The 144,179-nt window shown below is 51.9% G+C and overlaps 1 protein-coding gene across 4 annotated transcripts; it reads right to left on the reverse strand.

Annotated features, from left to right (window-relative positions):
- Window positions 1-28,673: 28,673 nt before the first annotated feature.
- On the reverse strand, window positions 28,674-108,666 carry LOC144487190 (IQ motif and SEC7 domain-containing protein 1-like). 4 transcript variants are annotated; one of them, XM_078205238.1, is made up of 13 exons: window positions 108,548-108,666; window positions 81,647-81,917; window positions 76,398-77,683; window positions 73,619-73,780; window positions 69,088-69,210; window positions 67,557-67,723; window positions 62,993-63,132; window positions 59,840-59,965; window positions 56,886-56,985; window positions 52,975-53,136; window positions 45,955-46,125; window positions 37,688-37,737; window positions 28,674-35,398 (listed from the first exon to the last, which is right to left on the reverse strand). In XM_078205238.1, the coding sequence occupies exons 3-13, from the start codon at window positions 77,675-77,677 to the stop codon at window positions 34,160-34,162; spliced, it is 3,720 nt and encodes a 1,239-aa protein (XP_078061364.1). In that variant the 5' UTR covers window positions 77,678-77,683; window positions 81,647-81,917; window positions 108,548-108,666; the 3' UTR covers window positions 28,674-34,159. The 4 variants fall into 4 exon arrangements, with proteins under 4 accessions (XP_078061364.1, XP_078061363.1, XP_078061362.1 ...); XM_078205237.1 differs by lacking the exon at window positions 108,548-108,666 and adding an exon at window positions 100,510-100,595; XM_078205236.1 differs by lacking the exon at window positions 108,548-108,666 and adding an exon at window positions 87,699-87,955.
- Between the last annotated feature and the right edge of the window lie 35,513 nt (window positions 108,667-144,179).

A 144,179-nucleotide genomic window follows, 5' to 3' on the forward strand; every position in this document is an offset into this window, starting at 1 on the left:
CCACACACACCCTTACACACCGACCCCCCCACACACACACCCTTACACACCGACCCACACACAGACACACCCTTACACACCTACCCCTCCACACACACACCCTTACACACCGACACCCCCACACACACACACACCCTTACACACCGACCCCCCCACACACACACGCTCTTACACACCGACCCCACACACTCACACCCTTACACACCGACCCCCCCACACACACACTCTTACACACCGACCCCCGCCACACACACACCCTTACACACCGACCCCCCCACAAACCTTTACACACCGACCCCCCCACAAACCCTTACACACCGACCCCCCCACAAACCTTTACACACTGACCCCCCACAAACCCTTACACACCGACCTCCCCACACACACCCTGACACACCGACCCCCACCACAAACAGACCCTTACACACCGACCCCCCCCACACACACCCTTACACACCGACCCCCCCACACACACACACCCTTACACACCGACCCCCCCACACACACACACCCTTACACACCGACCCCCCCCCCACACACACCCTTACACACCGACCCCCCCACACACAGCCTTACACACCGACCCACCCACACACACACCCTTACACACCGACCCCCCCCACAAGCCCTTACACACCGACCCCCCCACACACACACTCTTACACACCGACCCACCCACACACACCCTTACACACCGACCCCCCCCACACACACCCTTACACACCGACCCCCCCCCCACACACACACCCTTACACACCGACCCCCCCCCACAAACCCTTCCACACCGACCCCCCCACAAACCCTTACACACCGACCCCCCCACAAACCCTTACACACCGACCCCCCCACAAACCCTTACACACCGACCCCCCCACAAACCCTTACACACCGACCCCCCCCACAAAACCTTACACACCGACCTCCCCACACACACCCTGACACACCGACCACCCCACACACACACCCTTACACACCGACCCCCCCCACACACACACCCTTACACACCGACCCCCCCACACACACACCCTTACACACCGACCCCCCACACACACACACCCTTACACACCGACCCCCCCACACACACTCTTACACACCGACCCACCCACACACACACCCTTACACACCGACCCCCCCCACAAACCCTTACACACCGACCCCCCCACCCACACACACCCTTACACACCAACCCCCCCCTCACACACCCTTACACACCGACCCCCCCCACACACACACACCGTTACACACCGACCCACCCACACACACACCCTTACACACCGACCCCCCCACAAACCCTTACACACCGACCCCCCCCCACAAACCCTTACACACCGACCCCCCCCACAAACCCTTACACACCGACCCCCCCGCACACACACCCTTACACACCGACCCCCCCACACACACCCTTACACACCGACCCCCCCCACACACACACTCTCTCACGCACCGACCCCCCCCACACACACCCTTACACACCGACCCCCCCCCACACACACACCCTTACACACCGACCCCCCCCCACACACACACAGCCTTACACACCGACCCCCCCCTACACACACACCCTTACACACCGAACCCCCCACACACACACCCTTACACACCGACCCCCCCACACACACACACCCTTACACACCGACCCCCCCCACACACACCCTTACACACCGACCCCCCACCCCACCCTCCCCCCCCACCACACGCACCCTTACACACTGCCTCCCCACCCCACCCTCCCCCCCACCACACACACCCTTACACACCAATCCTCCACCCCCCCACACACACCTCCTGTGCTGGCTCTCTCAGAGCAACAGGGCTCTCCCCCATCACCCCTGCCCATTCTCCCTTTCCAGATCCCGATCCCAATTCCCCTTTGGGAAGCCTCGATTGAACCTGCCTCCCCCACACTCTCAGGCAGCGCCTTCCAGATCCACACCACTCGCTGCGTGAAAAACTCCCTCCCCGTGTCTCCGTCGCTTCTTTCTCCAATCACCTCCAATCTGTGTCCCCCTCTGGTTCCCCATCCTCCCGCCAATGGGAACAATTTCTCCTTCTCTACTCTGTCCCGGACCCCAATCCCCCCCCTCATGATTTTGAACCCCTCCATCAAATCTCCTCTCAACCTTCTCTTCTCCCAAGGAGAACATTCCCAACTTCTCCCAATCTATCCACGGAATTGAAATCCCCTCATCCCTGGAACCATTCTCCTCAATCTTTTCCACACTCTCTCTCTCTGTTCCCCTCTCCATGTCACCTTCTCGCTCTCTCCTTTCTCAAAACCCCTCTCTCCTTCTCTGTCATCGACCTCACTCACTCTGTCTCTCGTGTCCCCCCCCCCGTCTCTCACTCTCTCCCCCTCTCTCTCTACGCGCACCCCCCCTCTCTCTCTCTGCTCCCCCCTCTCTCTCTCTGCTCCCCCCTCTCTCTCTCTGCTCCCCCCTCTCTCTCTCTCTGCTCCCCCCCCTCTCTCTCTCTGCTCCCCCCTCTCTCTCTCTCTGCTCCCCCCTCTCTCTCTGCTCCCCCTCTCTCTCTACGCGCGCCCCCCCTCTCTCTCTGCTCCCCCCCTCTCTCTCTCTGCTCCCCCCCCTCTCTCTCTGCTCCCCCCCTCTCTCTCTGCTCCCCCCCTCTCTCTCTCTCAGCTCCCCCCCTTTCTATTTCTCTCTCTGCTCCCCCCCCGTTCTTCCTCTCTCTCTCTCTGCTCCCCCCCGTTCCCCCTCTCTCTCTCTCTGCTCACGCTCTCTCTCAGCTCCCCCCTTTCTATCTCTCTTTCTCTCTCTCTGCTCCCCCCCCATTCACCCTCTCTCGCTCTGCTCCCACTCTCTCAGCTCCCCCCCTTTCTCTCTCTCTGCTCCCCCGCTCTGTTCCCCCCCTCTCTCTCTCTGCTTCCTCCCCTCTCTCCGTTTCCCCCCCCACCGCCACCCCACACTCCCCCCGCCCCCCCCCCGTCCCGCCCCCCCCCCCCCCCCCCCCCCCAGCTCTGGCTCTTCCTCTCCTGCTCTAATGTCCTTTGTTCTGATTGTGAGGCCGAGAGACAGCGGCGGACGGAGAGTGCAGAGAGCGTCTCTGCTGGGTCACGGCTCGCCTGACTCCAGAACAGCAGCATGTGTACAACCAACAGGCGGCCAGAGATCCAACAAACACCTCGTCTTTATATTGTATCTTTCCCAGAATAAATTCCCCCCGAACCAGCTGAAGAGATTCCCGGGGATGTGGGCGTCGCTGGCCGGGCCCACCATTTATCCCCCGTCCCTGATCGCCCCCTTGAGAAGGTGGTGGGTGAACCGCCATCTTGAACCCGCTGCAGTCCCGTGTGGTGTAGGTACACCCACAGCGCTGTTAGGGAGGGAGTTCCAGGATTTTGACCCCAGCCACAGTGAAGGAACGGCTGGTACATTCCCGAGTCAGGGATGAAAGGGACAGCAACAACGCGGGACATGAAACTGGGCGGAGTGGCGGGAAACAGAGAACCGTGGTTAATGGCTGCTTTTCAGACTGGAGGAAGGATTGTTGGTGCAGTTCCCCAGGGGTCGGGAGTAGGACCCTTGTTTCTTCTGATACAATAACCAATGATCTTGGCCTGCGGGACTCAATGTCAAAGCTGACGGGTGATATGAACATAGAAACATAGAAAAACTACAGCACAAACAGGCCCTTCGGCCCACAAGTTGTGCCGAACACATCCCTACCTTCTAGACCTACCTATAACCCTCCATCCTATTACGCTCCATGTACTCATCCAGGAGTCTCTTAAAAGACCCTATTGAGTTCGCCTCCACCACCACTGACGGCAGCTGATTCCACTCGCCCACCACCCTCTGTGTGAAAAACTTACCCCGAACATCTCCCCTGTACCTACCCCCCAGCACCCTAAACCTGTGTCCTCTCGTAGCAGCCATTTCCACCCTGAGAAAAAGCCTCTGAGAGTCCACCCGATCTATGCCTCTCAACATTTTATACACCTCTATTAGGTCTCCTCTCATCCTTCGTCTCTCCAAGGAGAAAAGACCGAGCTCCCTCAGCCTATCCTCATAAGGCATGCCACTCAACCCAGGCAACATCCTTGTAAATCTCCTCTGCACCCTTTCAATCTTTTCCACATCCTTCCTATAGTGAGGCGACCAGAACTGAGCACAGTACTCCAAGTGGGGTCTGACGAGGGTCTTATATAGCTGCATCATTATCCCCGGACTCCTAAACTCAATCCCTCGATTGATAAAGGCCAGCATACCATACGCCTTCTTAACCACCTCCTCCACCTGCGGGGCCGATTTCAGAGTCCTATGGACCCGGACCCCAAGGTCCTTCTGATCCTCGACAGTACTAAGAGTCTTTCCCTTTATATTGTACTCCTTCATCCCATTTGACCTACCAAAATGGACTATGACGCATTTATCTGGGTTGAAGTCCATCTGCCACTTGTCCGCCCAGTCTTGCATCCTATCTATGTCCCTCTGTAACTTCTGACATCCCTCCAGACTATCCACAACCCCACCAACCTTCGTGTCGTCGGCAAACTTACCAACCCATCCCTCCGCTTCCTCATCCTGGTCATTTATGAAAATGACAAACAGCAAGGGTCCCAGAACAGATCCCTGGGGCACACCACTGGTGACCGACCTCCATTTAGAAAAAGACCCATCTATACCCACTCTCTGCCTCCTTTGGGCAAGCCAGTTCTGGATCCACCGGGCAGCAGCCCCTTGGATCCCATGCCCTCTCATTTTTTCTAGAAGCCTTGCATGGGGGACCTTATCGAACGCCTTGCTAAAATCCATATAAACCACATCTACCGCCTTCCCTTCGTCAATGTGTTTCGTCACATTTTCGAAGAACTCCACCAGGCTCGTAAGGCACGATCTGCCCTTGACAAAGTCATGCTGAGTATTCTTGAGCATACTAAACCTCTCTAAATGCTCATATATCCTGTCCCTCAGGATTTTCTCCATCAGCTTACCAACCACTGAGGTTAGACTCACCGGTTGGTAATTACCTGGGCTATCCCTATTCCCCTTCTTGAAAATAGGAACCACATCCGCAATCCTCCAATCCTCCGGCACCTCTCTCGTCTCCATCGACGACGCAAAGATCATCGCCAGAGGCTCTGCAATCTCTTCCCTCGCCTCCCACAGTAACCCGGGGTACATCCCATCCGGACCCGGCGACTTATCTATCTTGATGCCATTCAAAGATTCCAGCACAACCTCTTTCTTAAAGACCACATACTCAATCCTTTCAGTCCACCGCACGCCCGCAGTACATCCACCCAGGTCCTTCTCCTCTGTGAAGCTGAGAAGCCTTGTGAACAGTGAGGAGAAACACAGAAGGTAGGAGCAGGAGGAGGCCATTCGGCCCTTTGAGCCTGCTCCGCCATTCGTCACCATCATGGCTGATCGTCCAACCCAATATCCTGATTCCACCTTCCCCTCATATTCTTTGATCCCCTTCTCCCCATGAGCTACAGCGAACGGCTTCTTGAAAACATTCAATGCTTTGGCTCCGACTGCTTCCTGTGGCAGTGAATTCCACAGGCTGACCACTCAGTGCAGTCTAATAGAGTGTACAGTTCAGGAGTGTGTAGAACTTCAAAAGGACAAAGACAGGTTGGTGGAGGGGACAGACAAGTGGCAGAAGGAGTTCAAGGCAGGGAAATGCGAATGGACTCATTTTGGCAGGAGGAACACAGAGCGGCAATATAAAAGGGTAGAAGGGAGGGCAGGAGCAGAGGGACATGGGTGCACATCTGCATTGGTCACTGAAGGTAGCAGGACAGGCTGACAGCAGACAGTGTTCAAGGCTTTATTCACAGGGAAACAGAGTACCAGAGCCAAGAGGGTACAAGGGCAAGTCGCTTACACTGAACTTAGATCAAACCGCAGCTCAGTCACAACATGAGCGCCGCGGGCGAGCGAGCTCTCTCGAAAGGCTTCACATCCTTCCCAAAACGCAGTGTCCAGAATTGGATACAGAGCTCATGTTGTGGCTGAGCGGCTGTTTGGTACAAGTTCAGTGTAAGCAGCTGGGACCATTTCACAGAATCCTGTTCCCACATCACCCATTACTCTCTCACCCACACTGCCCCCTGTCCAACATCATTCTCAAACTCTCACCCAAGCCTTCAATTCCCTCCATGGCCTCCTTAACCCTCCCCATCTCTGTACCTCCTCCAGCCCCTACAACCCTCCCCATCTCTGTACCTCCTCCAGCCCCTACGATCCTCCCCATCTCTGTACCTCCTCCAGCCCCTACGACCCTCCCCATCTCTGTACCTCCTTCAGCCCCTACAACCCTCCCCATCTCTGTACATCCTCCAGCCCCTACAACCCTCCCCATCTCTGTACCTCCTCCAGCCCCTACAACCCTCCCCATCTCTGTACCTCCTCCAGCCCCTACAACCCTCCCTTTCTGTCAACCCCTCCAGCCCCGATAACCCTCCCCCTATCTCTGTAACCTCCTCCAGCCCCCCCATCTGTAACCTTGTCCAGCACCTACAACCCTCCCTATTTCTGTAACCTCCTCCAGGCCCTACAATCTCCCAATCTCTGTAACCCCCTCCAGCCCCTACAATCTCCCAATCTCTGTAACCTCCCCCAGCCCTGACAACCCTCCCTATCTTTGTAACTTCCTCCAACTCCTACAATCTGCCAATCTCTGTAACCTCCTCCAACCACTACATCCCTCCACATCTCCGTAACCTCCTCCAGCCCCGATAACCCTATCTCCGTAACCTCCGCCAGTCCCCGCCCCCCTCCCTATCTCTGTAACCTCCTCCAGGCTCTACGACCCTCCATATCTATGGAACTTGCTCCAGCCCTTACAACCCTCCCTATCTCTGTAACCTCCTCCAGTCACTACAACCCTCCTTAACATAGGATTTTCACAGTAACTTCATTGCAGTGTTAATGTAAGTCTACTTGTGACTAATAAATAAACATGAACCCTCCCTATCTCAGTAACATCCTCCAGCCCCTAAAGGCTCCCCATCTCTATAACCTCCTCCAACAACCGATCTGTAATCTTTTCCAGCCCCGACAACCCTCCCCATCTTTGTAACCTCCTCCAGCCCCCACGATCCGCCCAATCTCTGTAATCTCCTCCAGATCCGGCAACCCTCTCCAGCCCCTACAACCCTATCTATCTCTGTAACCTCCTCCAACGCACTACATCCCTCCCTATCTTTGTAACCTCCTCCAGCCCTCACAATCCTCCCTATCTCTGTAACCTCCTCCAGCCCCAGCAACCCTCTATATCTTTGTGACCTCGTCCAGCCTCTACAATACTCCCCATCCCCTACAACCCTCCTTATCTCTGCAACTTGCTCCAGATGCTACAACCCTCCCTATCTCTGTAACCTCCTCCAGCCCCTAGAACCCTCCCGATCTCTGTAACATCCTCCAGCCCCTACAATCCTCCCTATCGCTGTAATATCCTCCAGCCCCTACAACCCTCCCCATCTCTGTAACCTCCTCCAGCCCCCACAATCCTCCCAATCTTTATAACCTACTCCAGCCCGTATAACCCTCCCTACCTCTGTAAACTCCTCCAGTCCCCACAACCACCCCATCTATGTAACCTTCTCCAGCCCTGACAACCCTCCCTATCTCAGCAATCTCCTCTTGTGCCTATAAAACTCCCTATCACAGGATTTAGATAGTAATTTCATGGCAGTTAATGTGACTAATAAATGAACTTTACTTTAACCCTCCCTATCTCTGTAACCTCCTCCAGACCCTACAATACTGCCCATCTCAGTAAATTCCTCCAACTCCTACACGCTCCCTCTCACTGTAACCTCCACCAGCCCCAAAAAGCCTCCCCATCTCTGTAACCTCTCACAACTCCCACGATCCTCCCCATCTCTGTAACCTCCTCTTGACGCTACAACCCTACCCATCACAGGATTTTGACAGTAACTTCATGGAAGCCTACTTGCAACTAATAGACTTTACTTTAACCCTCCGACTCTGTAAGCTCCTCCAGACCCGACAACTCCCCCATCTCTATAATCTCCTCCAGCCCCGACAACTGGCCCTACCTCTGTAACCTCCTCCAGACCTTTAAACCCTCCCTGTTTCTCTAACCTCCTCCAGACCCTACAATCCTCCCTATCTTTGTAACCTCCTCCAGCCCCGACAACCCTCCCTATCTCTGTAACCTCCTCCGACCCCTACAGCCCTCCTTATCTCTGTAACCTCCTCCGACCCCTACAACCCTCCTTATCTCTGTAACCTCCTCCGACCCCTACAACCCTCGCAATCTCTGTAACCTCCTCCAGCCTCTACATCCCTTCCCATCTGTGTAACCTCCTCCAGCCCCTACAACCCTCCCTATCTCTGTAACCTCCTCCAGACCCCTACAACCCTCCCTGTTTCTCTAACCTCCTCCAGCTCCCACAATCCTCCCAATCTCTGTAACCTCCTCCAGCCCCTATAACCCTCTCAATCTCTAAAATCTCCTCCAATCCCTACAACACTCCCTAGCGCAGGATTTTGACAGTAATTTGATTGCAGTGTTAATGTAAGCCTAATTGTGATATCAATAAAACAACCTTCCCTATTGGTGATCTCCTCGAGCCCCTACAACCCTCCCCATCTCTGTAACCTCCTCCAGCCCCCCATCCGTAACCTCCTCCAGCCCCTACAACTCTCCCTATCTTTGTAACCTCCTCCAGCCACTACAACCCTCCGTATCTCTGTAACCTCATCCAACCCCTACCACCCTCCCTATCTCTGTAACCTCCTCCAGTCCCGACAACCCTCCCTATCTCTGTAACCTCCTCCAGCCCCTACAACCCTCCCTATCTCTGTAGCCTCCCCCAGCACCCCCATCTGTAACCTCCTCCAGCCCCAACAGTCCTCCCTATCTCTGTAACCTCCTCCAGCCCCTACAACCCTCCCTATCTCTGTAACCTCCTCCAAGCCCTAGAACCCTCCCCATCTCTGTAACCTCCTCCAGCCCCTACAGCCCTCCCTATCTCTGTAACCTCCTCCAGCCCCTACAACCCTCCCTATCTCTGTAACCTCCTCCAGCCCCTACAACCCTCCCCATTCTCTGTAACCTCCCCCAGCACCCCCATCTGTAACCTCCTCCAGCCCCAACAGTCCTCCCTATCTCTGTAACCTCCTCCAGCCCCTACACCCCTCCCTATCTCTGTAACCTCCTCCAAGCCCTAGAACCCTCCCTATCTCTGTAACCTCCTCCAAGCCCTAGAACCCTCCCTATCTCTGTAACCTCTTCCTGGATAGAAAACTTGTTGTGATGTGGAGATGCCAACGTTGGACTGGGGTAGAAAACTTGTTGGCAGAGAGCAAACAAATAGTAGGAATTAATGGGTGCTTTTCAAATTGGCAGCAGTAAGTAGAGGGGTGCCACAGGGATCGGTGCTGGGACCCCAGCTATTCACAATATATATTAATAGAATCATAGAATCACTGAAGGTAAGCTTGCAGGTGCAGCAGGCAGTAAAGAAGGCAGATGGCACATTGGCCATCATTGTGAGGGGTTACGACTACAGGAGCCAGGGATGTGTTGTTGCAATGATACAGGGCCTTGGTGAGGCCACACCTAGAGTGTTTTGTGTAGTTTTGGTCTCCTTTTCTGGGGAAGGATGTTCTTGCTCTCGAGGGAGCGCAGTGAAGGTTTACCAGGCTGATTCCGGGGATGGCGGGACTGATGTATGAGGAGAGATTGACTCGGTTAGGATTGTTTTCACTGGAGTTCAGACGAATGAGGGGGGGATCTCATAGCGACTTATAAAATTCTAACAGGACTAGACAGGGTAGATGCAGGGAGGATGTTCCCGATGGTGGGGAGTGTCCAGAACCAGGGGGTCACAGTCTGAGGATTCAGGGTCGACCATTTAGGACGGAGATGAGGAGACTTTTCTTCACCCAGAGAGTGGTGAGCCTGTGGAATTCACTAACACAGGAAGCAGTTGATGCCAAAACATTGAATGTATTCAAGAGGCGGCTGGATATAGCACTTGGGATGAATGGGATCAAAGGTTATGGGGAGAGAGCAGGATTAGGCTATTGAGTTGGACGATCGTGAATGGTGGAGCAGGCTCGAAGGGCCGAATGGCCTCCTCCTGCTCCTGTCTTCGATGTTTCTCTGTAACCTCCTCCTGCCCCTACAACCCTCCCCAACTCGGTAACCTCTTCCAGCCTCTAAAACCCTCCCCATCTCTGTGCCCTCCTCCAGTTCCTAAATCCCTCATCTCTGTAACCTCTTCCAGCCCCCCTACCTGTAACCTCTTCCAGCCCCCCCCACCTGTAACCTCTTCCAGCCCCCCCCACCTGTAACCTCCTCCAGCCCCCCCACCTGTAACCTCCTCCGAGCCCCCCCACCTGTAACCTCCTCCAGCCTCCCCATGTGTAACCTCCTCTAGCCCCCCCCACCTGTAACCTCCTCCAGCCCCCCCCCACCTGTAACCTCCTCCAGCCCCCCCCACCTGTAGCCTCCTCCAGCCCCCCCCCCACCTGTAGCCTCCTCCAGCCCCCCCACCTGTAACCTCCTCCAGCCCCCCCCACCTGTAACCTCCTCCAGCCCTCCCACCACCTGTAACCTCCTCCAGCCCTCCCACCACCTGTAACCTCCTTCAGCACCCCCCCACCTGTAACCTCCTCCAGCCTCCCCACGTGTAACCTCCTTCAGCCCCCCCCCACCTGTAACCTCCTCCAGCACCCCCCACCTGTAACCTCCTCCAGCACCCCCCACCTGTAACCTCCTCCAGCACCCCCCACCTGTAACCTCCTCCAGCACCCCCTCACCTGTAACCTCCTCCAGCCCCCCCACCTGTAACCTCCTCCAGCACCCCCCCACCTGTAACCTCCTCCAGCCCCCACAATCCTCCCTCTGTAGCCTACTTCAGCCCCTACAACCCTCCCCATCTCTGTAACCTCCTTCAGCCCCTACAACCCTACCTATATCTCTGTAACCTTGTCCAGTCCCTCCAACCCTGCCTATCTCTGTACTCTGTAACCTCCTCCAGCCCCTACAACTCTCCCTAACCTCCTCCAGCCCCTACACCCCTTCCTATCTCTGTAACGTCCTCCAACCCTCCGAGATCTCGGTGTTCCTCCAATTCCGGCCTCTTGAGCATCCCCCGATTCCCATCACTGTTGGCCGTGCCTTTAGCTGTCTGGGGGGGGTGGGGGGGTTGTAGGGGGGAACCTAAGCTCTGGAATTCCCTCCCTAAAACTCTGTGCACCCCACAATTCCTTTCAGATTTTCCCCAATATCCGACCTCTTCGACTGAGCTTCTGATCGCCTGTCCCCCAATGTCTGAAGTGGTTGCTGATCAGTGCTGCTGGCCGCCTTGGGAGACATTTTAACCTCGTTCTGGTTTGGGGGTGGGGGGGGGGGGGGGTAAATAAACATAAGTAGCTGTTGTTGGTTGGGGAAACCAAGTTGAGGATTGGCAACAATTAATTGGGGTGGGGATCGGGGAGGCGAATCTGTCTCGCAAACAAACACAGACAAGACAGAGTTATTTACAGCAGGATTAAAGGGCCGTCTGTGAAAGCAGCGGGTCTCCCCTCACACAAAGTCCCGGGGGGAGGCGGGGGGGGGGGGGGGACCTATCCGGGTGGCCAAGTGCAGAGGCTGCACACAGACAAACCAGCCTGAGCTGCCCGCAGCCCAGCCTTCGGGAGATCAGGCCCTCAGGACTTGCCAGTACCCACCCCCCCCCCCCCCCCTCCCCCCGCAGTGAGGCCTCGTCAGGCAGGCCCCAGGAACTGGAGGCAGCCACTGGGAAGCCTCTGCCCGGCCCAGTCACGTACAGAGCTGGCTGCATTTCCTGCCTTCCAGCCTGAGGCCCTTCACGGTGTGGGGCTCAAGAACAAACAGTCCCTGGACACCTCCAACCGCCCCTAACTTCACAGCACCTCCTCCGCCAGTGCCCCTATCCCACCTTCCCGTCTTGAGTTGTTTATTGTGACAGTTTTTTTAAAAAAAAGGAGTCGTTTCAAAACACATTCCTTATTACATTCAGCCCGAGATCCCAGCCGGTTACTTTAATCACTAGTTAGTTAAACCCTTTGTCTTTTATTTGTGGACTAGTTTGGGTGGCTTGGCAAGGATGCAGTAACGACGTTAAGGGGGGGAGGGGAGGGGGTTTAAAATCGAGCGAGGTGGTGGAATCAGGATTTTTTTTTTGTTTTGATGAGAGAAAAATGGAAAGCAAACTTGCGAAAGCCAAAGCCTCTGGCTCCCCCGGGAGTGTTTGGGACACCGTGCCTGGCTGCTTGGCAGGCTGGGGCAAACATAAAATGGCCACCCTGGGGTTCCAGAGCAAATACAGCACCCAGACTGTTGGGAGGGTCAGTGCTGACGTGAACCTTCCTTCATTCCCCCCACGGCCGCTCCCTCCCACAGCAATGGTTGGCAGCCCTCCTCCCACTGTGGAAACTGGATTTCAGTCAGATATATCCCCGCACCCAACCCACTCCTCGTCCGTGCTTCAAAGGTCATCTTGGGACGCGAAATGCCAACTCTAAATGCGAATTGGGAGCCAGGAGAGAGGGCCACTCGGCCCCTCAAGCCTCAATAAGAACATGGCCAATCTGATTTTACCACCCTCGATTGGGTGGCACGGTAGCACAGTGGTTAGCGCTGCTGCTTCACAGCTCCAGGGACCTGGGTTCGATTCCCGGCTTGGGTCGCAGTCTGTGTGGAGTCTGTACATTCTCCCCATGTCTGTGTGGGTTTCCTCCGGGTGCTCCGGTTTCCTCCCACAGTCCAAAGATGTGCGGGTTAGGTTGATTGGCCATGCTAAAATTGCCCCTTCGTGTCCTGAGATGCGTAGGTTAGAGGGATTAGCGGGTAAATATGTAGGGATATGGGGGTAGGGCCTGGGTGGGATTGTGGTCGGTGCAGACTCGATGGGCCAAATGGCCTCTTTCTGCACTGTAGAGTTTCTGTGATAACCTTTCACCCCCTCGTTAATCCAGACTCTATCCACTTCTGCCTTAAAAAGATTCCAAGACTCTGCTTCCCCCACCCTCTGAGTTCCAGAGACTCTAGAGGAAATATCCTCTCCACATCAGGAACTGTCCCCTTGAGTAGAGGGATCAGTAGCCGGGGAGGGATAGGTTTATTTAGAGGGGATTTGAGGAGAAACGTTTCCACCCAGAGGCTGGTGGGGAAGTGGGCGCTCGCTGCCAGAATGGGAGGCAGGGACAGGAACCCTCATCACAATTAAGCATTAAGATGCGCCACAGCGTACAAGGCTACGGAGCAAGGGCTGGAAAATGGCGGTTGAATAGATGGGTGATTGGTGGGCCGACATAGACATGACGGGCCAAAGGGTTTCTTTCTATGCTGTATGATCCGTCCTGTCAAGATTCCCCCCCCCACCCCGCCTCCAGATCTTATGACTCTTGTTTCTCATTCCACACCAGACAGGGTGGGGATTTTCCAGAACTTTCCTCGATCCAGCCCGAGTAGGCCGAGGAGAGATTTCCTTAACACTTTAGACCAACCTGGGTGTTATTTCCCTCCACACCCCGCACTCCCCAACTCTCCCCCCCCCCCCCCCAACTCTCCCCCCCTCAACTCTTCCCCCCCCCAACTCTCTCCCCACCCCCCCCAACTCTCTCCCCACCCCCCCCAACCCCCACTTACTAAGAGAGTGTCTTGCCTCTGGGAGACAGTGCATCAAATTTCAAAAGCAAATGTCTTGATGTTAAAAGCAGGGGGTGGGGTGCAAGTTGGGGGGGGGGGGGGGGGGTTGCACGAGGGAGGAGCGTGGAGATTAGGGCGGCACGGTGGCTAGCACTGCTGCCTCACAGCGCCAGGGACCCGGGTTCAATTCCGGCCTCGGGTCACTGTCTGTGTGGAGTTTGCCCATTCTCCCCGTTTCCTCCGGGTGCTCCGGTTTTCTCCCACAGTCCAAAGATGCGTAGGTTAGGTGGATTGGCCACGCTAAATTGACCCTTAGTGTCAGGGGGATTAACAGGATAAATGTGTTACAGGAGTAGGGTTTGGGTGGGATTGTGGTCGCTGCAGACTTGACGGGTCGAATGGCCTGCTTCTGCACAGTTGGGATTCTCTGATTCGGTGGGAAGGTGGTCGTAGGAGGTGACACGGGTCAGGAGGCAGCCCAGGGAGGGATTTGAATAGGAATTTTAAAATGGAGGGTGTCATCATTGGACTGGGAGTTGAGGTGAGTCAACCAGCACCCAGACAGGACTTGGTTCTGGTTAGGGTACGGGCTGTAGAGGTTCGAGAAGGGTAGACGATGGAATAAGGAGTGAGGAAGGAGTTCGGGATTGCAGCTTGAGCATATATGATGCTACTCTCATCTTGGATCGAGTCTGCCCAGCAATAATGCACACAGCTGGGGAGGTTCAGAGTGGGTAAAAAAACAATACAGATTTCAGAAAGTTCAGACTTAACGCAGACAAACCACACTTAACTCTTCTGCTAATCAAATTCTTCAACATATGAACAGGAGGAGGCCATTCAGCCCCTCTCGAGCCTGTTACACAGGAACAGGAGGAGGCCATTCAGCCCCCCTCTCAAGCCTGTTACACAGGAACAGGAGGGGGCCATTCAGCCCCTCTCGAGCCTGATCCCCCATTCAATGAGATGATGACTAATCTGTGATCTGACTCCATATCTCTGCCTATGGCTTCCCGCGCTCACTCCTGGAAGCTCAGCCTCTCGTTTAAGACCCGTGACCTCAGACTGACCAAAGCAAGGGGACCGAGCTCTCATGGATCCTCGCCCCAGTGCAGAGCGAGGGACGTAACTGGCATGAAGGGGCACCAAGGGGCGGACAGGGCAACAGCGGCGGGCCTTTCAAGGCCTGAAACCTGCCATCCGGCCAAAGCTTAGGCAACGGCCTTCCCTATGCCAACCGCCCGCGGGTGAACACGGCTCAGCCTTCGGGGTGCCAACGAGGGAACAATTTGGATGCCACGCTTGACTCTTTCTCAACTCCCCAGTTTGAAGTTGGCAGTTTAACACGATGAAGCTCACAGCTGGGAGAGGGTGGCAGCAGGCACGGGGGGGGGGGGGGGGGGGGGGGGGGGCATTTCCAGAACCCAGTCCCCCAACAATCAGAGAAAAGGGGAAAAACAGTCACCCACCCACAGGCCCGGCTATGGCGGGGGGGGGGTTGGGGGTCACAACACATTTACCATTTAATTTTGCGTGCAAATACGCAGGACTGCGCAAATAGGTCACTTTTTCAGGGGGAGGGGGGGATATAAGCAGGGTTTGTGTCAACAAAACAATCCCCCTCCCTTCCTTCCCTGTCATATATACACACCTTACCAAATAAACACCAAGGATGTGCCCGCAAAGCTGCTATCATTCTGTTTAAAAAAATATCAGGGAACAAGATTGGCAAGACACAGGAAGATGCAACCTCTTGTTTTTTGGTTCTCTTCGAGAAAAAGCAGAATGGAGGGAGGGAGAGGGAGAGGGAGGGGGAGGGGAGGGAGGGAGGTAGAAACCGAGATTAATTCTGGGGAGGAGGGGGGGCAAAGGGCGGGGGTCTTCTTCCCCCTCGTACATCCACATGTGAACTGGGATGTTTCAGGTCTCGGCAAAGACATGAGAAGTTGGAGGGGGGGGGTGATGGTGGGAGAGGGAGAAGGGAGGTTCATCCACTCTCTCTCTCTCCACCATCTCAGTTGTTTTTGCTCCTCGAGGAGTGGAGGGCTTTTTTTAAGGGGAAGGCTTCACGATTTAGCAGGCCTGTAGGCCCACACAGACACGTTGAAGTTGGGCAAATCTCCGGGGATGGGGGACGGGGGGGGGGGGGGGGGGGGGCGATGATGAGACTGTATAAACATTTGTGTGTGTTTTTTTTTATAGATAAAACTCTCCACCCGCACCTCCCCTCCCCACCCCCCCCCCCCCCCCCATGTTATTGTTAGTTCACACCAACCAGAGGAGGCCTGATCTTGCAGATCCCACTCTTCTCGGCGATGGGCCTGATCTTGGCGATGTACCCCATCGGGTCAGCGAACTCCTCCCAGCTCGGCTCGAAGACGGGGCATTCAGGCGGCGCCACAAACTCCTCGTATTCCGACATCTCCTTCCCCCAGGTTTCCCCCCCGGGGGGGCAGGGGAAAGAGGGAGGTTGGGAGGAAAAGAGGGGCGGGGAGGATAAAGGATGAGTGGCAAAGGGTTTAAAGGGCAGTTGGAATGAGGGCAGGGGTGTAGGGCAGGGGTGGTTACCGTCAACCTCACGGATACAAGAACGACAGGGGTCGGTCAGATTGCAGTGTGTAACCCACCCCACTTGAGGGTGGGGGTTCAGGGGGCCATTAGCCGGAGGATGTTGATTCCTCTCCTCTCCTCTGTCAAGTCAGCAAGTCCCACACTGGGATTGAGGATCACCTCCCACTCGGACAGGTCCTCAATTCAAGTATCCTTAAAATCTGGATTCAGATTATCCTCAATTCCAAGATTTCTCAAAGTCTGAATTTGGATTCTCGATTTGAATTACCCCCAAATACTCGATTCAGGTGAAGCACAATTCAAATTATCCTCAAATTCTGGATTCGAATTAGCCTCAAATCCTGGATTCAGATTTTCCTCAATTCGAATTAGCCTCTAATCCTGGATTCAGATTACCCTCAATTCAGGTTAGCCACAATCCTCGATTAATCTCGGTGTGAATTCTATCCTAGATTCACCTTGGTGTGAATTCTCTCCAGGATTTGGATTCTCGGTGTGAATTCTCTCCAGGATTTGGATTCTCGGTGTGAATTCTCTCCAGGATTTGGATTCTCGGTGTGAATTCTCCCCAGGATTTGGATTCTCGGTGTGAATTCTCTCCAGGATTTGGATTCTCAGTGTGAATTCTCCCCAGGATTTGGAATCTCGGTGTGAATTCTCCCCAGGATTTGGATTCTCGGTGTGAATTCTCTCCAGGATTTGGATTAATCTCAGTGTGAATTCTCTCCAGGATTTGGATCTTCCTCAGTGTGAATTCTCTCCAGGATTTGGATTTTCCTCAGTGTGAATTCTCTCCAGGATTTGGATCTTCCTCAGTGTGAATTCTCTCCAGGATTTGGATTTGGATTTTCCTCAGTGTGAATTCTCTCCAGGATTTGGATCTTCCTCAGTGTGAATTCTCTCCTGGATTTGGATTTGGATTTTCCTCAGTGTGAATTCTCTCCAGGATTTGGATCTTCCTCAGTGTGAATTCTCTCCTGGATTTGGATCTTCCTCAGTGTGAATTCTCTCCTGGATCCTCCTCAGTTTGCTGAGGGAGAAGATGACCTCCCTCCCTCACACTCAGCCACCCTGTGAGACAATGGCTGCTTCTCTCTCTCTCTGGGAGACTCTCCCTCACACTCTGAGACAAAAGCTGCTTCTGCCTTTTCTCTGCTCCAGCTTCTCTCTCTCTCTCTCCCCCTCCCCCCTCTTCCCCTTACCGCGGAACAATACCCCCTTCCCCCCCACCCCTCCAGCGGTGCTGCGCCGGACCCAGATCCGCCTCACTGCACCCCGCCACCGCCGCCGGCCGCCTCCGCCGTGCGTCAAAGAGTCCCTCTTCCCCCCGCACGTAGACAGAGGCCCAAGATGGGGGACGTCAGCAAGTCGCTCCACACGCACACAGGCAACCGCCGCGACGTGCTGACATCATCACGTCAGAGCGTCTCCACGCACATTCACCCAGACGCACCCCCACGCGCCAGGGAGACGTTGAACACAGTCCGAGACGCAACGTGCTGACGTCAGCACGTCCGAGTCGCGCCACACGCAGAACGACGCTGACGCCAACACGTCGGCGATGTCTCTCAACAAAGACTCAAGCCCTGCGCGCTGACGTCACAGAATTATGACGAGTCCCTCCTGCAACGTGCTGACGTCAGGACATCAATAAGGCGCCGCCCCACCCCATCCCGAAGCGTCATGACGTCACCGTTCCTAGCCCCGCCCCCGTCGGTATTGGCCCCCGCCCTCACGGCAGCGTCTTCAAGCGTCCACGTGACCCGCCCCGCCTGCCCCGCCTCCAGCCATGATCGACACCGCAGTTTCCCCTTCCCACCCGGGAGAATGGCGTCATCGCCCCGCCCCCCCCGTAATTGCGTCATAGCCCCGTTCCCCCCGGACCATGGCGTCATAGCCCCGCCCCCCAGGACCAGGCTTCATGACCCCGCCCCGGGACAGGGCGACATCACCCTGGCTCCGCCCTGCCCGAGCAGCACGCGGACCCCTGCACGAGGGCTCAACCGCCCCCCCTCTCCACCAGCTGAATCCGCAGCCTAATCACCGCCAACGGTCGCCTGTGACCCATTGCGCCACTGCAATCAGTTCCCTCACTTTGGCCAAACATTTTCACTTTGAACACATTTATTTCCTCAGTTTTGCTCAGGCAGTCAGCTCCCTCTTATTTCACCCTCGCGGATCTTTCAGGTCGGGTGTTGTAATGAAGGAAATGTGTTGACTCAATTTGCTGACAGGAAGTTCTTGCCAAACTCGAGGTGATAAAAAAAATCTGTGGGAGGGTCAGTGCTAAAGGAGCGCCACACTGTGGGAGGGTCAGTGCTGAGGGAGCGCCGCACTGTGGGAGGGTCAGTGCTGAGGGAGCGCCGCACTGTGGGAGGGTCAGTGCTGAGGGAGCGCCGCACTGTGGGAGGGTCAGTGCTGAGGGAGCGCCGCACTGTGGGAGGGTCAGTGCTGAGGGAGCGCTGCACTGTCTGAGGGTCAGTGCTGAGGGAGTGCCGCACTGTGGGAGGGTCAGTGCTGAGGGAGTGCCGCACTGTGGGAGGGTCAGTGCTGAGGGAGTGCCGCACTGTGGGAGGGTCAGAGCTGAGGGAGTGCCGCACTGTGGGAGGGTCAGTGCTGAGGGAGCGCCGCACTGTGGGAGGGTCAGTGCTGAGGGAGCGCCGCACTGTGGGAGGGTCAGTGCTGAGGGAGCGCCGCACTGAGGGAGGGTCAGTGCTGAGGGAGCGCCGCACTGTGGGAGGGTCAGTGCTGAGGGAGCGCCGCACTGTGGGAGGGTCAGTGCTGAGGGAGCGCCGCACTGTGGGAGGGTCAGTGCTGAGGGAGCGCCGCACTGTGGGAGGGTCAGTGCTGAGGGAGCGCCGCACTGTGGGAGGGTCAGTGCTGAGGGAGCGCCGCACTGTGGGAGGGTCAGTGCTGAGGGAGCGCCGCACTGTGGGAGGGTCAGTGCTGAGGGAGCGCCGCACTGTGGGAGGGTCAGTGCTGAGGGAGCGCCGCACTGTGGGAGGGTCAGTGCTGAGGGAGCGCCGCACTGTGGGAGGGTCAGTGCTAAAGGAGTGCCACACTGTGGGAGGGTCAGTGCTAAAGGAGTGTCGCACTGTGGGAGGGTCAGTGCTGAGGGAGCGCTGCACTGTCTGAGGGTCAGTGCTGAGGGAGTGCCGCACTGTGGGAGGGTCAGTGCTGAGGGAGTGCCGCACTGTGGGAGGGTCAGTGCTGAAGGAGCGCTGCATTGTGGGAGGGTCAGTGCTGAGGCAGCGCCGCACTGTGGGAGGGTCGGTGCTGAGGGAGCGCCGCACTGTGGGAGGATCAGTGCTGAGGGCGCGCCGCACTGTGGGAGGGTCAGTGCTGAGGGAGCGCCGCACTGTGGGAGGGTCAGTGCTGAGGGAGCGCCGCACTGAGGGAGGATCAGTGCTGAGGGAGCGCCGCACTGTGGGAGGGTCAGTGCTGAGGGAGCGCTGCACTGTGGGAGGGTCAGTGCTGAGGGAGCGCCGCACTGTGGGAGGGTCAGTGCTGAGGGAGCGCCGCACTGTGGGAGGGTCAGTGCTGAGGGAGCGCCGCACTGTGGGAGGGTCGGTGCTCGGGACGAGACATTAATCCCTCTGCCCCCTGACGTTTACAAATAATGTCCCACAGCCACTGGTGGAAGAAGTCAGTGGGAGTTATGGGGGGAGGAGGGAATTCACCCCTGTGTCCAGGGACCCATATTTATCCCTCAACACTCTGAAATCTGACGCTCTGGGCCATTCTCACGTTGGCCGTTCATGGCAGCTTGCTGTGCCCAAATCGGCTGTCGTGCCTCCTGCATCACAAGAGTGACCACTCTTCCAAACACCGCCATTTACTATGAGGTGCCTTGGGACAACCTGGAGTGGCAGAAGATGCCAGAGGATAAGGTAACCTTTAATGGCAGTCTTACTGAGGTCTAACGTGAATTCTTTGTGATCTCCTCCAGGTTCAAACCCTCTTCCGAACAAATCTAATAATGGAGTCAGCAGTCGGTGCAGCAGCGATGAGGAAGGCAGGCAGTGCGAGGGGAGGACACAGGTCTTCCTGCAGTCCTACAGGTGGGACCACATCTGGACTAACTGTAACAGATGCAAAATATTGCGGATGCTGGAAGTCCGAAATTAGAACGGAAAATGCCAGATAAACTCCAGGGGTCAGGCAACATCTGTGAAGAGAGAAACATTTCCAGTCTGTATGATTCTTTTGTACAGAACTGGAGAAGGATAGATTAAATTGTCAGAGAGAGAGGTGGGGCAGATTGGAAAGTCAGTGATGAGGTCCGAGTTAAGGAGAGAGTGACAAAGATGTCATGGACATAAAGACAAAGGCAGGTGTTAATGGCACCGTTGGGGTCAGAAGGGTGTCAATAGCGGCATGAAGGGGGGCAAGCGAAGGGAACCTTTTGCCCTATTAACACACTTCGCTCTTTGTTGGCACCATTCTCTCGAAGAGAGATAGTCTGTTTCCCTCTCCACAGATGCTGTATGAGGAAAATGCTGGGGGGGGGGGGGGGGGGGGGGGCGGAGGGGGGGGGTAGGTGGGGGGGGGGGGGGGGGCGGCGGATAGGGGGAGGGTGGTGGTGGTTCAGGAACCAGGAGATCCTGAAAGTGGAAAGGATTGGAAAATCCTGCCTATAGGTTTTAGTAATTGATATTTGTGGGTGCTGGGAATAAGCTTGCTTGAAGTTTTCAGCTTAATTTAAATTTTCAACATACATCAGGGAATCATAGAATCTCTACAGTGCGGAAGGCCATTCAGCCCATCAAGTATGCACCGACTCTCTCCAATAGAGCATCTTACCCAGACGCTATCCTCATAACCCAATGTATTTACATCACTAAACTACACATCTTTGGACACTAAGGGGCAATTTAGCATGGCCAATCCACCTAACCTGCACATCTTTGGACTCTAAGGAGCAATTTACCATGGCCTATTCACCTAACCTGCACTTCTTTGGACACTAAGGAGCAATTTAGCACGGCCAATCCACCTAACCTGCGCATCTTTGGAATGTGGGAGGAAACCAGAGCAGCCGGAGGAAACCCACGCAGACACGAGGAGAAGGTGCAAATTCCATTCAGACAGCGACCTGGAATCAAACCCGGGTCCCTGGTGCTGTGAGGGAGAACTTCAAAAGATGCTGGCATTTCCATGAGGTTCCATGACTTTTAAAATAGGAAAATGACTCAGGGGCCCACAGTCAACAAAATCAGTTGAAGTTCAGAAGGAAAGCACTAGTGTCACAGAAACAGGCAGGACAATGCAAAAGGGGCAGTGGGCAAGTCCCATACTAAATAAAAAGGTTCCAAAAACCTGGGAGGGGCTGGAAAAAGTTCCAAGACGGGCTAAAGGTAAGGAACAAGGACAGGGATCATGAACAGATCCTATTCAGCGAAGTTAAGAGTGAGGAGCAGAGGCTCCAGGTTAAGAGACAGGGTTGCAGGGTGCAGACCTGGGATAATGTGGGCTTGAGAACAGCCAGAGATCCAAGGAGACCCAAAGGTTGGTGACTCCTTATTCCTTACAGGCCCAGGAAGCAGCGTTGTTCTGTCAGCATGATGGGTATCTGGGAGAGTGCTTGTGAGAGGCGAAGCTTGAATGCACATGATGATTCAGGGGAGGAGAGGACCATCAAGAGGAGAGATCGAAACCCTCGAGATGGATCCTTGGTGGAGACATCCAAGAGAGAACGTCATTTGGGAGAAAAATTTGAGTCATGTTCTTTGAGAGCAGAGAATGGAAACCCTCGTGTGGAAGAGAGAGGGCAGGATTTTCAGGCCCGATCCAAGGCATGTTTTCCATCAACGGAGACGGCTGGCTCATCTTTGGCCGCCGGTGGGATGTTCCGGTCCTGCTGATGTCTCCGGCATCTTGCGTGGCTCACCCATCCTGCCGCCGAGGGGGGGATTGATTGCCTTTGATAGGGCTGGAAGATCCTGCTGGCAGGAACAGCTAGAAAATCCTGCCCAGAGTTCCAGTGAGACCAGTTGGCTCACAGTTTGACAAACGTTTGAGGGGCCGGTGGGTGGGGTGAGGGGGGTGTTGATCAGAAATCCATAGAAGTTGCCTTGGGATGGCGACTACCAGTTGGTTTCAGAGTGTAGTGTATCTGACCACAGTTGGTCTATTGGCTTACCGAGACTGTGTACTTATTGAGAACATTAGAGTATGGGATAGATTTTGTAACTTGTGTTATTTTACTGATCTGTTTATATCTGGAAAGGTATAGCTGGGGTGAAGGAGTAATGTATTACAGTTCACCTTTTCTTGTTTCATTGTTTTATTAAAAGCTCCTCCACCATATCTATGGCTCTGTTCAGTAGCCGTGCTCCAAACAAAAGAATACAAGTTAGGATGTATCAAGGCGGCTTCCACCCTGGGACCTGATATATCCCAGTAGTAACACCGGCTTGGTTCATAACACTTGCATTGGAGGCCACTGGATTGGGGTCCCTGGGACGAGGGGGGGGAGGGGGGAGACGGTTCTCCTACCAGGAGAGGCTGAGTAAATCAATCCTCCATTCTCCAGCGTTTGGAAGGGCAAGAAGCGATCTCTCTGAGGCCTACAAGATTCTGAAGGGGGTTTGACGCTGAGAGACACAGGATCAGCCCAAGGTCAGCCTGTGATGGCGTTGAATAGGGCAGCAGCCTCGACGGGCTGAATGGTCCACTGCTGCTCCTATTTCTTATGTTTGCATTTGTTCTAATCACGGTCCGATGACCCTGAGATCTTGTGCTGTGAATCTGGAATAACAGTCCCTCTCCGTGAGTCAGAATCCTTCAACTTATCCTGAATGTAACTGCTGCTGATTGCTTAACCAGAACTCATGACCTTGCACTTCCGGCACATTCTGCCATAGAGCCATCCCAGATTGTGGCTATTTCAGTTTTTCTTTCTTTTTATACATTCACAGGGATGTGGGCTTCGCTCGCTGGGTCCAGCATTTGTTGCCTGTTACGTTCGTCAATGGATCCTCAGGTGGGCCTCGTAGAGTACGAGCTCCCCTATGATGCGAGTGGAGGCTCGCCAAATAGGAAAGGAGCAGCAGTGCGGGGTGGGGGAGTTGTTTAAAAGTAGCTGCTTCTACTCAAGCCGACAGTTGAAGGACTCCAGGGTGAAGAAGAAGCGGTATCTTTAGCATGTTGTAAATAAAGAGCGTTGGTGACGGCAGACTGGCCTCGGTGAGATTATTACATTGGCGACGAGGAGTAAAAACTAGTTTTCCCCCTTCCCTCTGGGCAACCGTTACCATCGAGACAAGTGATCCTCCGGTAAATAATGCCTCTTTTTGACAAACTTGAAGTCTATGATGCAAGCATAGAAGACTGGGCCCAATGTGCAGAGCGAATGCGTTTTTTCTTTGGGCTAACAAAATTGAGGGGAGCAGGAAGCAGTGTGCAGGTTGACAGCATAAAGGATCCTGACTTTCAGTATAATAAAAAGCCTGACCTACTTGGATACCCCTGACTCCAAAACTTTTCATGAATTAGTAGACTTGGTGAAAGGCTATTATGACCTTCCATAATACTCTGACAATTCCGCTTCAACACAGCAGGGCAAAACCCCTGAGGCATCTGTCACCGAATTTCTGACCAGGCTACGAAAATAGGCAGGGCACTGCGAGTTCAGGACATCCTTGAACAACATGTTACGAGATAGACTGGTCTGTGGAATTAACAACTTGACAGTCCAAAAGAAAATCATTAGCAGAACCCAGTTTTGATCTAAAGAGATAGCTCTATCATTGGAGACTGCAGAGAAAGGAGCTCAGGAACTACGGGGGATATCAGAGAGCAGTGTCCGCCGATTGTGGAGGAAGGGCAACTGAGAGCGATGGTATCAGCAAAATATCAAAGATTCCTTTACAATGGTGGAGCCCGAGCCACATCACTTGGCAGTCAAGGAAAAGCAGGGACAGCCTTCAGACTTCGAGGGAGCATATTCCAGAAGGTTGTAGATGCAGAACAGCGGATTACTACAAGTGCCGTTGAAAACCACAATGGAGACAAAAATATAAGGACAGTCAAAATGCGTGCTGTTTCAAAAAGAGGCCAAGTCCAGCACTGAACCGTACCTTGCAGGTATACCCATTGCCAGGAACAGAAACAATGCAGTTAAATTGCACCTCCATGACAAAGATTGCCCCCATAATGATGGAGTTGTTAGTAAATGGCCACCCACTAGAAAATGGAAGTGAATAGGGGACTGCTGTCTGTGTTATTGGGGAGCAGATTTATAATCGCCTCTGGGCTGATATTCAGTCTCTAAACTTAGAAGACACAAAGGCCAGGCTGGCCACTGTAATGACTTAGGAAGCCCGACTGGGAAGGAACTTAGTTTATTATAGAATGCAAAGTAAAACCACTACCGTGGTGTACACACACTAGTCCCTGGCTGGGACTACCGTTTCAGCAGGCCCAGTCCTTATACATGGTTGTGAGTTCGAGCAGATCAGCCCACTGCCTGTTACCAGGGGAACTCCTACTCATCGAGCCTCACGGGGAGATCAATCAGTGATTTCCCATGGATCTTGTGAGGATTATCACAGCCACCTACACGGGGAAACCAATAAAGGGCACCATGGTGATCCTAGTGACTTATAGGCAGCAGTCAGCTCGACTTCCACTCATCACTGTATAGATACAAAGACCTAGCCTCATGGGGAGAGATTGACTCCATCACATCAGACTGAACTGGCTGGAGATCTTCAAGCTGGGCATGGGGGGACTGTACAAAGTCATCAATAAGTACCCCAAAGTTTTCCAGGGAGGACTTGGAATAATAAGGGGAGCCAAAGCTAAGATCTACGTCGACCCTGATGCTATGCCAGTTAGAGCGAGTCAAGGCGGAAGGCAGACTTCGCGACACACGACGGCGCAGAGTCGCTGAGCAGAAACTGATAGCCAAGTTCCGCACACACGAGGACGGCCTCAACCGGGATATTGGGTTCATGTCACACTATCTGTAACCCCCACAGTTGCCTGGACCTGCCGAGTTTCACTGGCTGTCTTGTCTGGAGACAATACACATCTTTTTAGCCTGTCTTGATGCTCTCTCCACTCACATTGTTTTGTTTCTGAAAGACTTGATTAGTTGTAAGTATTCGCATTCCAACCATTATTCATGTAAATTGAGTCTGTGTCTTTATATGCCCTGTTTGTGAAGAGAATTCCCACTCACCTGAAGAAGGGGCTTGGAGCTCCGAAAGCTTGTGTGGCTTTTGCTACCAAATAAACCTGTTGGACTTTAACCTGGTGTTGTTAAACTTCTTACTGAGTTAGAGCGAGGCCAGTTCCATACTCCCTATTGGAAAAGGTAGAGTCGGAACCTGCAACACCTGGAAAAGCTGGGCATAATAAGACCCGTACAGTTTGCAGAGTGGGCTGCACCTGTTGTTCCTGTCCTCAAGCCAGATAAGTCAGTTTGACTTTGTGGAGACTCTAAGCTTAAGATCAATACGGTTTCTAAACTTGACAAATACCCCATGCCCCGGATTGAAGACCTGTATGGCAGATTAGCTGGTAACCAAGCATTTTTTAAGTTGGACATGAGCCATGCGTGTTTCCAACTTGAATTAGACGAGCTTTCCCTGGTTCAGTGAAGAGTTCAGGAGGGCATGCCGGGAGCAGCACCAGGCATACCTAAAAAGGAGGAGTAAACCTGGTGGAACTACAACACGGGACTACTTGCATGACAAACAGCATAGGCAGCAACTTAATAAACAGAGCTAAGCGATCCCAAAACAAGCAAACCACATCTAAGCTCTGCAGTCCTGTCACATCCAGCCGTGAATTGTGGTGGACAATTAAACAAATCACTGGAGGAGGAGGTTCCATAAATATCCCCATCCTCAATGATGGAGGAGCCCAGCACATCAGTGCAGAAGATAAGGCTGAAATGTTCACAACAATCTTCAGCCAGAAATGCCGAGTGGATGATCCACCTCGCCCTCCTCTGGAGGTCGCCATCATCACAGATGTCACTCTTCAGCCACTTCAATTCATTGCATGTGATATCAAGAAACAGCTGAGGGCACTGGACACTGCAAAGGCAATGGGCCCCGACTATTCCGGCAATAGTTCTGAAGACTTGTGCTCCAGAACTTGCCGCGCCCCTAGGCAAGCTACTCCAGTACAGCTGCAACACTGACATCTACCCATCAATATGGAAAATTGCCCAGCTATGTCCTGTACATACCTCCAAACCTCCAAATCTTTTCCAAGCCACCAGACCTGGTTGTATCTAGTTTTTTGAGAGTGACTAAGATTCTGTTATTACTGTTTTAGTACTAAATAATCCTTATCTTTATTTGAACAGCATTTCAGTCGAACCATCCTTTAATTAAAATTATTACTAGTTTAGTTAAAGTTCCCGGTTGGTTGAATAAAATAAGTTGTTAATTATTCACTTAAAGCCACCTTTAGGAAGGAGCACTGTGTGCAGTTCTGGTCACCCTATCGTAGAAAGGATATTATTAAACTAGAAAGAGTGCAGGAAAGATTTACTAGGATGCTGCCGGGACTTGATGGTTTGAGTTATAAGGAGAGGCTGAATAGACTGGGACTATTTTCTCTGGAACGTAGGAGGCTGAGGGGTGATCTTGTAGTGGTCTATAAAATAATGGGGGGCACAGATCAGCCAGATAGTCAATATCTTTTCCCAAAGGTAGGGTAGTCTAAAACTAGAGGGCACAGGTTTAAGGTGAGAGGGGAGAAATACAAAAGTGTCCAGAGGGGCAATTCTTTCACACAGAGGGTGGTGAGGGTCTGGAACAAGCTGCCAGAGGTAGTAGTAGAGGCAGGTACAATTTTGACTTTTAAAAAGTGTTTAGACAGTTACATGGGTACGATGGGTATAGAGGAATATGGGCCAAATGCGGGCAATTGGGACTAGCTTAGTGGTTTAAAAAAAAGGCCGGCATGGACAAGTTGGGCTGAAGGGCCTGTTTCCATGCTGTAAACCTCTATGACTATGACTCTACATAAGAAATAGGACAAATCCAACCCGGCCGATTACCGCCCCATCTCAACCACCAATAAAGTGATTAAAGGGATTATCAACAGCACTATCAAGCAGCACCTACTCAGCAATAACCTGCTCAGTGACGCCCAGTTGGGGTTTTGCTAGGTTCACTCAGCTCCTGACCTATTACAGCCGAAGTGCAAACATGGACAAAAGAGCTGAACTCCAGAGATGAGGTGAGAGCGACTGCCCTTGACATCAAGACAACATTTGACCGAGTGCAGCATCAAGGAGCCCTAGCAAAATTGGAGTCAATAAGAATCGGGGGAAAACTCTCCGCTGGTTGGAGGCACAAACGAAGATGGTTGTGGTGGTTGGTTAGTCATCTCGGCTCCAGGACATCACTGCAGGAGTCCCTCAGGGTCGTGTCCGAGGCCCCAGCCATCTTCAGCTGCTTCATCAATGACCTTCCTTCCATCGTAAGGTCAGGAGTGGGGATGTTCGCTGCTGACTGCACAGTGTTCAGCACCATTCGCCACTCCTCAGATACTGAAGCAGTCCGTGTCCAAATGCAGCGAGACCTGGACAATATCCAGGCTCGGGCTGACAAGTGGGGAGTAACATTCACCCCACACAAGCACCAGGCAATGACCATCTCCAACAAGAGAGGATCCAACCATCTCCCCTCGACATTCAATGACATTCCCATCGCTGAATCCCCCCCACTATCAACATCCTGGGGTTACTGTTGACCGGAAACTGCACTGGACCCAGCCGTATAAATACTGTGACTACCAGAGCAGGTCACAGGCTGGGAATCCTGCAGAGAGTAACTCACCTTCTGACTCCCCAAGTAATATTTATATGGCTGGGTCTAGTTCAGTTTTTGGTTCATGGTGACTGCCAGGATGTTCTTAGAAGGATGTTGAGGCCTTGGGGAGGGAGCGGAGGGAGATTTACCAGAATCCAGGGATGAGGGAACATTGGTTCGTTTAGAGAGAGACTGGGAGAAGCTGATATCATTCCCCTTTAGAGCGGAGAGGGTTATGGGGGGAGATTTAATTGAGATAAATGAGGAGAAAGTGTCTCCCAAAGGTCGGACGGTTGATAACCGGAGCAGGGTCACAGATTGAAGAGAATTGTAAAAGAACCATAGAGAGGGGTAGGTGAGATTCATTTATTTTGTTTGATGCAGCGAGTTGTTATGATCTGGAAGGTGCTACATGAACCAGCAGTGGAAGAAGATTCTCCCTCAAAAAGGAGGCAACAGGATACATAATTGAAGGGGGAAAATTTGCAGGGCTAAAGGAGGGGGGAGGAAGGAGGAACCGAGATTGTGGGACTAATTGCTCTTTCAAAGGGGCCGGCACCAGCCTGATGGAATGAATGGCCTCCTACTGCACCACCGGATACTCTGCTTCCTTTTGTTGTTTGGCCACTCTCCTGGCCCACGCGCCCACCCACCCGCCCTCGCACGAAAGCAGCTCCCAGGCGACTAAAACTTTGAAAATAACTTAACAGATCTCTTTATTATCATTTGTCAGATAATTATGTACACACAAGAGGAACAGATCACTCGTTATCATTTCAACAAACGGAAGATAAAACCCGATAAAATAAAAAGAGGGAACATACAAACACCACTTTGCTGACACGCTTTCTACCAGTCACGTGATTTGAGACCATGCATTTGCTTACATCACACAAGGCTTGTAACATGCACGCACTGACATCACTCCACAAGGACCGTCCTCCCAGGCAGTTCAGAATACCCAGTGAGTGGCCGGGAGCTGCTTTTTGTTTTCTTGGAGAATCCGGGTTCCGGATCTTTCCACCCGCCCACCCGAACGCGCGCACACACGCGCACACACACACACACACACACACGTACAGAGGTGGCAAGATCTCACGCAGAATTTTAAAAGGCCATTTGGGAGAGGGGGTTATCACTGGCACATGGGGGTGTGTGGAGGGGAACGGCTTCTCCAGGTCGGCCTGTCGCTCCCCCTCGTTCGTGTCGGGGAAGGGTTGGAGAGGTGGTAGAGCCGTGATTCTTAGGGGAGTGGGGTGGCAGGAAGGTGGGAGGGGGCTGTGTTCCTCACATTGTGGTACCCAGGGCTGCTTTGTGTTGGTGTGTGGGGGAATCGGGGGAGAGGGGTGTGGAGCAGGGGACCCCCCCCCCCGCCAGATTCAGCCACACGCCGAGTGATCCGGGCAAAGGTTGGGGAACACATCAACCCAGCAATGAGGACCCAGTGAAGGTGCAGGTGTGATGCCTCACTCCCAGATATGTTATTCTATTTATAAATCACCTCAAACTCCTCTATTAGACTCCAGTCTGTAACTCACTCACGGGTTTCTGTTATTCTATTTATAAATCACCTCAAACTCCTCTATTAGACTCCAGTCTGTAACTCACTCACGGGTTTCTGTTATTCCAGATATAAACCACCTCCAATCCCTCGATTAGATTCCAGTCTGTAACTCATTCCCGGGTATCTGTTACTCTATATATAAACCACCCCAAACCCCTCGATTAGATTCCAGTCTGTAACTCACTCCCGGGTACCTGTTACTCTATATATAAACCACCCCAAACCCCTCGATTAGATTCCAGTCTGTAACTCACTCCCGGGTATCTGTTATTCTATATATAAACCACCCCAAACCCCTCGATTAGATTCCAGTCTGTAACTCACTCCCGGGTATCTGTTATTCTATATATAAACCACCCCGAACCACTCGATTAGATTCCAGTCTGTAACTCACTCCCGGGTATCTGTTATTCTATATATAAACCACCCCGAACCCCTCAATTAGATTCCAGTCTGTAATTCACTCCCGGTTTTCTGTTATTCTATATATAAACCACTCCAAACCCCTCGGTTAGATTTAAAGTTTGTAACTGACTTCCGGGTATCTGTTTTTCTATATGTAAACAACCCTTAACCCCTCAATTAGATTCCAGTCTGTACTCACTCCCAGGTATCTGTTATTCTATATGTAAACCACTCCAAACCCCTCGGTTAGATTTAAAGTTTGTAACTGACTTCCGGGTATCTGTTATTCTATATGTAAACCACCCCGAACCCCTCGATTAGATTCCAGTCTGTAACTCACTACCGGGTATCTGTTATTCTATATATAAACCACCCTGAAACTATTGATTAGATTCCAGTCTGTAGCTCACACCTGGGTATGTTATTCTATATATAAACCACCCGAACCCTTCGATTAGATTCCAGTCCGTAACTCACTCCCGGGTATCTGTTATTCCAGATATAAACCACACCGAACCCATCGATTCGATTCCTGTCTGTAACTCACTCCCGGGTATCTGTTATTCTATATATAAACCACCCCAAACCCTTGATTACATTCCTGTCTGTAACTCACTCCCGGGTATCTGTTATTCTATATATAAACCACCCCAAACCCCTCGATTAGATTCCAGTCCATAACTCACTCCTGGGTATCTGTTATTCTATAAATAAACCATCCCGAACTCCTCGATTAGATTCCAGTCTGTAACTCACTCCCGGGTATCTGTTATTCTCAACATAAACCTCCCTGAACCCCTCGATTAGATTCCAGTCTGTAACTCACTCCCGGGTAGCTGTTATTCTATAAATAAACCACCCGAACCCCTCGATTAGATTCCAGTCTGTAACTCACTCCCGGGTATCTGTTATTCTGTATATAAACCACTCCGAACCCCTCGATTAAATTCCAGTCTGTAACTCACTCCCAGGTATCCGTTATTCTATATATAAACCACCCCAAACCCCTCGATTAGATTCCAGTCTGTAACTCACTCCCGGGTATTTGTTATTCTCAACATAAACCTCCCTGAACCCCTCGATTAGATTCCAGTCTGTAACTCACTCCCGGGTATCTGTTATTCTATTAATAAACCATCCCGAACCCCTCGATTAGATTCCAGTCTGTAACTCACTCCTGGGTATCTGTTATTTTATATATAAACCATCCTGAACCCTCGATTAGATTCCAGTCTGTAGCTCAATCCCGGGTATCTGTTATTCTATATATAAACCACCCTGAACCCCTCGATTAGATTCCAGTCTGTAACTCACTCCCGGGTATCTGTTATTCTATGTATAAACCACCCTGAACCCCTCGATTAGATTCCAGCCTGTAACTCACTCCCGGGTATCTGTTATTCTATATATAAACTACCCCGAACCCTTCGATTAGATTCCAGGTAACTCAGAGGTCATGCTTCTGCACAGTAATTTAAACCTTTGACATCTGACATTATATGTACTATGTAGCTGGAAAACAACTAGAAATATATTTCTACATTGACTTACAATATCCCCTGGTAGAACGAAAGGAGTTATAATGTTTTATAAGACATTTCACTGAGTGTTTTTACAATCCCTGGCAGTAAACAAGGCTGTGTTCAATGTGGGACACTCAGAACTGATGGGGGACAGTGTAGAGGGAGCTTTACTCTGTATCTAAGCCCATGCTGGACCCGTCCTGGGAGTGTTTGATGGGGACAGTGTAGAGGGAGCTTTACTCTGTATCTAACCCCATGCTGTACCTGTCCTGGGAGTGTTTGATGGGGACAGTGTAGAGGAAACTTTACTCTGTATCTAACCCCGTGCTGTACCTGTCCTGGGAATATTTGATGGGGACAGTGTAGAGGAAGCTTTACTCTGTATATAACTCCGTGCGGTACCTGTCCTGGGAGTGTTTGATGGGAACAGTGTAGAGGGAGCTTTATTGTGTATCAAACCCCATGCTGTACCTGTCCTGGGAGTGTTTGATGGGGACCATATAAAGGGAGCTTTACTCTGTGTCTGACCCCGTGCTGTACCTGTCCTGGGAGTGTTTGATGGGGACAGTGTAGAGGGAGCTTTACTCTGTATCTAACCCCGTGCTGTACCTGTCCTGGGAGTGTTTGATGGGGACAGTGTAGAGGGAGCTTTACTCTGTATCTAACTCAGTGCTGTACCTGTCCTGGGAGTGTTTGTTCGGGACAGTGTACAGGGAGCTTTACTCTGCATCTAACCCCGTGCTGTACCTGTCCTGGGAGTGTTTGATGGGGGCAGTGTAGAGGGAGCTTTACTCTGTATTTAACCCTGTGCTGTACCTGTCCTGGGAGTGTTTGATGGGGACAGTGTAGAGGGAGCTTTACTCTGTATTTAACCCTGTGCTGTACCTGTCCTGGGAGTGTTTGATGAAGACAATTGAGGCCAGATCCTGGAAGGTCATTTAAATTGTCAGGCACTCTCATAATCCTTGTGCCTACAATTTCAGATTAAATATGTCACTGTTATTCCCCTTCACTGTGTTGGGATAGGGGTCTGTGCCTGTGACTCTCCCCCACACCGTGATGGGACACGCGTCTGTGATTCCCCCACAAGGTGATGGGACGGTGGGTCTGTGAGTCCCCCACACGGTGATGGGACATGGGTTTTTGATTCCCCCACACGGTGATGGAACGTGGGTCTGTGATTCCCCCACACGGTGATGGGACGTGGGTCTGTGATTCCCCCACATGGTGATGGGACGGGGGTCTGTGATTCCCCCACACGGTGATGGGACGGGGTCTGTGATTCCCCCACACGGTGATGGGACGGGGTCTGTGATTCCCCCACACGGTGATGGGATGTGGGCCTGTGATTCCCCCACACGGTGATGGGACGGGGGTCTGTGATTCCCCTACATGGTGATGGGACGGGGGTCTGTGATTCCCCCACACGGTGATGGGACGGGGGTCTGTGATTCCCCTACATGGTGATGGGACGTGGGCCTGTGATTCCCCCACACGGTGATGGGACGTGGGCATGTGGCTATAACTCTATCCGCCATGGCGACCTCAAGATGTGGGCGAGAAAAAAATAATCCTCAATGAACACACTCAGTTCCTATCTCCCGGCTCTCCCACTGTGCTCCCGGAGCACTCACAAGTATCCAGAGACAACCCAGAGGAAAGCGTCACCTCGTCATCCTCAAATCCTGTTTCATCCAATCAGAAACGGCAACGCCTGAGAGTTGTCGCCATCATCACCTGTGCTGTCTCACCCTCTCACTCACCCGCTGTTTGACGTCTTAATTTGGCAAAAGGTACTTCAATAAATATATTTGCTGAATTATACAGTCCGCCTATTAATTAATTACAATTAAATATATGTTTTTCTTTTTAAATATACATTCGTTCAGGAACATGGCCCTCGCAATAAATCTCTCTTTCCCTTCACCCTTGACTCGATAATTTTCAAACTTCAATGCTGGGCCAGCGAGGCACGTTCTCTTTGGGGAGGGCAATATTCACTCTCCCCTCGGCTTTTCCAGGCTTGCGTGCAACACAGCAAGAGTTTATACATTTTTTTGTCTTGTTTTGTTCATTTCTTTTGATGTATTAAAAAAAATGGTGGGGGAGGAGATCCAGAGTCTTGTGACAGAGAAAGTTTGGGTCGGGTTGGTGGGGATGGGATAAGAGGGAAATTGAGGCCCGTGCAGGCTGCAATGAGACATAGGCCCAGCTAGGCCCGTGGGCTGGTGGGCCTGGGCAGTCGCGCCTTGGAACGCAAAATTAACATAAAAATTTGCAAATGACGTTTTCCAGTAAGATTTGCCCAGATGCTTCGAATGGAACTGGTGCCAGTTTTACTGGGATCTGGGGGTAGGTAGGCTGGGGCAGGTCTGGTTTGGCCATGGTAGGCCCGATAAGGCTATGCAGGCTGGGGTAAGTGGCCTTGGATAGGCGCAGATGGGCCATGCTAGCCTGGGATAGGCCCAGATAGGCCAGGGTGCCCCTCAGGACTCCATGTATACCACCTACCTGATGGCTCCTCCTGATTTCTGAAAGGGAGGATCCAACCAGGAGAGGGGTTGACACAGAGATTTCCAAAGGGGGTGAAGAGGTTAAGGAACCATTTCCCTTCCCCGCCCCCACCAAAAAAAAAGCTCTCCCCAAACTCCGCCCTCCCTATCCCCCTTCCCCACCCTCATCGGCTCCCTTGCTCACACCACCGTGCTAATCCGGTTGACAGGTTTGGCTTTGACTCCGGTTGAGACCTGGCTGCTCGGCTGCCCGACAAGGGTCTGCTGAGGGTGTGGGGGCAGGGGCGAGAGAGGCAGCAGTGGCGAGTAAGGAGAGTGCGGGGATTGTGGGGTGAGGGGGGTGAGGGGAGTGAGAGGGGTGAGGGGGGAGTGCGGCGTGAGTGGGGAGAGGGGCGAGTGGGGTGAGAGCTGCGGCGGCAGGCCGTGCTGCTGGTGCAGTGCGTGCTGCTGCTGCAACGCATGCTGCTGTGCATGCTGCTGCTGCAGCGCATGCTGCTGCGCGTGCTGTTGCTGCAGCGCATGCTGCTGCGCATGCTGTTGCTGCAGCGCATGCTGCTGCGCATGCTGTTGCTGCAGCGCATGCTGCTGTGCATGCTGTTGCTGCAGTGCATGCTGCTGCAACGCATGCTGCTGCACGTGCTGCTGCAACGCATGCTGCTGCGCGTGCTGCTGCTGCAACGCATGCTGCTGCGCATGCTGCTGCTGCAGTGCATGCTGCTGCGCATGCTGCAGGGTGTGATGTGCCAGCGGATGCTGCTTCAAGGTGTGCTGCGCCAGTGGGTGCTGCGGGGCTGTGGCGGCACCGTGGTGCGGGCCCAGCTGCACCGCCGGGTGATGCGACTGTAGCAGGTGCAGATGCTGCTTCTGCAGCTGGGCGTGCTGCGCCTGCAGGGCGGCGGGGTGGGTGTGCGGGGGCTGCCCATACTGCGACATCGGCTGACTGATGGCGTACGTGGGCAGCTGGTGGGGTGCGAGCGGGGACTGCGGTGAGCTGACAGGCGGCCGGATGGTATGCACCATGGTGGCGCGGGGCAGGAGTGGGGGCAGGGTGGGTCTCTGCCTGCACTGCCGCTGGAGGGTGACGTTCATGTGCTGTGGGTTGGGCTGCGCGTGGAAGCGATGGTGATGGTAGTAAGGTGGCGGTGGCTGGCAGTACTGGGCGTGCAGCGCCTGGATCTTGGAAGGCACCTCCGACTGCCCGCTCTGGAGCTGGTAGGCGGGCTGGTAAGAGGAGGCTGGGTACTGCTGGATTCCGCCAGCCTGCGAATAGGCGTGTGCGGCTTGCTTGCCCCGTTTGCTACCGAACAGGGAGCCGAGGAAGGAGGCAGAGTTGGAGAGCTGTCGGTGAGGCCGCATGGTCGACTCCTCCTGGATGGGCACGGGTCTCAGCTGTACCCGGGGGCTGCTAATGATGGATCCCTGTGAGAGTGAGAGACAGAGAGAGAACATTTCCTGGTTACACAGTCATCTTCACAAGTCCTCGGCCCATCTGCTGGCTGCTGAGCGACTGGAGTTTTGGGCAGTGGGATCAACCCAGATTCCTACCCCCACCCCCCCCCCCACCCCCCCGTCTATGAGGAGTGAGTCGATGATGCCTTGGGCGGAGGAGGGGTCAGTTGCAGATGGACAGTGGAGGAGAGGGGAAATCAGAGAGGATCACAAAGGGACTATTCTGCAGACGCTTGAAATCTGATCTCTGCAGATAGCCAGCCGGCTCGGCTGAACCAGCAGACACAGAATCAGAATGAATATTTCACTGTGATGTTGACCCAGAACTACATGCTAATGTTGTCAGTCTTGACTCTCTCCCCATGGTTGTGTTTTCTGTGTGTGTGTTAATGTGAGTATGTGAATATGTGTGTGAGTGTACGCGTGTGTATGTGAGTGTGAATGTGAATGTAAGAATGTGTATGAGTGTGTGTTAATGTGTGTGTGTAAGTGTTTGTGCATATGTGTGACTGTAAATGTGTGTGTGTGTATGTGAGTATGTGTGTGTGCGAGTGTAAGTGTGTGTGCGAGCAACCATGTGAGTATTTGTATGTGTGTGTGTGTGAAGAGTGTGCGAGCATGGCGTGTGTCTGTTTTTGTGTGTAAATATCTGTGCTTGTGAGAGAGTGTGAATGTGTGAATGTGTGTGGGTGTTTGTGTGTATGTGAGTATCCGAGTGAGTATTTGTGTATGTGTGAGCATGTGAATATTTGTGTGTGTATGTGATGTGCGTGTGAGTGTGTATGCGCGTGTGCATATCTATATATATGTGTGTGTGTGCGTGAGGGGTGAGAGTGTGTGTGTGAGAGTGTGTGTGTGTGAGTGTTTGTGAGTGTGTGTGTGAGGGGTGAGAGTGTGTGTGTGTATGTGAGGGGTGAGAGTGTGTATGTATGTGTTTGTGTGTGTGAGGGGTGAGTGTGTGTGTGAGGGGTGAGAGTATGTGTGTGTGTATGTGTGTGTATGTGAGGGGTAAGAGTGTGTATGTATGTGTGTGTGTGTGTGAGAGGGGTGAGAGTGTGTGTGAGTGTGTGTATGTGTATGTGTGTATGTGTGTGTGAGGGGTGAGAGTGTGTGTGTGTATGTGTGTGTGAGGGGTGAGAGTGTGTGTATATGTGTGTGCGTGTGTGTGTGTGTGTGTGAGGGGTGAGAGAGTGTGTGCGTGTGTGCATGTGTGGGTGTGTGTGTGTATGTGTGTGGGTATGTGTGTGTGTGTGTGGGTATGTGTGAGTGTATGTGTATGTGTGTGGGTATGTGTGTGTGTGTGGGTATGTGTGTGTGTGTGTGGGTATGTGTGTGTGTGTGGGTATGTGTGTGTGTGTGTGGGTATATGTGTGTGTGTGGGTATGTGTGTGTGTGTGTGTGGGTATGTGTGTGTGTGTGTGTGGGTATGTGTGTATGTGTGTGTGTGTGGGTATGTGTGTGTGTGTGTGTGGGTATGTGTGTGTGTGTGGGTATGTGTGTGTGTGTGGGTATGTGTGTGTGTGTGTGTGGGTATGTGTGTGTGTGTGTGTGGGTATGTGTGTGTGTGCGCACACAGAGGTGATGGTAAAATGTGAGGCAGTGATTGTTGATGGGCAGCGAGGTGTGTTGAAGGAGAGGCAGTGATTGAAGTTTAAACTTTGGGACATTTGGACAGAGGAAACTTCTCCAGTGAGATGGGGGCGAGAGTGAAGCTGGGAGCCCATCAGCACTGAGGAACTGTTCCGAGAGACAATGAACGGCAACGCGCCAGGGGTAAAGGGGAGAGGGTGAGTATGCGGAATTAGGATTCCGGCCCAGACTCTTCATTCAGTCTCTAGGCGGCTGGATTGGAGGCGGAACCCTCCCACGGAGAGACACCGAGGGGCCTGCCTCCCACACCGGATCCCGGAGCTGGCTGTCCATGGATCTGGGACATAAATTGGTCTGGGATGGGAGAGGGAAAGGGGGGAGGTGGAGGAGTGCTCCCACCCCCGTGAGGGCAATTTGACAACAGGAAACATAGGGGAAGGGATGGGTGGGGAGATACAACAGGACAGGGGTAAAATGGATGGAGACGTGCAAACACGGGAGAGGTTACACCGAGGTTACATGCGTGTTCATGCTTTAGGGAGACAAATTCAAGATGGTAGACATCAAAGACGCACCAGGAGATGGAAAGGGTTACGGCGGATGTTTGCCTTTTGGAGGAATGGGGGAGGGCGGGTAGGGATTTGATGGGGTGAAGGGGGTGCCACTTACTTCCATTGTACTGTCGAGCGATCCCACACTGTTTCTGCGTCCCCGCTTGCCTAACCAGACACGCAACACGAAGCATTAGCGGAAAAAAGCAAGAGAAAGCCCCAACGCCTCCGCCACATCCCCCTCCCCCATACCGGACCCCTCCCCTCCCGCGCCCCCGAGATTTGCCCCAACCCTCTCCTCCGCGACAGGTTATACAGAGTTCATTTATACCAGCAACAGTATCTCCACTAAGGAGGAGGGAGTGGGAGCATGAGTGTGGAGAAGGGAGAGCTGAAGAGCAGAGAAAGAGGATTGAGTGTGGAAGGAGAGAGGAGGGAAGGGGAGGAAGAAGAGAGGATGAGTTTGGAGGAGGAAGGAAGGAGGAAGAGGGTGAGTTTGGAGGGACGGGAGTGTGAGAGAGGTTGAGTGTGGAGGGAGGGAGAGGAGGAAGAGAGGTTGAGTGTGGAGGGAGAGGGGAGGGTACGAGAGGTCGAGTGTGGAGGGAGAGTGAGTGTGTGGAGGGAGGAGGAGAAGGAAGAGAGGTTGAGTGTGGAGGGAGAGTGGGGAGAAGAGGGAGGAGGAAGAGAAGGTAAGTTTGGACAGAGTGAGGGAGAGGGTGAGTGGAGGGAGAAGGGAGGAGGAAGAGAGGGTGAGTTTGGAGGAAGAAGGGAGAGGTGGGAAAGGGTGAGTGGAGGGAGGAGGGGAGAGGAGGGGGAGGCCAGTGTGGAGGGAGGGGGAGGAGGAAGAGAGGGTGAGTTTGGAGAGAGCGAGGGACAGGGTGAAAAGTAGGTGTAGATACAGAGAGGGAGAGATAGAGAGAAGATGTGAGGGATGGGGAGAGGAAAAGTGAACTCCAAGTGAAGTTCAGCCCTTCACCTCCATCAACTCTCAAAGTCTGGTCCAGTGACATTCCCAGGAAGCAGGAATTGAGCAAGTATTTGAGGAAAGGCACCTCTCGTAACACCCTCCCTGCAACTCTCTCCCCGTAACTCCTTCCCGCAGCTCTCTCCCCGTAATTCCCTCCCTGCAACTCTCTCCCCGTAACTCCCTCCCTGCAACTCTCTCCCCGTAACTCCCTCCCTGCAACTCTCTCCCTGTAACTCCCTCCCTGCAACTCTCTCTCTGTAACTCCCTCCCTGCAACTCTCTCCCTGTAACTCCCTCCCGCAGCTCTCTCCCTATAACTCCATCTCTGCAACTCTCTCCCGATAACTCAGTCACTAAGATATCACTCTGTAACTCCCTCCCTGTAACATCTGAAATAACTCCTCAGAGGTCAGTGTCCCTTCACCAGATTTCCTTTATTTACAAACTTTATTTCACACCAAGGGTGCTTCAGGTACTAAGTCAGAATCTGGAGTGTCAGTGGACCTTTTCAGGATGGCAGCCCTGTGACTAGTGGAGTTCCGTAGGGGTCAGTGTTGGGACCACAACTCATCACTGATGTAGATGTAGGAACTGAGGGCATTGTGGCTAAGTTTGTAGATGATACAAAGGTAGGTGGAGGTACAAGTGGTATTGAGGAGGCAGGGAGGCTGCAGAAGAACTTGGACAGGTTGGGAGAGTGGGCAAAAAAGTGCTATGGAACACAATGTTGGGAAGTGTGACATTGTGCACTTTGGTAGGAAGAATAGAGGCACAGACTATTTTCTAAATGGGGAGAGAATTCAGAAATCAGAAGCGCAAAGGGACTTGGGACTTAGTTCAGGATTCTCTTAAGGTTAACTTGCAGGTTGAGTTGGTAGTTAGGAAGGAAAATACAATGTTAGCATTCATTTCGAGAGGACTAGAATGCAGAAGCGAGGTTGTACTGCTGAGGCTTTATAAGGCTCTGTCAGACCACATTTGGAATATTATGAGCAATTTTGGGTCCTGTCTCTAAGGAAGGATGTGCCGGCCTTGGAGGAGGTTCACGAGAACGATCCCAGGAATGAAAAGCTTGACGTATGAGGAGCGTTTGAGGACTCTGGGCCTGTATTTGATGGAGTTTAGAAGGATGAGGGGGGATCACATTGAAACTTACACTATACTGAAAGGCCTGGATAGAGTGGACGTGGGGAAGATATTTTCATTAGTGGGAGAGACTAGGATCCGAGGGCCCGGCCTCAGAGTAAAGGGACGACCTTTTAGAACCGAGATGAGGAGGAATTTCTTCAGCCAGAGGATGGTGAATCTGGAACTCGTTGCCACAGGAGGCTATGGAGGCCGGGTCATCGACTGTATTTAAGACAGATAGATAGGTTCTTGATTGGTAACAGGATCCAAGATTAAGGGAAAAGGTGGGAGAATGGCATTGAAAAACTTATCAGCCATGATTGAGTGGCAGAGCAAACTCGATGGGCCAAATGGCCTAATTCTGCTCCTATATCTTATGGTCTTACGGATCTGACACTTCCATATTTATAGACAAGTGAGGTTCCCTGATTGGGAAGACAGTTATTACCTCAATTAGGGAGCTCATACTCTCAGAACTCATCGTCATTGAAGTCATTACATCCCTCCCCCTCTAAGTCCGAGGAATCTCGGTTTTTCGCGTGCCTCACAGGTCTATTGCGATGTTTCAGCACTGGGTCCAGATCCTCTAACTCGGCATCCGATGTGGAAGGGGTGTATCTAACAGATGCCCATCTCTCACTACTCGATCGCCAGAGCTCTGGTTTAATCCCTTCCTCATGGCTTCATCCGCAGTGTCCATTTGGACTCCGAGGTGCTAACGACGAGCGATGGAGAGGCGGAGCTGGCCACTCTGGGAGGACTCTCCTCAGTTCTCGGTCCGCTGGGCATATTTGGCTCCCAGACAAACTCTGATTTTGAGGCCTGCGCCTGATCCAGATGTTTTTTCAGAATGGCCTCACCCACGTGTATTCTATAGGATATAGGGTCCGTCCTAGACTCAACCGGTCCAGGTAACCACGTGGGACCATTTGTGTAATTCTTCACCCAAACGTTTTCACCGGCCTCCAATTATCTCTCCCAGCTGCTCTTGTCGTGGCCTTTACATTGGGCTTCTTGTTGTTTTTCCACCTTCACCCCAGGTTTAGGAAAAGCAAACTGAATCTGGTGTGTAATCATCTGCCCATGAGCAATTCTGCAGGTGCTATTGCTGTAGTGGCATGAAGGGTTGGTCTATAATTGTATAGCCAATGGGAGAGCTTGGTAGCCATTGATGCTACTGTCTATTTTATTAAATCTGTACCACTCTCTTTGCAAGGCCATTCGACAATGGAAGGTATGGTTCTGTCATGATTTGTCAAATCCAATTCGACTTCATGAACCAGGTGAACTCCTGACTAGCAAAAGATGTCCCATTGTCAGAGACCAGCCAGATCCTATGTGTCCAAAACGAGGTGCCAAGTTTCTCTACCGTTATTGTTTTAGTTGCCGAATGCACCCTATGGATATCCTTCCACTTTGAATGGGTGTCCACTCTGATCAAGAACATCGAGCTCATGAATGGGCCTGCATAAACCACGTGCAACCATGTTCATGGTCTACCCGGCCATTCCCACGAGTGTTGGGGAGTTGCACGTGGCAACTTTTGTCCTTGCTGGCATTCCTGCACCAACCCACGAGCGCGGCTATGTCCGCGTCCATTCTGAGCCACCAAACATAGCTTCTGGCCAGCATCTTCATTTTGGACACTCCTGGGTGACCATGATGTAGTTCAGCCAGTATGGCACGACAGCCCTGACTCGGAACAAGCACTCGTTGCCCCCCATAGTAGTCTTCCGTCTTCTACCGTGAGCTCTCTTCTACTTCAATAAGGGTGGAATTGGGGCTGGACTGGTCTTCCCGTTTCCCCCATTAGTACTAAGTGTTTAACTTTTGCAGGGACAGTGTTCTTTTGTGTCCAAAGACGTAGGTGGCGATCTTACCAAAACATTCTAAGTGCCAAAAGAGCATGAAAACGGGAGAGAATCACGCTGTCTTTTGGACGAGATAAAAATGGAATCATACCTAACTCTGTCAAAAAATTGAAGCCAAACCTGGTTCTCGCCAGCAAGCGGAGAGGGTAGGGCCTAAGCTCGTCAGAAAGCCGGCAGATAGCAGCAGAGGGCGCTATCGCGCATGTGCATGTTCCCCAGCTATAGCCAGCCGGCCTTCGTGGCTGAATCCGCCCTATCTTGTGACCGTGGAGCTCCACAGCCGATCCCTCCCGCCCAGACTGTTCGCCCGCACCCCCCCAACCTTAACGGGCTGTCCGACCCCCCCCCCCCCCCCCCCCCATCACCTCTGTATGGGCCAATCACCCAGCCCCCCACCCCCGGTATCGTGGGGCTCCACAGCTGAAAACCCCCCACCCGCTGCGCACAAACTGGCCGATCGCTGGTTGCAGAGTGGCAGCGGATCCCCCCCCCCTCTCGATTGCTGTTGCAGAGTAGCAGCGGTTCCCCACCAATCGGCCCGCCCCTACCTGGCCCTGCCCCCCCAGTTGGCCCACCCCTCAGTGCCAGTGGGCACTGCTAGGGTACCAGGCAGATACTGGCCAAATGGCTCCCCCTCTGCCCCAGACCTCCTGGGCGAGCCTCAATGGCTTCCGATACTATCGGCGAGGCCGTCACATCTGGTCCCTGTTGATGGGGACCGCATGTGGGAACCTTCACCGGCGTGGCCACAGAGGCATGTCAGCCCGGACGATTGCGTCCCAGGCTCACTTGTAATATTTAAATTCTATTCTAAATAGGATTAAATATTACAATCGGCCTTGCGCCCTTTCTGGGCACGAGGCTGGACCTCGTCGGATATCGAGTGCCGGTGAGATCGCGAGAGGTGAGAAACCGATTTCACGTGATTTTACAGGCTCGCCCTGCCCACCGACCAGCAGGGTGAGAAGCTAAGATCATGGCCATATATTATGTGCGGCCACTGGGTGGGTATCCAGAAAATTCATGGTCATTATTGTCTCTTCTACTTGTGATATCATCGGTGGGGTATCTGCTAAAGGCAGCCTACTTAAGATAGCCGCATTTGCCACATGGCCTCCCGGTCAGTGATCCAACCGATAGTTATATGCAGTCAATAAGAAAGCCCACCACTGAATACGCCGATGCTATTGGTGGCACTGCTTTGTCCTCCCTTAGCAGTCCCAATAGGGCTTGTGATCAGAAATTTCCACCCATAAAGATATTGATCGAACCTTTTTACTCCAAATATTACCGCCAAACCTTCTTTTTCAATGTGGCCGTACTTTCTTTCCGCTGTGGCCAATGTCCAGGAGGCATACGCTATTGGGCGTTCCTCTCCATTTGGCCATCTATGTGCTAATACCGCCCCGATGCCATATGGAGACACATCACAGGTTAGCACTAATCGTAATGTGCTAAGGCATTCGACAAAGACAGCTGCTGCTTCATTCCCTTAAAAGTCAGATCTCGAGGGCAGACCATCCCCAAACTTGCCCCTTTTTTAGCAGTTGATGCAGTGGGACCAGGGTGGGGGCCCAGTTTGGTATAAATTTTCCTTGGTACGTCACCAGCCCTAGAAACGACCGTAACTCTTGGATGGGTGTGGGCCCGCACCTGGTCCTCGAAAGGATGTAGACCAGACTTGTCCACTTTGTAGCCCAGATAGATCACTTCAGGTACCAACAAAATGCATTTTTCCCTTCTTAGGTGCACTTGAAAAATGATTAAGAACTCCTCTGGGTTCTGCTTTTGTTTCTCCTGTGATGAGAACATCATCCAAATAAATGGTCACCTGGGGTAAACCTTGTACGATGTTCTCTGTTGTTCTCTGGAAGATTGAGCAAGCCAACGATACCCGAAAGGTAACCTCGTGTATTGATAGAGGTAGTTTAGAGTATTGAGTGTGGAATATTTCTGCAAATCCTCATCCAGCTGCAACTGTAAATAAGTATGACTCACTTCTAATTTCAAAAACAAGAGTCCCCCTGCCAACTCTGCATATAAATCCTCGATCCGGGGGATTGAGTATTTGTCCAGTTGTGAATAGCTATTTATTGTTTGTTTAAAGTCCCCACAAAGATGGACTGAACCATCTGGCTTCATGATAGGCACAACCGGTGCTGCCCAATCCGCGAATTGGACAGGTCCTATGATACCTTCTTGTTCCAGTGGCCTAATTTCTGTTTCCATTTTTTCCCCCAACGCAAACAGTACTGGGTGGGCTTTGTAAAATCGTGGGACTGCGTCCTGGTCAACATGTAAGGCTGCCTTAGCTTCTTTTATAGTTCCTGGTGCTTCTCGGAAAATCTCTGGGTATCTGAGCAGGACTACACTCGAGCGACCATTTTCTAACTGGAAGATGTTTACCCAATCCAGGGAGATTTGTTTTGAACAGTTTCGCCCCATCAGGCTTGGGCCCGAGCTCTCCACTACCATTAATGGTCATCGAACCAGTTGCCTTTCATAAGAGATAAGAGACAGGAACGAAGGTTGTACCCACAATTCTCAGAGGTTCCCCTGGATAGGTTCTCAGTCTTGCTGAAGTCTTGATTAAAGTTAAGGGTTGGAGTCCAGTGCGAATTTTAGTGAACGCTGATTATCCGATCACCGAAATGGCCGCGCCTGTATCGACCTCTATTAATACTGGCTATCCATTTAACCTTACGGTCATCTGAATTGGGTCCAATTTGGACACTGCAATGCAGTTTAATTGTTCCCTGTCGGATGTAGGTGGACCTTCCAGGGTGTGCACTCTCCTGGACACTGGCCGATGTGTTGTTTTCCAATTTCTAAGTCTTGAGAGCTTGCTTTGCCGCTCTGACTCCGCATACCAACAACAGTTACAGTGCCTTGCTGGGTGGGACTTCTGAAGGGACTGCTGACGGTCTGGTCAAAGCTCGGCTTTGCTTTGGGGCTGTACTGCGGGCAGACCTGGGTTTACTTGTCTCCGGATCCTTCCTGATGGAGGCTATGGAATTTCCTGTGCTCAGGTGGTGCTCACTGAACTCAGTCGGGCTGCCGTGTGAGGAATACCTTGCAACTCCGATGCCCCATTTGCAGCATTTTCCAACGATAAGGCCAGCTGCAGCGCTTGTTTGAAGTACAGTTGGGATTCAGCCAACAGGCGTTTTTGGACAGTGACATTATTGATCCCACAGACCAAACGGTCTCTGAGCATCTCATTAAGAGTCACCCCGAATTCACATACTTCTGCCAGCCGTCTCAACCTTTTTAGGAAACCAATGATGGACTCACCCGCCTCCTGGAGTGCCGGGTTAAAGTGGTACCTCCTCAGGATCAAAGGTGGCTTAGGATGATAATATTCGCTCACCAGGTCACCCAATTCCTGGGAGGCTTTGGTATCTGCTGCCTCCGGGAAAGATGAGCTGTGACTAATGGCAAATGCCGATGGTCCACAAGCGGTCAGAAAAATGACTCTTTCCTTTTCAGCTGCCACAACATCATTAACCCTAAATAAGGTAACACATGCGTTCCACACATAGGGCCCAGTCCTCCACAGCAGGCTCGAAAGAGTCTAGTTTCCCAAACTGAGGCATGAAAATGGTTTATCCCAAGTGAAGCTGGCTGTTAGCGAGCAGATTCCTTTGGGTCGTTCTTTTTCCACATCACCACTGAACAACTCCTCAGAGGCCGCTGTCCCTTCACTAAATTCCCTTTATTTACAAACACTATTCCACTCCGAGAGTGCTTGTGGTACACAGTCAGAATGCAGAGTGCCAGATGATATGACACTCCCACTTGTATATACAGGTGAGACTCCCTGATTGATCGTTACCTCAAACAAGGAGCTGTAACTCCGAGAGGCCAATCTCGTGGGCCTTGTCGAGATCATTACACCATCACTCACTCCGTGTGACATCACTGTCTCACACCAGGACAGTGTAGAGGGAGCTTTACTCTGTATCTAACCCCGTGCTGTACCTGTCCTGGGAGTGTTTGATGGGGACAGTGTAGAGGGAGCTTTACTCTGTATCTAACCCTGTGCTGTACCTGTCCTGGGAGTGTTTGATGGGGACAGTGTAGAGGGAGCTTTACTCTGTATCTAACCCCGTGCTGTACCTGTCCTGGGAGTGTTTGATGGGGACAGTGGAGAGGGAGTTTTACTCTGCATCTAACCCCGTGCTGTACCTGTCCTGGGAGTGTTTGATGGGGACAGTGGAGAGGGAGTTTTACTCTGAGTCAATGCCGAAAGATAAAAGGGGGAAAAAAAATCAGTCAGAGGCACAGAAGAAAAGAAAATGTTAACCAATAGTAGAACAATGCCAGCGATAATTAGCAGAGCCATGCCAACTCCTTGCCTGCAGGTTAGTCACTGCGCCCACACCCTCCCAGCCCCTACACGCCCTGCGCCTCAGGTTACCTGCGTCAGAGAGGTCACGTAGAGAGCTGCTAAGGGCGCTCCGTTTCAGTCCCTCCCCCACGGCATACGTGTCATCCAGGCTGGTGAGCGTGCCATTTACTGTGTCTTTCTTCAAGCTGGCGCCCTGTAACATGCTGGCACGGATCACTCCTTTCTGTTTCTCCAACTCCGCTGCAGCCACGAGGAATGTGGGGAGAGAAAACATGGGAGCCCAGATTTAGAATGACCATCCCAAACCAGACCGAACATCTCGATTAGATTCCAGTCTGTGACTCACTCCCGGGTATCTGTTATCCAAATATAAACCATCCTGAACCCCTCGATTAGTTTCCAGTCTGTAACTCACTCCCGGGTATCTGTTATTCTATATATAAACCACCCCGAACCCCTCGATTAGTTTCCAGTCTGTAACTCACTCCCGGGTATCTGTTATTCAAAATATAAACCACCCTGAACCCCTGAATTAGGTTCCAGTCTGTAACTCACTCTCAGGTATCTGTTATTTTATATATAAACCACCATGAACCCCTCGATTAGATTCCAGTCTGTAACTCACTCCCGGGTATCTGTTATTCTATATATAAACCACCCCAAACCCCTCGATTAGACTCCAGTCTGTAACTCACTCCCGGATATCTTTTATTCTATATATAAACCCCCGCCGAACCCCTCAATTAGATTCCAGTCTGTAACTCACGCCCGGGTGTCTGTTATTCTATTTATAAACCCCCCGAACCCCTCGATTAGATTTAAGTCTGTAACTTACTCCCGGGTATCTGTTATTCGATATATAAACCATCCTGAACGCCTCGATTGGATTCCAGTCTGTAACTCACTCCCGGATATCTGTTATTCTTTCTATTAACCACCCCGAACCCCTCGATTCGATTCCAGTCTGTAACTCACTCGCGGGTATCTGTTATTCTATATATAAACCACCCCGAACCCCTCGATTAGATTCCAGTCTGTAACTCACTCCCGGGTATCTGTTATTCTATATATAAACCATCCTGAACCCCTCGATTGGATTCCAGTCTGTAACTCACTCCCTGCTATCTGTTATTCTATATATAAACAACCCTGAACCCCTCGATTGGATTCCAGTCTGTAACTCATTCCCGGGTATCTGTTATTCTATATATCAACAACCCTGAACCCCTCGATTAGATTCCAGTCTGTATCTCACTGCCGGGTATCTGTTATTTTATATATAAACCCCCCCGAACCCCTTGATTAGATTCCAGTCTGTAACTCACTCCCGGGTATCTGTTATTCTCTACATAAACATCCCAAGCCCCTCGATTAGATTCCAGTCAGTAACTCACTCCCGGCTATCTGTTATTCGATATATAAACCACCCCGAACCCCTCGATTAGATTCCAGTCTGTAACTCACTCCCGGGTATCTGTTATTCGATATATAAACTACCCCAAACCCCTTGATTGGATTCCAGTCTGTAACTCACTCCCGGGTATCTGTTATTCTATATATAAACCACCCCGAACCCCTCGATTAGATTCCAGTCTGTAACTCACTCACGGGTATCTGTTATTCTATATACAAACCACCCCAAATGCCTCGATTAGATTCCTGTCTGTAACTCACTCCCGGGTATCTGTTATTCTATATACAAACCACCCCAAATGCCTCGATTAGATTCCACTCTGTAACTCACTCCCGGGTATCTGTTATTCTATATATAAACCACCCCGAACCACTCGATTAGATTCCAGTCTGTAACTCACTCCTTTGTATCTGTTATTCTATATATAAACCACCCCGAACCCCTCAATTAGATTCCAGCTGTAACTCACTCCCGGGTATCTGTTATTCTACATATAAACCACCCCGAACCACTCGATTAGATTCCAGTCTGTAACTCACTCCTTTGTATCTGTTATTTTGTATATGAACCACCCCGAACCCCTCAATTAGATTCCAGTCTGTAACTCACTCCCGGGTATCTGATATTCTATATATAAACCACCCTGAACCCCTCAATTAGATTCCATTCTGTAATTCACCCCCAGGTATCTGTTATTCTATACATAAACCACCCCGATCCCTTGATTAGATTCCAGTCTGTAATTCACTCCCAGGTATCTGTTATTCTATATATAAACTACCCTCAACCCCTCGATTAGATTCCAGTCTGTAATTCACTCCCAGGTATCTGTTATTCTGTACATAAACCAGCCCGAACCCCTTGATTAGATTCCAGTCTGTAATTCACTCCCAGGTATCTGTTATTCTATACATAAACCACCCCGATCCCTTGATTAGATTCCAGTCTGTAATTCATTCCCAGGTATCTGTTATTCTGTACATAAACCACCCCGAACCCCTTGATTAGATTCCAGTCTGTAATTCACTCCCAGGTATCTGTTATTCTATATATAAACTACCCTCAACCCCTCGATTAGATTCCAGTCTGTAATTCACTCCCAGGTATCTGTTATTCTGTACATAAACCAGCCCGAACCCCTTGATTAGATTCCAGTCTGTAACTCACTCCTGGGTATCTGTTATTCTATATATAAACCACCCCGAACCCCTCGATTAGATTCAAGTCTGTAACTCTCTCCCGGGTATCTGTTATTCCATATATAAAACCCCGAATCCCATGATTAGATTCCAGTCTGGAACGCAGTCCTGGGTATCTTTTATTCTATGTACAAACCCCCCCCAGAACCCCTCGATTAGATTCCAGTCTGTATCTCACTCCCAGGTATCTGTTATTCTATACATAAACCCCCCCGAACCCCTCGATTAGATTCCAGTCTGTATCTCACTCCCAGGTATCTGTTATTCTATACATAAACCCCCCCGAACCCCTCGATTAGATTCCAGTCTGTATCTCACTCCCAGGTATCTGTTATTCTATACATAAACCATCCCGAACCCCTCGATTAGATTCCTGTCTGTAACTCACTCCCGGGTATCTGTTATTCTATATATAAACTCCCCCCGAACCCCTCGATTAGATTCCAGTCTGTAACTCACACCCAGGGGTCTGTTATTCTATACATAAACCACCCCGAACCCCTCAATTAGATTCCAGTCTGTAACTCACTCCCGGGTATCCGATATTCTATATAAACCATCCTGAACCCCTCGATTAGATTCCACTCTGTAACTCACTCCCGGGTACCTGTTATTCCATATATAAACCACCCCTAAGCCCTCGGTTAGATTCCAGTCTGTAACTCACTCCCGGGTATCTATTATGCGATATATAAACCACCCCGAACCCCTCGGTTAGATACCAGTCTGTAACTCACTCCCTGGTATCTGTTATTCTATATATAAACCACCCCGAACCCTTGGTTAGATTTCAGTCTGTAACTCACTCCCGGGTATCCGATATTCTATATATAAACCATCCCGAACCCCTCGATTTGATTCCAGTCTGTAACTCACTCCCGGGTATCTGTTATTCCTTATATAAAGCACCCCTAACTCCTTGGTTAGATTCCAGTCTGTAACTCACTCCCGGGTATCTGTTATTCTATATATAAACCACCCCGAACCCCTCGGTTAGATTCCAGTCTGTAACTCACTCCCGCATATCTGTTATTCTATGTATAAAATACCCCAAACCCCTAAATTCGATTCTACTCTCTAACTCACTCCCGGGTATCTGTTATTCGATGTATAAACCTCCTCCCCAAACCCTCGATTTGATTCCAGTCTGTAACTCACTCCTGGATATCTATTATTCTATATAGAAACCACTTCGAACCCCTCGATTAAATTCCAGTCTGTAACTCACTCCCGGGTATCTGTTATTCTATATATAAACCACCCCAAACCCCTCGATTAGATTCCAGTCTGTAACTCATTCCCGGGTATCTGTTATTCTATATATAAACTACCCTCAACCCCTCGATTAGATTCCAGTCTGTAATTCACTCCCAGGTATCTGTTATTCTGTACATAAACCAGCCCGAACCCCTTGATTAGATTCCAGTCTGTAACTCACTCCTGGGTCTCTGTTATTCTATATATAAACCACCCCGAACCCCTCGATTAGATTCAAGTCTGTAACTCTCTCCCGGGTATCTGTTATTCCATATATAAAACCCCGAATCCCATGATTAGATTCCAGTCTGGAACGCAGTCCTGGGTATCTTTTATTCTATGTACAAACCCCCCCCAGAACCCCTCGATTAGATTCCAGTCTGTATCTCACTCCCAGGTATCTGTTATTCTATACATAAACCCCCCCGAACCCCTCGATTAGATTCCAGTCTGTATCTCACTCCCAGGTATCTGTTATTCTATACATAAACCCCCCCGAACCCCTCGATTAGATTCCAGTCTGTATCTCACTCCCAGGTATCTGTTATTCTATACATAAACCATCCCGAACCCCTCGATTAGATTCCTGTCTGTAACTCACTCCCGGGTATCTGTTATTCTATATATAAACTCCCCCCGAACCCCTCGATTAGATTCCAGTCTGTAACTCACACCCAGGGGTCTGTTATTCTATACATAAACCACCCCGAACCCCTCAATTAGATTCCAGTCTGTAACTCACTCCCGGGTATCCGATATTCTATATAAACCATCCTGAACCCCTCGATTAGATTCCACTCTGTAACTCACTCCCGGGTACCTGTTATTCCATATATAAACCACCCCTAAGCCCTCGGTTAGATTCCAGTCTGTAACTCACTCCCGGGTATCTATTATGCGATATATAAACCACCCCGAACCCCTCGGTTAGATACCAGTCTGTAACTCACTCCCTGGTATCTGTTATTCTATATATAAACCACCCCGAACCCTTGGTTAGATTTCAGTCTGTAACTCACTCCCGGGTATCCGATATTCTATATATAAACCATCCCGAACCCCTCGATTTGATTCCAGTCTGTAACTCACTCCCGGGTATCTGTTATTCCTTATATAAAGCACCCCTAACTCCTTGGTTAGATTCCAGTCTGTAACTCACTCCCGGGTATCTGTTATTCTATATATAAACCACCCCGAACCCCTCGGTTAGATTCCAGTCTGTAACTCACTCCCGCATATCTGTTATTCTATGTATAAAATACCCCAAACCCCTAAATTCGATTCTACTCTCTAACTCACTCCCGGGTATCTGTTATTCGATGTATAAACCTCCTCCCCAAACCCTCGATTTGATTCCAGTCTGTAACTCACTCCTGGATATCTATTATTCTATATAGAAACCACTTCGAACCCCTCGATTAAATTCCAGTCTGTAACTCACTCCCGGGTATCTGTTATTCTATATATAAACCACCCCAAACCCCTCGATTAGATTCCAGTCTGTAACTCATTCCCGGGTATCTGTTATTCTATATATAAACCACCCCAAACCCCTCGATTAGATTCCAGTCTGTAACTCACTCCCGGGTATCTGTTATTCTATATATAAACCACCCCGAACACCTCGATTAGATTCCAGTCTGTAACTCACTCATGGGTATCTATTATTCTATATACAAACCACACTGAACCCCTCGATTAGATTCCAGTCTGTAACTCACTCCCGGGTATCTGTTATTCTATATATAAACCACCCCAAACCCCTCGATTAGATTCCAGTCTGTAACTCACTCCCGGGTATCTGTTATTCTATATATAAACCCCCCCAAACCCCTCGATTAGATTCCAGTCTGTAACTCACTCCCGGGTATCTGTTATTCCATATATAAGCCCCCCGAATCCCTCGATTAGATTCCAGTCTGTAACTCACTCCCGGGTATCTGTTATTCTCTATATAAACCACCCCGAACCCCTCGATTAGATTCCAGTCTGTAACTCACTCCCGGGTATCTGTTATTCCATATATAATCCCCCCGAATCCCATGATTAGATTCCAGTCTGGAACGCAGTCATGGGTGTCTGTTATATATATCTGAATTCTTTTGATGATACAGAGATTATTGAAAAGTTGTAGTGTCAACCTTGCCTCTTCGAGGCGGTGATTGATTATTTATTCCCGTCGGATAAGTTTTCCTTTACTAACTGTGCCTGGGGCCCCTAGTTCAACACACACACACACTTCCCCATCCGTGGCTGTAGAGTGGGTTCTATTCCCGATGGCCTTCCCAACACCTCTTGTTCATTCGATATCTAGCTCCCCTCTCCGGGATCCTCACAGCCATTTGAATGGATTTGAACCCAATGCAATGGTTAAAAATGAGGATGTTCCTTCAGATATGGTGGGGTGGGACACAGTACCTCACTCACAGAACGTGTCATGAAAATAGCGAATGCATGGTCAGCCTGACGTCAGGCTCCTGGGTTGCTTTCTCTCGAGGCTGAGATGCTTTGGCACTTGTTGGGGGGGGCGGGGTAAGTGAAGTGTTTCCCACAGAAGTGTTCCAGTCTCACCCCCAACAAACATGGCCATCCTTGCCTCCAACAGTCATGGCCTGTCACCCCCAACAAACGGATCTGCCCTTGCCCCCAACAAACATCCATCCTTGCCTCCAACAGTTATGGCCTCTATCACCCCCAACAAACAGATCTGCCCTTGCCCCCAACAAACACGGCCACCCTTGCCTCCACCATACCTGCCCGTCCGTGCCCCTCACAAATGAGGCCTCACTTGCCTTCAACAAATGAGGTCACCCTTGCCTCTGGCAAATATGGCCGTGGTTGTCCATCCCACACAAATATGGTCATGCTTGCCTCCAACGTACATGGCTGTTTGTGGGATTCATTGCTTGAATCCCACAAACAAGGATCCTCTTACTTCCAACGAACATGGGCACTCCTGCCCTTGTGCAATTATGGCTGCCCTTGCCCTCAAAATACATGGCTGGCACTCCACCCAACAAACTTGGCCACCGTTGCACCCACCCTTGCCAACATGGACTCCCTTGCCCCTATCAAATGTGGCCGTCTTTCCCACCCCACACATGTTCGCCACTCACTCCAAACAAATATAGTTGCCACCCGTCCTTTACAAACATGTCTGTCTGACTCTACGAGTGATTCGCACACATACGCACACATCGCTGCCTTCTCAATACTTACATTCCACCCGGTATTTCTCCATCTCCTGGACCTCAGCAACCGACTCACGTAAGTCGCTGGCAAACCTGGTCCGGTCCTGCACACTGGGGGCATTGAAGATGATGAGGATCTTCTTTTCTGCGCTGGGGATGGATGAGGCCAGCTTGATGCCATGGGGGTAATCTGGGATTAGAAAAATGAAACAGTGAGAGAGGGAGCAAGAGATGGGTGCTTAGGGGACTGCAGGCTGGTAAAGGAGAGGAGAGGGGTGGTTGACAATAATGTCTGATCGGGCCGGGTTTCAACCAGCGTCATGTTCTCATGGAGGCCAATATGACATTTCCCCCAACAGATATGGCCACTCTCGCTCCCTCCCAAACAGAATTAGACTCTCTGATCCTTTCCCATCCCAACAAATATGACCACACTCACCCTCAACAAATATGGCCACTCTTGCTCCCTCACCTCAACAACATGGCTAATTTCACCCCAACAAACATTTTTACTCTCGCCTTCCCCAACAAACATGGCCGCTGTCACTCCCAACCAACATGTCTGCTCTCACCCCCAACAAACATGGCCACTCTCACCCCCCAACAAACATGGCTGCTCTCACCCCCAACCAACATGGTCACTCTCACCCACAACAAACATGGCCATTCTCATCCTCAACAAACATGGCTGCTCTCGCCTCCAACAAACATGGCCGCTCTCACCCCCCAACAAACATGGCTGCTCTCACCCCCAACCAACATGGTCACTCTCACCCAAAACAAACATGGCCACTCTCATCCTCAACAAACATGGCCGCTCTCACCTCCAACAAACATGGCCGCTCTCACCCCCAACAAACATGGCCACTCTCACCCCCAACCAACATGTCTGCTCTCACCCCCCCAACAAACATGGCTGCTCTCACCCCCAACCAACATGGTCACTCTCACCCAAAACAAACATGGCCACTCTCATCCTCAACAAACATGGCCGCTCTCACCTCCAACAAACATGGCCGCTCTCACCCCCAACAAACATGGCCACTCTCACCCCCAACCAACATGTCTGCTCTCACCCCCCCCAACAAACATGGCTGCTCTCACCCCCAACCAACATGGTCACTCTCACCCAGAACAAACATGGACGCTCTCACCCTCAACAAACATGGCCGCCCTCACCCCCAACAAACATGGCTGCTCTCACCCCAACAAACATGGCCACTTTCACGCCAAGCAAACATGGCCGCTCTCACCCTCAACCAACAAACGTGAGCACTTTCATTCCCAAAAACATGGCCACTCTTATTCCCCCCAACAAACATGACCACTCTCACCTTCAACAAACATGGCTGCTCTCATCCCCAACATTCTCGCCTCCCCCCCTCCCAACAAACATGGACTCTTTTGCCACAACAACCAAAGCTGCCGTTGTCCCCAAAGGCAGATCTGGCCATGACAGGAGCCTTCCAGGAATGGCTGGGAATGACCAGAATTTCCCTCCATCCCGTGGCGGCTCTTAAAATATCAATCTGAGAGATTTTAAATTTATGGGATTCTCTATATTAACCGGCCCCCGGCGTGCATGCCGGACAGCCAGGAGCAATATTGGGAGAACTGAACTTCCAACTCCTGGAAACCACCCGGAAGTTTCTAGAAGATTCATACCCAGGGCTGCACCAGGCCAGCCCCAGCCCTCAAAGGAGTTCACTGGCTGAAAGGAAATTCCTCAGATAGACAGAGAGAGATAGCAAGGCTAAGACTCACTCGAGATAAGAGGGGGCTCCTATTTTTGCTGCTCAGCTTAACAAATTGCTTTGGTTACAAAAAAACCTTGAAAAAGCCAGAGTTAGAAAGCTTTCTCCCCAGAGATTTCAGCACAGTCTCATAGAGAGAGAATACTGCAAACAGTTTTGGTCTCCTTACTGAAGGAGGGATCTACTCTCATCGAAGGCCGTTCAGAGAAGGTTCACTGGGCCGATTCCTGGGGTGAAGGGGGTGTTTTCTGTCTTATGAGGAAAAGGTTGAGCAGGTCGGGGCCTGAACCCATTGGAGTTTAGAAGAATGAGAGGAGATCTTATTGAAACAGCTCAGATTCCAAGGTGGGGTTTGACAGGGTGGATGCTGAGAGGATGTTCCCCACCCTCTCCTGAGGGTATTCGAGAACTGGGGTGGAGAAGCACAGTTACAGAATGAGGGGGTCTTCCATTGAAGAGGGAGATGAGGAAGAATTTCTTCTCTCAGAGGGTGGTCACTCTGTGGAATTCTCCCCCCACCCCAGACCGCAGTGGGGGCTGTGGCTCATTGAATATATTCAAGAATAGGTTAGACAGATTTCTGACCAACAAGGGGAAAATCGAGGGGTTATATGCCAGGGGTGGGGGAGGGATTCGAGTGGTTATGGTGGGTGGGGTGGAGACAGGAAGGAAGATACGAATTTGGAGCAGGAGTAGGCCACTTGGCCCCTCTCGAGCCTGCTCTGTCACTTAATGAGATCTTGGCTGCTCTGATTGTAACCTCACACTTCGGTGGCGGAGTGAGTGAATATCGAAGGTGGGTGGTTAACGTGTCGATCAAGTGGGGGCTACTTTGTCCTGGATGGTGTTGAGTTTCTCGAGGGTTGTTGGCGCTGCGAGTGGGAGAGTATTACATCACACTCCTGATTTGTGCCTTGTAGATGGTGGACAGGCTTTGGGGGGGGGGGGGGGGGGGAGTCAGGAGGTGAGTTACTCTCCGCAGGATTCCCAGCCTCTGACCTGCTCTGGGAGCCACAGTATTTATGTGGCTGGGTCCAGTTCAGTTTCTGCTCAATGGTAACCCCCAGGATGTTGATAGTGGGGGGGATTCAGCGATGGGAATGCCATTAATTGTCATAGAGTCATAGACATTTACAGCATGGAAACAGGCCCTTTGGCTCAACTTGTCCATGCTGCCTTTTTTAAAAAAATCCCTCAGCTAGTCCCAATTGCCCGCATTCGGCCCATATCCCTCTGTACCCATCGTACACATGTAACTATCTAAATGCTTTTTAAAAGACAAAAGTGTACCCGCCTCTACTACTACCTCTGGCAGCTTGTTCCAGACACTCACCACTCTCTGTGTGAAAAAATTGCCCCTCTGGACACTTTTGTATCTCTCCCCTCTCACCTTAAACCTATGCCCTCTAGTTTTAGACTCCCCTACCTTTGGGAAAAGATATTGACTATCTCGCTGATCTATGCCCCTCATTATTTTATAGATGGTAATGCCATTGATTGTCAAAGGGAGATGGTTAGATCCTCTCTTGTTGGAGATGGTCATTGCCTGGTGCTTGTGTGGGGTGAATGTTACTCACCACTTGTCAGCCCGAGCCTGGATATTGTCCGGGTCTCGCTGCATTTGGACACGGGCTGCTTCAGTATCTGAGGAGTGGCGAATGGTGCTGAACACTGTGCAGTCAGCAGCGAACATCCCCACTCCTGACCTTGTGATGGAGGGAAGGTCATTGATGAAGCAGCTGAAGATGGTTGGGACTAACAGTGGGCAATGCTGAACAAGAACCTTGCACACCCCCTCCCACCTGCTGCCAACACTTTCCCTGAGGTCCCAGGAACCAAAGAGCCGTGGTGCGGCAAGCAAGCTGCCAGATTCCTTTCCCGCAGCCTGACTCGGGCCAGTAAAGGCACCATCCGGCTGCAAGGCCATGGAGGCTGTCATCGCAGCTGGGTGCAGGTTTGTATGTGCCCCACCCCTACTGCACAGCTACGAGGATTGCCTGCTCCCTCATCCCTCCACCCCCTCAAGCTGGCCAAAGAGCTGCCAGTGCACAGGCTCGAAGGGCCAAGTGGCCCTCTGTGCTGCAACCCATATTGGGATTGGCAGTGGGGAGCAAGGACAGAACCCTGCCTGTGTGACTCTGGGTCATTCACCAGCTGATTCAGTTGCGAAGAGTGAGACACTCACAGGCATTTTGGAATAGGTTAACCTTCATCTCGTGCAGCGCAAAGGACTGGCGGAAACTGTACGTCACTGATATCTTCTTCTTCTGAAAGACTTTTGTGACCTGGAAGAAAAGAACGTAGAAGTCAGGGTGACAGAAAGAGAGAAGATAGGATACTGGATAGAGAAGAGGAGAAAGAATGCAGAGAGAGGGAAGGAGAAAGAGAGAGAGAGAAAGAGACAAAGAGAGAGAGGGTGAAGGAGAGGGTGATGCACAGGGAGAGGGTAATGCACAGAGAGGGACAGAGAGAGAGACAGAGAGAGAAACAGACTGTGAGAGTGTCAGGTAGAGAGATACAGAGAGAGAGAGGGACAGACAGAAAGACAGAGATAGAGAGATGGAGAGAGGGAGTCAAGGAAAAAGATAGAGAGACGCAGAGAGAGAAAAAAACACAGACAACGAGAGGGGAATAGAGTGAGATAGTGATAAAAATACAACCGAGTTTATGGAAGAGAGAGATAAAAAGGGATAGAAAGAGAGAAAGAAAAATGGCCGAGGTCAGGTTAGGGAATGGAAAAGTTCGAGAAAAGAAGAAACAGCAAGAGTGAATGAGAAAAAGAAATAAGAGCAAGAGGGAAGGAGTGAGAAAGTTAGAGAGAGCAAGAGAGAAGGAGCGAGAGAGGGAGCAAGTGAGACAGAGAGAGCAAGAAAGAAGGAGCAAGAAAGGGAGTGAGAGAGGAAGCGAGAGAGACAAAGAGCAAGAAAGAAGGAATGAGAGAGGGAGCGAGAAGACAGAGAGAAAGAGAGAAGGAGCCAGAAAGGGAGCGAGGAAGATAGAGAACGAGAGAGGGAGGGAGAGAGACAGAGAAAGAGCAAGAGAGAAGGTGCGAGAAAGACAGAGAGCAAGAGAGATGGAGCGAGAGCGACAGAGAGCAAGAGAGAGGGAGCAAGAGGGACAAAGAGAGTGCAAGAAAGAAGGAGCAAGAGAGGGAGCGTGAGAGACAGAGTAAGAGAGAAGGAGCGAGAGAGACAGTGAGAGCAAGAAAGATGGAGTGAGAGAGACAGAAAGAGCAAGAGAGAAGGAGTGAGAGAGGAAGCGAGAGAGACAGAGAGCAAGAAAGAAGGAGCGAGAGAGGGAGCGAGAAGTCAGAGAGAAAGAGAGAAGGAGCGAGAGAGGGAACCAGAGAGAGCAAGAGAGAAGGTACGAGAGAGACAGAGAAAGCAAGAAAGAGGGAGTCAGAGATACAGAGAGCAAGAGAAAAGGAGTGAGAGAGGGAGCAAGAGAGAGAGAGCAAGAGAGAAGGTGTGGGAGAGACAGAGAGAGCAAGAGAGAAGGAGGGAGAGGGTGGAGGGGGAGGTGGCAACATTCCCTCGGTGGGGTCGGAAGATTGACCCAAACTTCAGCCAGCCATGGTGACCTAAGCATTTTGGTGAACAGACGAAGGCAGTGACCCCTGCAGAGGCAGAAAGCTGGAAGCCGGTTCCACGCACAGCACAATCCCACAAGAAAAGCTGCGGGGGTTGGAGGGATGGACGATGAGGCAGTGGTAGGCGCATGGAGAGGAAATAATACTCGGACTGTTGGACATGAGACTGAGGGACTAAGAGCGACACTGGAGTAGACGGCACTGGACGAGAGTGAGGACGGAGTGTAAGAGGAGCTTTCACACGAGCGTGTCTGTGACACTGAGTAATCTCCATCTTCAGGGAGTCACAGTAACCATTTGGAGAGCAGTGAGGCATAAGGTCAGAGGTTAAACATCCAGTGGGTTGGGCAGAGGACCTTCCCCTGGATTCACACATTCTGCCTCCTTTGTCAGAATGGATTTGAGGATCAACATTGGGCCCCAGGCCACAGGGTGGACTCCACCCACCACTGCACCTCTTCCAATACTGTCCATGGATTTGTTTACATCTACCTGAGAGGGCAGGTGGAACCCTCGGGCTTGACATCTTATCCAGCATTGCAGCGCACCCTCAGAACTGACCCTCCGACAGTGCGACGCTCCCTCAAAGCTGACCCTCCCACAGTGCGGCGTTTCCTCAGAACTGACCCTCCGATATTGCGGCACATCCTCAGCACCGACCCTCCGATGATGCGGTTCGCCCTCAGCACTGACCCTCCAAAAGTGTGGCGCTCTCCCTCAGCACTGACCCTCCCACAGTGCAGCGCTCCCTCAGCACTGACCCTCCCACAGTGCGGCGCTCCCTCAGCACTGACCCTCTGACAGTGCGGCGCTCCCTCAGCACTGACCCTCCCACAGTGCGGCACTCCCTCAGCACTGACCCTCCCACAGTGCGGCACTCCCTCAGCACTGACCCTCCAACAGTGCGGCGCTCCCTCAGCACTGACCCTCCCACAGTGCGGCACTCCCGCAGCACTGGCCCTCCCACAGTGTGGCGCACCCTCAGCACTGACCCTCCCACAGTGCGGTGCTCCCTCAGCACTGACCCTCCCACAGTGCAGCGCTCGCTCAGCACTGACCCTCCGACAGTGCGGCGCTCCTGCAGCACTGACCCTCCGACAGTGCGGCGCTCCCTCAGCACTGACCCTCCCACAGTCCGGCGCTCCCGCAGCATTGACCCTCCCATAGTGCGGCGCTCCCTCAGCACTGACCCTCCCACAGTGCGGCGCTCCCTCAGCACTGACCCTCCCACAGTGCGGCGCTCCCTCAGCACTCACCCTCCCACAGTGCGGCGCTCCCTCAGCACTGACCCTCCCACAGTGCGGCAATCCCTCAGCACTGACCCTCCCACAGTGCAGCGCTCCCTCAGGACTGACCCTCCGTCACTGCGGCGCTCGTTCAGCACTGACCCTCCTCCGTCAGTGCGGCGCTCGCTCAGCACTGACCCTCTGATACCATGGCGCCCCCTCATTACTGGCACTGGAGATGTGTCGGGCCTGGCAAATGGCACCTGAGAAAACACAGGAGCAAGAGAGAAGGAGCACAACGGAGTTTATGGGATGCTATCTTACCACAAGCAGATCATTAAAGAGGAAAACCTCTCGTTGATGGACCCCCTGTTTCTGCGGTCGATTCGGATCCGGAACCTCGTACAGGCGACAGCAACAAACAAGCCTGCGATGGGGCAAGGAGAGAACCTGCAAAATGAAGCAACCATCTTAAAAAACATCAACACGGCATAAACTCACAGCCATGCAGTCTCAGGAGCGTTTGATGGAGACAGTGTCGAGGGAGATTTTCTCTGCATCTAACCCCGTGCTGTACCTGGCCTGGGAGTGTTTGATGGGGACAGTGGAGAGAGAGCTTTACTCTGTATCTAACCCCGTGCTGTACCTGTCCTGGGAGCGTTTGATGGGGACAGTGTAGAGAGCTTTACTCTGTATCTAACCCCGTGCTGTACCTGGCCTGGGAGTGTTTGATGGGGATAGTGTAGAGAGAGCTTTACTCTGTATCTAACCCCGTGCTGTACCAGTCCTGGGAGTGTTTGATGGGGACAGTGTAGAGAGAGCTTTACTCTGTATCTAACCCCGTGCTGTACCTGTCCTGGGAGTGTTTGATGGGGACAGTGCAGAGGGAGCTTTACTCTGTATCTAACCCCATGCTGTACCTGTCCTGGGAGTGTTTGATGGGGACAGTGTAGAGGGAGCTTTACTCTGTATCTAACCCCGTGCTGTACCTGTCCTGGGAGTGTTTGATGCAGGCTCTTTTCAGGCAGAAATGGGGGAATTCATAATGGGGAACAAAGAAATGACTGAGGAACTAAATGTGTACTTTGCTTCTGTCTTCACAAAGGAAGACATGAATAATGGACCGGAAGTTCTGAAAGAAAGAAGTTTTAGTGAGGAGCTGTAGAAAATCAATATTAGTCGAGAAATGGTTTTGGGGAAATTGATGGGATTGTGAGTAGATAAATCTCCAGGGCCTGATAATCTTAATCCCAGAGTAGTTCAGGAAGTGGTACTATCTTACAATAGTAGATCTATTGGTGGTCATTTTCCAAACTTCTTCGGACTCTGGACTGGTTCCTACAGGTTGGAGGGTATCTAATGTAAGGCTGCGATTCAATAATGGAGGTAGTGAATTGCAGGCAGTGTCTGGAGATGGATTGAGAGCTGGGTAGCAGATAGAAAGTAAAGATTTGGCATAAATAGGTATTTTTCTGATTGGCAGTCAGTGACGAGTGGGGTACTGCAGGGATCTGTGCTCGGACCCCAACTGTTCACATTACATATTAATGATTTGGAAGAGGGAACTGAATGTATTATCTCCAAAGTTTCAGATGATACAAAGCTGGGTGGGAAGGTGAGCTGTGAGGAGGATGCGGAGATGCTGAGAGTGATTTGCACAGGCTCAGAGTGGGCATCTGCATGGCAGATGCTGTGCTATGTGGATAAATGTGGGGTTATCCACTTCGGTAGCAAAAATAGGAAGAGAGATTATTACTTGAATGGGTGTGAATTGAAAGAGGTGGATACTGAATGAGACCTTGCGAGTTATCGTCCATCAGGCGCTGAAAGTAAGGACGCAGGTACAGCAGGCAGGAAAGAAGGCAAATGGTATGTTGGCCTTCATAGCTCTGTTCCTGACCCCGTGGTGTCCCTGTCCTGGGAGTGTTTGATGGGGACAGTGTAGAGGGAGCTTTACTCTGTATCTAACCCCGTGCTGTACCTGTCCTGGGAGTGTTTGATGGGGACAGTGTAGAGGGAGCTTTACCCTGTATCTAACCCCGTGCTGTACCTGCCCTGGAGTGTTTGATGGGGACAGTGTAGAGGGAGCTTTACCCTGTATCTAACCCCGTGCTGTACCTGTCCTGGGAGTGTTTGAAGGGGACAGTGTAGAGGGAGCTTTACCCTGTATCTAACCCCGTGCTGTACCTGTCCTGGGAGTGTTTGAAGGGGACAGTGTAGAGGGAGCTTTACTCTGTATCTAACCCTGTGCTGTACCTGTCCTGGAAGTGTTTGATGGGGACATTGTAGAGGGAGCTTTACTCTGTATCTAACCCCGTGCTGTACCTGTCCTGGGAGCGTTTGATGGGGACAGTGTAGAGGGAGCTTTACTCTGTATCTAACCCCGTGCTGTACCTGTCCTGGGGTGTTTGAAGGGGACAGTGTAGAGGGGGCTTTACTCTGTATCTAACCCCGTGCTGTACCTGTCCTGGGAGTGTTTGATGGGGACATTGTAGAGGGAGCTTTACTCTGTATCTAACCCCGTGCTGTACCTGTCCTGGGAATGTTTGATGGGGGCAGTGTAGAGGGAGCTTTACTCTGTATCTAACCCCATGCTGTACCTGTCCTGGGAGTGTTTGATGGGGACAGTGTAGAGGGAGCTTTACTCTGTATCTAACCCCGTGCTGTACCTGTCCTGGTTTGAAGGGGACAGTGTAGAGGGAGCTTTACTCTGTATCTAACCCCGTGCTGTACCTGTCCTGGTTTGAAGGGGACAGTGTAGAGGGAGCTTTACTCTGTATCTAACCCCGTGCTGTACCTGTCCTGGTTTGAAGGGGACAGTGTAGAGGGAGCTTTACTCTGTATCTAACCCCGTGCTGTACCTGTCCTGGTTTGAAGGGGACAGTGTAGAGGGAGCTTTACTCTGTATCTAACCCCGTGCTGTACCTGTCCTGGTTTGATGGGGACAGTGTAGAGGGAGCTTTACTCTGTATCTAACCCCGTGCTGTACCTGTTCTGGTTTGAAGGGGACAGTGTAGAGGGAGCTTTACTCTGTATCTAACCCCGTGCTGTACCTGTTCTGGTTTGATGGGGACAGTGTAGAGGGAGCTTTACTCTGTATCTAACCCCGTGCTGTACCTGTTCTGGTTTGAAGGGGACAGTGTAGAGGGAGCTTTACTCTGTATCTAACCCCGTGCTGTACCTGCCCTGGTTTGAAGGGGACAGTGTAGAGGGAGCTTTACTCTGTATCTAACCCCGTGCTGTACCTGCCCTGGTTTGAAGGGGACAGTGTAGAGGGAGCTTTACTCTGTATCTAACCCCGTGCTGTACCTGTTCTGGTTTGGAGGGGACAGTGTAGAGGGAGCTTTACTCTGTATCTAACCCCGTGCTGTACCTGTTCTGGTTTGAAGGGGACAGTGTAGAGGGAGCTTTACTCTGTATCTAACCCCGTGCTGTACCTGTTCTGGTTTGAAGGGGACAGTGTAGAGGGGAATTTACCGGTTTCTTGCCCACTATTAGCCGCTCCACCGCTTGAACCTGCGACACGTGGTCATCGTTGGTCCTCAGTTCCCGTTTCTGGATCCGATGGTAGATTCCCACCAGCATATCCCGTGGGATATCCTCTCCATTATCCACTCCTATACGAGATGGAGAGAATGAAGATCACAATTAAAGAGCCCTCTCGAATCTCATCAAGGCAACACTTCAGAAACAGGCCAATCTGCCCTTCCTCTCCCCCAGGCCAGCTTCCTCTCACCCCATACATCATCTCTCTCCCATCCCCCTACCCCCCATATCCTTCTGTTCCTTTCCTATTGTGGATCTGGTTTTTCCCCCTCCCCACCTCAAACACATTGACACAATTCACTTCAAACACTCTCTATGGGAGCGACTTCCACATTGTTCCCACTCTCTGGGTAAGGACCCTTCATCTCAATTCTCTCTTAATCTGTGAGGTTTGGAAGGATGGAAAAGCAGGATATTTCTTGAAAGGTTGACTGGAAAATGTTTGGAATTCAAAGCTATCTGGTGTCCGGGTACTTAGACACAAAATGTTAGTATGCAGATGCAGCAGGTGATGGGGATGGCAAATAGGAATGTTGTCCGTTATCGCGAGGGGGGATGGGGGGTATAAGGGTCGGAAAGTCTTGCTCAAACTGTACAGGGCATTGGTGTTTCCGCAGCTGGAGTACTGCGTACAGATTTGGTCTTCCTACTTAAGGAGGGATATAGCATGGCTCCAAAGATGTGCAGGTTAGGTTGATTGGCCATGCTAAAATTGCCCCTTAGTGTCCTGAGATGCGTAGGTTAGAGGGATTAGCGGGTAAATGTGTAGGGTTATGGGGGTAGGGCCTGGGTGGGATTGTGGTCGGTGCAGACTCGATGGGCCAGATGGCCTCTTTCTGCACTGTAGGGTTTCTATGATTTCTATGGTTTCTATGGAACACATGGGAGGTTGATCAGACTGATTCCTGCGCAATGAGGGGTGTTGTCCCACGAGGAGAGGTCGAGGAGGACGAGTCGATAGTCCCTGGAGTTTAGGAGAATGAGAGGCGATTTCATTGCAATCTGTAAAATTCTAGAGGGGTTTTGACAGAGTCGATACTGAGAGGCTGTTTCCCCCATCCCCTCACCTCTGGCTGGACAGTCTGGAACGCGGGGTGCGGCGGGGGAGCAGGGTCACAATCGCAGGATCAGAGGGTGGCCATTTTGGACTGAGATGCTGAGAAATGTCTTCACTCTGAGGGTGTGGAAGTTTTGAAATTCCCACCCCCTGAGGGAGCTCAATCATCGAGTATATTAAGACGGAGATAGCGAGAGACACTGAGGGAATTGAAGGATTGGGTGAGGGGAGGGGGACGGGGGAGAGGCGGTGGGGAAAGTGGGAGTCGAGGTGGGAGATCAGCCATAATGGTATTGAATATGGCAGCAGGCTCAAGAGAGACAAAATGACTTCCACCTATTCCCATTTTCTTATGCTTGCACCCCATCCACAACCTTCGACATTCACTCTCTCCACCACTGACATACACACTGTGGGTGTACCTACACCACACAGGACTGCAGCGGTTCAAGATGGCGGCTCACCCAACACCTGCTCAGGGAGCAATTAGGGATGGGGGAATAAATGCCTGACCCAGCCAGCGACGCCCACATTAGCTGAATGGGAATTGTACGGGGATTTGGTGAGAGAAAGGGGGTGGGAGGGGGAATATCAATTGGATAGTGCTTTCAAAGACACTTAGTCTTAAAATGACTCGGTAATCATTGAGGTCATTCCCACCATTGCGCATGTGTCGGCACCTTTGAAAGAACCATTCAATGAATCCCACGCTCTCTCCCTAGTCTCCAACCCCTGCCCTTTTGCCTAAATCTCAACAAATATTTCTCCTTTGTGCACTTCTCCAATTCCCCCCTTTTTTGAGGGTGAATCTGCTTCCACCACCCTTTCGGGCAGTGCCTTCCAGATCACAACTCCCCGGATCAATAATAAAATTCTCCTCCTCTCCCTCTCCCTTTTAATTCTCTTCAATTTGTGACCACCTCCCTCCAGTTACCGACTCTCCTGCCACTGGGAAACACTTTCTCCTTATTCACTCAATCGAAGCCACCTTGTGATAGTGAATGCGTTGATTAAATCTTCCCCTTCAACCTTCTCTGCTCTATAGGAGAACAATCCCAGCTTCTCCCAGTCTCTCTCTCTCTCTCTCCGCGTGAACTGAAGTCCCCTCATCCCTGGGAAGTGTTCTGGTAAATCTCCCTCCGCCCACACCCCTCCCCGAGGCCACAACATCCTTCTGAAAGAATTAAATGTAATACTGCAGCTGGGAATGCACCAGTTTTTTTCATAACAAAACTTGCATTTATATAGCACCTTTGATGTAGTAAACCATCCCTGAGGCACTTCACAAGAACGTAAATCAGACAGAATCTGATACATCGGGAGGTATTAGTAACAAGTGATCAAAAGCTCGGTCAAAGAGTTGGTTTTTAAGGAGTGTCTTAAAGGAGGTGAAAGAACGATAGAGAGAGATGTGGAGAGATTTAGGGAGGGAATTCCAGGACCCCCCAGGCAGCTGAAGACGTGGCCACTAATGGAGCGATGGGAATCAGGGAATGCTCGAAGGGCCTGAATTGGAGGAGCACATAGATCTTGGAGGGTTGTAAGAAGTTATAGAGATAGGGTGGATTGTAGGGACTGGAGGAGGTTACAGAGATAGGGAGGGGTGTAGGGGCTGGAGGAGGCTACAGAGATAGGGAGGGGTGTAGGGGCTGGAGGGAGTTACAGAGATAGGGAGTGTTGTAGGGGCTGGAGGAGGTTACAGAGATAGGGAGGGTTGTAGGGGCTAGAGGAGGTTACAGAGATAGGGAGGGGTGTAGGGGCTGGAGGGAGTTACAGAGATAGGGAGTGTTGTAGGGGCTGGAGGAGGTTACAGAGATAGGGAGGGTTGTTGGGGGCTGGAGGAGGTTACAGAGATAGGGAGTGTTGTAGTGGCTGGAGGAGGTTACAGAGATAGGGAGGGTTGTAGGGGCTGGAGGAGGTTACAGAGATAGGGAGGGTTGTAGGGGCTGGAGGGGGTTACAGAGATAGGGAGGGTTGTAGGGGCTGGAAGGGCGTTACAATGATAGGGAGGGTTGTAGGGGCTGGAGGGGGTTACAGAGATAGGGAGTGTTGTAGGGGCTGGAGGAGGTTACAGAGATAGGGAGGGTTGTAGGGGCTGGAGGAGGTTACAGAGATAGGGAGGGTTATAGGGGCTGGAGGGGGTTCCAGAGATAGGGAGGGTTGTAGGGGCTGGAGGGGGTTACAGAGATAGGGAGGGTTAGAGGGGCTGGAGGGGGTTACAGAGATAGGGAGGGTTGGAGGGGCTGAAGGGGGTTACAGAGATAGGGAGGGGTGTAGTGGCTGGAAGAGGTTACAGAGATAGGGAAGGTTGTAGAGGCTGGAGGAGGTTACAGAGATAGGGAGGGTTGTAGGGGCTGGAGGAGGTTACAGAGATAGGGAGGGCTGTAGGGGCTGGAAGGGGGTTACAATGATAGGGAGGGTTGTAGGGGCTGGAGGGGGTTACAATGATAGGGAGGGTTGTAGGGGCTGGAGGAGGTTACAGAGATAGGGAGGGTTGTAGGGGCTGGAGGAGGTTACAGAGGTAGGGAGGGGTTTGAAAGCGAGGATGAGAATTTGAAAGTGGAGGTGTTGCCGGACTGGGAGCCAGTGTGGGTCAGTGAGCACGGGGGCGATGGTGAATGGGGACTGGGTGCGAGTCCGGACAGGGGGCGGGTAGCAGAGTTTGGGAGGAACTGAAGCTCCCGGAGGGTCGAGTGTGGGAGAGCAGCCAGGAGAGCAAGGGAATAGTCGAGTGTGGAGGGGAATGAAGGGGCGGACGAGGGTTTCCACAGCGGATAAGCCGAGACTGGAAGGGAGGAATCAGGTGAGGTTACAGAGGAGAGAATGGGCAGAGTAAGTAACGGAGCGGATATGAGGTGGGAAACTAATCTCGGAGTTAAATGTGACTCTGAGGCTGCAAACGGACTGGCTTCACCTCAGAGTGTTAGCAGGGAGAGGGATGGAGTCAGTCGCTATGGAAACAGAGTTTGGAGCAGGAACCAAAAACAATGTTTAAGTTTATTAGTCACAAGTAAGGCTTACATTAACACTGCAATGAAGTTACTGTGAAATTCCCCGAGTCGTCACACTCCGGTGCCTGTTCGGGTCAATGCACCCTAACCAGCACGTCTTTCAGACTGTGGGAGGAAACCGGAGCACCCGGAGGAAACCCACGCAGACACGGGGAGAACATGCAGACTCTGCACAGACAGTGACCCAAACCGGGAATCGAACCTGGGGTCCCTGGCGCTGTGAGGCAGCAGTGCTAACCACTGTGCCATCGTGCCGCCCCACTTGGCTTCAGTCTGCTCAATATTCAATTGGAGGGAAACTCTACTCATCTAATGCTGGCTGTCGGGCTATTCAGAGAGAGCAGGTGAGGGAGGACTCATTGCACATTGCAAGTGTGCAGACAGCGTGCAGAGGCAGGGATGGGTGCGGCTCCGAGCTGGAACTCACCTCGCAGGTTCTTGATGAAGTCGTCCAGCTTCATTTTGCGCTCGGGCTTCACGTTGGGGCTGTACATGTCGGTGTTGAGCAGGATGATGGCGAAGGCCAGGATGAAGATGGTGTCGGGATTGCGAAACTGCCGCACCAGAGCCGGGTTACAGATGCAGTACCGTTGGCTGGAGAGAACGGGCACAGTCAATGCTTTCAAAATCCTGTCAACAGCCCATAGACGCTCACGTACGTTCCTTACGTGGGGTGGGCCTGGAGCACTGCGTATAGTTTTAGCCTCCTTAACTTAAGGAGGGATCTACTCGCATCGGAGGCCGTTCAGAGAAGGTTCACTGGGCCGATTCCTGGGGTGAAGGGGGGGGGCGTTTATCTTATGAGGAACAGGTTGAGCAGGTCGGGGCCTGAACCCATTGGAGTTTAGAAGAATGAGAGGGGATCTTATTGAAACATCTCAAATTCTGAGTGGTGTTTGACAGGCTGGATTCTGAGAGGATGTTTTCCCCCCTTCATGGGGTGGCGGGGTGGGGGGTGGAATCTTTAACTTGAGGAGGGGACAGGAAAGTGGAGTTGAAGCCCCAATCAGATCAGACATGATCTTGTAGAATGGAGGGAATCACGCTCGAGGGGCCGAAACGCCTCTTCTTACTCCCAATTCTTATAGAATCATACAATGCAGAAGAGGCCTTTCGGCCCATCGAGTCGAGAAACACCTGAACTCCCATCTAATCCCATCTACCAGCACTTGACTTGAATGTTATGACGTGCCAAGTGCTCATCCAGGTATTTTTTAAAGGATGTGAGGCAACCCGCCTCTACCACCCTCCCAGGCAGCACATTCCAGACCGTCACCATCCTCTGGGTAAAAAAGGTTTTTCTCACAACCCCCCCTCAACATCCTGCCCCTCACCTTGAACCCATGTCCCCTCATGACTGACTCTTCAACTAAGGGGAACAGCTGCTCCTTATCCACTCTGTCCATGTCCCTCATAATCTTGTCCACCTCGATCAGGTCGCCCCTCAGCCTTCTCTGCTCCAATGAAAACAACCCAAGCCTACCCAACCTCTCTTCATAACTTAAATACTCCATTCCAGGCAGCATCCTGTGAATCTCCTCTGCACACCCTCCAGTGCAATCACATCCTTCCTATTGTGTGGCGATCAGAACTGCACACAGTACTCTCGCTGTGGCCTCACCAAAGTTCTACAACTCCATAGAATTAATGGATTGAATGGCTAGTTTCTGCATCTTATGCTCTTAAACAAGGGACCACCATAGGTGAGACCCCATGGGTTTGGGGGTGGGTAATGTGAGGGGGGGATAGTTAGATCGGGGCTCCACCCAGTTTGGGTAGGGTGAAGGAGGGGGTGGTTCAAATAGTCCATTACCGCGAGGGGTGCAAGATGTCACCCTCTGCGTTTACGGGTGTCCAGATATCACAAACATCCAAAAAGCAGATGCCCCACCAACACCCGTCAACGCCACCAATTGCCCCTACTCCCCCCGTCACGCCCCTCCCCATTGAACACCAACCTGAAAGATTCGATCAGCCGCTCCACTTTCTGGGCCTCTCCCTGGACACGGATGTGGGACTGGAACTTGCGGAGAGCCTCGTCCAGCTCCATCCCGCCAAAATCCATCTCGTCCACAACGCAACTGTGGGTGGGCAAAGGTAAATTAGGCCAAGGCAGAAACAGGAATTCCCGTACGGTCGGAGGGGTGGTCACTGCTTCCACTTGATACGAGGTCTCATATCTGAATCCAACACCATTCCCCACCCCCCACCCAGACTATCAACATCCTGGGGGTTACCATTGAGCAGAAACTGAACTGGACCCAGCCGTATAAATACTGTGGCTCCCAGAGCAGGTCAGAGGCTGGGAATCCTGCGGAGAGTAACGCACCTCCTCAGTTCCCCCCGCCCCCCACCCGGCCCCCATTCCCCCCTTCCCCCTGCCCCCCATCCAAGCCTGTCAAAGCCTGTCCACCATCGACAAGGCACAAGTCGGGAGTGTGATGGAATACTCTCCCACTCGCCTGGATGGGCGCAGCTCCGACAACACTCGAGAAGCTCGACACCATCCGGGACAAAGCAGCCCCCCCGCTCGATCGACACGCTAACCCCCCCACCCTCGACATTCACTCCCTCCACCACCGACGCACAGCGGCAGCAGTGTGTACCGTCTACAAGATGCACTGCAGCGACTCACCAAGGCTCCTTCGACAGCGCTGCCCAAACCCGCCACCTCTACCCCCTCGAAGGACAAGGGCAGCAGGTGCCATGGGGAACACCCACAGCCTGTAAGTTCCCCCTCCAACCTCCCCCCCCTCAACCCATCCCCCCAACCCACACACACACACACACCATCCCAACTTGGAAATATTTCGGCCGTTCCTTCACTGTGGCTCGGTCAAAATCCTGGAACTCCCTCCCTAACAGCGCTGTGGGTGTACCTACACCACACAGGACTGCAGCGGTTCAAGATGGCAGCTCATCCACCACCTCCTCAAGGGGGCAATTAGGGATGGGGGATAAACATTGGGCCTAGCTAGTGATGTCCACCCCCAAGCAATGCAAACACACTGTATGTGCTCTACCCGCATCCCAGAGCCATTATACCCGTACATCATCGCTCAAGGTGATCACTAATCCTACAATGGCTCCTGGAGCTCTGACACAACACCAGTTTAAAATTCTCATCTTTATTCTCAAATCTCTTTCACCAACCCCCCCATCCCAATCTCTGCAACTTCTTCCATCCCTACAACCCTTCCCATGTCTGTAACTTCCTCCAGCCCCTATGACCCTCCCTACCTCTGTAACCTCCTCCATCCCTACAACACTTGAGAAACATTAAGGTAGCCAAGTCCCCAGAGCCTGATGGGATATACCCCAGAATACTGAGAGAGGCAAGGGAGGAAATTGCTGGGGCCTTGAGAGAAATCTTTGTATCCTCACTGGCTACAGGGGAGGTCCCAGAGGATTGGAGAATAGCCAATGTTGTTCCTTTGTTTAAGAAGGGTCGCAAGAATAATCCAGGTAATTACAGGCTGGCGAGCCTTACATCAGTGGTAGGGAAATTATTGGAGAGGATTCTTCAAGACAGGATTTATTCCCACTTGGAAATAAGTAAACGTATTAGTGAGAGGCAACATGGTTTTGTGAAGGGGAGGTCGTGTCTTACGAACTTGATCGAGTTTTTCGAGGAAGTGACAAAGGTGATTGATGAGGGTAGGGCAGTGGATGTTGTCTACATGGACTTCAGTAAGGCCTTTGACAAGGTCCCTCATGGCAGACTGGTGCAGAAGGTGAAGTCGCATGGGATCAGAGGTGAGCTGGCAAGGTGCATACAAAACTGGCTCGGTCAAAGAAGACAGAGGGTAGCAGTGGAAGGGTGCATTTCTGAATGGAGGGCTGTGACAAGTGATGTTCCTCAGGGATCAGTGCTGGGACCTTTGATGTTTGTAATATAAATGATTTGGAGGAAAATGTAACTGGATTGATAAGTAAGTTTGCGGACGACACAAAGGTTGGTGGATTTGCGGATAGCGATGAGGACCACCAGAGGACACAGCAGGATATAGATCAGTTGGAGACTTGGGCGGAGAGATGGCAGATGGAGTTTAATCCGGACAAATGTGAGGTAATGCATTTTGGAAGGTCTAATACAGATAGGAAAAATGGCAGAACCTTTAAGGGTATTAATAGGCAAAGGGATCTGGGTGTACAGTACACAGGTCACTGAAAGTGGCAATGCAGGTGGAGAAGGTAGTCAAGAAGGCATACAGCATGCTTGCCTTCATCGGCCGGGGTATTGAGTTTAAAAATTGGCAAGTCATGTTGCAGCTTTATAGAACCTTAGTTAGGCCGCACTTGGAATATAGTGTTCAATTCTGGTCGCCACACGACCAGAAGAATATGGAGGCTTTGGAGAGGGTACAGAAAAGATTTACCAGGATGTTGCCTGGTATGGAGGGCATTAGCTATGAGGAGAGGTTGGAGAAACTTGGTTTGTTCTCACTGGAGCGACGGAGGTTGAGGGGAGACCTAATAGAAGTCTACAAGATTATGAGAGGCATGGACAGAGTGGATAGTCAGAAGCTTTTTCCCAGGGTGGAAGAGTCAATTACTAGGGGGCATAGGTTTAAGGTGCGAGGGGCAAGGTTTAAAGGAGATGTACGAGGCAGATTTTTTGCACAGAGAGTAGTGGATGCCTGGAACTCGTTGCCGGGGGAGGTAGTGGAAGAGGATACATTAGTGACTTTTAAGGGGCGTCTTGACAAGTACATGAATAGGATGGGAATAGAGGGATGTGGTCCCCAGAAGGGTAGGGGGTTTTAGTTAAGTCGGGCAGCATGGTCGGTGCAGGCTTGGAGGGCCGAAGGGCCTGTTCCTGTGCTGTAATTTTCGTTGTTCTTTGTAACACTCCCTATGTCTGTAACCACCTCCAGCTCTGACGACCCTCTCTATTTCGGTAACCTCCTCCAGCCCCTACAACCCTCCCTATTTCTGTAACCTCTTCCAGCCCCTACACCCCTCCCTATCTCTGTAACCCCCTCCAGCCTCTACAATCCTCCCTATCTCTGTAACCTCCTCCAGCCCCTACAACCCTCCCCATTTCTGTAACCTCCTACAGCTCTCCGAGATCTCTGCGCTCCTCCAATTCCGGCCTCTCGAGCATCCCCTGATTCCCATCGCTCCACCATTAATGGCCGTGCCTTCAGCTGCCTGAGAGGCCTTAACCTCTGGAATTCCCTCCCTAAACCTTTCCATCTGTAATTTTTATAAATGACTTGGAGGAGGGGGCTAAAGGTGGATCAGTAAATTTGCTGATGACACCAAAATTGGAGGAGTAGTGGATGAGGTGGAGGGCTGTTGTAGGCTGCAAAGAGATATAGATAGGATGCAGAGCTGGGCTGAAAAATGGCAAATGGAGTTTAACCCTGATAAATGCGAGGTGATTCATTTTGGTAGGACAAATTTAAATGTGGATTACAGGGTCAAAGGCAGGGTTCTGAAGAATGTGGAGGAACAGAGAGATCTTGGGGTTCATATCCACAGATCTCTGAAGGTTGCCACCCAAGTGGATAGAGCCGTGAAGAAGGTCTATAGTGTGTTGGCATTCATTAACAGGGGGTTTGAGTTTAAGAGCCGTGGGTTATGCTGCAACTGTACAGGACCTTGGTGAGACCACATTTGGAATATTGTGTGCAGTTCTGGTCACCTCACTATAAGAAGGATGTGGAAGCGCTGGAAAGAGTGCAGAGGAGATTTACCAGGATGCTGCCTGGTTTGGAGGGTAGGTCTTATGAGGAAAGGTTGAGGGAACTTGGGCTTTTCTCTTTGGAGCGGAGGAGGTTGAGAGGAGACTTGATAGAGGTTTATAAGATGATGAGGGGGATAGATAGAGTGAACGTTCAAAGACTATTTCCTCGGGTGAATGGAGCGGTAACTAGGGGGCATAACTATAGGGTTCATGGTGGGAGATATAGGAAGGATGTCCGAAGTAGGTTTTTTACTCAGAGAGTCATTGGGGTGTGGAATGGACTGCCTGCAGTGATAGTGGAGTCAGAAACTTTAGAAACATTTAAGAAGCTATTGGATAGGCACATGGAGTACTTCGGGACGATAGGGAGGAAATAGCTTGATCTGGGTTTCAGACAAAGCTCGGCACAACATCGTGGGCCGAAGGGCCTGTTCTGTGCTGTACTGTTCTATGTTCTATCTCTCACACTCTCTCTCTGTCTCTCTCTCTGTCTCTCTCTGTCTCTCTCTCTCCTTTAAGATGCTCCTTAAAAACCGGCCTCTCTTACCGAGCTTTTGGTTGTCTGTCCCTGATTTCTCCTGATGTGTCTTGAGGTTAGATTCTGTCTGAATAACACTCCTGTGCAGCGTCTCGTGGAGGTTTGCAGTGAAGGCGCTATAGAAATGAAATGCGTGCGGGCGCTTTGACAGGATCACTGCTGTTGTCAATGAGGTGGGACTGGTGGGTGGAGAATTCGGGTCAGAAGGTTTTGCTAGCGGGGTGAAGGCACTTGCATGAAGCTGGAAGCTAATACTCACTCCAGCACATCCCTGTTGAATTGTTTCTGACGGTTCCCCAGGAATTCGCCAATCATCTGCCGGCTGAGGCCCTTCCGTTCAAGAATGAAGCGCGCAACGCCAATCGGCGTGTCCGCCACGAAGCCTCGCTCGATCAGGTACTGGATCCCCTTCTCTGGCTTCCTGTGGCAATCGAGAGAGGAAGAAAAGAGACAACTTTCTGAGGTTCACACTCCTAATTCACACACACCTGTTACACAGGAACAGGAGGAGGGCCATTCAGCCCCTCTCGAACCTATTACACAGGAACAGGAGGAGGCCATTCAGCCCCTCTCGAACCTGTTACACAGGAACAGGAGGAGGGCCATTCAGCCCCTCTCGAACCTATTACACAGGAACAGGAGGAGGCCATTCAGCCCCTCTCGAACCTGTTACACAGGAACAGGAGGAGGCCATTCAGCCCCTCTCGAACCTGTTACACAGGAACAGGAGGAAGCCATTCAGCCCCTCTCGAACCTGTTACACAGGAACAGGAGGAGGCCATTCAGCCCCTCTCGAACCTGTTACACAGGAACAGGAGGAGGCCATTCAGCCCCTCTCGAACCTGTTACACAGGAACAGGAGGAGGCCATTCAGCCCCTCTCGAACCTGTTACACAGGAACAGGAGGAGGCCATTCAGCCCCTCTCGAACCTGTTACACAGGAACAGGAGGAGGCCATTCAGCCCCTCTCGAACCTGTTACACAGGAACAGGAGGAGGGCCATTCAGCCCCTCTCTCTCGGGTCTGTTACACAGGAACAGGAGGAGGCCATTCTGCCCCTCTCTCTCGGGTCTGTTGCATAGGAACAGGAGGAGGCCCATTCTGCCCCTCTCTCTCGAGTCTGTTACACAGAAACAGGAGGAGGCCATTCAGCTCTTAGAGTCATAGAGGTTTACAGCATGGAAACAGGCCCTTCGGCCCAACTTGTCCATGCCGCCCTTTTTTTTTAAACCCCTAAGCTAATCCCAATTGCACGCATTTGGCCCATATCCCTCTATACCCATCGTACCCATGTAACTAACTAAATGCTTTTTAAAAGATAAAATTGTACCCACCTCTACTACTGCCTCTGACAGCTTATTCCAGACACTCACCACTCTCTGAGTGAAAATATTGCCCCTCTGGACCCTTTTGTATCTCTCCCCTCTCACCTTAAACCTATGCCCTCTAGTTTTAGACTCCCCTACCTTTGGGAAAAGATATTGACTATCTAACTGATCTGTGCCCATCATTATTTTACAGACCTCTATAAGATCACCCCTCAGCCCCCCCATACTCCAGAGAAAAAAGTCCCAGTCTATCCAGCCTCTCCTGATAACTCTTCTTGATCCTGTTGCCCCATTCAGTGCGATCATATCTGATCTGTGATCTTCCTTTACCCCCTCCACATCCTCATTATGTTGGCATTACAGAAATCTCTCGATCTGAGATTTCACATTGACTGACCCAGCATCGATTGCTGTTTCTGGGAGAGAATTCCAAACTCCTCCCACCCTCTGTGTGTTGACATGTTTCCTTCCTTCACTCCGGAAATCTCGACCTCTCATTTTAGACTGTTTCCTCCCCCTCATCCCAGACTCCCCCCACCAGCGAGCCATAGTTTCTCTCTTTCTCTCTCTCTCCACCCTATCCGAATACCTTGAAAACTTCCACTAAATCACCCCCAAACCTTCTAGACCCTAGAGAATAGAGGGCCAGGTTTGGGATAACTCCAGGGCAGCGACAGACTGGAAGGCATGTCACAGCTGAACCAATCATAACAGCCGGGGTTCACCAGAGTCATTCCTGGGATGATGGGGAGTCATGGTCTTGGGATTGTGACGATTCTGTGCCTTTAAGAAATGTATTTGAGTCATGTATTCCATGCAGGATTCTTTTTTTAATAGCCTGTTCCAAAACAGGTACCGCTTGGGCTGCAACCGGCAGCCTGTGTTGTTCCTGCAGCAACATAATTGGTTCTAATTGCTGGAACGTTTGTTTGAATCTGAGCTCATGCTGCTCTGTTATTTTAGTGTTTTCCCCAGGGGTTTTGCAGAGTCGGGCTTTATTGACAGAAAGATCATGTGACTGGGTAGAGCTAGGCTTAAATTAGAAGAAATCAAGCTTAGATGCTGCTGGAGTTGTTCGAGAGCAATGCCTCTCTTTCTCTCTCTGGCCTTGGAGACTGGAACCTGGCAGGAAATAAGTCTCTTTCTCTGAGATTCTGCTGTTTGGGGATGGATCTTTCTCTGGAGGTGGTTGCGTGAAAGTCAGAAGACAGGTTTCTGTCTGGATCTCTATCCAGAGGTGTTTAAAGGCTGGAAATGTAATATCCCCGTAAGCATATCTATTTTTGTGCTGTTTTTAAAAAATGGGATTTATGTCTTTGGAACAGATCCTGCTTACTTCGGAACTGTAGAGATTGCTAGCTCTTAAGAATTCTAACTTGTTATGTTTAAATATTTAAACTGGTAAAAGTTATGTTCTTCTTTTGGTTCTTTTGGAGAGAGAGAGAGAGGGTAAGAAGGCGAGGGAGGGAGAGGGAGGAAGGTGAGACAGGAGAGAGGGTGAGGTGGAAGGGGGAGGGAGGGAGAGCGAGAGGAGGGTGGAGAGAGATGGAAGGGGAGGGGGAGAGATGGAGGGAGGGGAAGCTGGAAGGGGGAGGGAGGAGGAGTTGGATGGAGGAGGGAAGAGGGGAGTGAGGGAGATAGAATGGGAAGGGAGAGGGAAGGGGGGGGTGAGGGCGATGAAAGGAGGGAGTGACAGGGTTGAGGACCTACTTGTTGAAGAGGTTGAGTCCGATGCGATACTGGCGCCGCTGCATCACGTCGTTATTGAGAGCGGGCGAGTCCCAGCTATGGCGAGTTTCTTTGTGGTAGGTCTGTTTACAGAGGGTCTGTTCCCGGATACTGTCCCGCGACGAGGAGCCCGTGCTGCAGTTGATGGTCTCGTTGGAGTTAACGCTGCTGTTGAGGCTGTCGTTGTCACCATCCGAGAGCTCTGCCTCGGGCTTACCGTTGCGGTTGGCATTGCCGTTGTTGTTGGCCAGGTGGGCATCCAGCGGGTGCAGGGGGAGGGGAGAGCGGACGGGGGGCGGCGGGGGTGGTGCCCGATGGACAGGCACCGGGACAGGAACGGGGATGGGCACCGGGGCGGGCTTGGGAGGTGGCGCCACCTCCTGCTCGTAGACCAACTGGCGGCTGAGGGAGCCCCGGTCCGAGCGGTCACTCATGTCGACTGAGCTGTCGCTGGGCGGCTCAATGGTCAGCAAGGGCAGGTGGGCCGCCCGCCGCCGGTAGTCCCTGCACTCCATGCACCCGGGGCCCCGCCGGCCACCCTCGGCCTCCCTCCCCTGCCCCCCGGCTCCCCCCCAGTACTCCTGGCCCCCCGGCCCACCCACCCCCCCGCTGCCCAGGTGCTGGTGGTGGTGGGGGTGATGGTGCGGGTGCAGCTCCTGCTCCGAGCTGGGCGCCCGCTCTGAGGAGATGGGGGAGGCAGGCGCCGAGGCTGGTGCCTCGCCCTCGTCAATGTAGAGGGTGACGTCGCTGTAGGTGGTGGTGGAGTCCTCGTTCTTCACCCGCCGTGGCTCGCTGCGGCTGTCGAAGGAGTCGCCCTCCTCGCCCGCCGTGCCGGGGGGCACCGGCCGGCAGCCCAGCGCATCGTCGATGGACTCGGCCAGGGTGCGCACCTGCTTGGAGAAGGTGTCCTCCAGTTCGGTGATCTCGTTGGTGAAGTCGCTGGAGGCGGTAGTGGACTCCACGTCCAGACCCCCGAACTGATCGCTGCGCTCCGAGTGTGTGCGCGAGCCCAGGCCTGTCTGCTCGGAGCGCACCGAGGCCTGCTTACTCTCAAAGCTGGCCCCGTGCCCCTTCTCGTACTCCTCGAAGGAGTACTGCATGCGCATGTTGGACAGCACGATGCGGCGCGACATGCGGCTCTCTGACAGTGAGCTGCGCAGACGCTCAAAGTTCTTGTTCATCCGGTACTGGCGGAAGGCGGTCTGGATCGTGCGTGCGGCTCGCCGGCTCAGGAAGTATCCTCCATACTTCCTCTCGAGCATCTCCACCTGCAGAGGGGGGGGGGGGGTTGCGGGGAGAAAGAGAACAGGGCACGGAGGCACAGGTTAAAACCCTGCAGCATTAAATCCCACCCCCTCCCACACCCGAGCCGAGCTGACACAGTTACACCTGGAGAAACACCAACACACATACACGTCCAGTTCGCCTCTCCGCACCCTCGTATTAGACGTGGAGGGGGACAGCTCAGATTCACCTGGCACTGAAAGGGTTAAATTCTGAGGGCCAGTCTCACAGCCTGGGCTTGTGTTCCCTCGAGTGTGGAAGAATGAGGGGGCGATCTGATCCTCTGGAATTTCAAACCCGAGATTGACAGATTTTTGTTGATAAGGGGTGGGAATTAAGGGTTACGAAACTGAGGTGGACAAATGTAGTTACGATACAGATCAGCCATGATCTGACTGAATGGAGGAATAGATTAGAGAGCTGAATGGCCTCCTCCTCTTCCTGTGTAACAGGCTCAAGAGGGGCTGAATGGCCTCCTCCTCTTCCTGTGTAACAGGCTCAAGAGGGGCTGAATGGCCTCCTCCTGTTCCTGTGTAACAGGCTTGAGAGGGGCTCAATGGCCTCCTCCTGTTCCTGTGTAACAGGCTTGAGAGGGCCTCAATGGCCTCCTCCTGTTCCTGTGTGACAAGCTCGAGAGAGAGAGGGGCTGAATGGCCTCCTCCTGTTCCTGTGTAACAGGCTTGAGAGGGGCTCAATGGCCTCCTCCTGTTCCTGTGTGACAGGCTCGAGAGAGAGAGAGGGGCTGAATGGCCTCCTCCTGTTCCTGTGGAACAAGCTCGAGATGGGGGAGGGGTGTACGTGGCTGAATGGCTATTCCATCATGACAGCTAGGTGTGATTTAAATTCAGTTAATTGAAACAATTGTGAATTAAAAGCTAAAGTAGTGTGATTGCTGTTTTAAAAAAACCCATCTGGTTCACGAATGTCCCCTTTAAGGAAAAGGAAATCTGCCGTCCTTACCCCAGTCTGGCCTACACATGACTCCAGACCCCCTCACACAGATACACACAGCAATGTGTCGACTCGAAACTTCCCCCTCGGAAATACGTCTGAGTGAGACAGTCAGTTCCATCCATGAAGCCAGCTCATCACTGCCCTCTCGGGGCATTTGGAGAGGGACAATAAATGCCCCAGTAAGCCATGAATGAATGAATAAGGATTGTTCCTGCCACTGACTGGAGAGGTGACTCCACAGCCTGGCTTACAGGACACGTACAGATGAGCGAAGGCCAATGGGGAGGGAATTTCTTTCACTGTGACGGTTGTGCAGGCCAGTGCTGTTGAGACATGGTGATCTCAATCCGGGCACATTTGAGAAAGTCACTGAGCATCAGCAAGTCGCCCTTTCTCTCCCTCCGCAGAGTCAGAAGGTACAGTTAACCCCAAACCGTTGTGCCAGTATGGAGGGTGCATCACACTGTCAGAGGGTCAGTGCTGAGGGAGCGCTGCACTGTCGGAGGGTCAGTGCTGAGGGAGCGCTGCACTGTCGGAGGGTCAGTGCTGAGGGAGCGCTGCACTGTCAGAGGGTCAGTGCTGAGGGAGCGCCGCACTGTCAGAGGGTCAGTGCTGAGGGAATCGCACTGTCGGAGGGTCAGTGCTGAGGGAACGTTGCACTGTCAGAGGGTTAGTGCTGAGGGAACGTTGCACTGTCGGAGGGTCAGTGCTGAGGGAACCCCGCGCTGTAGAAGAGTCAGTGCTGAGGGAGTGCCGCACTGTCGGAGGGTCAGTGCTGAGGGAGCGCCACACTGTGGGAGGGTCAGTGCTGAGGGAGCGCCACACTGTCAGAAAGTCAGTGCTGAGGGAGCGTTGCACTGTGGGAGGGTCAGTGCTGAGGGAGTGCCGCACTGTGGGAGGGTCAGTGCTGAGGGAGCGCCACACTGTCAGAAAGTCAGTGCTGAGGGAGCGTTGCACTGTCGGAGGGTCAGTGCTGAGGGAACCGCACTGTCGGAGAGTCAGCGCTGAGGGAACCCCGCACTGTAGGAGGGTCAGTGCTGAGGGAGTGCCGCACTGTCGGAGGGTCAGTGCTGAGGGAGTGCCGCACTGTCGGAGGGTCAGTGCTGAGGGAGCGCCGCATTGTCAGAGGGTCACTGCTGAGGGAGCGCCGCACTGTCAGAGGATCAGTGCTGAGGGAGCGCTGCACTGTTGGAGGGTCAGTGCTGATGGAGCGCCGCACTGTGGGAGGGTTAGTGTTGAGGGAGCGCCACACTGTGGGAGGGTCAGTGCTGAGGGAGCGCCGCACTGTCGGGGGGTCAGTGCTGAGGGAGCGCCGCACTGTGGGAGGGTCAGTGCTGAGGGAGCGCCACACTGTGGGAGGGTCAGTGCTGAGGGAGCGCCGCACTGTCGGGGTTCAGTGCTGAGGGAGCGCCGCACTGTGGGATGGTCAGTGCTGAGGGAGCGCCGCACTGTGGGATGGTCAGTGCTGAGGGAGCGCCGCACTGTGGGGGGGGTCAGCACGGAGGGAACACCCTCGTGAATGGAGAGGGGGGAGTTCTCCCCGGTTTCCTGGAGCTCGATTTTTAATCCCTCCACTTCCAAAAAATAAAGGGTCCGACATGTTGGATTGTTTTGCCTCATCCCTTGCCGAGTGCAGCAACGACCGTCGACCCGGTGACCGTCACCTTCAGTGATCGGGGCCCAACACAAGGGGCAAGGACAAGTAGAGAAAAATAAGTACAGAATGGTCTTTACCCAGAGAGTGGGGAAAATGTGCAAGTTGCTCCCACAGGGTGTGGTCAAGGCGAATAGTGTTGTGTTTATGAGGGGTGTGGGGTAGGGTGAATGGTGGGAAATAAGACAGGGAGAGTGGGACTAGGTTGAGGATATTATTAACTAGAAAGAGCGCAGAAAAGATTTACTAGGATGCTACCAGGACTTGATGGTTAGAGTTATAAGGAGAGGCTGGATAGACTGGGACATTTTATCCTGGAGCGTAGGAGGATGAGGGGTGATCTTATAGATGTCTATAAAATAATGAGGAACATAGACAAGGTAGATAGTCAATATCTTTTCCCAAAGGTAGGGGAGTCTAAAACTAGAGGGCATAGGTTGAAGGTGAGAGGGGAGAGATACAAAAAGGTCCAGAGGGGCAATATTTTCACACAGAGGGTGGTGAGTGTCTGGAACAAGCTGCCAGAGGTAGTAGTAGAGGCGGGTACAATTTTGTCTTTTAAAAAGCATTTCGACAGTTACATGGGTATAGAGGGATATGGGCCAAATGCAGGCAATTGGGACTAGCTTAGTGGTCGAAAAAGGGCGGCATGGACAAGTTGGGCTGAATGGCCTGTTTCCATGCTGTAAACCTCTATGACTCTATGAGTGCTCTTCTTGAAAAGCCAGTGCAGACTCGATGGACCAAATTTTCTTCTGTTCATTCGTGGGACATGGACATCGCTGGCTGGGCCATCATTTATTGCCCATCCCTTGTTGCCCTTGAACTGAGTGTCTCACTCGGCCATTTCAGAGGGCAGTTGAGAGTCAACCATGTTGCTGTGGCTCTGGAGTCACATGTCGGCCATACCAGGTAAGGCCGGCAGATTTCCTTCTGTAAGGGACAATAGTGAACCAGATGGGTTTTTCCGACAATCGACAATGGTTTCATGGTCATCTGTCGATTCTTAATTCCAGATTTATTTTATTGAGTTCAAATTCCACCACCTGCCATGCATGGTGTGTTTCAAACCTGGTCCCCTTAACATTAGCTGAGTTTCTGGAGTAATAGTCTAGCGATAATACCACTAGGCCATCGCCTCCCCTTAATGGTCTCCTTGTGCACTGTGAAGATCGTTTAAAGGGATAGAAGAATATGGGGGATGGCAGGGAGAGATGTAGTAGGGGTTGGGAGGAGGTTGGTGTGGGGCAGAAAAACCAGCACAGAATAGAACGTTTCCCTGATGTGGCACAACCTAACTCTACGAACAGGCTGATGTCACGTCACCAATGTCTCCTACCTTCTTGTCCTGCAGGTCTGTGGATAGCTCGTAACTCTCAGAGAGGGACTTGGGGCGTTTGCTGGCATCCTCCTCCTCCTGCTTACGCAATGCCAAGCTGGCAGGTTGATGGCGGGCCCTCTGCGCCCACTGGAGTTCGGCACAGTGTGCCCGGCTGGCTGAGTGCTCGAAGGAATCCTGCTTCAGGTCAACGTGGCACCGGTACGGTCCCTGGCTGCACGGGCTGTCCACAATCGTTCCAGCCTCGCTGCTCTGCGTCTCGGCCTCCAGGCTGGACCAAGGTGAGAAATGGAAGGGCAGAGAAAGGTTACAACACTCGCAGAGCTTCTGACGGACTGGGGCGTAGGGAGGGGAGGTACCCGTCCGATCGCCCTGCCCACCTTCACACCCTCTCACAATCATCACTCACCTTACCCAAGCTTGTCAACCCCTGGAGACGGCAACATTTCCTGGAATGTTACGAGCAAGCAACAGGGAAGGCAGATGGTAGAGATAGAATAGAATAGAATCCCTGCAGTGCAGAAGGAGGCCATTTGGCCCATCGAGTCTGCACTGACCACAATCCCACCCAGCCCTATCCCAATACTCCATGCATTTACCCTAGCTAGTCCCCCTGACACTAAGGGGCAATTTAGCGTGACCAATCCACCTAACCCGCACATCTTTGGAGTGTGGGAGGAAACCGGAGCACCCGGAGGAATAAAATAAATCAGAGCCGGACTAGACCAGATGGCCTGTCGAGCATGCCGTGCCATTCAATACCGTCATGGCTGACCTTGGGCTTCAACTCCATTTCCCCATCCACCCCCAATGACTGTTTTGCCTCAGAACATGAGAACTAGGGAACAACCATTCGGCCCATCGAGCCTGCTCTGCCATTCAATCCCATCCAGGCCGATCCTTTCCCATCCACTCCCCACACCCCTCGATTCTCTGAGACACCAAAAAAAATGTGTAATTCCAATCTGCAATATATTCACAGCCTTTTGAGTGAGGCAATTCCTCCTCATCTCAGTCCTAAACGATTACCACACGTCCCCCTCCTTATTCTGACACTGTGCCCCCAGCGTTTTAGATTCCCCGCCCAGCAAAGACAATCTCGCAGAACTACCCCATCAAACCCCCTTCAGAATGGTGTGTGTCTCAGTGAGATCACCTCTCATTCTTCAACACTCCAGAGAATATCGACCCAATTTACTCAACGTCTCATCATAGGACAACCTGCCCCCTCCTCATCCCCAGAATCCCAGTCGAGTGAACCTTCACTGTACTAGCCTTTGATGCGAGTATATCCTTCCTTAAAAACATGGAGACCAGAACTGCACGCGGTTATTCCCGATGTGGATCCACCTGTACAGTAAGAGCAAGACTTCTTTATTCGTGTACTCTGACTCCCCTCACGATAAAGGCCACTTCTGAAGAAGAGCCACATCAGACTTGAAGTGTTAACTCTGTCTCTCTCTCTCTCTGTCTCCACAGATGCTGCCAGACCTGCTGAGTTTTTCTGGCACTTTCTGCATTGTTATTTAAGGGAAATGGTATGTTGGCCTTCATTGGAAAAGTTTGGATTTGGAATATAGGACTCAGGGAGTCTTGCTCCAGCTGTTCCAGGTTATGGTGACTTACAGCCTGAAGGAATGCGTACAGTTTTGGTCTCCTTAACATAAGGAAGGGCAATCTAGCATTAGAGGGAATGCAACAGAGGTTCACCAGACTGATTCCTGCGGGATGAGTGCAATTGTCCTGTGAGGAGATATCCTCTGGGGTTTAGAAGTGTGATAACCCCCATTACTCACACGGGGAATTCCTGATTGACCTCCTTGTGTGACTCATGGAATACGAGTTCCCATGGTAACAGGCGATTGCCTAACCAGGTGGAACTCGTATCCTGAGCCCTTGCTGAGGCGTGGATCCAGTGATTGCTCATCCCAGATGGGACTTATGTACATGCACACAGTGTTGTGGTTTAAATTCACTTTGATGGATAAATATCATTCATTTACAGGTGGCTTCCTGAGTTATTACACTGGCGACGAGGTAAAAGGAACTTTTTGGGTAACCTTGCTGCTCAACAAACCAGGTAAGACTGTAAAGTGAGGAGTTTTTTTTTTAATGTTGTTTTTCGGGAAGTTGGAGCCATATGATGTGGGTGCTGAGGACTGGCCACAATATGCTGAGCAAATGAAATGGGCAAATGTAATAGATGGCGATAATCGGCAAAAGGTCGTCCTAATGACCACTTGTGGGGCTCCAACTTGCAGCATTATTAAAAGTCTGCATATCCGGCAGCACCAGATTCCAAGACCTTTGATGAACTGGTAGAATTGGTAGCAAACCATTAAGATGCTAAACCACCTGTTATACCACAACAATATAACTTGGATACAACAAGCAACCAACTGGGGAATGAGTAACAGAATTCCTGACTCGATTGCAAAAGTTAGCAGAACATTGTGAGAAAGACCTGGCATTACCTGAAATGCTGAGAGATTGCTTACTATGTGGCATAAATGATCCATTACTCACACGGGGAATCCCTAATTAACCTCCTTGTGGAATACAAGTTCCCGGAGTAATAGGCAATTGCTAAACCAGGTGGCACTCATATCCCGGTCCCTTGATAAGGCAGAAACCTGAGGTGTTCTATTGTCCCGGACAGGACTCGTACATACGCACAGGGTTGGGCTTCAACTTTTGTTTCGATGAATAAATGTCCTTCACTTATAGTTGGCTTATTACAAGAAGAATGAGAGATGGTCTCACTGAAACATATAAAATTCTGAAAGGGTTTGACAGGGTTGATGCTGAGAGGCCGTTTCCCTCCCCTCACCCTCGGCTGGTGAATCAGGAACACAGAGAGGGGGGGATGGGGGTCTCAGGATAAGAGGGCAGCCATTTTAGACTGAGACTAGGAGAAAACTCTTCGCTCCGAGGGTCGGGAATCTTTAGAATTCTTGACCCCCCCCCGCAGAAGAAGCTTGGCCATCGAGAGGGAGATAGTGAGAGATTTTCGGACACCGAGGCGATGGAGGGATAGGAGGGTGGGGAAAGGGGCCTCGAGGAGCAGCCCCCTTCCTGTTACTCGGATGAGGAGTCCTCCTTCATCCACCCTGTCAGATGGACGTATCGATCTTCTGTCATTTGAGTTCCCCAGGGAAATCCTGGAAGTCCGGGGGCAGGGTGGGGGTTGGGGGGGGACACTGGCACGCAGGGGAGCGGGTGGCCTTTTTGTCCAAGCCACCCCGCGGCAGTGGTGTCGCTGACATTGGGGCGGACCTTGAGTTTGTCTCTCTCCCTTGCCCACACACCACTCTCTCGCCAGCGAGAGAGAGGTCAACAGTAAAGGGTTTTCCCATGAGTGCTTCGCCCATTCCCCCATCCATTGCAAAATGGTTCCGCTTCGATTCTGTAATAATTCACACATTGGTTATCCCAATTCCCCTTTCCGAGGGTGAAACTGCTCCCATCACCCTTTCGGGGGGGGGGGGGGGGGGGGGGCAGCGCCTTCCAGATCTCAACAACCCGCAGTGTCAAAACAAAAAATTCTCCTCATCTCTCTCCCCCTTTTACTGATTCTCTTCAATCTGTGTTCACCCCCCGTCCTGGTTACCAACCCTCCTGCCGCTGGAAACACTTTCTCCTCATTTACTCGCTCAAATCCCCGTTGTGATGGTGAACCCCTCGATTAAATCTCCTTCCTTAACCTTTTCCGCTCGAAAGGAGAACGATCTCAGCTTCCCCCAGTCCCTCTCTCTCTCCCCCTCTCCACATGAACCAAAGGCCCCTCATCCCTGGAACCGTTCTGTTCTCCCTCTCTGCAGTCCCCATAGCCCGAAGTCTCGACATCGTTGCCTAAAGCACGGGGCCCAGAAGTGGACACAATACCCCAGATGTTGTTTTATAATGGTGGGGAAGGTTAGCCTCCCAACATGTTTGGGCAGCTTCAAGAATAGACCAGATTACAGAGGTCATGATCCCTCCGGTGAGTCCACCTTGAGCAGTGTATCCTACTAAGGCGCAGCCCGGTCTCCAGTTGCATGTCGGGATTGCACTATGCACTAATTGGGCTGCTGCATTCCTGGTCCACACATCCGAAAAGGAGTATGCTGGAAGCTGCAAACTGTTTTGGGGCGTCCGGTGGTGGACGGGAAGCGCCCAATGAATGCGCACGCCTCTTTGCTTCCATCGCGCCCTCCCCGCGCTCCTCGATCCTCAGGTAACATCGAAGACTGAGCCGAACCATGAAGCTACGTTAAGTCATAGAGGCATTGTGCAACAGGAGAAGGCCATTCAGCCGCTCTCGAGCCTGTTACACAGGAACTGGAGGAGGCTATTCAGAGTCAGTGCTGCCTCTGTTTGTGAAGCTCATAGGATTTGCTAATTACGTTAAACTTCAATTAACCCATGCCTGCAAAGCATTTAGAAACACAGCGTTGCCTCCAAGCATTGTGAAATCATGCTGGGAATACCAAGTATGACAACAATGCCAACACCACCTGGTCATTGTGTTCTGGGAGCAGCAACACACAGAAAACACGGGGTTAAAGGTAACAAAGCTTTCAACAATGCTAACCCCAAGTTTACATGGCTGCTCCAACAGGGGACATTTCACCCAGGGATACCCTGAAACTAAGTATGGAATCAAGGGTTATTAAGGAAAGCTGACCAAAGCGAGAGAGCGAGAGAGAGAGAAGTATAGGGAGCACAGGGCCCCCCAGACAGCTATAGACCAATAGTGGAGAGATGCGCATCAGAGGGGGATGTGTGAGGGACCAGAATTGGAGGAACGCAGAGATCTCGGGGTATTACAGGAGATGATGGAGACAGGGAGGATTGTAGGGACTGGAGGAAGTTACAGAGATAGGGAGGTAGGTGCCCACCATGGGAAACACCCACCGCCTGCAAGTTCCCCCCTCCGAGCGCCACACACAAATGCACCATCCCGGCTTGGAAATATATAGGCCGTTCCTTCACTGTGCCTGGGTCAAAATCCTGGACTCCCTCCCTAACAGCACTGTGGGTGTACCTACACCACACGGGACTGCAGCGGGTTCAAGATGGCGGCTCACCCACCACCTTCTCAAGGGGGCAATTAGGGATGGGCAACAAATTCTGGGCCCGGCCAGTGACGCCGGGCAGTGGGAGCGGAGGTTTGACATCTTGAACCCATGAACTCATGGTGAACTGATTATCTCCCATCTCGAGAGTCACAAAGACAAATGGTTGTCATCTGCCCTGCCCATGGTTAATAAACTTCCAGTCTGCCTTGGGCCAGGAACCACAAAATTGTCAACTCATGGTCAGAAGTTGGCTGGCAGTGGCGCACTTTCACGCGACAACTCGTAGAATAACACAAGGCTCAAGGTGGCCAATCGACCCGTCAAACACATACTGGCCATTCTAAAGTGCTATCCAATTCATTCCACACCTGTCTCGTGACCTTGCCCAGATAATGATCCCAATTCCCCTTTGGGAAGCGTCAATTGAACCTGCCTCCACCACACTCTCAGGCAGCGCCTTCCAGATCCGAACCACTTGCTGTGTGAAACATTTTCTCCTTGCGTCTCCGTCAGTTCTCCAATCGCCTCCAATCTGTGTCCCCCTCTGGTTCACCATCCTCCCACCAATGGGAACAGTTTCTCCCTCTCTACTCTGTCCCAAACCCCAATTCCCCCCTCATGACTTTGAACCCCTCGATCAAATCTCCTCTCAACCTTCTCTTCTCCCGAGGAGAACATTCCCAACTTCTCCCAATCTATCCACGGAGTTGCAGTCCCCTCATTCCTGGAACCATTCTCCTCAATCTTTTCCACATTCTCTCTCTCTCTCTCTGTCTGTCTCTCTCTCTCTCTCTCTCGCTCTCTCTCTCTCTCTCTCTGTCCCTCTCTCTCTCTGTCTGTCTGTCTGTCTCTCTCGCTCTCTCTTGCTCTCTGTCTGTCTGTCTCTCTCTCTCTCCCTAGAGACTGGAAGCATACAGCCTTCCACAATCACTGACAAATCACACACACACAATAAGGTCCAAGCCCCCTCCCCCCAGCACTCTTTCACCTACGTATACAGCACGGCCCTGCTGGCTGCTTTCTGCTTCCGTGTTTTCTTGCTGTTTTCCAGCTTGACAGCTCTCTCCAACGCCGAGCTCATGGACGGCATGCTCAGACGGGCCATGTCTAGGTCTGTGTCAAGCCTGCTCAGGGGGCAGCAAGGTGTAGAGAGAGTGAGAGAGCTGAGTGCCTCGATCAAGGTCTAACTCCCAAACAAGGGGAAAAACAAACGCCCCGACCTAGAACCTCCCAGAAAATCCATCATACAGTCCAGCCGGGGACAGACAGACCGAGAGCCAATCCCTGCTCAGCAGCTGCAGGCCCGTCCGCCTCCTGGCCTGAGGCCCAGACTAGTCAATCAACACAGCTCACACTTCACATACATACCACATACTCCACATACACCCCAGATACACACCGTACTCCACATACACCCCAGATACACACCGTACTCCACATACACCCCAGATACACACCGTACTCCACATACACCCCAGATACACACCGTACTCCACATACACCCCAGATACACATCGTACTCCACATACACCCCAGATACACACCGTACTCCACATACACCCCAGATACACATCGTACTCCACATACACCCCAGATACACACACTGTACTCCACATACACCCGATACACACCGTACTCCACATACACCCCAGATACACACACTGTACTCAACCCACACTCCAGATACACACCGTACTCCACATACACCCCAGATACACACACCGTACTCCACATACACCCCAGATACACACCGTACTCCACATACACCCCAGATACACACACTGTACTCCACACACACACCGTACTGCACACACACTGCACACACACACCGTACTGCACACACACTCCACACACACACCGTACTCCACACACACTCCACATACACCCCAGATACACACACTGTACTCCACACACACACCGTACTCCACACACACTCCACACACACACCGTACTCCACACACACTCCAGATACACACACCGTACTCCACACACACTCCAGATACACACACACTGTACTCCACACGCACTCCAGATACACACACACTGTACTCCACACGCGCTCCAGATACACACACTGTACTCCACACACACTCCAGATACACACACACTGTACTCCACACGCACTCCAGATACACACACACTGTACTCCACACGCACTCCAGATACACACACTGTACTCCACACACACTCCAGATACACACACACTGTACTCCACACGCACTCCAGATACACACACCGTACTCGACACGCACTCCAGATACACACACTGTACTCCACACGCACTCCAGATACACACACCGTACTCCACACACATTCCACACACACACACTGTACTCCACACACACTCCACACACACACCGTACTCCACACACACTCCATACACACACCGCACTCCACACACACTCCACACAGTACTCCACACACACCCCACACACACACCGTACTACACACACACTCCAGATACACACACTGTACTCCACACACACTCCAGATACACACACCGTACTCCACACACACACCCTACTCCACACACACTCCACACACACACCATACTCCACACACACTCCAGATACACACACCGTACTCCACACACACACCGTCCTCCACACACACTCCACACACACACCGTACTCCACACACACTCCTGATACACACACCGTCCTCCACACACACTCCACACACACACCGTACTCCACACACACTCCACAACACACCGTACTCCACACACACTCCAGATACACACACCGTACTCCACACACACTCCACACACACACCGTACTCCACACACACACACTGTACTCCACACACACTCCCGATACACACACCGTCCTCCACACACACTCCAGATACACACACCGTACTCCACACACACTCCACACACACACACTGTACTCCACACACACCCCCGATACACACACCGTCCTCCACACACACTCCACACACACACCGTCCTCCACACACACTCCACACACACACCATACTCCACACACACACCGTACTCCACACACCCTCCAGATACACATTCTGTACTCCACACACACTCCAGATACACACACCGTACTCCACACACACACCAGATACACACACCGTACTGCACACACACTCCACACACACACCGTACTGCACACACACTCCAGATACACACACCGCACTCCACACACACTCCACACACACACCGTACTCCACACACACTCCAGATACACACACCGTACTCCACACACACTTCAGATACACACACCGTACTCCACATGCACTCCAGATACACACACCGTACTCGACACGCACTCCAGATACACACACTGTACTCCACACGCACTCCAGATACACACACTGTACTCCACACACATTCCACACACACACACTGTACTCCACACACACTCCACACACACACCGTACTCCACACACACTCCACACACACACCGTACTCCACACACACTCCAGATACACACACCGTACTCCACACACACTCCACACAGTACTCCACACACACCCCACACACACTCCAGATACACACTCCGTACTCCACACACACTCCAGATACACACACTGTACTCCACACGCACTCCAGATACACACACCGTACTCCACACACACTCCACACACACACCCTACTCCACACACACTCCACACACACACCGTACTCCACACACACTCCAGATACACACACCGTACTCCACACACACTCCAGATACACACACCGTACTGCACACACACTCCACACACACACCGTACTGCACACACACTCCACACACACACCGTACTCCACACACACTCCACACACACACCGTACTCCACACACACTCCACACACACACCGTACTCCACACACACACACTGTACTCCACACACACTCCCGATACACACACCGTCCTCCACACACACTCCAGATACACACACCGTACTCCACACACACTCCACACACACACACTGTACTCCACACACACCCCCGATACACACACCGTCCTCCACACACACTCCACACACACACCGTCCTCCACACACACTCCACACACACACCATACTCCACACACACACCGTACTCCACACACCCTCCAGATACACATTCTGTACTCCACACACACTCCAGATACACACACCGTACTCCACACACACTCCAGATACACACACCGTACTGCACACACACTCCACACACACACCGTACTGCACACACACTCCAGATACACACACCGCACTCCACACACACTCCACACACACAGCGTGCTCCACACACACTCCAGATACACACACCGTACTCCACACACACTTCAGATACACACACCGTACTCCACATGCACTCCAGATACACACACCGTACTCGACACGCACTCCAGATACACACACTGTACTCCACACGCACTCCAGATACACACACCGTACTCCACACACATTCCACACACACACACTGTACTCCACACACACTCCACACACACACCGTACTCCACACACACTCCATACACACACCGTACTCCACACACACTCCACACAGTACTCCACACACACCCCACACACACTCCGTGCTCCACACACACTCCAGATACACACACTGTACTCCACACGCACTCCAGATACACACACCGTACTCCACACACACTCCACACACACACCCTACTCCACACACACTCCACACACACACCGTACTCCACACACACTCCAGATACACACACCGTACTCCACACACACTCCAGATACACACACCGTACTGCACACACACTCCACACACACACCGTACTGCACACACACTCCACACACACACCGTACTCCACACACACACCGTACTCCACACACACTCCACACACACACCGTACTCCACACACACTCCAGATACACACACCGTACTCCACACACACTCCACACACACACCGTACTCCACACGCACTCCAGATACACACACTGTACTCCACACACACTCCAGATACACACACACTGTACTCCACACGCACTCCAGATACACACACCGTACTCGACACGCACTCCAGATACACACACTGTACTCCACACGCACTCCAGATACACACACCGTACTCCACACACATTCCACACACACACACTGTACTCCACACACACTCCACACACACACTGTACTCCACACACACTCCACACACACACCGTACTCCACACACACTCCATACACACACCGCACTCCACACACACTCCACACAGTACTCCACACACACCCCATACACACACCGTACTCCACACACACTCCAGATACACACACTGTACTCCACACGCACTCCAGATACACACACCGTACTCCACACACACACCCTACTCCACACACACTTCACACACACACCGTACTCCACACACACTCCAGATACACACACCGTACTCCACACACACACCGTACCCCACACACACTCCACACACACACCGTACTCCACACACACTCCAGATACACACACCGTACTCCACACACGCTCCCGATACACACACCGTACTCCACACACACTCCTGATACACACACTGTCCTCCACACACACTCCACACACACACCGTACTGCACACACACACCGTACTCCACACACACTCCACACACACACCGTACTCCACACACACACCGTACTCCACACACCCTCCAGATACACACACTGTACTCCACACACACTCCAGATACACACACCGTACTCCACACACACTCCAGATACACACACCGTACTCCACACACACTCCAGATACACACACCGTACTGCACACACACTCCACACACACACCGTACTCCACACACACTCCACACACACACCGTACTCCACACACACTCCAGATACACACACCGTACTCCACACACACTCCAGATACACACACCGTACTCCACATGCACTCCAGATACACACACCGTACTCCACACGCACTCCAGATACACACACTGTACTCCACACGCACTCCAGATACACACACCGTACTCCACACACATTCCACACACACACACTGTACTCCACACACACTCCATACACACACCGTACTCCACACACATTCCACACACACACACTGTACTCCACACACACTCCATACACACACCGTACTCCACACACACCCCCCACACACACCGTACTCCACACACACTCCAGATACACACACTGTACTCCACACGCACTCCAGATACACACACCGTACTCCACACGCACTCCAGATACACACACCGTACTCCACACACACTCCACACACACACCGTACTCCACACGCACTCCAGATACACACACTGTACTCCACATGCACTCCAGATACACACACCATACTCCACACACACACCGTACTCCACACACCCTCCAGATACACACACTGTACTCCACACACACTCCAGATACACACACCGTACTCCACACACACTCCAGATAAACACACCGTACTGCACACACACTCCACACACACACCGTACTGCACACACACTCCACACACACACCGTACTCCACACACACTCCACACAAAACACCGTACTCCACACACACACCGTACTCCACACACCCTCCAGATACACACACTGTACTCCACACACACTCCAGATACACACACCGTACTCCACACACACTCCAGATACGCACACCGTACTCCACACACACTCCAGATACACACACCGTACTGCACACACACTCCACACACACACCGTACTCCACACACACACCGTACTCCACACACACTCCACACACACACCGTACTCCACACACATTCCAGATACACACACCGTACTCCACACACACTCCAGATACACACACCGTACTCCACATGCACTCCAGATACACACACCATACTCCACACGCACTCCAGATACACACACTGTACTCCACACGCACTCCAGATACACACACCGTACTCCACACACATTCCACACACACACACTGTACTCCACACACACTCCATACACACACCGTACTCCACACACATTCCACACACACACACTGTACTCCACACACACTCCATACACACACCGTACTCCACACACACCCCCCACACACACCGTACTCCACACACACTCCAGATACACACACTGTACTCCACACGCACTCCAGATACACACACCGTACTCCACACGCACTCCAGATACACACACCGTACTCCACACACACTCCACACACACACCGTACTCCACACGCACTCCAGATACACACACTGTACTCCACATGCACTCCAGATACACACACCATACTCCACACACACACCGTACTCCACACACCCTCCAGATACACACACTGTACTCCACACACACTCCAGATACACACACCGTACTCCACACACACTCCAGATAAACACACCGTACTGCACACACACTGCACACACACACCGTACTGCACACACACTCCACACACACACCGTACTCCACACACACTCCACACACACTCCACACAGACACCGTACTCCACACGCACTCCAGATACACACCGTACTCCACACGCACTCCAGATACACACCGTACTCTGCACACACTGAGTTCCAAATTCTCCATCCTAGCTTGCGGCTGCAGGGAGTGAATGGCCAGAGAATTCTGGCCACTGCACTCTAGAAATGCTCCATATACACAAATTCAATATCCACACTGATCTCCATATACACACACTATACTCCAAATACATACCATATACACAACACACTCCTTGTGCACCATATCCCCACACAGCATGCTATATATACACACATTGTACCCCATTTACATATGTTGGACTCCAAATACACTCCATGTTCACACATCTGACTCTCACTCTCTATCCCTCTCTCTATCCCCGATGCTCATTCTCTCTCTATCCCTGACTTTCACTCTTTCTCTATCCCTGGTTCCTACTCTCGCTCTATTCCTGACTCCTACAGTCCCTCTATTCTTGACTTTCACTCTCTCTCCCATTCTCTCACTCCCTTTCTCTGTTTAAAAAGGCTCTGTGTTAATTGAATATGTTAAAGTCTTACATTGGACCTCAGGCTGTCTAGATTGAAGCATCGTACAGCACAGTGAGGTATTCGGCCCATTGTATCAGTTCTGGCCCCTTTGAAGGACTAATTAGTCCCATACTCTCCCTCGTTCTTTCCCCCCGTGGTCCTGAACATTTTCCCCTTCAAGTATTTATCCAATTTCCCCCTTTTGGGGATGATCTGCTCCCAGCACCCTTTCAGGCAGTGCCTTTCAGATCACAACAGCTCACTGCATCAAAAACAAAACTCTCCTCATCTCTTCCTGCTCCCGCTTCTTTATAGAACATAGAACATTACAGCGCACTACAGGCCCTTCGGCCCTCGATGTTGCGCCGACCAGTGAAACCAATCTAAAGCCCATCTAACCTACACTATTCCAATATCATCCATATGTTTATCCAATAACCATTTGAATGCTCTTAATGTTGACAAGTCCACTACTGTTGCAGGCAGGGCATTCCATGCCTTTACTACTCTCTGAGTGAAGAACCTACCTCTGACATCTGTCCTATATCTCTCACCCCTCAATTTAAAGCTATGTCCCCTCGTGTTAGCCATCACCATCCGAGGAAAAAGGCTCTCACTATCCACCCTATCTAATCCTCTGATCATCTTGTATGCCTCTATTAAGTCACCTCTTAACCTTCTTCTCTCTAACGAAAACAACCTCAAGCCCCTCAGCCTTTCCTCATACGATTTTCCCACCATACCAGGCAACATCCTGGTAAATCTCCTCTGCACCTTTCCAACACTTCCACATCTTTCCTATAATACGGTGACCAGATCTTTACGCAATACTCCAAGTGCGGCCGCACCAGAGTTTTGTACAGTTGCAACATGACCTCCTGGCTCCGAAACTCAATCCCTCTACCAATAAAAGCTAACACACCGTACGCCTTCTTAACAACCCTATCAACCTGGGTGCCAACTTTCAGGGATCTATGCACATGGACACCCAGATCCCTCTGTTCATCCACACTACCAAGTATCTTACCATTAGCCCAGTACTCTGTATTCCTGTTACTCCTTCCAAAGTGAATCACTTCACACTTTTCCGCATTAAATTCCATTTGCCACCTCTCAGCCCAGCTCTGCAGCTTATCTATGTCCCTCTGTAACCTGCCACTTCCCTCCGCACTGTCTACAACTCCACCGACTTTAGTGTCATCCGCAAATTTACTAACCCATCCTTCTATGCCCTCATCCAGGTCATTAATAAAAATGACAAACAGCAGTGGCCCTAAAACAGATCCTTGCGGTACACCACTAGTAACTGAACTCCAGGATGAATATTTCCCATCAACCACCACCCTCTGTTTTCTTCCAGCCAGGCAATTCCTGATCCAAACCACTAAATCACTCTCAATCCCATGTGTCTGTATTTTCTGCAAAAGCTTACCATGGGGAACCTTATCAAACGCTTTGCTGAAATCCATATTCACCACATCAACCGCTTTACCCTCATCCACCTCTTTGGTCACCTTCTCAAAGAACTCAAAAAGGTTTGTGAGGCACGACCTACCCTTCACAAAACCGTGCTGACTATCCCTAATCTAATTATTCCTTTCCAGGTGATTATAAATCCTATCTCTTATAATCCTTTCCAACACTTTGCCCACAACAGAAGTAAGGCTCACCGGTCTATAATTACCAGGGTTGTCCCTACTCCCCTTTTTGAACAAGGGGACAACATTTGTTATCCTCCAGTCTTCTGGCACTGTTCCAGTACAGTACGAAGTTTAACAACACCAGGTTAAAGTCCAACAGGTTTATTTGGTAGCAAAAGCCACACAAGCTTTCAGAGCTCCAAGCCCCTTCTTCAGGTGAGTGGGAATTCTGTTCACAAACAGGGCATATAAAGACACAGACTCAATTTACGTGAATAATGGTTGGAATGCGAATACTTACAACTAATCAATTCTTAAGAAACAAAACAATGTGAGTGGAGAGAGCATCAAGACAGGCTAAAAAGATGTGTATTGTCTCCAGACAAGACAGCCAGTGAAACTCTGCAGGCCCAGGCAACTGTGGGGGTTACAAATAGTGTGACATGAACCCAATATCCCGGTTGAGGCCGTCCTCGTGTGTGCGGAACTTGGCTATCAGTTTCTGCTCAGCGACTCTGCACCGTCGTGTGTCGCGAAGGCCGCCTTGGAGAACGCTTACCCGAATATCAGAGGCCGAATGCCCGTGACCGCTGAAGTGCTCCCCAACAGGAAGAGAACAGTCTTGCCTGGTGATTGTCGAGCGGTGTTCATTCATCCGTTGTCGCAGCGTCTGCATAGTTTCCCCAATGTACCATGCCTCGGGACATCCTTTCTTGCAGTGTATCAGGTAGACAACGTTGGCTGAGTTGCGAGAGTATGTACCGTGTACCTGGTGGATGGTGTTCTCACGTGAGATGATGGCATCTGTGTCGATGATCCGGCACGTCTTGCAGAGGTTGCTGTGGCAGGGTTGTGTGGTGTCGTGGTCACTGTTCTCCTGAAGGCTGGGTAGTTTGCTGCGGACAATGGTCTGTTTGAGGTTGTGCGGTTGTTTGAAGGCAAGAAGTGGGGGTGTGGGGATGGCCTTGGCGAGATGTTCGTCTTCATCAATGACATGTTGAAGGCTCCGGAGGAGATGCCGTAGCTTCTCCACTCCGGGGAAGTACTGGACAACGAAGGGTACTCTGTCCACTGTGTCCCGTGTTTGTCTTCTGAGGAGGTCGGTGCGGTTTTTCGCTGTGGCGCGTTGGAACTGTTGATCAATGAGTCGAGCGCCATATCCTGTTCTTATGAGGGCATCTTTCAACGTCTGGAGGTGTCTGTTGCGATCCTCCTCATCCGAGCAGATCCTGTGTATACGGAGGGCTTGTCCGTAGGGGATAGCTTCTTTAACGTGTTTAGGGTGGAAGCTGGAGAAGTGGAGCATCGTGAGGTTATCTGTGGGCTTGGGGTACAGTGAGGTGCTGAGGTGACCGTCCTTAATGGAGATGCGTGTGTCCAAGAATGCAACCGATTCCGGAGAGTAGTCTATGGTGAGCCTGATGGTGGGATGGAACTTGTTGATGTCATCATAGAGTTGTTTCAGTGATTGTTCACCATGAGTCCAAAGGAAGAAAATGTCATCGATGTATCTAGTGTATAGCATCGGTTGAAGGTCCCGTGCGGTGAAGAAGTCTTGTTCGAACCTGTGCATGAAGATGTTGGCATATTGAGGTGCGAATTTGGTCCCCATGGCTGTTCCGTGTGTCTGGATAAAGAACTGGTTGTTGAAGGTGAAGATATTGTGGTCCAGGATGAAGCGGATGAGATGTAAAATTGCATCTGGAAACTGGCAGTTGTTGGCGCTGAGCACTGAGGCCGTTGCAGCAATGCCATCGTCATGGGGTCAGGCTCCACGCACAACTTCCCACTACTGTCCTTGACTGGCCCTAATCTTACCCTAGTCATTCTTTTATTCCTGACATACCTATAGAAAGCTTTAGGGTTTTCCTTGATCCTACCTGCCAAAGACTTCTCATGTCCCCTCCTGGCTCTTCTTAACTCTTTCTTTAGGTCCTTCCTGGCTCACTTGTAACTTTCAAGCTCCCTAACTGAGCCTTCACGTCTCATCCTTACATAAGTCTCCTTCTTCCTCTTCACAAGAGATTCAACCTCCTTAGTAAACCACGGTTCCCTCACACGTCTGCCTCCTCCCTGCTTGACAGGTACATATTTATCAAGGACGCGTAGTAGCTTCTTAAATGGTCTTTATGGAGCTTCTTAAATGGTCAGTCCAGAACAGTGCCACACAAGCACCAGGCAATGACCATCTCCAACAAGAGAGGATCCAACCATCTCCCCTTGACATTCAATGGCATTCCCATCGCTGAATCCCCCCCACTATCAACATCCCGGGGGTTCCCATTGAGCAGAAACTGAACTGGACCCAGCCATATAAATACTGTGGCTCCCAGAGGAGGTCAGAGGCTGGGAATCCTGCGGAGAGTAACTCACCTCCTGACTCCCCCCAAAGCCTGTCCACCATCTACAAGGCACAAGTCAGGAGTGTGATGGAATACTCTCCCACTCGCCTGGATGAGTGCGGCTCCACCACCCAAACCCGCCACCTCTATCCCCTAGAAGGAAAAGGGCAACAGATACCGGGGAACACCCACCGCCTGCAATTCCCCCCCTCCAATTCACACACACACATCATACACACACACACACACACACACACACACACCACACACACACACCATCCCGACTTGGAAATATATCGGCCGTTCCTTCACTGTGGCTGGAGTCAAAATCCTGGAGCCCCCTCCCTAACAGCGCTGTGGGTGTACCTACACCACACGGGACTGCAGCGGGTTCAAGATGGAGGCTCACCCACCACCTTCTCAAGGGGGTATTTAGGTATGGGCGATAAATGCTGGGCCCGGCCAGCGACGCCCCCATCCCCATGAATGAATACATTGAAAAGAATTCAATTTGAAGATTGCATCATGAGCATCACAGCTTAGGAATGGGTTTGAATCTGAGATTCATCCGGTGTCAAATTCCCGAGCCTGCTTCGAAAGTTTGGTCCAGAGAGTCAGAGAGTTTGATTCCACAAGTGGACACATCTCACTCGACCTTGTGGAGCTCTCGGACTTGTGAAGGAGGCAAAGTGACTGTCCCAGCATCTTAACCATTGCCAGCTGTGTGCAACTGAGCGGCTGGGCAAGGTCAAAGGGCCCTCGGGTTTAAACAGAATTCACATCCAAAGCCCAGCAAGTCAGATGGAGAAGAGTAGAGAGTTCCCCCAGACAATAAACAAGGTAAAGAGACAGAGAGAGAGATACAGAGAGAGACAGAGAAAGAGAGAGAGAGAGACAGAGAGAGAGAGAGACAGAGAGAGAGAGACAGAGACAGAGAGAGACAGAGAGAGAGAGACAGAGAGAGAGAGAGACAGAGAGAGAGAGACAGAGAGAGAGAGAGACAGAGAGAGAGAGACAGAGAGAGAGAGACAGAGAGAGAGAGAGAAAGACAGGGAGAGAGAGAGACAGAGAGAGAGACAGAGAAATAGAGAGAGAGAGACAGAGAGAGAGAGACAGAAAGAGAGAGAGACAGAGAGAGAGAGACAGAGAGACAGAGAGAGAGAGAGAGAGAGAGACAGAGAGAGAGAGAGAGAGAGACAGAGAGAGAGACAGAGAGAGAGACAGAGAGAGAGAGAGACAGAGAGAGAGAGAGAGAGACAGAGAGAGAGAGAAAGACAGAGAGATAGAGAGAGACAGAGAGAGAGAGAGAGACAGAAAGAGAGAGAGACAGAGAGAGAGAGACAGAGAGAGGCAGAAAGATAGCGGGAAAGAAAAACAGTGGGGGACAGAGAAAGAGAAAAAAAGAAAAAGATAGATACATGACAGACAGAGAGAGTTGGAAGAAAGAGCGAAAGATAGAGACAGAAGGAGACAGATGCAAAGAAACAGAGAGATAGGGAGAGGAAGGAGACAGAGAGAGTGAGAGGACAGAGAGAGACCTGGAGAGGGAGACGCAGAGAGAGAGAGAGAGAGACAAAAACAGAGAGATAGACAGATGGAGAGAAACAGAGAGAGAGAGAGAGACAGATGGGGAGAGACATAAAGCGAGAGAGACAAAGAGGAAGATAGAGAGAGACAGAGAGAAGGTTGTATAATGCAGATCAGTGACTGAAGCAGAGAATTGGGTGGGGTGGGTGGGTGGGGGGTAATTCAAGGCAGTGAATGCGGGGGTGGGGTACGTGGAATGGGGGGGCGGTGTTGAGGGAAGCCCGTGAGAGAGGGATGCTTTGAAGTGGAACAGAGAGGTGGGAAACCTCCGGAATCCCAGCGCGGGGGTGGGGGGAGGGGGTGACAGACTTCTGACCACCACAGTCGGAGGCCTCTCACTCGAGGGGTTCCCCTCACACAAAGCTGGCTTACCATCTGGGAAGTCTGTTGTGCAGGGTTGACCGGGTCCTCTCCGACGTACAGTGCAGGCACCACATGCTTGTGTGTGTGTGTGTGTGTGTGTGTGTGTGTGTGGGTGGTGGGTGGGTGGTGTGGGTGTGTGTGTGTGTGGGTGGGTGCTGTGTGTGTCTAGGGGTGGCTTTCGCGCGCTCTCCCTCCCTGATCTCTCAATCTATTTCCAACAGCTGTACGCAGCTTGAGAGGGAGCTCCTCCCATTGCCAAGTGAGGCAGTCTGCCTGTATCTTGAGCCTGTTATCAAACCCCACCACTCTCACCCCCGCTCCTCCAGCCACCCCCGCTCATCCTTCCCCTCCCTTACCCCCACAACCCCACTAGCTCAAACCCTGCTGCACCTCGATACAAGTTGCATGGACACCTTGTTGACAGGACCGCGAACCCCCAGCCCCCGCCGCCCCCCCCCCCCCCCCCAACTTCGCCAACAGAGAGGGCAGAGGTCAGGCCTGGATTGACCTCCAGGCTTAACGTGGTCACCCTTTACACGATCAGTGCTGCTTGTCAAGTGAGAGAGAGAAAGAGAAACGTTGCCATGGGAAACGGAGGCCGACAGCAAACCCCTTCTTTCTAACTGGACACTACAAACTTACAGCCTGAATCATGCCCCCACTACATCCCCGCTCAACACTGGACTCCTTATCATCAGAGAAGGTGACATTATAAAAAAAAATCACACTATTCCTGTGTAACAGACTCAAGGAGGGGCTGAACAGCCTCCTCCTATTGCGATGTAACAGCTTCAAGGGGGGGCTGAATGGACTCCTCCTGTTCCTGTGTAACAGGCTTGCGAGGGGCTGAATGGCCTCCTTCTGTTCCTATGTAACAGCCTCAAGGAGGGGCTGAATGGCCTCCTCCTGTTCCTATGTAACAGCCTCAAGGAGGGGCTGAATGGCCTCCTCCTGTTCCTTTTGTAACAGCTCAAGGAGGGGCTGAATGGCCTCCTCCTGTTCCTTCTGTAACAGCTCAAGGAGGGGCTGAATGGTGTCCTCCTGCTTCTGTGTAACAGACTCGAGGGCAGGAACCAGACGGTTTTTGACAAACAGCTGTAAACCAGTTTGATGATTTTGGTCCTGGCATTTGTGGAACTCAGAGGCCGAGCTCGGAATTCCCTGGAGAACTCTTCCGGATCTTTCCACATTCCTCAAAAGCTTTCGTCAGAAGTAAGACTGAATCACGTCTGCATTCCCCTTCATCACAGTCAGGCAACCACCAACGAGATAATGCACAGGACCAACTGATCCCTCAGGCAAGGGAGATACTTTATCCAATTCCTTCTCTATCTCTCTCTTTAACTCTGCGTGCCATTAGGCTGCCACTTGACAACACAACACAGTGGCAAGCCTCATGGCGTGAGACTCCAAGCCTCCACACATAGGCCCAAGAGGAGCCAGTTGGACCCCCTCCTGTTCCAGTCTAACAGACTCGAGAAGGGGGGCTGAATGGCCTCCTCCTGCTCCCACCCTTGTTGAATCGAACCCGCTGTCAGCTCACTCACAGCACGTCTCTATCAAGCCCATGGGTATGTTTCCCCGTCACACGGGGACCTGATTCATCACTCCCACTGAGGGGGGAAATGCTGCAACGAATATTTGACCGTAACCCATTCCGTCATTACCCCACCTACCTCCGCGAGGGGAGAGAGAGCGGGAGGGATGTGGAGAGAAAGGCAAGGAGGGACAGATGGACGAATGGACTGAGTGGAGGGAAATATCATCACAGTCAGGCAGAGCTAGGAAAGAGATTTGAGAAGTGAGGGCTACTCAGAGGAAATGACAAATGAGGAAAAAGTGAGAATGTAAAAACCGTTCACATGCTCAGCATTTACCACAAACTATCTTCCCAAGCATTCTGAGGAGGGCAAACAAATATATCTAACTTTCTCCCACTAGTGGCTGCATTAGTCACTCAGCACTGACCCTCCGACAGTGCGGCACTCCCTCATTACTGACCTTCCCACAGTGCGGCGCTCCCTCAGCACTGACCCTCCGACAGTGCGGCGCTCCCTCAGCACTGACCCTCCCACAGTGCGGTGCTCCCTCAGCACTGACCCTCCCACAGTGCGGCGCTCCCTCAGCACTGACCCTCTGACAGTGTGGCACTCCCACAGCACTGACCCTCCGACAGTGTGGCACTCCCTCAGCACTGACCCTGTTACAGTGCGGTACTCCCTCAGTACTGACCCTCCGACAGTGCGGCGCTCCCTCAGCACTGACCCTGTTACAGTGCGGTACTCCCTCAGTACTGACCCTGTTACAGTGCGGCACTCTCTCAGCACTGACCCTGTTACAGTGCGCTGCTCCCTCAGCTCTGACCCCCCCACAGTGCGGCGCTCCCTCAGCACTGACCCCCCCACAGTGCGGCGCTCCCTCAGCACTGACACTCCGAAAGTGCCAGCAGCCCTGAGAGAGAAAAACAAGATATGGAGATGCTGGCATTGGACTGGGGTAAACACAGTAAGAAGTTTAACAACACCAGGTTAAAGTCCAACTGATTTATTTGGTAGCAAATGCCATACTTTTGCTACCAAATAAACCTGTTGGACTTTAACCTGGTGTTGTTAAACTTCTTACAGAGAAAAACAACAGCAGCGAGAAAGCGAGACGGAGCGAGGAGATGCTGAGAGAGAAGGAGTGACGGAAAGCGAGCACCATGCTTTTATGGTGGCATGGTTAGACCAGGTGGCAGAGCTGGCACCAGGAAGCCTGCAAGCTCAAGCTCATCTCTGGCAATCTGAACACCACAGATTGTCAGGACTCTTAACATGGAGCAGGTGAAAGATAGAGACTGTGGCAGAGAGAGAGAGAAAGGGAAAGAATAACAGAGAGACGGGGAGGCAGAGAGAGACCCGGGGGCGAGTGAGATAGGCGGAGAGAGGGAGAGAGACAAAAACAGACAGAGCAAGAGAGAGACAGCTGGAGAGAGACAGACAGCGACAAGCAAGAGAAAGATGGCGAGAGAGTGAGAGAGACAGAGAGAGAGGCAGAGACAGAGCGACAGAGAGATGGAGAGAGAATGAGCTGCTCCCTTGGCCACACTGAGTTGCTTCTTCCTGGAGGGGTCAATGTCTTTGTCAATCTATCGTTGTGCTGTGTGTAAGGTTGGAGGGTTAATCGAATGGATCTGACTGGTCCCAATAAAGAATCGTAGTCGAATACCATCAGCGAAAGTACCCCTTGTTTACAGACAGACAGACACATCTCTGTGTGTGCCCTCAGCCTTTGCTTAAACCAGTCTCCCTTGTCTGAGCTCCGATTTACAACTTGCCTTTTTACCCTTGCCACCGGCAGTCCTGCCGACACATTTTCTGGACAATGGCGTTGGATTTTCTTCAAGGGCTTCATGCTGCCGTGATGCAAGAACCACCAATCTGCGCATGGGAAGATCCCACAGACAGCAGATGGGATATATGTCCCACGTCATCTGTTTTCATGAACTGTTGTTGGTTCGGTGGCTGAACGTTGAGCTCTTCCCAGCGCACTCTGCCCCTCCCTTCACAACACCAGGGAGAATATTTGCACCCCCTCGCTCATCCCTTTTTCCCTGCCCACTTCCAATAGTGACCGAGGCATCTTTGTCGTCCGCCCAAGGGGGCAGGTGGGGGCCTCGGGTTTGACCTCATGCTCTGGACTGCACCCATGGAATTTGGGCAGGGATTGTGGGCAGCCCACCACAGTCGAACACTGGCTTCTCCCCAGGGGAAGTATTTACTGTTAGGAAGATGTACTGAAGAGGGAGTCAGTCTGGTGGAGCTCTGAGCTCAGCACCAATGTCGTGTTTGGAGGGAGGATAGGGACTGAGAAAATTGCAAATCCTCCAACTGTTTTAACAGAAAGCAGCTCTCGTTCTCTGTCTCACCTTTTCCCCTTCTCTCTGTTTCTCTTTCTCCATCTCTTTCTCTCTTTCCCATTGTCTCTCTCTCTGTCTCTCTCTCTCTCTCTGTCTGTCTCTCCTGGTCTCTCTCTCTGTCTGTCTCCCCTGGTCTCTCTCTCTCTCTCTCTCTGTCTCTCCCTCTCTGTGTTTCACTGTCTCGTTCCCTCTCTCACTCTGTTCTCTCTCTGTCTCCTCTCTCTATCTGTTTCACTTTCTGTGTGTATATGGCTCTCTTTCTCTCATGCTGTTTTCTCTCCATATATCTCTCTCCCTCTTTCTGTCTTATCTGTTTCACTCTGTCTGTGTGTCTCTCACTCTCGCTCTCTCCCTTGAGCTGACACACAGGTCGATGAGTATGAAATTCATTGTGCTGATAGAGAGAGTGACGGTCTGAGTCCTTGTTATCTGTCCCGCAGGCCATGGTGTGAGTGGGAGAGGCTGGAGAGCTGAGAGAGAGAGACACAGAGTGGGTGAAGCGGGGCGCTCCGCAGGTTTTACCCATCATTAGAGGAGGAGACAGAGGACTCCCTCTGTGCCCTCCCCCTTCGCCACTCCCCACCTTCCCAGGCACAGCCCAGAGGAGAGCTTGCAATCAGCTCCATTTAACTCTTTTTGCTGCTTTTCGACTGTGGAAAGTATTGCTGACCGTCCGCACCACCGCAACAATACACCCCTATCTCAGCAAACCTGCTTTACCCCCATCAACCCCATACCCCAATGCCCACTCTGAGGGGCAGGGTACGCTGCCAAGACCTGGGTTCCGCCCAGCTGCTATATCCCCTGTGATGTGGAGATGCCGGCGTTGGACTGGGGTAAACACAGTAAGAAGTCTCACAACACCAGGTTAGAGTCCAACAGGTTTATTTTACATAACCTGGTGTTGTTAGACTTCTTACTGTGGATATCCCCTGTGACCCAGGGAAGGTTGTCTGATGAGGGGGGGGGGACACTGGGCAGCAGCCTGGGAGGGTGAGACCAGGCGCTTAAGGCGGGGGAGGGGAATGGAGGGGGGGGGGGTGACACCTATATATCCAGGAAGAGGCATTGGTCTCTCTCATTCTTTGTGAGCAGTGCAGGCTCATCAACTGTAGCGTGCATTGCAGCAGGGCTCCGATTGCACCTCCCCTTCTTTCCCGAGAATCGAGGATCTCTCCCAGGAAGGGGTCGCTGAGCAGCAGCTGCTGCCTGGGGAGATCTGGTGGGGTTGGGGGAGGGGCTGGGAGGGTGGGATGGGGGTCAAGGAAGCTGAGTGTAACCTACCCCACCCCCCTCCTGCCCCACACACAAACTGCACTCAGTGAAACGGGAGCTGAATCACAGCACGCTCGTTCACGTGTCACTGGTTCTCACTTTCCCCACTCACCCCTGGCCGGGCTTCACTTGGGGCTTCAGCTGCACACCAGAATCTCTCTCACTTCCTCTGTGCTCTCTCTGTCACACTACCCCAACCCGTACCTCAAACTGCACATGTGTGACTCAGAGAGAGTGAGTGAAACAGAGGGCGACAGAGTGTGAGAGGGAGAGAGAGCGAGTTAGAGACGGAGAGCAAGAGACAGAGTGAGAGAGAGAGAGAAAGAGAGAGAGAGAGCCAGAGTGAGAGAGACAGAGTGAGAGAGAACATAAGAACTAGGGACAGGAGTGGGCCATCTGGCCCCTCGAGCCTGCTCCGCCATTCAATAAGATCATGGCTGATCTTTTCATGGACTCAGCCCCACTTACCCGCCCACTCACCATAACCCTTAATTCCTTTACTGTTCAAAAATGTATCTATACTTGCCTTAAAAACCTATAATGAGGTAGCCTCAACTGCTTCACTGGGCAGGGAATTCCACAGATTCACAACCCTTTGTGTGAAGAAGTTCCTCCTCAACTCAGTCATAAGTCTACTTCCCCTTATTTTGAGGCTATGCCCCCTAGTTCTTGTTTCACCCAGCAGTGGAAACAACTTCCCTGCTTCTATCTTATCTACTCCCTTCATAATCTTATATGTTTCTATAAGATCTCCCCTCATTCTTCTGAATTCCAACGAGTATAGCCCCAGTCTCTCCTCATAAGCCAACCCTCTCAACTCCGGAATCAACCTAGTGAATCTCCTCTGCACCCCCTCCAATGCCAGTATATCCTTTCTCAAGTAAGGAGACCAAAACTGTACACAGTACTTCAGGTGTGGCCTCACCAGCACCTTGTACAGCTGCAACATAACCTCGCTGTTTTAAACTCCATCCCTCTCACAATGAAGGACAAAATTTCATTTGCCTTCTTAATTACCTGCTGCACCTGCAAACCAACTCCTTGAGATTCCTGCACAAGGACACCCAGGTCCCTCTGCACAGCAGCATGTTGCAATATTTTCCCATTTAAATAATAGTCCATTTTGCTGTTATTCCTACCAAAATGGATGACCTCACATTTACCAACATTGTACTCCATCTGCCAGACCCTCACCAGTTCACTTAGCTTATCTATATCCCTTTGCAGACTTTCAGCGTCCTCTGCACACTTTGCTCTTCCACCTATCTTAGTGTCATCTGCCAATTTTGACACACTACACTTGGTCCCCAGCTCCAAATCATCTCTGCAAATTGTAAACAATTGCGGTCCCAACACTGATCCCTGAGGCACACCACTAGTCACTGATCGCCAACCAGAAAAACACCCATTTACCCCCACTTTTTGCTTTCTGTTAGTTAACCAATCCTCTATCTATGCTAATACATTACCTATAACACTGTGCACCTTTATCTTATGTAGCAGTCTTTGGTGTGGCACCTTGTCAAATGCCTTCTGGAAATCCAGATACACCACATCCACAGGTTCCCCATTGTCCACTGCACATGTAATGTTCTCAAAGAATTCCACCAAATTAGTCAAACATGACCTGCCCTTTATGAACCCATGCTGCATCTTACCAATGGGACAATTTATATCCAGAGAGAGAGAGAGACAGAGTAAGAGAGTGAGACAGAGTGAGGGAGACCTACAGAGAGACAGAGAGAGATGAAGAAATAGAGAGAGACAGGGTGAAGCAGAGAGAGAGAAAGAGAAAGACAGTGTGGAACTCCCACAGTACTGACCCTCCGACAGTGTGGTGATCCCTCAGCACTGACCCTTTGACAGTGTGGCGATCCCTCAGCGCTGATCCTCCCACAGTGCGGCGCTCCCTCAGCACTGACCCTCCCACAGTGCGGCGCTCCCTCAGCACTGACCCATAGAACCATAGAACCATAGAAAATTACAGCTCAGAAACAGGTTGGCCCTTCTTGTCTGTGCCAAACCATTTTTTGCCTAGTCCCACTGACCTGCACTTGGACCATATCCCTCCACACCCCTCTCATCCATGAACCCGTCCAAGTTTTTCTTAAATGTTAAAAGTGACCCTGCATTTACCACTTTATCCGGCAGCTCATTCCACACTCCCACCACTCTGCGTGAAGAAGCACCCCCTAATATTCCCTTTAAACTTTTCTCCTTTCACCCTTAACCCATGCCCTCTGGTTTTTTGCTCCCCGAGCCTCAGTAGAAAAAGCCTGCTTGCATTCACTCTATCTATACCCATCAAAGTCTTATACACCTCTATCAAATCTTCCCTCAATCTTCTACGCTACAGGGAATAAAGTCCCAACCTATTCAATCTCTCTCTGTAACTCAGCTTCTCAAGTCCCGGCAACATCCTTGTGAACCTTCTCTGCAGTCTTTCAACTTTATTTACATCCTTCCTGTAACTAGGTGACCAAAACTGTACACAATACTCCAAATTCGGCCTCACCAATGCCTTATATAACCCTCCCACAGTGCGGCGAACCCTCAGCACTGACCCTCCCACAGTGCGGCGCTCCCTCAGCACTGACCCTCCCACAGTGCGGCGAACCCTCAGCACTGACCCTCCCACAGTGCGGCGCTCCCTCAGCACTGACCCTCCCACAGTGCGGCGCTCCCTCAACACTGACCCTCCCACAGTGCGGCGCTCCCTCAGCACTGACCCTCCCACAGTGCGGCGCTTCCTCAGCACTGACCCTCTGTCTTTCTCTCACTGTCTCTCTGTCTCCCTTTTTCTGTCTCCCTCTCTCTCTCTCTCTCTCTCTGTCTCTCTCAGTGCTGATAGTTGTTTTTTCTGCATTCACTCACCGCTTGGCCTCCTGGATGTGGCAGTTGGAATCTGTCCCGATGACCCCCTGAACCTCTGGTCTTGCGGTGTTGGGTGTGGTCACCGAGGGGTGAGGATATTGGAAAAGGCACCTCACCTCCCTCTGTCCCAGGTTCTATGTCCTCGACCAGCAGGAACAGACGGTACAGCACCCTCGCGGAAGCAGATGCACTGCCTCGAAGCAGCCAATTGCAATGTCCTCAGTGTGGGTTTGTGGTTTGTGAAGGTGGGTCAGAGATTGTGGTTTTGAGTGTGAAAGGAAGTGAGGGCCAGGAGAAGAGGCCTCAAAGCCCTGAAACACCCACTGATGTCAGTCGTTGAACACCCTTCGCTCTCATTTGTGGCTTAATGGCAGCAGGCTTGCCCACAGAGCGAGAGAAGATCATGGGTTCGAGCCCCACTCGAGAGACTTAAGCCCGAAAAGCCAACCCAACACATCTCCCTACGCGGTGTCAGTTCTAAGGGAGTGCTACACCCTTGGGAGGTGAGTATTGAGAGAGCTGCGCACTATTGGAGGGTCAGGACTGAGGGTGCGCCACCCTGCTGGAGGGTTAGTACTGGGGTGGACCACACTGTCGGAGTGTCAGTGCTGAGGGAGCGCCGCACTGTGGGAGGATCAGTGCTGAGGGAGCGCCGCACTGTCAGAGGGTCAGTGCTGAGGGAGCGCCGCACTGTGGGAGGGTCAGTGCTGAGGGAGCGCCGCACTGTGGGAGGGTCAGTGCTGAGGGAGCACTGCACGGTGGGAGTGTCAGTGCTGAGGGAGCGCCGCACTGTGGGAGGGTCAGTGCTGAGGGAGCGCCGCACTGTGGGAGGGTCAGTGCTGAGGGAGCACTGCACGGTGGGAGGGTCAGTGCTGAGGGAACGCTGCACGGTGGGAGGGTCAGTGCTGAGGGAACGCTGCACGGTGGGAGGGTCAGTGCTGAGGGAGCTCCGCGTTATCGGAGGCTCAGTACAGAGGGTGCACCACACTGTCGGAAGGTCAGTGCTAAGGGAGCACCACACTGTCGGAGGGTCAGTGCTGAGAGAGTACCGCACTGTGGGAGGGTCAGTGCTGAGGGAGCGCCGCACTGTGGGAGCTGCAGTGCTGAGGGAGCTCTGCATTATCGGAGGCTCAGTACAGAGGGTGCGCCACACTGTCGGAAGGGTCAGGGCTGAGGGAACGTTGCACTGTGGGAGGGTCAGTGCTGAGGGAAGGTTGCACTGTCGGAGGGTCAGTGCTGAGTAAGCGCCGCACTGTGGGAGGGTCAGTGCTGAGGGAACGTTACACTGTGGGAGGGTCAGTGCTGAGGGAACGTTACACTGTGGGAGGGTCAGTGCTGAGGGAGCGCCGCACTCTCGGAGGGTCAGTGCTGAGGGAGCACCACACTGTCCGAGGGTCAGTGCTGAGGGAGCACCACACTGTCAGAGGGTCAGTGCTGAGGGAGTACCGCACTGTGGGAGGGTCAGTGCTGAGGGAGCTGTGCATTATCGGAGGCTCAGTACAGAGGGTGCGCCGCACTGTCGGAAGGTCAGTGCTGAGGGAACCCCACGCTGTTGGAGGGTCAGTGCTGAGGGAGCACCGCACTGTGGGAGGGTCAGTGCTGAGGGAGCGCCGCACTGTGGGAGGGTCAGTGCTGAGGGAGCGCCGCACTGTGGGAGGGTCAGTGCTGAGGGAGCGCTGCACTGTGGGAGGGTCAGTGCTGAGGGAGCGCCGCACTGTGGGAGGGTCAGTGCTGAGGGAGCGCCGCACTGTGGGAGGGTCAGTGCTGAGGGAGCACTGCACGGTGGGAGGGTCAGTGCTGAGGGAATGCTGCACGGTGGGAGGGTCAGTGCTGAGGGAACGCTGCACGGTGGGAGGGTCAGTGCTGAGGGAGCTCCGCGTTATCGGAGGCTCAGTACAGAGGGTGCACCACACTGTCGGAAGGTCAGTGCTAAGGGAGCACCACACTGTCGGAGGGTCAGTGCTGAGAGAGTACCGCACTGTGGGAGGGTCAGTGCTGAGGGAGCGCCGCACTGTGGGAGGGCCAGTGCTGAGGGAACGTTGCACTGTGGGAGGGCCAGTGCTGAGGGAACGTTGCACTGTGGGAGGGTCAGTGCTGAGGGAGCGCCGCACTGTGGGAGGGTCAGTGCTGAGGGAGCGCTGCACTGTGGGAGGGTCAGTGCTGAGGGAACGTTGCACTGTGGGAGGGTCAGTGCTGAGGGAGCGCCGCACTGTGGGAGGGTCAGTGCCGAGGGAGCGCCGCACTGTGGGAGGGTCAGTGCTGAGGGAGCTTTGTGCTGTTGGAGGGTCAGTGCTGAGGGAGCGCCGCACTGTGGGAGGGTCAGTGCTGAGGGAGCGCCGCACTGTGGGAGGGTCAGTGCTGAGGGAGCGCTGCACTGTGGGTCAATAGTGAGGGAGTGCCGCAGTGTTGGAGGCTCAGTCCTGAGGGTGCGCCACACTGTCGAGGATCAGCGCTGAGGGAGGGTGGCACTCTTCGAAGAGACGTTGAACTGGATCCATCTGTTTGTCCCCTTGGGTGTATTTACAAGATCCCATAGCCATGATTGGAAGCAGAAAGGGTTCTCTTGGGGCCAATATTTATCCCGTAACCAACATCACCTAAAAATCAGATGATTTGGGCGATTCTGCTGTTTGTGGGATCTTGCTGTGCACAATCTGGCTGCCACTTTTTCCACATTATGACAGTGTCCTCACGTAAGAATAAAAAATGTAGAAGCTGGAGGAGGCCATTCTGCTCCTCAAGACAGTTTCCCCCTTTCTATACCATCGTGGGTGATCTCCTACTTACACTCTACTTTCTCCACCACCCCCGATCCCTCGATCCCCTCAGTCTGAAAATCCCTCGCTCTGTCTCGAATATTTCCAATGATGTGTTTCCTCTGGGGTCGAGAATTCCAAAGATTTCCCGATCTCTCAGCATCCAAAAGGGCCGCCTGAGACTGAAGCTCCCTCCCACATCCCCGTGTTCCAGATTCTCCAGTCGGGTCAGGTGGGATTGAGGGGATGGGGGAACAGCTTCTCAGTATCGACCCTGTCAAACAAACCCCCTCTTCAGAATTTTATATGTTTCAGTGAGATTGCCTCTCATTCTTCTCATCTCCAGGGGCTATCAGCTTCCTGTCCTTGATCTTTCCTCGTGGGAAAATCACCCACATGCCGAGGAATCAGTCTGGTGAACCTTCCTTGTTCTCCCTCTAGCACTAGTATGTGCCTTCTTAAGTTAGGAAACTAAAACCGCCCGTAGTACTCCAGCTGCTGAAACACCAACAGATATAGCAAGAATTCTATAAGAATTAGGAGCAGGAGGAGGCCACTCGGTCTCTCGAGTCTGCTGTCCCATTCAATAAGATCACAGCTGACCTGATTGAAACCCCGACCCCACATTCCCAGCGACCCCCCGATAACCTTTCACCCCCTCGTTAATCCAGAATCTATCCACCTCTGCCTTAAAACGATTCCAAGACTCTGCTTCCCCGCCTTCTGAGGAACAGAGTTCCAGAAACTCAGCCCCCTCTGAGAAAAATCATTTCTCCTCATCTCCGTCTGCAATGGGCGACCCCCTTATTTTTAAACAGTGATACCCTCCACCCTCCCCCAGTTGTAGATTCTCCCACAAGAGGAAACATCTTCTCCACATCCACCCTGTCAAGAAACCCCCTCAGGATCTCATGGGCAGAATTCTCCCCCAAAAATTCTAAGTGTCGGATTCGTGTGAAAACTGGAGTAATTTGCGCTGGGTTTTTTAATGGGAGTTCAGAGAAGAATCTCTCACACTCTGTGCACTGCAGAGGCCACCAGCGTGAATATCATTAAACTTCAGGAGCTGGGGCCTATCCTCACTGGCGCTGAGCGGGCCACTGTGCATGTACCGATCTGTCAGCGCTGAGATCAGCGCATGCGCAATGGCCCCACACTGCCGGCCTCCCGATTGCTGACCAGCCCCATGACCCCACGAATCAGCCACTGAAGGATTCTCCCGGCCCGCTGCGCTAAAAAATTAGAGCAGCAGGATGGGAGAATCACGGTCTATAGGTTTCAAACAAATCGCCTCTTACTCTTCTAAACTGCAGCGGATACAAGCCTAACCTTTCCTCATCAGACAACCTGCCCATTCCAGGGATGGGTCTGGGAAACCTTCTCTGAACCACTCCCAACACATTTACATCCTTCCTTAAATAAGGAGACCCTGTACTGTACACAATACTCCAGATGTGGTCTCACCCATACTGTACACAATACTCCAAATGTGGTCTCACTGATACTGTACACAATACTCCAGATGTGGTCTCACTAATACTGTACACAATACTGCAGATGTGGTCTCACCCATACTGTACACAATACTCCAGATGTGGTCTCACCGATACTGTACACAATACTCCAGATGTGGTCTCACTAATACTGTACGCAATAATCCAGATGTGGTCTCACCGATACTGTACACAATACTCCAGATGTGGTCTCGCCAATGCCCTGTACACAATACTCCAGATGTGGTCTCACTAATACTGTACGCAATAATCCAGATGTGGTCTCACTAATACCGTACGCAATAATCCAGATGTGGTCTCACCGATACTGTACACAATACTCCAGATGTGGTCTCACCAATGTTCTGTACACAATACTCCAGATGTGGCCTCACCCATACTGTACACAATACTCCAGATGTGGTCTCACCAATATTCTGTACAACTGAAGCATAACCTTCCTACTTTTTGTAATCAATTCCCTCACAATAAATGGTAACATTCTATTAGCTTTCCTGATAGCTTATTCCCGACTTTTGTATTCCATCCCCCTTGCAATGAAGACCATCATGCAGGTTGCCTCCACAGTCACTTGCTGCATCTGCGTACCAGCTTTGTGCTCAAAGACAGCAACAATCACACAATTCCTCAGGATTTGAAGAGCGGGACAGAGTGTCTCCCGCCATTTTCCAGTCAGCCATTGTGGGGGTGAAGATTTTCTTTCTGGAAGGCGGGGAGTGGTGAAGATATTTGCTGGAGGCAGTCACGTATGCCTCTGACCGATGTCGATTTGACCGCACAGTGAGAACCAGGCAGAACAGAAAACGTTCAGAGTGGAACTGAGAGAGGGAAGTAAAAGAGGCAAGAATATATTGTGTACCAGCATTAACCGGTGCTCCGAAAGCCCCTTGCGTGCCTCTTCACGGTTCTGGCACAAGGTTACCACCCACCCCTACCCTGAAAGCTCGACTCGGTTTATCTCTCCACAGACGCTGCCCTGCAGATGTTTTTCAGCATTTCCTGTTCAGATCAGATCAGTGTTTTGCATGTATTCAGTTTAAAAGCAATCGTCTCTCTCCCTTTCTGAGTTTTCTCTGGAAGTTGGGATTCCTAAGATTCATAGGAACCTCGGAGCGAAGACATTTACCCCCATCTCAATCCAAAATAGCTGCTCCCCCTATCTGTTGTCAGTTGCCCCTTGTTCTCTCTCACTCCCTTTCATTACTGTTTCCTCCTCTATTGGTTCTTCTCTGATTCCTCCCTCCCTCATTCTCTCCCTCCCAAGGACGTTCTTTGTTACTATACCCTCCATGGCTTCGCACCCCCCCACCCCCAACTAGCTGTAACCTCCTCCAGCCCCTACAACCCTCCCTATCTCTGTAACCTCCTCCAGCCCCCACAACCCTCCCTATCTCTGTAACCTCCTCCAGCCCCTACAGCCCTCCCTATCTCTGTTACCTCCTCCAGCCCCTACAACCCTCCCTATCTCTGTTACCTCCTACAACCCTCCAATTTCGGCCTCTCGAGCATCTTCCATCCCATCGCTCCACCAGTGGCGGCTGTGCCTTCAGCTGCCTGGTGGCCCTAAGCTCTGGAATTATCTTTCTAAACCTCTCCACCTGTCTCTGTCTCTCTCCCTCTCTCTGTGTCTCTCTCTCTGTCTCTATCTTTCTCTCTCTCTGTCTCTCTCTCCCTGCCCCTCTCTCTCTCTGTCTCTCTCTCTCACTTTTTCTCTCTCTCTGTGTGTCGCTCTCTCTGTCTCTTTCTCTCTGTCTCTCCCTCTCTCTCTCTTTCTGTCTCTCTTTCTCTGTCTCCCTCTCTCTCTCTCTCCTCCTTTAAGACACTCTTTAAAAACTGGCCTCTTTGAGCTTTTGGTTAGTTGTCCCTAATATCTTCTCTTGTGGCTCTGGGGTCCAATTCTGCCTTGTGAAGTGCCTTGGGGGTGTTTGACTGTGTCTACAAGAACAAGAACAAGAACACTTTCGAAATGTAAGTTGTCAGTGTTGACTACCTGCTGCTCCCTTATCTCTCTGTGCCTCGACCTATCCCTGATCCTGTTTGATTCTCTCTGATTAGAAACATAGAAAAACTACAGCACAAACAGGCCCTTCGGCCCACAAGTTGTGCCGAACACATCCCTACCTTCTAGACCTACCTATAGAAAGTGAGAGGGCATGGGATCCAAGGGGCTGTTGTCTTGTGGATCCAGAACTGGCTTGCCTGCAGAAGGCAGAGAGTGGCTGTGGAGGGGTCTTTCTCTGCATGGAGGTCAGTGACCAGTGGAGTGCCCCAGGGATCTGTTCTGGGACCCTTGCTGTTTGTCATTTTCATAAATGACCTGGATGAGAAAGTGGAGGGATGGGTTGGTAAGTTTGCTGACGACACCAAGGTAGGTGGTGTTGTGGATAGTTTGGAGGGATGTCAGAAGTTGCAGCGAGACATAGATAGAATGCAAGACTGGGCGGAGAAGTGGCAGATGGACTTCAACCCGGATAAGTGTGTGGTGATCCATTTTGGCAGATCCAATGGGATGAAGCAGCAGTATAATATGAAGGGTACCATTCTTAGCAGTGTAGAGGATTAGAAGGACCTTGGGGTCCGGGTCCATAGGACTCTTAAATCGGCCTCGCAGGTGGAGGATGCGGTCAAGAAGGCGTACGGCGTACTGGCCTTCATTAATCGAGGGATTGAGTTTAGGAGTCGGGAGATAATGCTGCAGCTTTATAGGACCCTGGTTAGACCCCACTTGGAGTACTGCGCGCAGTTCTGGTCACCTCATTACAGGAAAGATGTTGAAGCCATTGAAAGGGTGCAGAGGAGATTTACAAGGATGTTGCCTGGATTGGGGGGCATGCCTTATGAGGATAGGTTGAGGGAGCTTGGTCTCTTCTCCCTGGAGAGACGAAGGATGAGAGGTGACCTGATAGAGGTTTACAAGATGTTGAGAGGTCTGGATAGGGTAGACTCTCAGAGGCTATTTCCAAGGGCTGAAATGGTTGCTACGAGAGGACACAGGTTTAAGGTGCTGGGGGGTAGGTACAGAGGAGATGTCAGGGGTAAGTTTTTCACTCAGAGGGTGGTGGGTGAGTGGAATCGGCTGACGTCGGTGGTGGTGGAGGCAAACTCGTTGGGGTCTTTTAAGAGACTTCTGGATGAGTACATGGGATTTAATGGGATTGAGGGCTATAGATAGGCCTAGAGGTGGGGATGTGATCGGCGCAACTTGTGGGCCGAAGGGCCTGTTTGTGCTGTGGCTTTTCTATGTTCTATGTTCTATAACCCTCCATCCTATTACGCTCCATGTACTCATCCAGGAGTCTCCTAAAAGACCCTGTTGAGTTTGCCTCCACCACCACTGACGGCAGCTGATTCCACTCGCCCACCACCCTCTGTGTGAAAAACTTACCCCTAACATCTCCCCTGTGCCTACCCCCCAGCACCTTAAACCTGTGTCCTCTTGTAGCAGACATTTCCACCCTGGGAAAAAGCCTCTGAGAGTCCACCCGACCTATGCCTCTCAACATCTTATACACCTCTATTAGGTCTCCTCCCATCTTTCGTCTCTCCAAGGAGAAAAGACCGAGCTCCCTCAGCCTATCCTCATAAGGCATGCCACTCAACCCAGGCAACATCCTTGTAAATCTCCTCTGCACCCTTTCAATCTTTTCCACATCCTTCCTGCAATGAGGCGACCAGAACTGAGCACAGTACTCCAAGTGGGGTCTGACGAGGGTCTTATATAGCTGCATCATTATCCCCGGACTCCTAAACTCAATCCCTCGATTGATAAAGGCCAGCACACCATACGCCTTCTTAACCACCTCCTCCACCTGCGGGGCCGATTTCAGAGTCCTATGGACCCGGACCCCAAGGTCCTTCTGATCCTCAACAGTACTAAGAGTCTTTCCCTTTATATTGTACTCCTTCATCCCATTTGACCTGCCAAAATGGACCACGACGCATTTATCTGGGTTGAAGTCCATCTGCCACTTGTCCGCCCAGTCTTGCATCCTATCTATGTGGATTGTCTCCACATAATCTCTGTCTTCACCTTGCTACCTCGTTGCATGGATGTGCTTTGTAAAGGTACAATTTCTCATTTGTCTTTCTCTGACTCAGTTTTTCATAAAACTCTGTAAGAGGCAGTGTTGAAACGGGGCAGGCTGCGACAGAACGTATAATCCTGTGTCCCCACCCAGTGGGATGTGAGAAAAAAAAGACACTTCACTCCACCTGGGGATTGCGAAAGGTCCCCACCCTGTGCTGGCGTCACGCCATCCTGAGATTTTTCGAGGTATTTCCGAGAGGATGCACCAAGAAGCAGTGACCCCGCGTCGGCATTCACCGCAAGCGCACAACATCTCACCTGACTGAAAAAAAAGGATTCTCGCCGGTGAGATTTCCTTTCCCGATTTCCCCTGCCCTCTGCTTTTGCTGGTGCCTGGAAAGGTCGGGATTATATGGATTATATTATGATATGATTATAGGCCTCCCCTCCGCGGTATGTTGCCCCAAGATAAAAACACTCCCTCACCGGCATGACATCATGTTGGCGAGGTTTCTGATTGCTTTTTAGAAATATGAACCAGGCAGAGGGGGCCTGCTGGGGGCACTCAGCCCCTGGAGTAGAGGGGCTGCAACCCAACACTACAGTGCCAAGGGGGATCCTCTGGGGAGTTCCACTGCAAGGGGGAGCAGGGGTTATGTTTGGGGGAGGGGCCTATGTTAGAGGGTCCCCTTATCCATGGAACGTGGAGCAGACTTTCTCCTTTCCCCCGGGCGGGGGGGGGGGGGGGGGGGGGGGGTGGAATGTTGCAGTTGTGTGAGGGTGGGGGTTCCCTGTATCTGTTGGGGGGCGGGGGGGGGGGGGTGGGTTCCCCATATCTGTGGGTAGGGGAGGGGTGGGTTCCCCATATCTGTGGGTAGGGTTGCCCTTGTGGATGTGTTTGGGGGCAGAGGGTGTGGATTTCCCCATATGCCATGGGGAGAGGTATTTTTATCAGGGCAGATTGGGGCATCCTTTAAAAAGATGTGGCGGATTATTCGAAGAGAAAACCCGGCTGTGCGGCCAGCAAGCTGCCCAATAGCTTTCTGGCCTCAGCCAGCACTCTGTGCCCAGAATGGAAAATTCCACCCAATATCTGCAGCAGATATGAACTAATAGAATTCATCTGGAACGTACAGCCAGCAAGGTTCTTTAAGGGCACTGTTTATCAAGCAGGACATAGAGCAAACGGGTCATTCTCACGTTGGCTGGCTGTGCTAGTGGGGAACCGCGAGGATCAGTACTTGGGTCTCAGCTATTCACAACATACATCAATGATTTGCATGTGGGAACCAAATGTAATATTTCCAAGTTTGTGGATGATACAAAGCTAGGCGGGAATGTGAGTTGTGAGGAAGATGTAAAGCGGCCACAGGAGGACCTGGACAGATTCAGCGATTGGGAAATGGAGTATAATGTGGAAAAATGTGAGGAAATCCACTTTGGTGGAGGGAACAGTTCTGCAGAGTATTTCCTACATGGTAAGGAATTAGAAAGCGGAGATGTACAAAGGGATCTGGGTGCCCTTGTCCAAAAGTTACTGGAGGCCAGTGTGCAGGGACAGCAAGTTATTCGGAAGGCTAATGGAAAGTTAGCCTTTATCGTGAGAGGGTTTGAGTACAGGAGTGGTGCGGGCTCACTTCTATTGTATAGGAGCTTGGTTCGAGCGCAGCTGGACTAGTCTGTGTACAGCTTTGCTCCCCTTACCTCAGAAAGGATATTATTGCCATTCAGGACAAAGGTTCACCAGACTTGTTCCAGGGATGATGGGACAGTCCTTATGGAGAGAGACTGGGGAAACTGGGCCTGGATTCTCTCAAAGGCTCAGAGGTGATCTCATTGAAATATTTAAAGGATTAGACAAGCTAGATACAGGTAAATTGACCTCCCACAGTGCAGCGCTCCCTCAGCATAGACCCTCCCACAGTGCGGCGCTCCCTCAGCATAGACCCTCCCACAGTGCGGCGCTCCCTCAGCATAGACCCTCCCACAGTGCGGCGCTCCCTCAGCATAGACCCTCCGACAGTGCGGTGCTCCCTCAGCATAGACCCTCCGACAGTGTGGTGCTCCCTCAGCACTGACCCTCCCACAGTGCGGCGCTCCCTCAGCACTGACCCTCCCACAGTGTGGCGCTGCCTCAGCATACACCCTCCGACAGTGCGGCGCTCAGTCAGCACTGACCCTCCCACAGTGCGGCGCTCCCTCAGCACTGACCCTCCAACAGTGCAGCGCTCCCTCAGCACTGACCCTCCGACAGTGCGGCGCTCCCTCAGCACTGACCCTCCCACAGTGCAGTGCTCCCCTAGCACTGACCCTCCCACAGTGCAGTGCTCCCCTAGCACTGACCCTCCCACAGTGCGGTGCTCCCTCAGCACTGACCCTCCAACAGTGCAGCGCTCCCTCAGCACTGACCCTCCCACAGTGCAGTGCTCCACTAGCACTGACCCTCCCACAGTGCGGTGCTCCCTCAGCACTGACCCTCCAACAGTGCAGCGCTCCCTCAACACTGACCCTCCCACAGTGCGGCGCTCCCTCAGCACTGACCCTCCCACAGTGCGGCGCTCCCTCAGCACTGACCCTCCCACAGTGCGGCGCTCCCTCAGCACTGACCCTCCCACAGTGCGGCGCTCCCTCAGCACTGACACTCCCACAGTGCGGCGCTCCCTCAGCACTGACCCTCCCACCGTGCGGCGCTCCCTCAGCACTGACCCTCCGACAGTGCGGTGCTCAGTCACCACTGACCCTCCCACAGTGCGGCGCTCCCTCAGTACTGACCCTCCCACAGTGCAGCGCTCCCTCAGCACTGACCCTCCAACAGTGCGGCGCTCCCTCAGCACTGACCCTCCCACAGTGCAGTGCTCTCTTAGCACTGACCCTCCCACAGTGCGGTGGTCCCTCAGCACTGACCCTCCGACAGTGCAGCGCTCCCTCAGCACTGACCCTCCGACAGTGCAGTGCTCCCTTAGCACTGACCCTCCCACAGTGCAGTGCTCCCTTAGCACTGACCCTCTGACAGTGCAGTGCTCCCTTAGCACTGACCCTCCCACAGTGCGGTGCTCCCTCAGCACTGACCCTCTGACAGTGCGGTGCTCCCTCAGCACTGACCCTTCAACAGTGCGGCGTTCCCTGAGCACTGACCCTCCGACAGTGCAGTGCTCCCTCAGCATTGACTTTCCCACAGTGCAGTGCTCCCTCAGCACTGACCCTCCCACAGTGCGGCGCTTCCTCAGCACTGACCCTCCGACAGTGCGGTGCTCACTCAGCACTGACCCTCCGACAATGCAGTGCTCCCTCAGCACTGACTCACAGCGCGGCGCTCCCTCAGCACTGACCCTCCCACAGTGCGGTACTCCCTCAGCACTGACCCTCCCACAGTGCAGTGCTCCCTCAGCACTGACCCTCCCACAGTACGGTGCTCCCTCAGCACTGACCCTCCCACAGTGCGGTGCTCAGTCACCTCTGACCCTCCCACAGTGCGGCGCTCCCTCAGTACTGACCCTCCAACAGTGCAGCGCTCCCTCAGCACTGACCCTCCGACAGTGCGGCGCTCCCTCAGCACTGACCCTCCCACAGTGCAGTGCTCCCTTAGCACTGACCCTCCCACAGTGCGGTGCTCCCTCAGCACTGACCCTCCAACAGTGCAGTGCTCCCTCAGCACTGACCCTCCGACAGTGCAGTGCTCCCTTAGCACTGACCCTCCCACAGTGCGGCGCTCCCTCAGCACTGACCCTCCCACAGTGCGGCGCTCCCTCAGCACTGACCCTCCCACAGTGCGGCGCTCCCACAGCACTGACCCTCCCACAGTGCGGTGCTCCCTCAGCACTGACCCTCCCACAGTGCGGCGCTCCCTCAGCACTGACCCTCCCACAGTGCGGTGCTCCCTCAGCACTGACCCTCCCACAGTGCGGCGCTCCCTCAGCTCTGACCCTCCCACAGTGCGGCGCTCCCTCAGCACTGACCCTCCCACAGTGCGGCGCTCCCTGAGCACTGGCACCGGAAGTGAATAGGAGTGAATCTGGATTAAGGGACTAGGTGATGTTGACTGCGTGCTCTCATCTGCAACCTTCTGACTGAGGGGACAAGAGTGAGATGCCTCAGTTTAATGTTGCTCAAGGGCCAAACATGTGATTTGAATGTGATAGGTGTAACACAGGAAGATTTTAATTAGTTGCGCCTGTTTGCAAACGTTAACTTGGATGACGTTATTTAGCGGAACTCACTGACACAATCAGTCGATTTCAACATAATAGAATTGTACAATCCTGTTCAGAAGCCTGCCCACTCCACGTAACAATGCAGGGGCAATGTTGCTCAACCTGTGTAATGTAGGTACACTCACAGCGCTGTTAGGAAGGGAGCTCCAGGATTTTGACCCAGCCACAGTGAAGGAACTGCCGATAAATTTCCAAGTTGGGATTGTGTGTGCTGGGGAGTTTGGGAGGGGGATCTTGTCGGCGGTGGGTGTTCCCCATGGCATCTGCTGCCCTTTTCCTTATAAGGGGTAGAGGTGGTGGGTTTGGGTGGCACTGCCGAAGGAGCCTTGGCGAGTTTCTGCAGTGCATCTTGTAGACGGTACACACTGCTGCCTCTGTACGTCGGTGGTGGAGGGAGTGAATGTCGAGGGTGAGGTGGGGTTAGCTGTTGATTGAGTGGGGGCTGGTGTGTTGAGCTTCTCGAATGTTGTCGGAATCGCACTCATCAGGCAAGTAGGAGAGTATTCCATCACACTCCTGACTTGTGCCTTGTAGATGGTGGACAGGCTTTAGGGGTGGTGGGGGGGAGTCAGGGGGTGAGTTGCTGTCCGCAAAATTACCAGCCTCAGGAGTCTGTCAGAGGTGAGAGTGGTAATAGTTTGCAGGAGGGTGCAGGGGAGGGGGGGAGAGGGGGAGGGGGGACGGGGGGGACGGGGGGGGGAGGAGGCGAGAATGGTAATAGTTTGCAGGAGGGTGCAGGGGAGGGGGGGAGAGGGGGGGGGGCGGAGGGGGGGAGGAGGCGAGAATGGTAATAGTTTGCAGGAGGGTGCGGGGGGGTGGTGGTGATTGGGGGGGGAGGAGTGTGTGGAGGTTGGGCGTGTGGGGGACGGGAGCAGTGAGTTGCATATCAACAATGTCCTACCTCATTTCGCCTTGAAGCAGCCAGCTTTCAGGTGTTCCTCAAGGGTGCGGCACCAATGGTAAACCCGGGAGGTCTAAGCTGTTCCCACAGGCCGTCTAGGGAGTCCTGAATGGAATGCCTAACAGGATAATGCGTTAGCAACTCAGCGAGTGTCGGCTACAGGAACTGCTTGCTGTTAATGGATTCCAGCCGGCAACAAAGCATTTCCTGCCAGATATGTTGGAGATAGGCAGTCAGAGAGGGAGCAGATTCAGAGAGCGGCAACCGAGGTGGAAAGCTAGGGATTGATTTAACGCTTCGCCCTTCAGTGTGAGCCTCGCCTATTTGAAGAGGGCTGAGCAGTGACTGGAGTGTGACGATGTCAGAGGGTCAGTGCTGAGGGAACTCCAAACTGTCCGAGGGTTAGTACTGAGGGAGCGCCGGAGGGTCAGAGCTCTCAGTCGGAGTGGTCTATATATAGAATAACAGATACCCGGGAGTGAGTTACAGACTGGAATCTAATCGAGGGGTTTGGGGGGGTTTACATATAGAATAACAGATACCCGGGAGTGAGTTACAGACTGGAATCTAATCGAGGGGTTTGGGGTGGTTGAGATATAGAATAACAGATACCCGGGAGTGAGTTACAGACTGGAATCTAATTGAGGAGTTTCAGGGGGATTTATATAGAGAGAAACAGATACTGGACATTGAAAAGCTTGTAAACCATGATTGACTTTGCCCCTAACACCTAGTACAGAAGCTTGATTTGAAGAGCTTCTTTGACTGGCTGCAAATAAGAAGACAAGAAATAGGAGCAGTCCAAGACCAGATGGTCTGTAAAGCGTGCTGCTTCATTCAAAAGCATCATGGCTGATCTTGGGCTTCAACCCAACCTTTCTGCCCAGTCCCTCGCTTCCCTGGGAGACCAAAAATCTGTTGAATCCCTGCCTTAAATATCTCCAATGGTGGGAGTCTCCACAACCGTCTGGGGTGGAGTATACCACAGATTCACAACCCTTTGAGTGAAAGAATTTCTCTTCATCTCAGTCCTAAATGATCACCACACCCTCCCCCCTCAACACCATTTACCTTGAATCTGTGCCACCTCCCCCTGACCCCTCAGTGTGTTTTAGATTTCCGAACCAGTGGAGACAATCTCTCAGCGACCACCCCACCAAACCGCCGTCAGAATCCGCACGTTGAAATGACATCGCTTCTCATTCTTTGAAACTCCTGAGTTTACTGATCCAATTCACTCAGTCTCTCATCAGAGTACAGTCCCCACCCCTCTTCCCAGGGACCCCAATTGAGTGAACTTTCGCTGTACTGGCCTCCGTTGCGAATATGTCCTTCCTTAAAAATGCAGAGACCAGAACTGTGCGCAGTTATCCCCGATGTGATCCCACCAAAGCTGCATGCAACTGTAGCAAGACTTTGTGATTCTTGTACCCCAGTCCCTTCACCATAAGGTCCAATATGCCACTTGCTTCCTCCATTGCTCCTCCTGCCTGCACACTAACTTTCTGTGTTTCTGAGTACACCCAAGGAATTCTTTCATTGGCTGAGGCAGGCAGTTCGCTCAGGGCAGAGGGCGGCCATCTTGTCCACAGGCACAGACTTGGCTCAAAATTAGCGCAGAAGATGGCAGAAAGCTGCCGGCGTGTTCAGGCCACCCAGTTTGTTGGAGGACATCTACCCGCCCCTATCCCCCATACCCAACCTATTTCACCATCACACAATAAAGTGAATGTTGACATTGTCTCGTAGACGTTAGGGCTGGAGTTTTCCAGCCGTTCAGCTGGTGGGATTCTCCAGTCCCGCTGTACTGAACAGGGATTTGGCTGAGCACCAAATTGTCCATCCTCGCCGGCAGTGGCGACAGGGCAGCAAAACCTCTGGCCTACATCTTCAATCACGGCAGATCAGGCCCAGCAGGCTTTCAAAGTGAGACCCACATTGTCTGGCTGTCTTAGGAGAAGAGGATGAAACTTCATTTAAAAAAAACAATGATTAGGCCTCAGCGGGAGTGCACTCGTCCAGTTCTGCACCTCATACTTGAGGTAAGATATTAAGGTCTCCGTGGGGGGGGCCGTGAGTTCAGAGGGAGATTTCTCAGAACTCGCTTCCCAGGGACAAGTCTATTTGGAGAGAGAGAGACGGGTCGAAGCTGGGGTCATTCTCCTTTAGAACAGTGAAGGTTGAGGAGAGGGGGAGATTTAACTAAGGCCGTCACAATCACAAGAGGATTTCAATCGAGTAATTGAAGAGAAAGTATTTCCTAACGGCAGGAGGGTTACTCAGCAGAGGAGGGGAGGCAGAGATTGAAGAGAATCAGTAAAAGAATCAGAGGGTGGGGGAGACGAAGAGATTTACTTTTATTTTTGATGCAGAGAATGTTGTGATCTGGAAGACATTGCCCGAATGTTGTGATCTGGAAGGCATCCCCCAGGGTCGGCTTATGATGAAAGTGAAGAGGTGTGGGATAGAGGGAAAGTTGGCCGATTGGATAGGTAACTGGCTATCTGATCAAAGACAGAGGGTGGTGGTGGATGGAAAATTTTCAGATTGGAGGCAGGTTGCTAGCGGAGTGCCGCAGGGATCAGTGCTTGGTCCTCTGCTCTTTGTGATTTTTATTAATGACTTAGAGGAGGGGGCTGAAGGGTGGATCAGTAAATTTGCTGATGACACCAAGATTGGTGGAGTAGTGGATGAGGTGGAGGGCTGTTGTAGGCTGCAAAGAGACATAGATAGGATGCAAAGCTGGGCTGAAAAATGGCAAATGGAGTTTAACCCTGATAAATGTGAGGTGATTCAATTTGGTAGGACTAATTTAAATGTGGATTACAGGGTCAAAGGTAGGGTTCTGAAGACTGTGGAGGAACAGAGAGATCTTGGGGTCCATATCTACAGATCTCTAAAGGTCTCACCTTCATACATGCACATTTGCCCTGCAGTCCAGAATCAGGCCATTCGGCCCCTCTGGTGTTTCTGCTCCCACACCAGCCTCCTCCCACACCTTTTACTACATCTCCCCCCATTCCCAAATGTCCTTCTATTCCTTTCTCCGTTATGTGTTTATCCAGCTCAACCCTCTGCCTCCCCTGCTTAAACACATAGACACAATTCACCTCAACCACTCCCATGGGGGCAACTTTCACATCCTCCCACTCTCTGGGGAAAGAGCTTTCTCCTCAATTCCCCCTATTGGATTCATTAGCGATTGTCTTATATCGATGGTCCCCCTGGTTCTGGCCTCCCCCACCACTCTCCTCTTCTCCCCCACCACACATACATGGAAATATCTTCTCTATGTTGACCCTATTAAAACCTCCTTCATCATTTTAAAGACCTCGATCTGGCCTTCCCCCCACCCTCCCCCAGCCTTCTCTTTTCTAGTGAAAAGAGCCCTGGTCTGTTCAATCTTTCCCGATAGTTAAGCAAATAGTTTTCACACCTCATCTAGTGTCTTTATATCCAATTTATAATACGGGGACCGGAAATGTGAACAGTATTCCAAGTGGGATAGGGAGACTGGAACTGTGCACAGTATTCCAAGTGGGATAGGGAGACAGGAACTGTGCACAGTATTCCAACTGGGATAGGGAGACAGGAACTGTGCACAGTATTCCAAGTGGGATAGGGAGACCGGAACTGTGCACAGTATTCCAGGTGGGATAGGGAGTCTGGAACTGTGCACAGTATTCCAAGTGGGAAAGGGAGACCAGAACTGTGCACAGTATTCCAAGTGGGATAGGGAGACCGGAACTGTGCACAGTATTCCAAGTGGGATAGGGAGACCAGAACTGTGCACAGTATTCCAAGGGGGATACAGTGATCAGAACTGTGCACAGTATTCCAAGTGGGATAGGGAGACCGGAACTGTGCACAGTATTCCAAGTGGGATACAGAGATCGGAACTGTGCACAGTATTCCAAGTGGGATAGGGAGACCAGAACTGTGCACAGTATCCCAAGTGGAATAGGGAGACTGGAACTGTGCATGGTATTCCAAGTGGGATAGGGAGACCGGAACTGTGCACAGTATTCCAAGTGGGATAGGGAGACCGGAACTGTGCACGGTATTCCAAGTGGGATAGGGAGACCGGAGCTGTGCACAGTATTCCAAGTGGGATAGGGAGACCGGAACTGCGCACAGTATTCCAAGTGGGATAGGGAAACCGGAGCTGTGCACCATATTCCAAGTGGTATAGGGAGACCGGAACTGCGCACAGTATTCCAAGTGGGATAGGGAAGCTGGAACTATGCACAGTATTCCAAGTGGGATAGGGAAACCGGAGCTGTGCACAATATTCCAAGTGGGATAGGGAGTCACGTGTAGGCCAGACCGGGGTAAGGACGGCACATTTCCTTTTCATTAAAGGGGACATTCGTGAGCCAGACGGAGGTTTTTATGACAATCGATGATAGTTTCACAGTTACCATGACTGAAACTGGCATTATAATTCCAGATTTTATTCATCGAATTTAAATTCCACCAGCTGCCCCGGTGGGATTCGAACCCATGTTTCTCCCAGAGCATTAGGGTCTCTGGAATAGTAACAAAATGACATGATCCACTGAGCCACCATCTTCCCCCTTCCCAGTATAGTCTAACCGTGTTTTGATACAAATTCAACGTAACCGTTTTTCACTTCCATCGCTCTCGAAATGAATCCCAGTTCTTGCTTTGCTGATTAACAAACCAATTAAAGAGCAGGTCAGAGGCTGGGAATTCTGGCCTGGATGAGCGCAGCTCTGACAACACTCAAGAAGCTCGACACCATCCGGGACAAAGCAGCCCCCCCCCCCCCCCCCCCGCTCGATCGACACGCTAACCCCCCACCCTCGACATTCGCTCCCTCCACCACCGACGCACAGCGGCAGCAGTGTGTACCGTCTACAAGATGCACTGCAGCGACTCGCCAAGGCTCCTTCGACAGCGCCGCCCAAACCCACCACCTCTACCCCCTAGAAGGACAAGGGCAGCGATTTGAGTAAGTTCTTTTGATTTGATTTATTATTGTCACATGTATCAGTTTCCAGTGAAAAGTATTGTTCCTTGCGCGGGAAGGAAAAGAGCGAGTGCAGAATGTAGTGTTACAGTCATAGCTAGGATGTAGCGAAAGATCAGCTTAATGCAAAGTTGGTGCATTCAAAAGACTGATGGCAGCAGGGAAGAAGCTGTTCCTGACTCGATTGGTATGTGATCTCAGACTTTTATATCATCTTCCCGATGGAAGAAGGTGGAAGAGAGAATGTCCGGGTGTTCTGCACAGTAAGAAGTTTAACAACACCAGGTTAAAGTCCAACAGGTTTATTTGGTCGCAAAAGCCACACAAGCTTTCGGAGCTGCAAGCCCCTTCTTCAGGTGAGTGGGAATTCTGTTCACAAACAGAGCATATAAAGACACAAACTCAATTTACATGAATAATGGTTGGAATGCGAATATGCTCTGTTTGTGAACAGAATTCCCACTCACCTGAAGAAGGGGCTTGCAGCTCGGAAAGCTTGTGTGGCTTTTGCTACCAAATAACCCTGTTGGACTTTAACCTGGTGTTGTTAAACTTCTTACTGTGTTTACCCCAGTCCAACGCCGGCATCTCCACATCATGGCTCCGGCAACACTCAAGAAGCTCAACACCATCCGGGACAAAGCAGCCCCCTGCCCAATTGACACATTAACCACCCACCCTCGACATTCACTCCCTCCATGACCAACGCACAGCGGCAGCAGTGTGTACCGTCTACAAGATGCACTGCAGCGACTCACTCCTTCAACAGCACCACCCAAACCTGCCACCTCCGTCCCCGAGAAGGACAAGGACAGCAGACGCCATGGGGAATGCCCACTACCTGCAAGTTCCCCTTCCGAGCGCCCCCCCCCCCCCCCCCCCCGCCCCCGCCCAAACACACCACCCCAACTTGGAAATATATCAGCCGCTCCTTCATTGTGGCTGGGTCAAAATCCTGGAACTCCCTCCCTAACAGCGCTGTGGGTGTACCTACACCACACGGGACAGCAGCGGGTTCAAGATGGCGGCTCACCCACCACCTTCTCAAGGGGCAATTAGGGATGGGGGATAAACGCTGGGCCCGGCCAGTGATGCCCACGTCCCGTAAACGAATAAGAAAAGTATGAAGCTGTATCACTCATTTCAGCAGTCTAGACCTTGGGATGTGCATCTCCATACAAGCACTTCATTTTCCAATTAATACATGATGTTCTTATTTTTATTACCACAATGTAAGGTCTCAAATATCATCGATGCTGAAGTTCAGGTGCTGACAAAATGTGTATCGTGCAATTTTGTCCACACCTTCTCGCCTATTGCCGCAGTTGCCCCTCTGGATTGATTTACCGCTGCTCACGCTGCACCCACTCCCAACTTGGTGTCAATTGCAGACTAGAAAAATTGTCATTTTTGATTTTGGAGTCCGTGTGACCGGGTCGGCGATCACACGGTGGTCCTCGCACACGAGAGCTCGAGGTGAAATCTCACTGGAGAGAGAGACAGGTTTCTGCCAAAGGATTCTCACCTTGCTCTAGAATGGCAAATTTCAGACGCTCGCCATTCGCACTGCGGGGGAGAAACAGTGTTGACTGGTTGACAAAATAACTCCTGTTGGGCCAGGCTGGTGTACAGCCAAGGCGGTCACCAAAGTCCGACATGAAATACCTGCTGTTATATGTGACTCTGAACTTAGGCAGCACTAACTGAACAACCCTGAGTGTGCCAATAGCTACACTAACAATCGACTTGGGATAATGGGTGGAATTTGTAATGCGGCTCATTTATACATGCTCGAAGGTACATACGTTAACGCACCAAGACTCATCCTGTGCAAACAAATGGGATCGGCTCAAGCTTTGAGCTCTTTATTTCAACATTACCCATGAGCCACGGGGGAGTCTGTGGGGTTCCCTTCGGCTACGCCTCGACCAATCAGAGCTGATTGGCCAACCAATCAACGCCCCCTTGCTCCCACTGTATAAACCTTCGCTGAAATTTGCCGCACCAGTGTTTTCATCCTGATGGGCGCGGGAAGCAAATCTAAATCTCCGGCGACACGGTCAGCGTTTCTCCAGGTCGGGAGCGTGCGCGCATGCCTCGCGGGGCAGTAAGAGCCACATGCCAAGAGGCGTTACGATGTCAGAGCGCAGACAGAAGAGCCGAAACAGGAGGAGGTCCAACCATATATATAACTTTTAATCATTGAGAATCAAAGAAACGTAAAGCATATTTATTATTTTGTTTTTCTGTTCCTCTTGTACAATACTGCGATTTATAAAGACGTTTCGGATGGGATAAGTCACCTTGTCGGAAATAAGCTCCAGGAACAATCTCCACAGCCTCTGATTGTTAGCTTTGCATACAAAGTGTCCTGAGGCTGGTGCGGTTCCCAAGGTGTTGTGTTAACTGAATAATTCTCTCTCATTATTCTCAAAGTGAGATCAAAAAGTGCAAGACGTAATGCGGCCGATCAGTGTCTTTTCCTTTCTGTACAACACACTCTGTAACCTGCAGGTCCATGGACCAATATGGCGAGAAGTGGGGTCAGGTTGCAGGAGATGGCTGGGTCAGGGTGAGGGGGGGGGCATGGAAGGCGGCCTCATTTTTTTCTCCTTGGGGGAAGGGGCGGCGCAGACACGAGTGGCTCTTGCGCCGCCGTAACCTCTCTCCTGTTTCATGGTTGCAAAACCGGCGGCGAGGTGCATTGTGAGAGGGTAACGCAAACTTTGGCAAGCGGGAGTGGGAGCGGAGGCTAGTTTCCTCACAGGGTCAGGGGACTGTCTCTTGCCTCTGAAGGGGCTTTTATGGGTAGGATGGGCTGGAGGGGGGGGGGGGGTTGCGAGGCAGGATTGAAAAACCTTCCACTGCCTTCCACCTATCCCTGACCAAGCTAACAGAGAGTTGATCGAGGGCGCCATTCCACCCCCAGTCTTCCCCCCCAGAACCAAGAGTTCACCACCATTTTCCACAGCTCCCAAACCCCCAGTTTCCCATCTCCCTCTGAGGGTCTGTTGCCTCTTTGTTTGCAAAGTATCCCGGCGTTAAGTCCTTCCTTGGTGGAGGGTTGTGGGTGAGGGGCAGCGGGGTTGGTGGAGGAAGAGAGGTGACACACGAGCCTGTGACCTAGTCACCGCAGGGAGAAAATAAAGCAAAGCCTGAGCCTCAGATGGGCCGGCATGAGAGTCGGTCATCCGGCGCCTTCCAGCGAAGATCGGCGGCAGTCACAGAGAACGTTCCGGAAAGGGAGATGAGAGGTGGAAGATGGTTGAAAAGATTCAGCGGAGGGTGGAAACCAACGACCCGTAACTCCTCAGGGGGTGCCCACCAACCCCTTCCCCCACCCCTCCTTCAAGTGGAGGACCTGCAAACCGGCCGCCTGTTAAAATAGCGAGTTCGGAGATTGTCCTGTCGAGGGCCGCGCACCCCCCTCTGTCACAAAACTCCGTTAGAGTCCAGTGGAATTGTTCTGACGTCTTCCAACCTAATCAGCCCTCTTGTCGTTGAGTTCAGATCGGTCATTCAGAGAGAACATGAGCGAGACACAGAGAGAGAGAGAGAGAGAGACAGAAGACGGGCAGTGGAGTCAAAAGCATAGGCAGGCAGGAAGAGTGATGGTGAGGTTTTTGGCGTTGGATCAATCAAAGAGGTTTCCTCCAGCTCCCACCGCACCCTTCTCTTCACCTGTGTGTGTATAGATGTGTATGTGTATATGTGAGTGTGTGTGTGAGTATATGTGTGTATGTATGTATGTGCATGTGTGAACAGGCTCGAAGGGCCAAATGGCCTACTCTTGCTTCTATTTTCTATGTTTCTACGTGGGAGTGTGTGTGTGTGTGTGTGTGTATGCGTGTGTGTATCTGTATGTATTTGACAGTATGAGTCTGTGTGTTTTTATCTGTGTGTGTTAGTGAGACAGCATCACTAGAATTCTACAATCCTGCCCACCATGGAATCGGAGCGGGCGAGGGGCAGACAATGGAAATGTCTGTTGACCTCGGGCGGGATTTTCCGGTCCCGGGTCGAGCGAGGCCATAAAATCATGCCCTATGTGTCTGCGGGTGTATGAGCGTGTGCTTGTGTGAGTGTGTTTGCATCTGTGTGAGAGTGACAGAGTAAATCAGTGTGTTTATATGTTTGTGTGTTAAGGTATTTCTGTGTGTGCATGTGTGTTTTTCTGTGTCTACATGTATGCGTAAGTGTGTTTTTATGTGTGTGTGACAAAGTATATCTGTGCGTGTGTTTGTGTGTGTGTGTGTGTGTTTGTGGCTATTAGCCTCTGCGTGTGTGTTTGCATCAGTGTGTGCATTTGAGTGTCCGTGTGTATGTATTAGTGTGTGTGTGAATCTGTATGAGAGTGCATATGTGTGTGTTGGTGAGTGTGTTAAAGAAAGTCCGTCTGTGTGAAAGTGTGTGTGAGTGTGTGTGTCTGCGTGAGAGGGTGTGCATCTGTGTGAGTGTGTATGTGAGTGTGTGTTAGTGTGAATGTGTGTGTGTGTTAGTGAGTGTGTGTTAGTGTGTGTGTTAGTCTGAGTGTGTTAGTGTGAGTGTGATGGTGTGTTAGTGTGAGTGTGTGAGTGTGAGTGCGTGTTAGTGTGTGCGTGTTAGTGTGAGTGTGTGTTAGTGAGTGTGTGAGTGTTAGTGAGTGTTACTGTGTGTTAGTCTGAGTGTGTGTTAGTGTGAGTGTGTGTTTGTGTGTGTGTGAGTGCAGAGTGAGTGTGAGGCTGCGTGAATGTGAGACCATGAGAGTATCATTTGAGTGTATGTGCGTGGGTTTGAGCGTGTGTAAGTATCCATGTCTGTGTGGTGTGTAAGTATATGTGTGAGTGAGCGTGAGAGTGTTTTTCTGTATGTCTATGGGTATGGCATAATCAAAGACTAGGAGAGAAGGGAAGGCGGAACAGGAGGTGGAGGCGTGGGGAGATGGTCCATCCCCTGGTTACCTCGAAGACGGACTGCTGCATTCAGACGCAGGACAACAGAACTGATGGATTTCATCATCATCGTCCATTCTGCAATCCAAGGGTAGATATGCGGGAGAGAAAAAAAAACATTCGAGGAAGCATTGCCGAATCCCAAGCTGTCTTCCCACACACACTCACTCACACATATACAGACACGCACACAAACACACACACACATACACACACAGAAACACGCACCCACTCACGCACACACATACACACAAACACACACTCACATAGACAACACTGACACTTGAAACAACAATTACTATTCAACAACACAACCTCACTCTGTACTGATGTCAATCCAGCTCCTGGACACTGTCACTAAGTAACACCTATCTTTCAGCGCCCTGTGTTACTGACTGCATCTCCAGTGATGTTAATCCCTCACACTGTCACTCAATAACCCCTCTCCCCCCTCCGCCCCCAAGCACGCTGTGTTACTGACTGTATTCCTACTGATGTTAATCCAGCTCCCTCACACTGTCACTCAGTAACCCCTCTCTCCCCCAGCACCCTGTGTTACTGACTGTGTCTCAACTGATGTTAATCCACCTCTCTCACACTGTCACGCAGTAACTGCTTTCATACAATAGTCTGTGTTACTATCTCTGCTGATTTTAATTCTGCTCTGTCACACGGCGACCCAGTAACCCCTATCACCCCCAGCGCCTTGTTATTGACTGCCACCTGACTGATGTTAATCCAGCTCCCTCACACTGTCACTCAGTGACCCCTCTCCCTCGAGCACCCTGTGTTACTGACTGTATCACTCCTGATGTTAATCTAGCTCCCTCACACTGTCACTCAGTAACCCCTCTCCCCAGTGCCCTGTGTTACTGACTGTATCTCCACTGATGTTAATCCAGCACTCTCACACTGTCACTCAGTAACCCCTCTATCCCCCAGCGCCCTGTGTTACTGACTGTGTCTCGACTGATGTTAATCCACCTCCCTTACGCTGTCACTCAGAAACCCCTCTACCCCCAGCACCCTGTGTTACTGACTGTATCACTCCTGATGTTAATCTAGCTCCCTCACACTGTCACTCAGTAACCCCTCTCCCCAGTGCCCTGTGTTACTGACTGTATCTCCACTGATGTTAATCCAGCTCTCTCACACTGTCACTCAGTAACCCCTCTATCCCCCAGCGCCCTGTGTTACTGACTGTGTCTCGACTGATGTTAATCCACCTCCCTTACGCTGTCACTCAGAAACCCCTCTACCCCCAGCACTCTGTGTTACTGACTGTATCTCTACTGATGTTAATCCAGCTCTCTCGCACTGTCACTCAGTAACCCCTCACCCCCCAGGACCCTGTGTTACTGACTGTATCTCTCCTGATGTTAATCCAGCTCCCTCACACTGTCACTCAGTAACCCCTCTCCCCCAGCACCCTGTATGGCTGACTGTATCTCTACTGATGTTAATCCAGCTCCCTCACACTGTCACTCAGTAACCCCTCTCCCCCCAGCACCCTGTGTTACTGACTGTATCTCTACTGATGTTAATCCAGCTCCCTCACACTGTCACTCAGTAACCCCTCTCCCCCAGCACCCTGTGTTACTGACTGTATCTCTACTGATGTTAATCCAGCTCCCTCACACTGTCACTCAGTAACGCCTCTCCCCCAGCACCCTGTATGACTGACTGTATCTCTACTGATGTTAATCCAGCTCCCTCACACTGTCACTCAGTAACCCCTCTCCCCCCAAGAGCCGTGTTACAGACTGTGTGTCTACTGAAGATAATCCAGCTCCCTCACACTGTCACTCCGTAAACCCTCTCCCCCCAGCGCCCTGTGTTACTGACTGTATCTCGACTGATGTTAATCCAGCTACCTCACACTGTCACTCAGTAACCCCTGTCCCCCAGCACCCTGTGTTACTGACTGTATCTCTGCTGATGTTAATCCAGCTTCCTCACACTGTCACTCAGTAACTCCTCTCCCCAAAGCACCCTGTGTTCCTGACTGTATCTCGACTGATGTTAATCCAGCTCTGTCACACTGTCACTCAGTAACCCCTGTCCCCCTGCACCCTGCGTTACTGACTATCTCTACGGATGTTAATCCAGCTCCCTCACACTGTCACTCAGTAACCACACTCCCCAGCACCCTGTGTTACTGACTGTATCTGTACTGATGTTAATCCAGCTCCTTCACACTGTCACTCAGTAACCCCTCGCCCCAGCACCCTGTGTTACTGACTGTATCTCAACTGATGTTAATCCAGCTCCCTCACACTGTCACTCACTAACCCCTCTCCCCCAGCACCCTGTGTTACTGACTGTATCTCTACTGATGTTAATCCAGCTCCCTCACACTGTCACTCAGTAACTCCTATCCCCCAGCACCCTGTGTTACTGACTGTATCTCAACTGATGTTAATCCAGCTACCTCACACTGTCACTCAGTAACCCCTATCCCCCAGCACACTGTGTTACTGACTGTATCTCTACTGATGTTAATCCAGCTCCCTCACACTGTCACTCAGTAGCCCCTCTCCGCCCAGCACCCAGTGTTAGTGACTGCACCTGTACTGATGTTAATCCAGCTCCTTCACACTGTCACTCAGTAACCCCTCTCCCCCAGCATCCTGTATTACTGACTGTATCTCTACTGATGTTAATCCAGCTCCCTCACACTGTCACTCAGTAACCCTTCTCCCCCCAGCACCCAGTGTTAGTGACCGTATCTGTACTGATGTTAATCCAGCTCCCTCACACTGTCACTCAGTAACCCCTCTACCCCCAAGAGCCGTGTTACAGACTGTGTGTCTACTGAAGATAATCCAGCTCCCTCACACTGTCACTCCGTAAACCCTCTCCCCCCAGCGCCCTGTGTTACTGACTGTATCTCGACTGATGTTAATCCAGCTACCTCACACTGTCACTCAGTAACCCCTGTCCCCCAGCACCCTGTGTTACTGACTGTATCTCTGCTGATGTTAATCCAGCTTCCTCACACTGTCACTCAGTTATCCCTCTCCTCCAGCGCCCTGTGTTACTGACTGTATCTCTACTGATCTTAATCCAGCTCCCTCACACTGTCACTCAGTAACTCCTCTCCCCAAAGCACCCTGTGTTCCTGACTGTATCTCGACTGATGTTAATCCAGCTCCGTCACACTGTCACTCAGTAACCCCTGTCCCCCTGCACCCTGCGTTACTGACTATCTCTACGGATGTTAATCCAGCTCCCTCACACTGTCACTCAGTAACCACACTCCCCAGCACCCTGTGTTACTGACTGTATCTGTACTGATGTTAATCCAGCTCCTTCACACTGTCACTCAGTAACCCCTCGCCCCAGCACCCTGTGTTACTGACTGTATCTCAACTGATGTTAATCCAGCTCCCTCACACTGTCACTCACTAACCCCTCTCCCCCCAGCACCCTGTGTTACTGACTGTATCTCTACTGATGTTAATCCAGCTCCCTCACACTGTCACTCAGTAACCCCTCTCCCCCAGCACCCTGTGTTAGTGACTGCACCTGTACTGATGTTAATCCAGCGCCTTCACACTGTCACTCAGTAACCCCTCTCCCCCAGCATCCTGTATTACTGACTGTATCTCTACTGATGTTAATCCAGCTCCCTCACACTGTCACTCAGTAACCCTTCTCCCCCCAGCACCCAGTGTTAGTGACCGTATCTGTACTGATGTTAATCCAGCTCCTTCACACTGTCACTCAGTAACCCCTGTCCCCCAGCACCCTCTGTTACTGACTGTATCTCTGCTGATGTTAATCCAGCTCCCTCACACTGTCAGTCAGTTATCCCTCTCACCCAGCACCCTGTGTTACTGACGGTATCTCTGCTGATGTTAATCCAGCTCCCTCACACTGTCACTCAGTAGCCCCTCTCCGCCCAGCACCCAGTGTTAGTGACTGTATCTGTACTGATGTTAATCCAGCTCCTTCACACTTTCACTCTGTTATCCCTCTCCCCCAGCACTCTGTTACTGACTATATCTCTACTGATGTTAATCCAGCTCCCTCACACTGTCACTCAGTAACCCCTCTCCCCCCAGCACCCTGTGTTACTGACTGAAACTCTGCTGATGTTAATCCAGCTCCTTCACACTGTCACTCAGTTATCCCTCTCCCCCAGCACCCTGTGTTACTGACTGTATCTCTACTGATGTTAACCCTGCCCTCTCACACTGTTATATAGTAACCCCTCTCCCCCAGCGCCCTGTGTTACTGATTGTATCTCTACTGATGTTAATCCAGCTCCCTCACATTGTCACTCAGTAACCCCTCTCCCCCAGCACCCTGTGTTGCTGACTGTATCTCTACTGATCTTAATCCAGCTCCCTCACACTGTCACTCAGTACCCCTCTCCCCCCAGTGCCCTGTGTTACTGACTGTATCTCTACTGAAGTTAATCCAGCTTTCTTACGCTGTCACTCAGTAACCCCTCTCCCCCCAGTGCCCTGTGTTACTGACTGTATCTCTACTGATGTTAATCCAGCTTTCTTACGCTGTCACTCAGTAACCCCTCTCCCACAGCACATTGTGTTACTGACTGTATCTCGCCTGTTGTTAATCCAGTTCCCTCACACTGTCACTCAGTAACCCCTCTCCCCCCGCACCCTGTGTTATTGACTGTATCTCTACTGATGTTAAACCAGCTCCCTCACACTGTCACTCAGTAACCCCTGTCCCCCCAGTGCCCTGTGTTCCTGACTGTATCTCTACTGATGTTAATCCATCTTTTTTACGCTGTCACTCAGTAACCCCTCTCCCACAGGGCCCTGTGTTACTGACTGTATCTCGCCTGTTGTTAATCCAGCTCCCTCACACTGTCACTCAGTAATCCCTCTCCCCCAGCACCCTGTGTTATTGACTGTATCTCTACTGTTGTTAATCCAGCTCCCTCACACTGTCACTCCGTAACCCCTCTCCCCCCAGCACCCTGTGTTACTGACTGTATCTCTACTGACGTTAATCCAGCTCCCTCACACTGTCACTCCGTAACCCCTCTCCCCCCAGCACCCTGTGTTACTGACTGTATCTCTACTGATGTTAATCCAGCTCCCTCACACTGTCACTCAGTAACCCCACTCCCCCAGTCCCCTGTATTACGAACTGTATCTCTACTGATGTTAATTCAGCTCCCTCAAACTGTCACTCAGTAACCCCTCTTCCCCAATGCCCTGTGTCACTTTTTCTTGCTTGATGGTAAACCAGCTCCCTCCCACTGTCACTCAGTAACCCATGTCCTCTACCATCCTGTGGAACTTTTTCTCTCCTGGTGTTAATGCACTTCGATACGCACAGCACTGGGAGTTTAGTTACTTCATTTCTGATGATAATAATCGAGCTCCCTCACAATGTCACACACCACTCCCCACACTCCCACCTCCACCTCGCATAACCCTTTGTTATTGATTTTATTTCTGTTGATGTTAATCCAACTCCCCTCACACTGTCACTCAGTCGTCCTTATCCCCCCAGCACCCTGTGTTACTGACTGTATCTCTACTGACGTTAATTCAGCTCCCTCACACTGTCACTCAGTAACCCCGATCCCCCAGCACCCTGTGTTACTGACTGTATCTCTACTGATGTTAATCCAGCTCCCTCACACTGTCACTCAGTAACCCCTCTCTCCCCGAGCACCCAGTGTTACTGACTGTATCTCTACTGATGTTAATCCAGCTCTTCACACTGTCACTCAGTAACCCCTCTCCCCCCAGCACCCTGTGTTACTGACTGTACCTCTACTGATGAGAATCGAGCTCCCTCACACTGTCACTCAGTAACCCCGAACAGCCCTGTGTTACAGGTTCTCGACTGATGTTAATGCACTCGCTGCCGGAGAGTGCTTTACTTACTGTATCTCTCCTGATGTTAATCCAGCTCCCTCACACTGTCACTCAGTAACCCCACACCCCCAGCACCCTGTGTTACTGACTGTATGTCTACTGATGTACATCCAGCTCCCTCACACTGTCACTCAGTAACCCCTCTCTCCCAGCGCCCTGTGTTACTGACTGTATCTCTACTGATGTTAATCCAGCTCCCTCACACTGTCACTAAGTCACTGATTTGGAACATGAAGTGTGGATGCAATGAGGGGAAGGTTAAAATTTGTCACAGGCAAAGAAAATCGATTGACTTTAATGCGCGCGGTAACAAGGAATGCGAAGCCATGCATTGATGCAAACAACGCAGGACACTAAGCTGGATATAGGTTAGAGCATGGACAAAACATTCAATCACAGAAAATCAGTATAAGGAGCGCTGACTAACATATTCTGAATTTGTACAAGTTGTCTAAAAATCAGCTCCTATTTGATTCTACAAGCGCCCCAAGCAGTGTTTCTACATTAAGTGGTCCCCGATGAGTGCGTCCTTATTTACAGGGGATCCCCGGGTGTGTCAGTGTTTACAAGGGGTCTCCGGGGTATGTGTCAGTATTTACAGGGGGTCCGCGGGGAGTGTGTCAGTATTCACAGGGGGTCCCCGGGGAGTGTGTCAGTAGTTACAGGGGGTCCGCGGGGAGTGTGTCAGTATTTCCAGGGGGATCCCCGGAGAGTGTGTCAGTATTTATTCGGGGGTCCCTGGGGAGTGTGTCAGTAGTTACAGGGGGTCCGCGGGGAGTGTGTCAGTATTTCCAGGGGGATCCCCGGGGAGTGTGTCAGTATTTATTCGGGGGTCCCTGGGGAATGTGTCAGTATTTACAGGGTGTCCCCGGGGAATGAGTCAGTATTTATAGGGGGTCCCGGGGAGTGTGTCAGTATTTACAGGGGGTCCCCGTGGAGTGGGTCAACGTTTACAGGGGGCCCCGGGGAGTGTGTCAGTATTTACAGCGGGTCCCCGGGGAGTGTGTCAGTATTTACAGGGGGCCCCTGGGGAGTGTGTCAGTATTTACAGGGGGTCCCCGGGGAGTGTGTCAGTATTTACAGCGGGTCCCCGGGGAGTGTGTCAGTATTTACAGGGGGTACCCGGGGAGTGTGTCAGTATTTACAGGGGGTACCCGGGGAGTGTGTCAGTGTTCCCAGGGGTCTCCGGGGAGTGTGTCAGTATTTACAAGGTGTCCCCGAGGAGTGTGTCAGTATATACAGGGAGTCCCTGGGGAGTGGGTCAGTATTTACAGGGGGTCCGTGGGGTGTGTGTCAGTATTTACAGGGGAGTGGGTCCCTGGGGAGAGTGTCAGTAATTACAGGGGATCCCCGTGGAGTGTGTCATAATTTACAGGGGGGTCGCTGGAGAGTGTGCCAATATTTAGAGGGAGGTCCCAGGAGGATGTGTCAGTATTTACAGGGGTCCCGGGAAGTGTGTCAATATTTAGAATCATAGAAACATAGAAACCCTACAGTGCAGAAAGAGGCCATTCGGCCCATCGAGTCTACACCGACCACAATCCCACCCAGGCCCTACCCCCATATCCCTACACATTTACCTGCTAATCCCTCTAACCTACGCATCCCAAGACACTAAGGGGCAATTTAGCATGGCCAATCAACCTAACCTGCACATCTTTGGACTGGGGAGTGTGTCAGTATTTACAGGAGGTGGTCGGGGAGTGTATCAGTATTTACAGGGGGTGCCCAGGGAGTGTGTCAGTATTTAAGGAGGTGCTCGGGGAGTGTACCAGTATTTACAGGGGGTCCCCGGGGAGTGTGTTAGTATTTACAGGGGGTCCCCGGCTAGTGTGTCAGTATTTACAGGGGGTGCCCAGGGAGTGTGTCAGTATTTACAGGGGGTGCCCAGGGAGTGTGTCAGTATTTACAGGGGGTCCCCGGGGAGTGTGTCAGTATTTACAGGAGATCCCCGGGGAGTGTGTCAGTATTTACAGGGGGTCCCTGGGGAGGGTGTCAGTATTTACAGTGGGTCCCCAGGGGGATGTGTCAGTATTTAGAGGGGGTCCCCAGGGGGATGTGTCAGTATTTAGAGGGGGTCCCCAGGGGGATGTGTCAGTATTTAGAGGGGGTCCCCAGGGGGATGTGTCAGTATTTAGAGGGGGTCCCCAGGGGGATGTGTCAGTATTTAGAGGGGGTGTGCCAGTGAGGGTATCAGTCTTTACAGGGCCCCAGGGAATATGTCAATATTTACAAGGAGTCTCAGGGAGTGTGTCAATATTTAAGGAGGTTCCCTGAGGAGTTTTCAGTATGTACACGGGGTCCCAAAGAGTGTGTCAGTACTTACAGTGGGGGGTCCCTGGGGAGTACGTCAGTATTTACAGGATGACCCCGGTGTGTGTGTGTATCAGTATTTACAGTGCGGGGATCCCCAGGGGGATGTGTCAGTATTTACAGGGGGTCCCAGGGAGTGTGTTAGTATTTACAAGTGGGTTCCTCGGGGAGTGTGACGGTATTTTCAGGGGGTCCCATGATGTGTGACAGTATTTACCGGGGCGGGGGTGGGTGGGAGGGCGGGGGCGGGATCTCCGGGGATTGTGTGTCAGAATTTATGGGGGGGTCCGTGGAGTATGTCAGTATTTACAGGGGGTCCCAGGGAGTGTGTTAGTATTTACAGGGGGTCCCAGGGAGTGTGTTAGTATTTACAGGGGGTCCCCGGGGAGCGTGTCAGTATTTACGGGGGGGGGGTCCCCAGGGAGTGTGTCAGTATTTACAGGGGGTCCCCGGCAAGTGGGTCAGTATTTACAGGGGGTCCCCGGGGAGTGTGTCAGTATTTACAGGGTGTTCCCCGGGGAGTGGGTTAGTATTTACAGGGGGTCCCCGGGGAGTGTGTCAGTATTTACAGGGGGTCCCCGGGGAGTGGGTCAGTATTTACAGGGGTCCCCAGGGCGTGTGTCAGTATTTACAGGGGTCCCCAGGGAGTGTGTCAGTATTTACAGGGGTCCCCAGGGAGTGTGCCAGTATTTACAGCGGTCCCCAGGGAGTGTGTCAGTATTTACAGGGGGTTCCAGGAGAGTGTGTCAGTATTTACAGGGGGTCCCCGGGGAGTGTGCCAGTATTTACAGCGGTCCCCAGGGAGTGTGTCAGTATTTACAGGGGGTTCCAGGAGAGTGTGTCAGTATTTACAGGGGCTCCCCGGGGAGTGTTTCAGTATTTACAGGGGGGTCCCCGGGGAGTGTGTCAGTATTTACAGGGGAGTCCCCGGGGAGTGTGTCAGTATTTACAGGGGGGTCCCCGGGGAGTGTTTCAGTATTTACAGGGGGGTCCCCGGGGAGTGTTTCAGTATTTACAGGGGAGTCCCCGGGGAGTGTGTCAGTATTTACAGGAGATTCCCAGGGAGTGGGTCAGTATTTACAGGGGGCCCATGGGGAGTGTGTCAGTATTTACAGTGGATCCCCGGGGAGTGTGGCAGTATTTACAGGAGATTCCCAGGGAGTGGGTCAGTATTTACAGGGGGCCCATGGGGAGTGTGTCAGTATTTACAGTGGATCCCCGGGGAGTGTGGCAGTATTTACAGGAGGTCCGCGCGAAGTGTGTCAGTATTTAGAGGGGGTCCCCAGGGAGTGTGTCAGTATTTACAGGGGTCCTTGGGGGGTGTGTCAGAATGTAAGGGAGTCCTTGGGGAGTGTGTCAGTATTCACAGGTGGGTCCCCAGGGAGTGTGTCAGTATTTACAGGGGGTCCCCGGGGAGTGGGTCAGTATTTACAGGGGTCCCCAGGGCGTGTGTCAGTATTTACAGGGGTCCCCAGGGAGTGTGTCAGTATTTACAGGGGTCCCCAGGGAGTGTGCCAGTATTTACAGCGGTCCCCAGGGAGTGTGTCAGTATTTACAGGGGGTTCCAGGAGAGTGTGTCAGTATTTACAGGGGGTCCCCGGGGAGTGTGCCAGTATTTACAGCGGTCCCCAGGGAGTGTGTCAGTATTTACAGGGGGTTCCAGGAGAGTGTGTCAGTATTTACAGGGGCTCCCCGGGGAGTGTTTCAGTATTTACAGGGGGGTCCCCGGGGAGTGTGTCAGTATTTACAGGGGAGTCCCCGGGGAGTGTGTCAGTATTTACAGGGGGGTCCCCGGGGAGTGTTTCAGTATTTACAGGGGGGTCCCCGGGGAGTGTTTCAGTATTTACAGGGGAGTCCCCGGGGAGTGTGTCAGTATTTACAGGAGATTCCCAGGGAGTGGGTCAGTATTTACAGGGGGCCCATGGGGAGTGTGTCAGTATTTACAGTGGATCCCCGGGGAGTGTGGCAGTATTTACAGGAGATTCCCAGGGAGTGGGTCAGTATTTACAGGGGGCCCATGGGGAGTGTGTCAGTATTTACAGTGGATCCCCGGGGAGTGTGGCAGTATTTACAGGAGGTCCGCGCGAAGTGTGTCAGTATTTAGAGGGGGTCCCCAGGGAGTGTGTCAGTATTTACAGGGGTCCTTGGGGGGTGTGTCAGAATGTAAGGGAGTCCTTGGGGAGTGTGTCAGTATTCACAGGTGGGTCCCCAGGGAGTGTGTCAGTATTTACAGGAGATCCCCGGGGAGTGTGTCAGTATTTACAGGGGGTCCCCGGGGAGTGTGTCAGTATTTACAGGAGATCCCCAGGGAGTGTGTCAGTATTTACAGGGGGTCCCCGGGGAGTGTGTCAGTATTTACAGGGGGTCCCCGGGGAGTGTGTCAGTATTTACAGGAGATCCCCGGGGAGTGTGTCAGTATTTACAGGGGGTCCCTGGGGAGTGTGTCAGTATTTACAGGGGGTCCCCGGGGAGTGTGTCAGTATTTACAGGGGGTCCCCGGGGAGTGTGACAGTATTTACAGGGAATCCCTGGGGAGTGTGACAGTATTTACAGGGAATCCCTGGGGAGTGTGGCAGTATTTACAGGAGGTCCGCGCGAAGTCTGTCAGTATTTAGAGGGGGTCCCCGGGGAGTGTGGCAGTATTTACAGAGGGTTCCCGGGCTGTGTGTCAGTATTTACAGGGAGTCCCCGGGGAGTGTGTCAGTATTTACAGGGGGTCCCCGGGGAGTGTGACAGTATTTACAGGGAATCCCTGGGGAGTGTGACAGTATTTACAGGGAATCCCTGGGGAGTGTGGCAGTATTTACAGGAGGTCCGCGCGAAGTCTGTCAGTATTTAGAGGGGGTCCCCGGGGAGTGTGGCAGTATTTACAGAGGGTTCCCGGGCTGTGTGTCAGTATTTACAGGGAGTCCCCGGGGTGTGCGCCAATATTTAGAGGGCGGCCCTGGGGAGGGTGTCAGTATTCAGAGGTGTTCCTGGAGAGTGTGTCAGTATTTACAGGGGGGGTTCCGGGGAGTGTATAAGTATTTACAGGGGGGGGGGGGGGCGGGGGGTGGGGGGGGTGGGGGGCGGTGGGTCCCCGGGGAGTGTGTCAGTATTTACAGCAGGTTCCCCTGGGAGTGTGTCAGTATTTACAGGGGGATCCCCAGGGATGTGTCAGTATTTACAGGAGATCCCCGGGGAGTGTGTCAGATTTTACAGGGGGTTCCCGGGGAGTGTGTCAGTATTTACAGGAGATCCCCGGGGAGCGTGTCAGTATTTACAGGAGATCCCCAAGGAGTGTGTCAGTATTTACAGGAGATCCCCGGGGAGTGTGTCAGTATTTACAGGAGATCCCCGGGGAGTGTGTCAGTATTTACAGGAGATCCCCGGGGAGTGTGTCAGTATTTACAGGGGGTTCTTGGGGGTTGTGTCAGAATTTAAGAGAGTCCCCGTGGAGTATGTCAGTATTTACACGCGATCCCCGGGGAGTGTGTCACTATTTACGGGGGGTCCTTGGGGGATGTGTCAGTATTTACACGCGATCCCCGGGGAGTGTGTCACTATTTACAGGGGGTCCCCACCGAGTGTGTCAGTATTTCGTGATACAGTCATAGAGGTTTACAGCATGGAAACAGGCCCTTTGGCCCATCTTGTCGATGCCGCCCTTTTTTTAACCACCATGCTAATCCCAATTGCCTATGCTTGGGCTCCCCACGATGTGTGTCTATATGGATTTGGAGGAGGTGTCTTTGCCCTGTCCTGGGTGAGCTAATTCCTCTCCCTTGGTAAAGTGGCATTGGCGGGATTTGTGAGTAGGGTGGTGGGGCAGGAGAGGGGGTTGGGAGGAGGGTGGGACACGATGAGCAGTAGCTCCCATTTCCCTGTCCACCAGCTCTAGTCCACATTTTGGATACGGACTGAGTAAGGGCTGAAGGTTTTTTTAGTTAGGGCATCATGATTGCCACGGGGTTGGAGGGGTGACGGGCCTGTTCCTGTGTTGTACGTCACTTTGTTTTTTGCTTCCTCCTGGAATGTGTCCTGACTAATAGTGTCAGGACACCACCAGGGAATGATCAGTGCCTCCCAAATCTTTGCGTGTGGTGTGCAGGGGGCCTAGCTGCAGAGAGGGGTGCATGA

This window comes from Mustelus asterias, unplaced genomic scaffold, assembly GCF_964213995.1.
Source record: "Mustelus asterias unplaced genomic scaffold, sMusAst1.hap1.1 HAP1_SCAFFOLD_637, whole genome shotgun sequence".
Classification (NCBI taxonomy): domain Eukaryota; kingdom Metazoa; phylum Chordata; class Chondrichthyes; order Carcharhiniformes; family Triakidae; genus Mustelus; species Mustelus asterias.

What these genes read in the sequence shown, in the direction of transcription:
- LOC144487190 (XM_078205236.1), bottom strand. Translation starts at nt 87,811, where the DNA reads ATGGCCCGTCTGAGCATGCCGTCCATGAGCTCGGCGTTGGAGAGAGCT. An exon ending in CAGACCTGCAGGACAAGAAG is followed by an intron (nt 77,684 to 81,646) that starts GTAGGAGACATT and finishes CCCCCTCTGCAG; the next exon opens with GTGGAGATGCTCGAGAGGAA. An exon ending in TAATAGTGGGCAAGAAACCG is followed by an intron (nt 59,966 to 62,992) that starts GTAAATTCCCCT and finishes TTCATTTTGCAG; the next exon opens with GTTCTCTCCTTGCCCCATCG.